This window comes from Leucoraja erinacea, chromosome 1, assembly GCF_028641065.1.
Source record: "Leucoraja erinacea ecotype New England chromosome 1, Leri_hhj_1, whole genome shotgun sequence".
NCBI classification, from domain to species: Eukaryota; Metazoa; Chordata; class Chondrichthyes; order Rajiformes; family Rajidae; genus Leucoraja; species Leucoraja erinaceus.
The window spans coordinates 31,511,192-31,655,370 of record NC_073377.1 but is presented as its reverse complement, the minus strand read 5'-3'; positions in this window follow the sequence as shown (position 1 = coordinate 31,655,370).

Here is a 144,179-nt window from a genome sequence, read left to right as displayed (position 1 = left end):
CCCCCCCCCCCCTCCTCCCCCCTTCCCCCTCTCCCCCCTCCCCCCCCTCCCCCTCCTCCCCCCCCCCCTCTCTCCTCCCCCCCCTCTCTCCTCTCTCTCCCCCTCTTCCCTCCCTCCTCCCCTACCCCACCCTCCCCTAAACCCCCTCCCCTCCACACCCCCCCCTCTTCCCTTCACCCTCCCCCCCCTGCCTGCTCCCCACCCCTCACCCCCCTCTCAGCACCCCCTCTCTCTTCCCTCCCCTCTCACTCTCACCCTCTCTCTCTCCTCCCCTCCTCCCCCACCCTTTCCCCCTCTCACCCACCATCTCGGCCCTACAAGTCCGTGCCGAACAACTTTTTTTTCCCTTAGTCCCACCTGCCTGCACTCATACCATAACCCTCCATTCCCTTCTCATCCATATGCCTATCCAATTTATTTTTAAATGATACCAACGAACCTGCCTCCACCACTTCCACTGGAAGCTCATTCCACACCGCTACCACTCTCTGAGTAAAGAAATTCCCCCTCATGTTACCCCTAAACTTCTGTCCCTTAATTCTGAAGTCATGTCCTCTTGTTTGAATCTTCCCTAAATGAGCTATCCTCATACTCACATACTTAAGATGTTCAGCAGAGATATGATCCCAGCCACTTGCTTTGTTGTTGGACAGCTTGTTCTTTGCATGATACACTTCATGTGGCATAATCACCATCGATTCATTACTGTCAATATTGTCCACCCTATACAAGTCACCTTGGACACAGTTGAATAAAGTGCTATAATGTTGTCGCCATAACTCCGCGATATTAGCTGTTCCGGAGATTCCATTTACAGTACATGGTAGAGATGTTTTGCAACTGCTAAAAGCTCTCACTTTCTTCCAAAAATCTGTAGCATTGTTACTTAGCAGCTTTTTAGCCATGGAATCAGCCCTCATAGCTTGCTCATTTTTACAGATGAAGCGAACAGCATACTTATACCTTGCATTAGTGAGCTTCTTGTGCTCAAACACAGGCCCCTGTCTGGGTCTACCTGCCATAGCTCATGATTTGGTGGCTTCACGGGCTTCAGTATGATACTCAGCTACATTCTTATTCCAGCCAGGTCTGATGTTATGTGTCTTATTTTTATGCTTGCAGTAGGGCTTACTGCCTACATATAAGGCGCTTACTATATCATTATACATGGAGCAGATATCTCTTCTATGCTTCATATCTTTACAATTAACATTACTACATATTATTGCATCTTTAGTTAGATGAATATTGCTTAAGGATTTATCTGTATGGGCATAATAGGCTAGGATGTCTTCCTTTGTAAGCGTTGACGAGTCCAGTTTTTCTGTATTAAAGCTATTTCTATCTCTGGATACCACAGGTATGTGTTCAACATTTATTGTCATAGCAACAGGTATATGATCAGTCATTGCTGCCCCGTACAGAATGCTCATACACCCCAATGAGGCATGTGCATCAGCTGTACTAATACAGTGGTCCAGCCATGATGTGGTGTGCCAGGCCTCACTAATACAAGTATAGCTATCTGTAGGTAAAAGCATTTTGCTTGACAATATTAAATTATTATCTTGACAGAACTGAGCCATATGATTGGCAAATAATGAGTTCCTATCTGAGATATCTGCATTCATATCCCCAATGACATATACACTACAATAATTATTGTTGAATTATTTGTATAAATGAGCAACACAAGTAGATAGAATGGATAAAGAAGGTGCAACAAGTCAACACTAACTAGGGGACTTTTTGATAGACTGACTGTTGGACAAAGGCCAGGGATGAAACAGTTGTGGGCCCAAGAGGATAAAGAGTTGCAAATTGTTATGCAGCTCGGTCCTTGGTCCACCAGTCAGCCAATCAAATAATCCTCCTCTTTTCCAGTATATTTTTCCCCCCCCCCCCCCCCCCCCCCCCCTCCCCCCTGCCCACAATGTCTGATGAAGGTTTGCATTCCAAAATGTCATCTACCCATATTCTCCAGGAATGCTGGTTGACCTGCTTACACCAATATTTTGTGTCTTTCTTTGGTATAAACCATCATCTGCAGTTCCTTGTTATCACACTGTACTGTTTGTTCTTTGTTCTAGTCTCCAACGCTCTAAAGAATAAAGTCCTACCCTGACCATCTCCTCCCTGTATCTCGGGCTCTCGAGACCTGGTACAATCCTCCTACATCCTCTCTGCACTCGTGTCCAGCTTTGGAATTTTGAACTCTTTATGATCATAATCATGCAAAACATAAAGGATGTTGAAATCGTTGGACACCTATGCTTGAAATGGTGGGATATAGATCTGGCTAAAGTAATCAATGTTCAGCTCATTGGTAATCGTGAAAATATATGGTTAGCATTGTTAACCCAATGTTTTTTCATGTATCTAATTCAGATTTGTGGCTCTAATGTTTCCCACTCTTCCATATTATTAGTTGACTGCCAGTGAACAAATCAAATATTTGCCTTGCCATGCAAGTGAGTATAAAAGTGTTGCTGAGTATCGAATCATCCTGTCAGTTTTATTAGTGTGTGCTGTGGCATTCTGGAGACAGCTAATCGGTGGTCAGCCAGAATTCAATTAGCCACAGCTGCTTCACAGCTACTATTCCCTTTTGAAGATAATTTATTAATTTATCATCATCAACATGAAACTTTATGGTGCTAATGTAGCTGCCTTTTTTGTTCCAGTCTTAACCCCCTTGGTTGGGTGGAAGTGAAAGAAAAGGTGAACTATACTGGCAAAGACTTGTATAGAGTGGATGTGGAGAGGATGTTTCGATACTCAGATCGAAACATCCTCGGATGTGGAGAGGATGTTTCCACTTGTGGGAGAGCCAAGGACATTAATTCTGAGGTCATAGCCTCAGAATTAAAGGACATTCTTTTCAGAAGGAGATAAGGAGGAATTTCTTTAGTCAGAGGGTGGTGATTGTGAAATTCTTTGCCACAGAAGGCTGTGGAGGTAAAGTTGGTGGGTTGATTTAAGGCAGAGATAGATAGATTCTTGATTAGTATGAGTGTCTGAGGTTACGGGGAGAAGGCAACAGGAATGGGGTTGGGAGGGAGAGATAGATCAGCCATGATTGAATGGCGGTGTAGACTCGATGGGACAAATGGCCTAATTCTACTATCACATGAACTTATGAACTTGTAAAGACTAAGACAGACACAGTTGAGATGGTCTAATACTTATAGTTAAGGCACAAATTAAGAAGAGATATTTGGGATCCTTTATTCATGTATTCACATGTTATGGACATTGGATTTACTATCCATCAATGGTGTAGAACGAGGCAATTAATGATCAGTTTCGCTTGTTAATCTGACACAGATGCACCAACCTGGGTAAAGATGGCAGATTTCCTATCTTGAAGATTGTTGTTGTTATTGTAGTTCATTGCTCGTTTTCAAGTAAGACCAGTCTTTTTTGTCGCAACGTGCATAGACTGATAAGATTAATCTGGATTTAACACTTCCTTCCACACAGATATCAGAGGTGGATGCTGTAAAAATGGTGGTTCTTGTTTCTCGATTATTTTCTTTCCTTCTTTGCTTCCACCGGTCTAGCTTCCTCATGTGAATGAACACCACTTTTTACGCAGCAATGCTAAACAGGACAATCCACTGCTTATTGTACCTAGAATACATGCATAAACAAGATGTTTTATACACAGTTACCATTTCTAAGCATAGGTTTATGAATACAAATAAAAATCCAGATGTATTTAACTATGAAGGGCGTTCATCATTTGCTAAATTTGATTTTCCTCATCAATCTTCATAAAGGCTGGGCAAATTAAATTAATAAAGGATGATTTCCTGAAATGTACACGATAGGTTTCTGGATAATTATGGAGAGAAACAATGAACTGCAGGTGCTGGAATCTTGAGCAAAACACAATGTGCTTGAGTAATTCAAAAAGAACCTATTTATTCAATAATACCTGCTCTTTCCTCCTGGATACTGTTGCTCCTCTTAAAATGAAAAAGCCTAAGCCTAAAGGTGAGCCATGGCTCCATGATGCCACCAGAGCCCTAAGAAGAGAATGCAGAAAATCAGAACGGAAGTACAAATCTGATAAGCTTCAAATTTCCTATGAACTCCTGAAAAATAATCTTGACAATTACCAGGAAGCAGTAAAACCTGCAAGAACTAAATATTTTTCCACCCTTTTCTCCAAAAACACGCAAAATTCCAAGGTCCTTTTAGCACCATCACCTCCATCATCTGCCCTGCCACCAACACCAGCCTAACTGGGTCCCCTGCTAAGTGCGAGGAATTTACCACATTTTTCACCAGCAAGGTAAAGAATATAAGAACAAATATTATCCCTCCCACCCATGACCTGGCTGTCTCATTGGTCTGCTCTTCAAAATTAGACAGTTTCCAACCCGTTACTCTACCCTCCCTTGTAAAACTGATCACCACCATGAAACCTACTACCTGCCCCCTCGACACTGTCCCCTCTGCCCCCCTGAAGGATGTCATTACAACAGCTGGTCCCAGCATCCTCGCCATCTTCAACAGCTCTCAGGCCACTGCCACTGTACCTACCTGCTTCAAGCATGCGGTGGTCCAACCACTCCTGAAAAAACCTAACCTCGACACCACTTTGCCAAGCAACTACAGACCCATTTCTAAACTGTCTTTCCTATCAAAAGCCCTTGAAAAGGTAATTTTAAGTGAACTTATACATTACCTTCACCAAAACACTATCTTGGAAACTTTCCAATCAGGTTTCAGGGCCCACACAGCACATAATCTGCCTTGTTGAAGGTACATAATGACCTACTGCTCACCGTTGACTCCGGCGACTGTCCAATCATGTTCCTTCTTGAACTCAGCGCAGCATTTGATTCTGTCGATCACACCATCCTAATTGACTGTTTCCGGTACGGGGTTGGTATTGATGGCACTGGCCTGAGCTGGTTCATCTCCTACCTCAAAGGTAGGAGTTTTTCTACTAACATAGGCAACTCCTCCCCAGCTAATCTCTGCTGTGGGGTTCCACAAGGTTCCATCCTTGGCCCTATTCTCTTCTCCCTGTATATGCACCCCTTTGGCCAAGTCATTGAAAGGCACGGCATTTCCTTCCATTGCTACGCAGACGATACACAACTTATCTCTCCCTGAAGCCCAACAACCGATCAAACCTTACCCGCTGCCTCGAGGATATAAAGTGCTGGGTGGCCTAGAACTTCCTCCAAATAAACAAGAGTAAGTCTGAGATCAACCTTCTCGGCCCCGCGGACTCAATCAAAACAATAGCAGGCAGCCTTGGAAGCCTTACCCCATTACTCAAACCTCACTTCAAAACCCTTGGCGTGATATTTGACTTGGCACTGAAATTTGACAAACAAGTCAATGCCGTGGTAAAAGCTGGCTTCTTTCAGCTTTGGACGATAGCTAAAATAAAACAATTCTTCCAGTTTGATGACCTGGAAAAGATCATCCACACATTCATCTCCTCCCGCCTAGGTTACTGCAACTCCCTCTACACTGGAATCAGCCAATCTTCCCTGTCCCGCCAGCAATTGGTCCAAAACGCCGCAGCGAGACTCCTGACGGGCACCCGGAAAAGGGACCACATCACCCCGATCCTGGCCTCTCTCCACTGGCTCCCTGTGCGGTTCCGTATAAACTTCAAGATCCTCCTCCATGTCTACAAAGCCCTCAATGGGCTTGCCCCCACCTACATAAAAAGTCTTCTCACCCACCACTCCAACTCTAGGCCCCTCAGATCGTCCAACTTGGGGTTGCTGAATATCCCACGGTCTAGGCATAAGCTCAGAGGCGACCGCATCTTTACGGTTGCAGCCCCTAGACTGTGGAACAGCATCCCCCTTCCCATCAGAACTGCCCCCTCCATCGACTCTTTTAAGTCAAGACTAAAGACTTATCTATACTCCCAAGCCTTTCCTGACGTCCTTTGAGTGAGGGCTACTTGTATATATGTATGTAGTTTGTTTTGTTGTGCTATTCTTATAACAAATATAAAGCACTTTGGCCCACGAGAGTTGTTTTTTAAATGTGCTATATAAATAAATGTGACTTGACTTGAATTGATGTCAATCTCTTCTGCATACTCAAGGAGTTGAATGTGAAGAAGAATCCCCACCCATTACATCACCTATCCTTGTACTCCAGAAATAAAGCCTGCCCCGATGAGGTAATCCAGCACTTTTGTGTTTTGTTCTGGATAATCATGTTGAGGAACCAATAAGGAAACATGTTTTGAAGAAATTAAAAAAGGATACACCAAACTGGTTGACCAGATGGCAGATCTGTTGTATGTGAATAGATGGGAAAGCAAGGCATCAAGTCTCGCTTAGATGAATAAAATGTGGGGTGGGATGGGCTTGTAACCTGATTAAAACGATAACATTTTGAGATGAATATACAGGTAGTTTTGAGAATAATATCTCCCATGGTTGAAGAGTCTAGAATTAGGGCGTTACAGTCTTAAAATAAGGGACTGGCCATTTAAGACTGAAATAAGGAGAAATGTCGTATTCATAGTCATACAGAGTGGAAAAAGTTCCTTTTGCCCAACTTGCTCAAGCCGCCCAACATGTCCCAGCTGCCTATGCTTGGCCCATAACCTTCTAAACCTATCTTATCCATGTACCTGTCAAAATGTCTCTTGAACATTATGATAGTACCAGCCTTAACTAGCTCCTCCAGCAACTTTTTCCATATTCCCACTTCCATTTGTGTAAAAAAGTTACCCCTCAGGTTCCTAGTAAATCTTTCCCTCCTCAGCTTAAACCTACAGTATGCCCTCTGGTTCTTGATTCCGCTACTCTGTGAAAAAGACTTTGAGCATTCACTTGATCTATTCCTCTCATGATCTTGTACACCTCTATAAGATCACCCGTCATAGAAACATAGAAACATAGAAACATAGAAAATAGGTGCAGGAGTAGGCCAGTCGGCCCTTCGAGCCTGCACAGCCATTCAATATGATCATGGCTGATCATCCAACTCAGTATCCCGTACCTGCCTTCTCTCCATACCCCCTGATCCCTTTAGCCACAAGGGCCACATCTAAATCTCTCTTAAATATAGCCAATGAACTGGCCTCAACTACCTTCTGTGGCAGAGAATTCCAGAGTGAAAAATGTTTACCTTGTCTCTGTCCCAAAACATTTCCCCCTTATCCTTAAACTGTGAACCCTTGTTCTGGACTTCCCCAACATCGGGAACAATCTTCCTGCATCTAGCCTGTCCAACCCCTTACCCCTCCTGCATTCCAAAGAATAAAGCGCTACTTAACCTCTCCCTGTTGCTCAGGCCCTCGAGACCTGGCAATATCCTCGTAAATATTTTCTGCACCCTTTCCAGCTTGACAACATCTTTCCTATAACATGTGTAAATCAATGTTATATTCCTATCATCATTCCTATCAATGTCTTATACAATTGTGACATGACCTCCTGACTTCTATACTCAATACTCTGACTGATAAAAGCCACCTTGAAAGCCTTCTTGATCACTCTATCTACCTATGATGCCACGTTCGAGGAACTTCAGTATGTACCTGCACTCCTGGATCCCTCTGCTTTCCAACACTCTCTGGACCTTTTTCATTCACTGTATAGGTCCTGTCCTTGTTACACTGTCCAAAATGCAACAGCTATCACTTCTCTATATTAAATTCTATCAACCATTCCTCAGCCCACCTGCCCAAATGATCTAGATCCTGCTGCAATTTTTGACAAACATCTTCACTATCTCTCTCTTTCACTATCAATCTCATCTTTAGTGCCATCTGCAAACTTGCTTATCATGCCTTGTACTTTCTCATCCAAATTATTGATATAGACGACAGATAGTGGTGAGCCCAGGACCGAACCCTTAGGCACACTACTAGTTACAAATGGTTTCATTCCGAGGATGGTGAATCTTTGGAATTTTCTATCTCAGTGAGCTGCGGAGACTCACCTAATTGTTTTATGAAAAAGAGACCAATATATATTATGGAATGGATGAATGGATATTAGGGACATCAAGAGATATATGGACAATGCAGGAATATAGTGCTGAGGAAGGGGATTGAGAACCTCATAACTTGGTGCCAAAACAACAACCCCTCCCTCAATGTCAGCAAGATAAAGGAAATTTTGATTGACTTCAGGAAGTGAAGCAATGTACACACCGTAGAGTGGCCAGATTCTTATTGAATGGATGAATGGGCTTATGAAATCAAATGGCTATTCATGTTCTGAATAACGTGAATTTAACGTCTCTAGCTGCTTTGCTGAAATGATCCAGAACTCTAGCTTCAAGTCTCTTAACCTTGCATAGGTGATGTAAATGCAGAAGACCTATAGTAACATTCGTGACATTAAGAAAAGAGGGAAAGAAATTGTCAAATAAATTCATTTTAATATTTCATGCATAGGATAAAGATGATTATCATGAACATGTCGTTTATATAAAGATTGGGGAGCATGACAGAATCCTCCTCGTGGCGATCCCCGGAAGCGATGACGCGATGCACTCTGTGACGCATCGGGCGACAATTCTATCAACATGTTGGACGACGACAGAAGCCAACAGCGAGCTACATCGTCTGACACACAAGCAAATTATATAAAGATTTAAAAATTCTTAAATGAGTTACAAATCAAGATCAGTTTCAGATGAAAATTGGAGTGTTTAAGGATAATTGGGAACTTGTTTGTTGTACAATGTCTGAGATTGTTTCTTCCAATCTTTCAGGTATTATATCAAGGAAAATAGACTTACACAAAGTGCTCCTAACAGTTCTCAATTCAAGCATAGATCTCGCCTTTAGTATTTTCATCCATGTAGCCAGCCATTCATGTAAAAGATGGCCATCTTGGAGGGAAATGGACCAAACGAAGGCAGGTGGGACTAGTGTAGCTGGGACATGTTGGCATGTGTATGTTGGGCCAAAGGGCCCGTTTCCACACTGTATCACTCTATATCTCCATGACTCTTTGACTTACCTACTATGGGAGTGTGTGCAACCAGGTTGTAGACAGATTTCTATACACAACAAACATCATGGATCTGGAGAGAGCCAACATCTAGTTCAAATTAAACTCAACCATGATAATAACAAATGGTGGATCAATCTTGAAGGGTTGAATGGCCTCTACATTTCTGTGGCCTGGCAAATTATTCCCTTGTCAGGTGCTTATCCAGTTTTCTCTTATTTCTGATGTTTCTGATACTGATTGTTTTTGTATGTTTCATCTTTACAGACAAGAAATTCCATACCATAATAATACCCTGGGGGAAAAAAAAGAATGTTACTCACATTTATTCACATTGTTTAATCCTTTGTCCTTGATCCTTTAGCTGTTAAGAACACCTTCCTCTATTTACCATAATAGGTAATCACCATGATAATTTATGGAGATTTATTTATTTATTATTACAAACATGTAAGTTCTTTAACATTTCAGCTCTTGTATTCTTGTTTCAACCCTCCCAGCTTATTTTGTCTCCAATAAACTCAGTTTTGATAAATAATTTAACAAACCACACTGCATTTGTTGGTGCTTTGGGCAGAGGATGGATGAAGTCAAATTGGCATTCTGAGCTATCAAAAAACAGGTCATAAAATATCTCAACAGTAACTAATTCAAGATATAAGAAGCAATGATATTTAATACAAAATGTTAAAAAAGGTACACAACTAGTCATGTGGTAAGATAGAGTGAATGCACAAACCGAGAGGGGAATTATTTAATAGAGACGAGGTTTACCTTTGAGTTGTACGTACATACATTAAGCTGACAGAGAAGGTGCTTGAGGTTGGTACAATAGTAACATTTAAAAGATATTTTAACAGGTACATGGATAGTTCACGTTCACAAGTTATAGGAATTAGGCCATTCTGCCCATCGAGTCCACCACTCTGCCATTCAATCAAGGTTGATCTCAGCCTCCTAATCCCATTGTCCTGCCATCTCCCCATAACCCTTGACACCCATTATAATCATGAATTTGTTTATCTCTGCCTTAAAAATACAACTGACGGCCTCCACTGGCCTCTGTGGCAAAGTTCCACAGATTAACTACCCTCTGACCAAAGAGGTTCCTCCTCATCTCCTTTCTAAAAGTGCTCCCTTTAATTCTGAGGCTATGACCTCTGGTCTTAGACTATCACCAGTGGAAACATCCTTTCCACATCCACTCTATGCCTTTCATTATTCTGTAAGTTTCAATGAGGTCCCTCCTCAACATTCTATACTCAGAAACTAGGAAAGGTTTAGAGGGATAAGAGCCAAACGTAGGCAAATGTGACTAGCTTAGATGAGGAACAATGGTTATTGTGGACGAGTTGGGCCAGAGGGCCTGTTTCCACGCTGTATGACTATGTGATTCTGACTATATTAAAACAATGATGGAAAATGTGTGTTTTCGTGAATGGACCAAAGTATATACTGGAGTTGCTCAGTGACTTGTGCAGGGTCATTACTTTCCTTTCAATATATAAATGATATGGACTTTTGTACAAGAAGCAAAAATTGGAAGTTTGCAAATGATGCTGAAGTTTACAATGTTTTAAATACTGAACAGGATTCAGTCAGTTTGATTAAATTAATAAACTCATGCAGCTTAAAGGAGATATATGTAAACCTGGGATAAATAACATAGAGAGCCAGTATAATTGAAGCAATACAGAGAAGGAGTGCTGGGTGCAAGAGGACCTGGAGAGCGGATGTTCGCAAATCGTCGAATCTGCAGGGCAAGTTCATAAGATGTTAAATAAAACACATGGGATCTTGGCTTTATAAAGAGCATAGTAGTTAATTAATTGGACTAGTAACCCAAAGGGATGGATTAATGATGTGCAGACATGTGTTCAAATCCCCCCCAGAGCAACTGGGGAATTTAAATCCAGTTAATTAATTAAATAAATCTGTGATAGAAAATTTGGATCAGTAATGGTGACTGTGAAGCTACCAGATTACCATAAAAACCCATCTGGCTTCCGAACGTTCTTCAGGAAAGGAAATTTGTTGTCCTTACGATGGCGGGAAGGTCATTGATTTGTCTTGCTTTATGGGTTTTACTGGTCCAGCAAACTGCTCAGTTGTGTCAAAACCACTGAGAAACTGTAAATGAATAAAACTAGAAGGACTAGCCAGCAATGGATTCTGTCACAGCTAACTCACAATCAAACCGGTCAATCTTTTGAAATTCTCCTCTTGAATACAGATTCGTAGGGTCACATGGCACAGAAACAGGATTTGCACTGCCAGCCATCAAGTACCTATCTATACTAATACTATTTTTCAGATCTAAGTCCATAGCCTTCTGTGCAATAGCATTTCATGAGATTATTTAAATAATTCTTAAAAGACGTGAGATTCTCTTCATGATTTCCTCAAACAGTGCATTCCATAATTCAAACAACCTCTGAGTGAAATATTTTTTCCACAGATCCCATCAAAATTTCTCACTCTTTACCTCATGGAGATAACTCTGCCCTCTGGTTATAGACACCTACATTAATGGTAAGGTTTCTCACTATCCACCCTATCCATTTGCTTCACAGCCACTAATTCCCTCTCTACATTTGTTAAAACAAATGTAGTTCCCTAGCAGTCAGAAACAGGTGAATTGATCATGGGGAACAAGGGCATGGCAGACCAATTGAATAACTACTTTGGTTCTGTCTTCACTAAGGAAGACATAAATAATCTGCCAGAAATAGCAAGGGATAGGGGGTCAAATGGAGGAACTGAGTGAACTCCAGGTTAGTCAGGAAGAGGTGTTAGGTAAATTGAATGGATTAAAGGCCGATAAATCCCCAGGGCCAGATAGGCTGCATCCCAGAGTGCTTAAAGAAGTAGCCCCAGAAATAGTGGATGCATTAGTGATAATTTTTCAAAGCTCTTTAGATTCTGGAGTAGTTCCTGAGGATTGGAGGGTAGCTAATGTAACCCCACTTTTTAAAAAGAGAGGGAGAGAGAAAACAGGGAATTACAGACCAGTTAGTCTAACATCAGTAGTGGGGAAAATGCTAGAGTCAGTTATTAAAGATGGGATAGCAGCACATTTGGAAAATGGTGAAATCACTGGACAAAGTCAGCATGGATTTATGAAAGGTAAATCATGTCTGACGAATCATAGGATTTTTCGAGGATGTAACTAGTAGAGTGGGTAAGGGAGAACCAGTGGATGTGTCATATCTGGCAGATGCAATATAATGTGGATAAATGTGAGGTGATCCACTTTGGCGGCCGATTAGGAAAAGGGGAGATGCAAAAAGACCTGGGTGTCATGGTATACCAGTCATTGAAAGTATGCATGCAGGTGCAGAAGGCAGTGAAGAAAGCGAATGGTATGTTAGCATTCATAGCAAAAGGATTTGAGTATAGGAGCAGGGAGGTTCTACTGCAGTTGTACAGGGCATTGGTAAGACCACACCTGGAGTATTACGTACAGTTTTGGCCTCCTAATCTGAGGAAACATAGAAACATAGAAAATAGGTGCAGGAGTAGGCCATTCGGCCCTTCGAGCCTGCACCGCCATTCAATATGATCATGGCTGATCATCCAACTCATGGATGAACTCATGGAGGAAAGACATTCTTGCCATAGAGGGCGTACAGAGAAGGTTCACCAGACTGATTCCTGGGATAGCAGGACTTTCAAATGAAGAATGACTGGATAGACTCGGCTTGTACTTGCTAGAATTTAGAAGATTGAGAGGGGATCTTATAGAAACTTACAAAATTGTTAAGGGGTTGGACAGGCTAGATGCAAGAAGATTGTTCCCGATGTTGGGGAAGTCCAGAACAAGGGGTCACAGTTTGAGGATAAAGGGGATGTCTTTGAGGGCCGAGATGAGAAAAAAATATTTCACACAGAGAGTGGTGAATCTGTGGAATTTGCTGCCACAGAAAGTAGTTGAGGCCGGTTCATTGGCTATATATTTAAGAGGGAGTTAGATGTGTCCCTTGTGGCTAAAGGGATCAGGGGGTATGGAGAGAGGGCATGTACGGGATACTGAGTTGGATGATCAGCCATGATCATATTGAATGGTGGTGCAGGCTCGAAGGGTTGAATGGCCTACTCCTGCACCTAATTTCTATGTTTTTATGTTTCCTGCCAACTTGCCAACAACAGCAAAAGCAGTAAACCGTGGATTGACATAAAACATGCTTACAACTGATGATCGTCAAAGTTCTGAAAGCCTAGACTGCAGTTTAGTTTACAGACACAGCATGGAAACATGACCTTTGACCTACCAAGTCCACACCAACCAGCGATCTCCGTACTCCAACACTATCCTACACCCTATTTTACAATTTTAGTGAAGCCAAAGAATTTGCCAAGCTTCATGTCTTTGGAGTGTGGAAGGAAACCAGAGTACCCGAAAACAACACACGTGATCACAGGGAGAACGTGCAAATTCCATACAGATAACACTCATTGTCAAAATCGAATACGGGTGTCCGCTGCCGTTAGACAGCAACTCTACTGCTGCTCCACTATGCTGCCCTCTGAGGCTGATACATTTGTAACCACCACTTGCAAATGGTGCATTGATCCACTTCAACAGCTTTCTGAGCTTTTGACTTCAAAGACATTAGCATTCGGCTAATCTTTTTCAGCACACATGATAGCAGAATACAGCTGAAGGTAGCAAAGTCTCTCAGTCTTAACAACACCCAGGACAGCTACAACCTGGTATCTCATCTACAGAATGGCAGAAAATTGCCAAAATAAGTCCTTCCCATAAAAAGCAGGTTGAGTCTAATGAAAACTATTCCCATCAAATGCATTTACATCATCTATCTATTTCTATCTTGTATACATAATTAAAATTCTGATTTTGTTATCTTCCCGGTCTTTCTATTTACACAAAACCAGTTTGCGATAGCGCTACGATTTTTGCCAGTTCACTCACCGTTCTCCTGTGCTGTAAGTGCTCCGTATCGCTCCTATCGGTAGAATGTCGTAAAAGTTAACAAGATTTAAAAATCTTAAAAACCGCATGTGTGCAGATCAATCTCTACTCCTGCCTGTCAGTGCCGCACAGAATAGTCTCTTCCCCTGTCACTCCCCTCACGGCCCGGCCCTTCCTGTGCCATCGCGTCTTTAGTGGAGCTGAGGATGGTCGGCGGGGGTTTCAAACTGGACACAATTTTCGGAGGGACCCGAAGTGACCCGAAGCAGCCCAGCCCCACGAAGCCCAACATCAGAGACCCTGCTCAGCCCAGCCCAGCGTGGGAAATCCAGCCCAGCCCATCATCTGAGACACAGCCCAGCGACGGAGATACCGCCCAGCCCAGTCAGAGACCCAGCCCAGCCCAGCCCAGAGTCGGAGACCCAGCCCAGCCCAGCCCAGAGTCGGAGACCCAGCCCAGCCCAGCCCAGCATCGGAGACCCAGAGTCGGAGTCGGAGATGTCGCCGATGATCGCCAAATGGAAAGCGGAGACTCTGATCCCAGAAGAGGAGAACGACAAGCGACCAGCACCTGCTGTGAATCCCCATCGCACCGCCAATTGCAGCCACTCCCCCCTCTGGTCCCCCTCGCTGGCTCCTCCCCCCTACCCCGTGATGCCATCCTCTGCCCCATGGCTCTCACTCCGTTTTTTCACCGAGCTCACTCCCCCTCCCGCCCACACACCCCTCTCCCCCCACAACTCCCCAGCTCACATACCACACCCCCGCACATGCCCCCCTGTCCACACTCACACTCCCCTGCCCACACACACACACCCCCCCGCTCCCCCCACACCCCCCCCCGCCCCACCCCCCGCCCCACAACCCATCCGACCCCCACAACCTCCCCTCCCCTACAACCCCACCCCTCCCCCACAACCATCCCAAACCCCCTCTGCCCCTCATGCCGCCCGCCCCCACCCCACCCCTCCCCACAACCCCCCGCCCCCACAAACCCACCCGACCCCCACAACCCCCACCCACAACCCCCCCCCCCACAACCCAACCCCTCCCCCATAACCTCCCCGAACCCCCCCCCCCCCAAAACCCCCCCCCGCCCCTACATCCCGCCCCCACAACCAATCCCTCCGCCCGCGCCCACAACACACCGCCCCCACAATTTGTCTCTGGACAAATATGTCCCTTCATCATATACATTGCATCAGATTTTGAGAAGTTGGGCATACTAAGACTTTATTCCTTCGAGCACAGGAGTCTGAGAGGTAATTTAATCAAGATGAAAATGATAATGAGGGGAATAGATAGGGTGAATGCACAAAATCATTTACCCTGGCTGGGGGAATCAAGATCCAGAGTAAATAGATTTACCGTGAGAGGAGAAAGCTTCAATAGGAACCTGAGGAGGGACTTTTCCACACAGAGGTAAGGAACAAGCTGCCAAAGGAGGTAGTTGAGGTAGCTACAATAACAACATTTAAAAGAGTTTTGGACAGGTACATGGATGAGAAAGGTTTAGAGGGAAATTGGCCAAATGTGGACAGGTGGTACAAAGCTTGATGTGGAATTTTGGTCGGCATGGATATGTTGGGCTGAAGGGCCTGTTTCCACGCTGTATGACTCTGACTATTACTAAATATCTCCCAAACTAAAGCTAGCTCAGTATATGGGCTATATTTCTCAACCGTGCTAACAAGAATTCTGTGGGAAGCTGATAAAATTGAGGCTGCAAAAATATATATGTATTCCGACCTATTGCCCAAGTCTAACTAGATGGTTATCATTACAAAGGAATTATTTGCAATGGGATGCTGTGTGCTCCAAATGGTCGAGTAAACCTGAAATAGCTTTTAACTGCCTGAATTCTGATCGGCAAAGATATTTGAAAATAATTAGTGCTTGAGAGCAAAAATAAATAACATTCTCTATAACCACATACCTGGATCTTTCACTTTAGTCAGTTCCAAATGAGAATCTCCAAAAAGCTGCCATGAAGGAAGGTATAGTTATAACTGGTGATTGTTCCTATCACCACGTTGTTCTTCATGGATGTCAACAGTGGCCCTCTGGGGTCAACAATGGCACAGATCAACAATCAAATAACTGAAAGAGATAATGCATTATGTGGCATTGTGCTCAGAACTGGAGTGTGTTTTAAGCTAATGGGATTGAATGGTTACAATCAATCACCAAGCTTGGCAAGTCCAGCACAATAATTGATCACGTGCTTAATTCTACAAACTAAGAACAGATCAGTTCTACAGTAATACCCTGGCAGTACTTCAAAGCAGAGTGCTCAGCATTTTGTAGCAAATTTACAGTAGAAATACTTCAGCTCTTTTTAATAGCCCATTAACTCAAAACAATTAAATCATTGCGCAGTATATAATTCATCTCAGGTCCTCACTTCAAATCTTGGTTCCTGTAATTGAACCAGAACTTACTGCTGATGATGGGCTGGTAAGGTTTTTTTTGTTTCTGTGTCAAATATCTGGAAGCTAATAAGGGATATAGACAAGCTAAGTGAATGGGCAAAGCTCTGGCAAATAGAGTATAATGTGAAAAAATTATTTTGACAAGAAAAATAAAACAATTATATAATCTAAATGGTGATGGATTGCAGAGCGCTGAGGTGTTGAATGTCCAAGCACATCATGTGTGAAAAGTTGATGAGTAGGTAAAATGAATAATCAGGAAACCTAACAGAGTGTTAGCATTTATTGCTGGGAAAAATGAATACAAAATTATGGAGATTATGTTTCACATCTGTATGGCGTTGATTAAATCTTGTCTGCAATGTTATATACAGCATTTATCACATTATTTAATGCAATGCTTATTTTTGTAGACAAAAATGTGCCAGTCTGCACCTTTAATAAACATAGGTATACTTTGGCCAGGATATCAAAAAATAATGTTTAACTTCTTAGAGGAGGTACATATATTGTCACAAATAAAGCACAGATTTAAAGATGTTGATTCATTATAGTGTGCTAGGGTCTTCAGTGTCACCGCTGACAGACACATACTCCCTGCACTTTAACAAAAACATCTGCTCGGCAGCATGTTGACATCCGGGAATCGGTTTAGGTTTAGGATTATTATTCTCACCTGTACTAAAGTACAGTGGAAAGCATTGTTTTGCATGCTATCTAATCAAATCAGATAATACTATACATACATACAATCAAGCCAAATATAAGTACAATAGCTAGATACAGAACACAGAATGTAGTTCTCAGCATTGTAGACAGATTCCAGTGTCTACATGGGGGTAGGGGTGAGTTGGACAGTACCTCACCTTATGGAAGGACCATTCAGAGCCTGATAACAAGTTCCTGAGTTTGCTGGTGCATGTTTTCAAGCTTCTTTATCTTCTGCATGAAGAGGATGGGTAGAAGAAGGAATGATTGGGGTGGGACAAGTCTTAGATAATGTTGGCTGCTTTTCTGAGGCAGCATGATGTGGATGGAGTCAATGGTGGAAAGTCTAGCCCCTGTGTGATGGACTGGGCTACATGTACAACTCGCTGCAATTTCTTGTGGTCTTATGCAGTTGTTCCTAAACTAAGCTGTGGGGCAACATGACTATGCTTTCTGGGGCACATCTGGAGATGGTTGTTAGAGTCATTGGAAACATGCCGAATTTCCTCAGTCTCTGGAGGAAGTAGAGGCATTGCTACGCCGTCTTGGCTGTGGCTTCACTTCACTTGGCTATGACTGATCATTGGTTACATTTATGCCAAGGAACTTGAAGCTCTCAATCATTTCCACGTTGGCACTATTGATACTGATTGGGGCACATACTCCACTATGCTTCCAGATGTTGACAAATAGCTCCTTCGTCTTGATAACATTGAGGGAGAGGTCGCTGACCTGACATTATGATAAAAAGTTCTCTAGCTCTTTTCCTGCACTCTGCCTCATCAGTGTTTGTGGACCATCACAGTTGTGTCATGATGGAAGCTGGAGCAAATAACAAACATTTGGAGGAATGCAGCAGATTGAGCAGCATTGGTGAGGACAAATAAATTGTCTATATTTTGGGACAAATCCATACATCAGGCTCGTCTGCCCTGATGGAAGCAGCTGTCTCTGTTGTTTTATATTACTGAGCTTGTTACCATAGGGGGATCTCTGGGATGGAAAGAGTTTTTATTCTATATATGAACGGTAGCTTACATCACTCCAACTGGAGATGTCATGAAAGACTGCAGGTGCTGGGTGGTCTGTCATCACATAGAAGGGGTGCTGCCACCTCTTGGCAGTGGCCATATATTGCACTGGATATGGTGAAACCATGTGCTCCTCACTGACCCAAGCTCATCTAACACCAGGCCTCAAATGTAGCTTCTCAACCTCACTGAGCCATGGGTGATTCATTGCTGGATTCAGTGTGCAGCAAGGAGAGGGTAGGGGATGTGCAGTAGGATCTCGATACCAATTTTACCCACACAGTAGAAGGGAAGAATATTCAACAGACAATATACAACAGGTGCAGGAATAGGACATTTGGCCCTTCGAGCCATTCACTGTGATCATGGCTGATCATCCACAATCAGTACCCTGTTCCTGCTTTGTCCGCATATCCCTTGTGAGCTTATCCACTTTGATAGCAAAAACAGGAAGGCAGATTACTATCTAACTGGCATCAAGTTGGGAAAAGGGGAATTACAATGGTTTCTGGGGGTCCTTGTACATCAGTCTATGAAAGTAAGCATGCAGGTATAGCAGGCAGTGATGAAAGTGAATGGCATGTTGGCCTTTATAACAAGAGGAATCGAATATAGGAGCAAAGAGGTCCTTCTGCAGTTGTACAGAGCCCTAGTGAGACCACACCTGGAGTATTGTGTGCAGTTTTACTCCCCTAATTTGAAGAAGGACATTCTTGCTATTGAGGGAGTGCAGCGTAGGTTTACAAGGTTAATTCCCGGGATGGAGGGACTGTCATATGCTGAGAGAATGGAGCAGCTGGGCTTGTACACTCTGGAGTTTAGAAGGATGAGAGGGTATCTCATTGAAACAGATACGATTGTTAAGAGCTTGGACGCACTAGAGGCAGGAAACATGTTCCCGATGGTGGGGGAGTCCAGAACCAGGGGGCACAGTTTAAGAATAAGGGGTAAGCCATTTAGAACTGAGACGAGGAAACACTTTTTCTCACAGAGAGCGGTGAGTCCGTGGAATTCTCTGCCTCAGAGGGCGGTGGAGGCAGGTTCTCTGGATGCTTTCAAGAGAGAGCTAGATAGGGCTCTTAAAAGTAGCGGAGTCAGGGGATATGGGGAGAAGGCAGGAAATGGGTACTGATTGGGGATGATCAGCCATGATCACATTGAATGGAGGTGCTGGCTCAAAGGGCCAAATGGCCTACTCCTGCACCTATTGTCTATTATCTATTGTCTATTGACTCTGCTATCTTTAAGAGATCTATCTTGAAAACATCCAGAGAATTCCACAGAATTCCACAGATTCACAACTCTCTGGGTGAGAAGATTTTCCTCATCTCCGTTGTAAATGGCCTACCCATTATTCTTAAACTGTGGCCCCTGGTTCTGGACTCCCCAACACCGGGAACAAGTTTCCTGCATCCAGCGTGTCTAATCCCTTAATAATCTTATATGTTTCAATAAGATCCCCTCTCATTCATCTAAATTCCAGCGTATACAAGCCCAGTCGCTCCATTCTTTCAACATATGCAAGTCCCTCCATCCCGTGAATTAACCTTGTGAACCGACGCTGCACTCCCTCAATAGCAAGAATGTCCTTCCTCAAATTTGGAGACCAGAACTGCACACAATACTCCAGGTGTGGTCTCACTAGGGCCCTGTACAACTGGAGAAGGACCTCTTTGCTCCTAAATTCAACTTCTCGTGTTATGAAGGCCAATATGCCATTAGCTTTCTTCATTGCTTGCTGGACCTGCATGCTTACTTTCAGTGACTGATGAACAAGGACACCCAGATCTCGTTGTACTTCCCCTTTTCCTAACTTGACACCATTCAGATAATAATCTGACCTCCTGTTCTTGTCACCAAAATGGATAACCTCACATTTATCCACATTAAGATTCAGATTCAGATTCAGATACAGATTCAGATTTCTGATTAATATATATCGTAAATAACTGCGGTCCCAGCACCGAGCCTTGCGGTACCCCACTAGTCACTGCCTGACATTTCTATTCATGTCAGCACTCTACCCCCAATACCATGTGCTCTAATTTTGCCCATGAATCTCATATGTGAGACCTTATCAAATGCTTTCTGAAATTCCAGATACATTACATCCACTGGCTCTCCCTTGTCCATTTTCCTAGTTACATCCTCAAAAAATTCCAGAAGATTAGTCAAGCATTTTTTCCCCTTCGTAAATCCATGCCGACTCAGACTGATCCTGCTACTGCTATCCAAATGTGCTGCTATTTCATCTTTTATAATTGACTCCAACATCTTCCCCACCACCGATGTCAGGCTAACTGGTTTATAATTAATTCCCTGTTTTCTCTCTCCCACTGTTTTTAAACAATGTTTCTATGTTTCTGTACCCACTGGGGTTTAAAAGAATGAGGTGGGACCTCATTGAAACATACTGAATAATGAAAGGCTTAGATAGAGTGGATGTGGAGAGGATGTTTCCACTTGTTGGAGATTCTAGGACTAGAAGTCATAGCCTCAGAATTAAAGGACATTTTATAGGAGGGAGATGAGGAGGAATTTATTTCATCAGTGGTTGGTGAATCTGTGCAATTTTTTGCCACAGAAGGCAGCGGAGTCCAAGTCAGTAGATATTTTTAAGGCAGAGATAGATACATAGATTTTGATTAGTATAGGTATCAGAGGTTCACTGCAATTTATAAGGATGAGAGAGCATCTTATAGAAACAAATAATATTATAAAAGGACTGGACAAACTAGATGCAGAAAAAATGTTCCCAATGTTGGGGGAGTCCAGAACCAGGGGCTACAGACTAAGAATAAAGGGGTGGCCATTTGAAACTGAGATGGAAAAAAATAAATTCACCCTGAGAGTTGTGAATTTATGGAATTCTCTGCCACAGTAGAGGCCAATTCACTGGATGCATTTAAAAGAGAGTTAGATAGCGCTCTTGGGGCTAGTAGAATCAAGGGATGTGGGGAAAAGGCAGGCACGGGTTACTGAATGTGGATGATCAGCCATGATCACAATGAATGGCGGTGCAGGCTCGAAGAACCAAATGGCCTTTTCTGCACCTATTTTCTATGTTTCTATGCTTCTATGTATGTTATGGGGAGTAGGCTGGAGAATGAGGTTTAGAGAGAGAGGTAGACCAGCCATGATTGAATGGCGAGTAGACATGATGGGCTGAATGGCCTAATTCTACTCCTATCACTTGTGACTTTATGACCTTATGAATGCAGGGATTCATGATGATACAACAACATGAAGGGTAATGATTCGCACTGGGTTTTCCTGGGACAAGGAAAACAAGGCTTATCCTGACTTCTTGATACAGCAGCTGGGAGGCAAGGGTGAGCTCTGGGTTTCTAGCACAGCAGGGTTGCCACTACAATGGTTCAATGGTACTTTATTGTTACATGTACTCAGGTACAGTGATTTGTACCTTGATGCAGTGACAGGGTGGGAGGAAGTATAGTTAGTAGGAGACAGTTATTTCTCCTTTTCCCCTTACACCTGTCCATTCTTTCACCTATATTCCTTTCTGCATCCTCCGGGGGGCGCCGGAGAAGGGAGATGGCAGCCTTGTCGGCAGTCTGTTCGTTTTTTCATCCTTTTTGTATTTTTAGCATTTGTTTAAAATTTGTATTAATGTTCTTCTGTTTGTTTTATGTGGGGGTCGTGGGAAATTATTTTTTTTCAGGATCTTACCTACCCGGAGAGGTGATCAAGTTTTGGATCACATTCTCCGGGCTCTGCGGCCTACGATCGTTGGAGCAGGAAGCCGCCTCGGACTGTCGTGAGCCCCACCGCGGTGCGCGGACTTAACATCGGAGCGGATCCCTCGCCTGGGATCGCTCCCACCACGGCCTGCGGACTTACCATCAAGGGCTCGCAGTCTCGGGAGAGGCAAGTCGGGAGCTCCAATGCCACAGAAAGTTTGTCCAGCCCCGACGCGAGGTTCAATCACCCGGCGCGGGGGAGCTGACAATCCCCCCCGATGCGGGAGCTGAACACATCGACGCGGAGGGCCCAAACGCCGCTGGCTACGGGACTCAAGACCGTCCTGTCAATGGAGGGCTCGAGGCCCCCGACCAAGGAAGAACAACAAGGGAAGGACTTGAACTTTATTTTTGCCTATTTTATGTTAAAATGTGTTTTTTGAGTCTGTTGCTTTTTTAAATTGTATGACTGACCTGGCCAGTGAATTTCACTACACCAATTGGTGTATGTGACAATAAATGAACTTATGAACTTATGAACATGAATTCTGGCTTCACGGTTCATGCCGCTTCTGTTTTTATCTTATCTTACTACCTTTTGTTTTTCACCTCATTGGTCTTGGTCCAATCATCTGGCAATCAAAACCTTCCTCAGCTATAACAGCTTATCACTGGCTGAGTTTTATCCTGCCTCCATCTCTCTTCAACTTTTTCTCCCCATTCTACCGTCTGAAGAAGATTCCCAATCCGAAATGTTGCCTGTCAATGTCCTCCAGTGATACTGCCTGAGCCACTGAGTTACTCAAGCACTTTGTGTCTTTTTATAAATAGAGCAGCCATTAAAGTTCCATAAAGTTACGTTTATGTAAGCTCACAATTGCTTTGTTCCTTTGGACCACAGCTCTAGAGAAAAAAATAATATTCTGTTGATGTCTAAGTCGTTAATGTTCTGTGGTTATATACTGTCAAGTCATCGAAACATAGAAACAAAGAAAATAGGTGCAGGAGGCCATTTGGCCCTTCAAGCCTGCACTGCCATTCAATATGATCATGGCTGATCATCCAGTCAGCTCCTTCCACTCTTCCACAGTGCTGAGTTTATATATCCAAGTTTCGTTATTTATTCAGTGGGTCCTCATTCCCAGGTCTCATCATTAGCGTAAGATCTCACTGCAGAAGAATTAGGTGACATTCTGGCTATCTTCTTCAGTCAAATGATGAATGGAAGATACAATACTAATTAGCGCTCTGTGATGGACAAGCTTGAATGAATTACTATAGTGAAGAGATGAGCATTAGTAAGAGTTTAATGTAAATTATGCTATGCATGCTCTGCAAACTAATGATTAACTATCAATTAGAACCAGAAAATAGCCGAAACTCAATAGGAATAATTATATCTGGAGCAGAAGTAGGCTTGTGCTATGAAAGAGCAGAGGGCTTCAAAAGTATTGAATCAGGGAACATTAAAGGCTAACCTCATTTGGATAGAGCCATTAATGGAAAATGAATAGAATTTTAGGCTTTATCTCACATTTCAGTTTATAAAAGCAAAAAGCAATGATTGACTTGCATAAAACCTTTAAAATAAGATACACCAAGGTCAGGAATTATGACTTTTTGAGCAAGATATGCTTAGTTATTAATATTCAGCATCAACAATGTAATGGCATCAATATTAAAACAGGAACATTTCAGTCAGCTGAATTTGTATAAATGGAAACACGTTTCAGTCGGTTGATATCACAGTACTGACATTTTCTTGTGAAAAGTTAGACTCCACAATGGTGGCACGGTGGCACAGCCTTACAGCGCTTGCAGTGCCAGAGACGCGGGTTTGATCCCGACTACGGGTGCTGTCTGTACGGAGTTTGTACATTCTCCCCATGACGCGCGTGGGTTTTCTCCGACATCGGTTTCCTCCCGCACTCCATGGACGTACAGGTTTGTAGGTTAATTGGCTACTTGGTATAAGTGAAAATTGTCCCTAGCATGCGTAGATAGTGTATTTTTCAGTTTCTTACCTTACCAGAGATGCGATTAAATTTCAGATTGCATTCTCCGGTCGCTCTGCGGCCTACCATCAATGGAGCTGGAGGCCTCCTCGGACTGACTTTGGGTCTCACCACGGGGCGTAGACTTACAAAGGAGCCGATCCCTTACCTGGGATCGCGCCAACTGCGGCCCATGGACTTTACCATCAAGAACTCGCAGTCTTGGGAGACGTCGAGTCAGGAAACTCCAACGATGCAGAGGCTCGACCGGCCCCTACGCGGGGTCCGACTGCCCAGCGCGGGGGTGCTGACATCCCCCCGATGCAGGAGCTGATTGCCTCGATGCAGAGGGACAAAACGGGAATGGGAATCAAGATCGTACTGTCAACAGAGGGCTCGAGGCCCCCGACCGTGGGAGAGCTAAGGGAAGAGATTTTAAATTTTTTCAGCCTTCCATCACAGTGAGGAATGCGGAGGAGGCACTGGGGTGGATATTTATGTTAAAATGTATTTTGTGTGTTGCGTTGCTTTTTATTTGTATGACTGACTTTGCAAATGAAATTCCTCGTATGATGCTAATGAAGTATTATTATGATTGTGATTAATGTTCAGGGATCGCTGGTTGGTTAGCAGAAGGGTCTGTTTCTGCGCTGTATTCTAAACTAAAAAATATATTTAGAAGGCGATTGTGAATTTTTAATCAACACAGTAAATATTCATTTGAAATCCATTCTCTTTGGGGAAATCCAAATATGAGACTTATTGAACGTAGAACAGTATGTACCGAAATGGCGATCAGTCCATGATGTGTGTACCTAATATGATCAATTGAAGCAGATACAATACAATAACAACATTCGAAGACGTATGTTTCAATATATTTGTGAGGCACACTAGCCAATTTTAGGCAAATGGATCCAGCTTATACAGGGCATCTTGGTTGGAACGGTCATTTTGAACCGAATAAACTTTTTCATTGCCATATGAGTCTGTAAACAGCTCATTCTAAGCTTCCCCCCAGTCTAACTTCAGTCAATAAAATACTAAGCACTTGCGCATCTAAACTTTATTTTGGAAAAACACAATAACAGTTCCCACTACTATACCTAACCACCGCGGGTTCGATCCTCGTATCTGCCTGGCCAAGTCGTCCTAGCCAAACAGAGACACTCCAGAAGGTCAAGCAGCCCTAAGCTTTCTCCCAGATGATTGACACAGGACCGCATGGGAGCGGCCTTTTATAGGTCTCCGAACATTGATGATTGGTCTCTATACAGTTCAATATAGAATCAAAATTATATGATATACAAGAGATTTGGAAAAGAAGGCAGACAAAACTTGATCATATTAAGAACTGTGGATCATTAGAATTGTTGTTTGTGATTATGTTGTGTTATTCATTGAGGCTAAACATTTATTATTAGTGGTATTAGAGGACAAGGAAGAAACATTAACATAAAATATACGGCGGGATTCTGCCCAAAGTAAGTGAATCGAGGACCAGAGGACATAGGTTTAAGGTGAAGGGGAAAAGATTTAATAGGAATCTGAGGAGGAACTTTTTCACACAAGGGGTGGTTGGTGTATGGAACAAGCTGTCAGAGGAGGTAGTTGAGGCAGAAACTATCTCAACATTTGAGAAGCAGTTAGACAGGTTTGAAGGGATATGGACCAAATGCTAGCAGGTGGGACTAGTGGAGCTGGGACATGTTCACCGGTGTGGTCAAGTTGGGCGGTAGGGCCTGTTTCCACGCTAAATCACTCTATGGGTCTATGACTGGCAGATGAAGGAATAAAGAATGAAGGGAGTACTTAGGTAAAGGATTGGAACAATTTGGTGTCACGGCCCAACTGGGCTGATTGATGTGTCTGTGTATTGTTGTAACATCCAGGCTTATCCAATTTGTCTGTTAGTTAAATTAGTTCTGGGTAACTAACCTAACGTTAGCTCCACAAGCTCTAAACTTTAAAATAAAAAGCTTGAATGTGGAACTAGATAAATGCCTTTGCAAAACCCGTAAATTATACAGAACTTTCCCTGAGGAAATTAAAACCCATGATAGGTCTGATTGTACATGGCCTTTGGAAAGAAAGGGGTCAGTGGGTCGAATATTTTTTCTCACTCCAGATTTGCTTTAATTCTTATATCAAATGGATATCCTTTGTCTACTAATTGAGTTAGCTCCTTCAGGAATCACAGCATTTGTGAACCATGCTAACTACTTCTTCTGTCTACCACATACGTTTCAGCGAGCATTTATACAACACATAAGTTGCTTTTAGCAGTTCTTCTTGCATGTTAAAATGACTGGGCTATAATTCCCACGTTCATTTCTCGTTTATTTTTCAAATATTGCTCACTCACCTCAGTTCATTATTTATAGTTAAGGAATTATTTTGTGCCTTGCCAGTATATCGGATTATTTTCTTGAGACATACATTGCTGAAACAGAATCACAAGAAGCAATATTTGATAATTATTGTAGAACCAAGGAACTGCAGACACTGGTTTACACAAAAGGACACAAAGTGTTGTAGTAACTCAGCGGTTCAGGGAGTATCTCTAGAAAAACATGGATAAGTGATGTTTTGGGTCGGAACCCTTCAGACGCATTGTAGGGGCGGGGGGAAAGAAAGCTGGGAAAGAGGAGAGCAGGACAGAGTATGGCAGGTACACAAAATTGCTGGAGAAACTCAGCGGGCGCAGCAGCATCTTTGGAGCGAAGGAAATAGGCAACGTTTCGAGCCGAAACCCTTCTTCAGACGTAAGTCACTATACACCTCCATCCCCCACCAGGATGGCCTCAAAGCCCTCCGGTTCTTCCTCGACCAGAGGAGAAACCTATACCCAGCCACTGACACTCTCCTCCGCTTAGCGGAGTTGGTCCTCACCCTCAACAACTTTACATTTGACTCCTCCCATTTCCTCCAAACACAAGGCGTAGCTATGGGCACACGCATCGGCCCCAGCTACGCCTGCCTCTTTGTCGTTTTTTCCAGCATCTGCAGTTCCTTCTTGAACACAGAGTATGGCAGGTCTCGAATGCACACAGGTAAGGGCGATTTTGATAGCCAGATAGAGTTTGGTAAGTGTTTGTTTGTTTTGTTTCAAGATACAGCATGGTAACATGCCCTTTGGTCCATCGAGTCTGCGTTGACCAGCAATCCCCGTACATCAGCACTATCCTACCCAATAGGGACAATTTACAATCTTTACTGAAGCCAATTAACCTACAAACCTGTACGCATTTGGAATGTGGAAGGAAACCAGAGCACCCGGGAAAAACAAGAGATTAGTGTGCAAAATTAGAACACATGGAATTGGGGGTAGAGTATTGACATGGAAAGAGAACTGGTTGGCAGACAGGAAGCAAAGATTAGGAATTAATGGGTCCTTTACAGAATGGCAGGCAGTGACTAGTGCGGTGCTGCAAGGCTCAATGCTGGGACCCCAGTTATAACGCATGTTGACACGGGAGGGCTGGTCCCCCATTCCACCTCTCCACCAATTCCAATATTCGTGGCCAGTGGGAGTATGAGTGTTGTGGGCAGAAAGGGACTGGTTTCCAGGGGGCTAGTATGGACATAGTGGGCCAAATGGATTCTTGGGCAGGCAGCTCAGTCACTCAGGCCTGGTGGGCTGGCAGCTCAGTCACTCAGGCCTGGTGGGCTGGCAGTTCAATCACTCAGGCCTGGTGGGTTGGCAGCTCAATCACTCAGGCCTGGTGGGTTGGCAGCTCAGTCACTCAGGCGTGGTGGGATGGCAGCTCAGTCACTCAGGCCTGGTGGGCTGGCAGCTCAGTCACCCAGGCCTGGTGGGCTGGCAGCTTAATCACTCAGGCGTGGTGGGCTGGCAGCTCAATCACTCAGGCCTGGTGGGCTAGCAGCTAAGTCACTCAGGGCTGGTGGGCTGGAAGATCAGTCACTGAGGGCTGGTGGGCTGGCAATACACTCACATTTATTCCATTTCAAGCAGAATGCAGGCCACCACATTCAATTTCATTGCATATCAAGCAGAGTGCAGGCCACCAAATTCAGTTTCCATAGCATTTCAAGCAGAGTGTAGGCCACCAAATTCAATTTCATAGCATTTCATGCAGAGTGCAGACCACTACATTCAATTTCATAGCATTTCAAGCAGACTGCAGGCTACCAAATTCAATTTAATAGCGTTTCAAGCGGAGTGCAGGCTACCAAATTCAATTTCATAGCATTTCAAGCAGAATGCAGGCCACCAAATTGACAAACAACTCATGGCATTGTCATTAAGGGCTAACAAATAATTTATTGCATGTACATTGCGGACTCATAGTTCAGTTGATTCACAGCTTAGAATCACAGTTGTGGACTCTCCCTCATGATCTTCCATAGTGGCTGACTCACGTCCAGGCATCCAGGGTTTTATAGGCCTGCCCCCCCCCCCCCAGAAGGGTTGTTTCCTTCATTGTGGCGATTGACCGGCGAGAGGTCCAATCAGCTGATCTCAAGAATTATTATACACTCATAACATTTTCATTTTTTATCGATCAGAAAAATGGTCAGGGCTGCCTCAGCTGAGGAGGACTGTGAGTAAGATGGCCAAAAATCGTAGCAATATATGGTAGCGTTTTTTCTAAAATCAATATACAACGCAGACAGGAATTTGTCAAGATGAGACTTTTAGTTATATAGATTAATGATTTAGATGAAGGAATTAAATGTAACATCTCCAAGTTTGTGGATGACTCAAAGCTGGATGGCAGTGTGACCTGTGATAACCAGGGGTTAAATTTTAAGAATACGGGGTAGGACTGAGATGAGGAAAACCTTTTCAGCAAAAGGTTTGTGAATCTGTGGAATTCTCTGCCACAGAATGCAGTGGAGGCTAATGCCCCTGTCCCACTTAGGAAACCTGAACAGAAACCTCCGGAGACTTTGCGCCCCACCCAAGGTTTCCGTGCGGTTCCCGGAGGTTGCATGTGGTTCCCGGATTTTGCAGGTAGTGGAAGCAGGTAGGGAGACTGACAAAAACCTCCGGGAACCGCACAGAAACCTTGGGTGGGGCGCAAAGTCTCCAGAGATTTCAGTTCAGGTTTCCTAAGTGGGACAAGGGCATTAGATATAGCTCTTAAGGGTAATGAAATCAATGGATATGGGGAGAAAGCAGATACAGAGTACTGATTCTGTATGATCAGCCATTATCATCTTGAATGGCGGTGCTGGCTCGAAAGGCCGAGTGGCCTACTCCTGCACCTATTTTCTTTGTTTCTATGCTTCTAAAGGTAAGCAGCAAGGTAAGATAGTGACATGCTTTCTACATGTTAAAATGAGGTATTGCTGTGGATTATTCTCAGTCACAAAATATAATTGTAAGTGTTAGTGACCATCCAAATGACCCTCTTTCTGTCATAAGTTCAGAAATTGGGACATGTGCTGATGTATCTGCCTGCTGAAGGTACAGCACTTCTCAAAAAGCATGTGTACATCCTAAATAACATCCAATGTCCAGGACAAAGTAACTTGTTTAGTAGGTATCCCATTCACTACTTGCTGCCATTCACTACTGATGTACCATTGTTCATATATGTATCAACTGCGAAATGCATTGTAGCAACTCCTCAATGTGATTTCCACTATGCTTCTCAAACCCATGATCTCTACCCAATACTTGGATATATATCACTGTGTCTTCATCACCACCAACACACAATCCTGGAATTTCTTCTCTAGAAAGAAGATATTTCACTCCACAGAAATCAATACTTCAAATAGATAGTTCCACCACCTCATTTTCTGGACCATTTAGGAATGTGATGGCCTTTTTAGCCTCACATCCTGTGAGTAAAGGAAGGGTTGATTGAGCAGGACGTTTAACATGGGGAGAAGACCAAGGATGCAAATTGAGATTTTAAAGTTATTAACAGGCTTAAAAGACTGGAGGTGTGTTCAATTGACGTCCAGATGTTTCAGACTGATTAAACCACATTTTCTTCTGGCTCCAAAGGCTCATCATGCTGTAAGGCTATTGTGAGATATGGGCTGCTGATCTGGATCATGGCTCACACCTGCTCACAGTCTGACTCCTTGAGATGATGAGGCTGAGGGGATTAGTTTTAAAGGAGAAAAGCAGCACAGGCTGAGAGATAACACAAAATCCCAGCAGCAGAGGACAAGGAGAGCAGTATAATGACAAAGATTGTGAAAGAGAATAATGCGATCCGTTCTCTGTGACTTTAGCTTACAGCTTTAAGAAACAGAATGTTGGTGAGAAAATTAGATTTTGAGCACTAGAAGAATTGGGTGCAAAAATATAATCTTATTTAGCCTCTGGAGTAGGGGAGGCAAGATAAAGGAGCTTGATCTGTAATTTTGTGAAAATGTCAAACATCTGGGATGATGCCCTGAAGTAATGAAAGTTCCTTGTAGTTATACACACGAGATTCTGTGTAAAAATGATAATGATTACATATTTGTCTTCTCACATAGGCAGTGATCTGGCAAAGTAGAATATCTGCCTGTTTAAAAGAAAATGGATAAAATAACATTGTGGATGGTGGCGAGTTATGGATGTGTAGCGAGACAATCCTTGGAATACAATTGTAATATATGCACCCATTAAAATTCAAGGCCTAAACTCAAAACTAAATCTCCACTTGAGATGCTAAAACAAAATGTATAACTTTTTATTTTACATATTCTCTAGTAAACCTAATCATTTACAGTGAAACACATTAACAATGCAAATGTGGAAAATTTCAATCCACATACAAGGGCAAGTTATTCAGTGAATGTTTATTTGGCCTCTTGTAACTGTATACAGCTCAAATAAAGATTGTGTTCCTTTGCTACAATAGAAACACTCAAATTAAATTTAATATTTTATTGAAAGACACAAAATGCTGGAGTAACTCAGCGAGCCAGGCATCAACGTTGGAGAGCATGGACAGGTGACATTTCGGTCGGAACCTTTCTTCAGACCAATTGCAAGAGAGTGGGAGAGAAAGCTGGAAAAGAGGAGAGCAGGACAGAGCAATAGGTAATAGGTGAACACAGACAGGGGGGGGGGTTGATAGGCAGATGGTTGGACAAGGGCCAGGCATGAAATGACAGGAGTGAGGCAAAAGGATAAAGAGTTGTGAATTGAGTACTCTGGGTTAGTAAAGTTGCACATTATTTAGATATTAGAAACAGTGCAGGTGGAGTTAAAGGGGAGAAACAGGGACAAGAACAGCCAGGGTTCCTATGAGGAGGAAGGGGAGGAGAGGGGAGGGAGTAATTGGGGGATAAATAGAAGGAGGATAGTGGCTGTTGTGGGTAAGTTTAATACTCAAGTTAAACTTCAGAAAACATTTATATTGGAATTGGTTTATTTTTTGTCATGTGTATTGAGATACAGTGAAGATATTGTGTTTGAGTGCTATCCAATTAAATCAGAAAATACATTAATACAATAAGCTGATCACGCAACTCTACCTTCAAAGAACCAAAAGGAACTACAGATTGTGGTTTATTCTGAAGATAGACACAAAATGCTAGAGTAACTCAAAATGCTAGACAGCTTCTCCAGAGAGAGGGAATGGTCGAGACCCTTCTTCAGACCGAGATTTCAGACTATGACTGTAGAAGGGTCTTGACCTGAAACATCACCCATTCATTCTCTACAGAGGTGCTACCTGTCCAATTGAGTTACTCTAGCACATTTTGTTTATGTACAGGTTAGTAAATTGTATTTCCAACATCTAAACCAGCATCTGCAGTTCTTTCCTACGTATTCCAATTTCAAATGGCTTTCAAGAAAACGTTATATTTTATATATTACAACTCTACAGCTTGTATTTGCTGTTCATATTTAGGGGTATACATTAAGTTGTAAATAAGCAATGGGTGTAACTGTGACACCACGGTTTATAACCATATAACCATATAACAATTACAGCACGGAAACAGGCCATCTCGGCCCTTCAAGTCCGTGCCGATCAACTTTTTTCCCTTAGTTCCACCTGCCTGCACTCATACCATAACCCTCCATTCCCTTCTCATCCATATGCCTGTCCAATTTATTTTTAAATGATACCAACGAACCTGCCGCCACCACTTCCACTGGAACCTCATTCCACATCGCTACCACTCTCTGAGTAAAGAAGTTCCCCCTCATGTTACCTCTAAACTTCTTTCCCTTAAATCTGAAGTCATGTCCTCTTTTTTGAATCTTCCCTATTCTCAAAGGGAAAAGCTTGTCCACATCAACTCTGTCTATCCCTCTCATCATTTTAAAGACCTCTATCAAGCTCCCCCTTAACCTTCTGCGCTCCAGAGAATAAAGAACTAACTTATTTAACCTATCTCTGTAACTTAGTTGTTGAAACCCAGGCAACATTCTAGTAAATCTCCTCTGTACTCTCTCTATTTTGTTGACATCCTTCCTATAATTGGGCGACCAAAATTTTACACCATACTCCAGATTTGGTCTCACCAATGCCTTGTACAATTTTAACATTACATCCCAGCTTCTTTACTCAATGCTCTGATTTATAAAGGCTAGCATACCAAAAGCTTTCTTTACCATCCTATCTATATGAGATTCCACCTTCAAGGAACTATGCACGGTTATTCCCAGATCCCTCTGTTCAACTGTATTCTTCAATTTCCTACCATTTACCATGTACGTCCTATTTTGATTTGTCCTGCCAAGGTGTAGCACCGCACATTTATCGCCATTAAACTCCATCTGCCATCTTTCAGCCCATTTTTCCAAATGGCCTAAATCACTCTGTAGACTTTGGAAATCCTCTTCATTATCCACAACACCCCCTATCTTGGTATCATCTGCATACTTACTAATCCAATTTACCACCCCTTCATCCAGATCATTGATGTACATGACAAACAACAAAGGACCCAACACAGATCCCTGAGGCACCCCACTAGTCACCTGCCTCCAACCCGACAAACAGCCATCCACCATTACCCTCTGGCTTCTCCCATTCAGCCACTGTTGAATCCATATTGCTATTCCTGCATTTATACCCACCATTGAACCTTCTTAACCAACCTTCCATGAGGAACCTTGTCAAAGGCCTTACTAAAGTCCATATAGACAACATCCACTGCTTTACCCTCGTCAATTTCCCTAGTAACCTCTTCAAAAAATTCAAGAAGATTAGTCAAACATGACCTTCCAGGCACAAATCCATGTTGACTGTTCCTAATCAGACCCTGTTATATTCAGATGCTTATATATATTATCTCTAAGTATCTTCTCCATTAATTTGCCCACCACTGAAGTCAAACTAACAGGTCTATAATTGCTAGGTTTACTCTTAGAACCCTTTTTAAACAATGGAACAACATGCGCAGTACGCCAATCCTCGGGGACTATTCCCGTTTCTAATGACATTTTGAAATATTTCTGTCCTAGCCCCGGCTATTTCTACACTAACTTCCCTCAATGTCCTAGGGAATATACTGTCAGGACCTGGAGACTTATCCACTTTTATATTTGTGTGAGCACTGAGCTGTTTCAGCATCTTAAGTTCGACTCCAACCTCAGGTACTGCCTGGCCAATTTCAACATTGCTGCTATGAACATGTGTATTTCTCATAGGGGTTTGTGGCTTATTTTCCTTCCACATTTATAATGTGATTTTTGGTGGCTTGTCCAGGTTTAGTTTAGTTTAGTTTAGAGATGCAGCGCAGAAACAGGACCTTCAGCTTATTGAGTCCATGTCGACCAGCACAATCCTCCATACTAGGGACAATTTACAATCCTTACCAAAGCCAATTAACATACAAACCTGTATATTTTTGTAGTGTGGGAGGAAAATGGAGCACCCGGGGAAAATCCACGGAGTCAAGGAGAGAACATACATACTCCGTACAGACAGCGCCCCTGATCAAGCCATCGGTGGAGAGATGCTGGAGTCAATTATAAAAGATGAGATAGCTGCACATTTGGATAGCAGTAACAGGATCAGTCCGAGTCAGCATGGATTTACAAAGGGGAAATCATGCTTGACTGATCTTCTGGAATTTTTTGAAGATGTGACTAGGATAATGGACAAGGGAGAGCCAGTGGATGTAGTGTACCTGGATTTTCAGAAAGCATTTGATAACGTCCCACATAGGAGATTAGTGGACAAAATTAGGGCACATGGTATTGGGGTTAGACTGCTGACATGGATAGAGAAGTGGTTGGCAGACAGGAAACAAAGAGTAGGGATTAACAGGTACCTTTCAGAATGGCAGGCAGTGACTAGTGGGGTAGCGCAAGGCTCAGTACTGGGACCACAGCTATTTACAATATACATCAATGATTTGGATGAAGGGATTCAAAGTAACATTAGCAAATTTGCAGATGACACAAAGCTGGGTGGCAGTGTGAACTGTAAGAAGGATGCTATGAGAATGTAGGGTGACATGGGCAGGTTGGGGGGGTGGGCAGATGCATGGCAAATGAAGTTTAATGCGGATAAATGTGAGGTTATCCACTTTGGTAGCAAAAACAGGAAGGCAGATTACTATCTAAATGGCGTCAAATTGGGAAAAGGGGAAGTACAACAGGATCTGGGGGTCCTTGTACATCAGTCTATAAAAGTAAGCATGCAGGTACAGCAGGCAGTGAAGAAAGCAAATGGCATGTTGACCTTTATAACAAGAGGAATCTAATATAGGAGCAACGAGGTCATTTTGCAGTTGTACAGAGCCCTAGTGAGACCACACCTGGAGTATTGTGTGCAGCTTTGGTCCCCTAATTTGAGGAAGGACATTCTTGCTATTGGATGTTTACAAGGTTAATTCCCGGGATGGTGGGACTGTCATATGCAGAGAGAATGGAGCAGCTGGGCTTGTACACACTGGAGTTTAGAAGGATGAGAGGGCTTCTCATTGAGACATATACGATTGTTGAGGGCTTGGACACGCTAGAGGCAGGAAACATGTTCCCAATGTTGGGTGAGTAGAAGTGAGGGCTCTTACCTTCTGCACATTCAAGATTGGCTGTGGGAGGTACCCACCATGAAACGAGGACTGGAGAGGGCTCGGCATGGAGGAGTAAATGGGGGACGACCAGAATGGAGGTAGGTGACTGCTGCAATGGGTCTTTGTGGCCAGCTACAGCTGAGTCGCCAAAATGGCGCCTCTGCATATGGACTCAGTGGGTTGTTCTGTACATTCTGTACTAACTGGGGGATTGTGCTCATGCTGAGCTGTCTGCAAAAAATGTAATTCATTGTACCTGGTACACGTGACAATAATGAAACTATTGATCCATTGAGATGAACAAAGTATTGGTCACGTACAAAGAACTGTATTTTCTTTTCTATCATAACTATAAAATTAGCTAAAACCCACAAAAAATCAAATGCCTTCAGGAATCTAATCTAGAATATTAATTTTCTCTGACGAACCTTTGATTTTCATGATAAATCACTGAACAACCCTGTTGAAAGTAGGTTGGCAGAATGATCATTTTTGCAAATTTGTCTTGTGTCTGTGAGACAGAAGGAACATGGAATACTTTCTAAACCTGAAGGAGGCATTAGGATGGTTTTGTTACCCGAGATAGAGTCATAGTGTCATAGAAAGGTACAGTGTAGAAACAGGCCCCTCGGCGCAACTTGCCGACACCAGCCATCATATCCTACAGTAGCTATACTAGTCCCACCTGCCTGCATTTGGTCCATATCCCTCCAATCCTGTCCTATCCATGTACCTGTCTAACTGCTTCTGAAATGTTGGGATATTCCCAGCCTCAACTACCTCTTCTGGCAGCTTGTTCCATATATCCACCACCTTTTGTGTGAAAAAGTTACCTCTCAGATTCCTATTAAATCTTTTCCCCTTCACCTTAAACCTATGCCCTCTAGTCCTCAACTTACCTACTCTGGGCAAGAGACTGTGCATCTACCCAATCTATTCATCTCATGATTGTATACACCACTATAAGACCACCCCTCATCCTCCTGCATGCCAGGGAATAGAGTTCTCAACCTTATCCTATAGCTCAGACCCTCTAGTCATAGCAACATCCTCATAAATCTTCTCTGCACCCTTTCCAGCTTGATAACATCTTTCCTATGCCTTAGTGCCCAGAACAGAACACAATACTCTAAATGCGGTCTCACCAATGTCTTATACAACTGCAACATGACCTTCCAACTTCTATACTATCAGGACTGTTATTCTCTCTCAACATCATTTATTATCCAAAAATCTGTTGATCTCTATATGACAAATACACTTGGTGACTGAGCCTCTGCGATTGTGAATTCCAAAGATTACTGGCCTTTGAGTGAAGAAATGTCTTCTCATTTCAGTCTTAAACTTCAGTCTTCTTGATTAGTATGGGTGTCAGCAGTTATGGGGAGAAGGCAGGAGAATGGGGTTAGGAGGGATAGATAGATCAGCCTTGATTGAATGGCGGAGTAGACTTGATGGGCCAAATGGCTTAATTCTGCTCCTATCACTTTATTGACCTAATGGGAAATTGGTTCCAATGATTTGTGGAAGCTTATAGCAGATTAGCCATGGTGGAGTTAAAAAACAGGTCAAATTTGAAGACCTATTCTGCGTTCTTTTTTTTGTGTTCTTGAGTTGTGTTCCTTTACTTACTTTGAGACCATAAACTTTAGTTCTAAACTACTCAGCCATAGGACACATCCTCCCCATATACACCTTGCTGAAATCTCCGACAATATTGTATGTGTCAATAAAAAAAATAGGTGTTATAAATCAACCTTGTACTGATACTGCACAATTATCATAATGCTAAAAACCTCTGTATTTGTAGATAATTTATATTTGCATGCCAGTTTAGTTGTCTTTGGTCTGCCCAAACTATTTTTCTGTTGTTATGTCCCTAAATATAAAAAAACACACACACATGCACACAATGTTAGATCAACTGAATATGTAGCAGTTGCAAGCCTACAGCACAAAATTGACTTTACTATTGAATACGCACTCCCACTGTCTGCAATGGGAGAATGCCCTGTGGGTGTGTTATAATAACACATTAGGTAGTCCTAATAAGTCACAGCTTGCATTTGTGAAGGCTCCCGATTACAAACTGCACACATAATTGATGAAATGTGCATTAAGAAGCAAATATATGGACTAGCTCTTGCCCTTTTCCTTAGCTAAGTTAAAGACTATCCTTGCCGCACAGTCTAATTCCAATTGCTGTAGATTCTCTGGCATCTTCTGAGATGCAGGGCTAATTACAGCGCAAGGAGAGATCTGAGTGTGCTACTACCTGTATGTACGAGGCCTAGTGATGAACAGAGTTTGCATGTTCTCCTCCAAGTCACACTCCATCCTGCTTTGTAAATATATCATCTTTCCATCAATGTCATTGGGAATAAATCTTGGAACTTGCTATCAAGAGCACTATGAGAACACCTTCACTAAATGGACTAAGTGTTCAATAAATGCTGCCCTTACCAACAAAAGCCAAATGATGAAAAATGAAAACATAGATTAAAATAAACACTTACAGCCGAGGAGGTGCATCCTATGACAGTCTTATAGTAAAACGAAGACACATCTTTGGCAGCATCTCTGGAGAGCAGTTCTTTCTTGTGAGTCCAGAAATGTTGCCTAATCCACTGAGTTATTCCAGCACTTTGTGTCTTTTTTTTTGAAAATCAGCATCTGCTGTTCCTTGTGCATCAGTAACCTAGAATAGACCCGGTATTTTAAAAGTGTGATATGATTAGAGGCTCACATAGTTTGCTCAGAATGTCCACTGATATACTTTTAATCATCTGATCTTGGTGGTGACTAGCACCGAAGTGTGTGTCAGTCCATTCCAACATTAGCTTTAACTCCAACAGGAGACATTTCTTTCATCAGAGGGTGGTGAATCTGTGGAATTCTTTGCCACAGAAGGCTGTGGAGGCCATCAGTGGATATTTTTAAGGCAGAGATAGATTCTTGACTAGTACAGGTGTCAGAGGTTATGGGTAGAGGGCCAGAGAATGGGTTAGAAGGTAGAGATAATTCAGCCATGATTGAATGGTGGAGCAGACTTGATGGGCCGAATGGCCTAATTCTACTCCTATCACTTAAGACACACAAAAAGAAAACCACATGACGCATTGCAGGCTCAGGATTTCTTTAAATTAGCAGAGCTTCACGTTTTTACATAGAAACGTAGAAAATAGGTGCAGGAGTATGCCATTCGGCCCTTCGAGCCAGCACCATCATTCAATATGATAATGGTGGATCATCCAAAATCAGTACCCCGTTCCGACTTTTCCCCCATATCCCTTGATTCACTTAGCTGTAAGAGCTAAGTCTAACTCTCTCTTGAAAACATCTAACTCCCTCTTGAAAACAACCAGAATTGGCCTCCGCTGCCTTCTGTGACAGAGAATTCCACAGATTCACAACTCTCTGGGTGAAAAAGCTTTTCCTCATCTCAGTCCTAAATGGCCTACCCCTTATCCTTAAACAATGACCCCTGGTTCTGGTCTCCCCCAACATCGGTAACATTTTTCCTACATCTACCCTGTCCAATCCTCTTAGAATTGTATATGTTTCTGTAAGATCCCCTCTCATTCTTCTAAATTCCAGTGAATTTTGCCCTGTGTGTGTAACTTCATGCATTGAAACAAAACTGCAATTCGTCCTGTCTAGAAAATAAATCAATGTGTCGGTGTTTGTATTGCTTCCCTGTTGACTTCTTTTTCTCAGTTCTCCTGAGGAGAAATCTGGGCATGTCTGCCAATCCGCAGTTGTTTCTGTAATTCTGAAGCCAATAAATATTATAGCTCCTATTAAAAAAAAACAAGACAAAAAGATCCAGCCTATGGCAATACTGTACATGTATTATAGATAAGGTTCAAAGTAATTTTCAAACTATTGACTTGATGGATAATCAAGTTAATTTTTAACCAGGTTATCTCATTCACTCCTTTAATTGGTTAATTGTCAATTACACAAAAATGCAAATGAGCTACAATAACTAGTGCAAAGCTATATTATTGTTCTGTTCAATCTGCTGAATTCAGAAAGCCGAATTGAACTTTTCACAGAAAAGAATGTAATGGGTAAAAATAAAACCCTGTTTATGGTGATATTAGCCACATACAGTAATCCCCTATATACGCAGTTGCATTGATTTCAATAGTAAAGGTAGCAAAAAATAATTTTAAAAGAATATTATTAGGAACTTCATCCCCAGTTGATACACTAAGTCACCTATAAAGTAGCATCTACACATTGTATTCTGCTTCGGAAATTGATTTCTAGAGTTTGTTTAGTACTTTGACTGGGGTGAGAAGTGATTTTGGATGTAAAATCAGTCCAGGCACCTCAGTGAAATTGCCTCTAGATAAACGTCAAAGAGATAAATAGAACCAAAGTAGATTGACACAATCTTGGATCCCAGTCAAAACACCATTTTACATTTGGAGTATTGTATTCAGTTTTGGGTACCATATTACAGGAAAGATGTTGGCAAGCTGGAAAGGGTGCAGAGAGGATTTACGAGGATATTGCAAGGACTCGAAGACCTGAGCTGCAGGGAGAGGTTAAGCAGGATAGGACTCTATTCCTTGAAGTACAAGAGGATAAGGGGTGATCTTATAGAGGTATCCAAAATCATGAGAGGAATAGATTGGGTAGACGCCCAGAGCCTCTTGCTCAGAGTTGGGGAATTGATAATCAGAGGACATAGGTTTAATGGCAGAGGAGAAAGATTTATTAGAAATCTGAGAGGTCACTTTTTCACACAAAAGGTGGTGGGTGTATGGATCAAACTCCTGGAGAATTTAGTTAAGGCAGGGACGATTGCAACATTTAAGAAACATTTAGACAGGTAGGATAGGAGAGGTTTGGAGGGATAGTGGCCAAACACAGGCTAGTGGAACTAGCGTAGATGGAACATGTTGGCCAGTGTGGGCAAGTTGAGATGAAGGGCCTATTTCCAGCTGTATGACTCGGACTATGATTATATGACCATAGTTGTGTGGTGATGTCATTGTGGTGATATCTTTTTGATCGCATGCCTTTTTCCTGCTCTGTACTAATTTTTGATCCGATGAACGTGGAACCATTCTGATTCAATTGAAAACTGGCTGAGGGTGAGAGTGTGGTGACTAGGATCCCAGTTTTGGTCAATCTCTGGAGGTTTGTTTTATGCTGGGTTCAGCTTGTGTCTGTGCAAGAAAAATGTGCAGCCCTTTAAATAACATTCACTTTGAGTCATCACTGTTATTAGAAGCTGATTGTTCTATGATTGAACAATATCAGTCTTATTAACATCAATGTGACCATAATTGAAGTTTGTGTGCTGCACATTGGGTCTCCGAGAGACAGTAAAACAATGACATTCTTTTACCATAAATAAAGAATGTGAAATAAAGCAACATCACTGTCTAAGTATCAATTAGAATTTCAAACATACTGCAATACAAAAAGATTGCATCTTGAGAGTGAGATGAGAATACATTAATTCATGATACTCAAAGTAAGATTCAAAACTCCACCAATTTATTAGAACAAACTTATTACTGATGCTCTCGTAAAATGGACAAATAATTAACAATCCAGTAAGTTAACATATGGCATAGCGGCACAGTGGTAGAGTTGCTGCCTTAGAGACCCGGGCTTGATCCTGACAGAATTTGTACGTTCTCCCCATACCATATAACCATATAACATATAACCATATAACAATTACAGCATGGAAACAGGCCATCTCGACCCTTCTAGTCTGTGCCGAACACATAATCTCCCCTAGTCCCATATACCTGCGCTCAGACCATAACCCTCCATTCCCTTCCCATCCATATAACTATCCAATTTATTTTTAAATGATAAAAACGAACCTGCCTCCACCACCTTCACTGGAAGCTCATTCCACACAGCTACCACTCTCTGAGTAAAGAAGTTCCTCCTCATGTTACCCCTAAACTTCAGTCCCTTAATTCTCATGTCATGTCCCCTTGTTTGAATCTTCCCTACTCTCAGTGGGAAAAGCTTTTCCACGTCAACTCTGTCTATCCCTCTCATCATTTTAAAAACCTCTATCAAGTCCCCCCTTAACCTTCTGCGCTCCAAAGAATAAAGCCCTAACTTGTTCAACCTTTCTCTGTAACCCTAACTTGTTCAACCTTTCTCTGTAACTGGATACCACGTGGATTTTCTCCGGGTGTTCCGGTTTCCTCTCATACTCCAAAGACGTAGATGTTTTTCGGTTAATTGGCTTCTGTAAAATTGCTAATTGTCCCTAGTGTGTGCAGGATAGAGTTAGTTTGGCTGGTCAGTGCAGGCGCGGTGGGCCAAAGGGCATGTTTCCATGCTATATCTCTAACGTCTAAAAGTTTAACATACTTTTATATTATCACTCATCTACGAATATTTAACTTCCCGCTTAAAATCTATTTGTGTTTATACAATGTAACATTTCTTCTATCATCAGAAATGCTCCCACAAGTCATTTAGCCAAAATGATTCTTGGTGCCAATTTTACCTGGGAATTTGGACTCTCACTTCAGAGTACAGATGCTGGGTCAGCTGTGGTGAGTAGCTCACTCGTGGCAGGCTGATTTCCATGTTGCTCAATCCCTTTGCAAACTCATTAAGCATAATACCCACTCCACTGCTTTCAATCTGCTCCACTATCTGTTCAACCTGCAGCTTTATAAATATACAGAACCACAAATGGGAATAGCCCATTTTGCTGATCTCCAAGGCTCAAAGCCCAAACCTATTTCAATAACAAATACAGCAAAAATATATTTCATTATGGGGCCTTTATTTTAAGACCTATTTGCAATTTGAAACCAATTCAATTCAATAAAAGTCAGTCCGCACACATTTAATTTGTCAGATATCAGTAGGGAAAGACATGGTGAAAGTGAAGAATGTCAGACCAGCCTTCTAATATTGAGGTGACATATTGATTTATAGCTTTAGTCCTTAGTATAGTGCAACTATAACCAAAACACCTTATTGCATTTATATGGTCCCTTTAAAATACCAACCTGCTTTAAAACGCACAATAATTCACAATAAATTCGGAAGACTTTAATTTTGTAAATGTTGGCATCAAATAAGAAAATTATAATTACAGGGCAGATTTACAAAGGGCATATTATACAATAAAGCCCATACATCAACAAAAAAATAAAACAACTATTCGACATGGATCTGCATGGTCAGCTGTTCTGGAAGGTTAAATCGCATGGGATCCAAGGAGGGATAGCTCAATTGATAGAACATTGGCTTCATGGAAGGAAGCAGAGTGTGATGGTGGAAGGTTGCTTCTCGGACTGGATGCCTGTGACTAGTGGTGCGCCTTAGGATTCGGTGCTGGGCCCGTTACTGTTTGTCATTTATATCAATGATTTGGATGAGAACATAAACAACAAGATTAGCAAGTTAGCAGATGAAACCTACAAAAGTGGGTAATTTTTCAGATAATGAAGATGATTGTGAAAGATTGCAGCAGGATCTTAATAAATTGACCAGGTCGGCTGAGGAATTGTTGATGAAATTTAAAAGAGAGAAATGTGAGGTGCTGCATTTTGGGAAGTCTAACATAGGTAGGACCTACACATTGAATGGTAAGACTCTGGGGAGAGTTGTAGAGCAGAGGGATCTAGGAGTGCAGTTGCATGATTCTTTGAAGGTGGAGTTGCGTGGTCAAAAAGTATTTTGCCATATAGGTCTTCATCAGCCAGAGTATTGAGAATAGAAGTTGGGAGGTCATGTTGCAGTGTATAAGATGTTGGTGAGTCCGCATTTAGAGTATTGTGTTCAATTCTAGGCACCATGTTATAGGAAAGATGTCGTCAAGCTGGAAAGGATACAGATGTTGTCAAGCTGGAAAGTGTACATTATACATGTCCCCTTGTGTATATTCTCCCTGTTTAATATCATTGACTAATTTATTAATAAGTGGAACGACCTCACACACCCTGTCAACTTATGATTCAAAGATTTTCCATTCTCCCATCATTCTGTTCTGTACTCTTTTGGCAACTTAAAACAATATTATTATTATTTTCCTGGTTTTGATTAAACATCTTTGACCTAAAATGTTAACTTTTATTTTATTTTATGCTTTTATTTTCACAGATGCTGCCTGACCTGCTGGAGATTTGCAGCATTTTATGGGGGGTTTTCGGATTTCCAGATTTCCAACATGCATTGTTTGATTTTCCGTTGAGCCTATACTCTTTTTAGTTCAGAAGAATAAGCGGTAAACCCATTGAAACAGGCACAATTTCTTCAGCTCTTGACTGCAAGATACAGTGAAGAATTTAATTCTCAGCATTATCTATATTACTAAAAGTCTGATCTTGACCACTTCCTGTTGTTCTGTATTTTGATTTTAGAAAAAATGCTGGTTTGGAAATGCTAAAGCTGTGTTACCATTGGTTTGGAAAAGCTAAAGCTGTGTTGCCTTTGGTTTGGAAATGCTAAAGCTGTGTTGCCTTTGGTTTGGAAATGTTATAGCTGTGTTGCCTTTGGTTTGGAAATGCTAAAGCTGTGTGCCTAATTAAAGTTGCTTTGCCTAATTAAAGGTGCCTTGCCCAATTAAAGTTGCTTCGCCTAAATAAAGTTGCCTTGCCTAATTAAAGTTGCCTTGCTTTCTATATAATTAAAAGTTTAATCTTGACCACTTCCTGTTTGCGCTTTATAATGATTTTAGAAAAAAGCTACCACGTACGGCTGTGATTTTTGGCCATCTTACTCAGTGGCTTCCTCCGCTCATCAGATGCCGAGGACTTTTCCCATTGATGAAAAATACATGAGTTATTAGTGTTTAAAAATAGTGAGATTCTCTCTCCTGTCAATCACGGCATGAAGGCCACGCCCCTTCTGGTGGGAGGGGGGAGGGACTATAAACCCAGAAGTGTGGGCGTGGCTCAGTCTCTGCACGGAGGAGGGAGAGGTCTCAACTCGCTGTCTTTAGTGGCCTTGGATCCTGCTTGAAATGATATGAAACTTCACTTGATGGTGGCCTTGCACCCTGCTTGAAGTGGTAAAAAACTGCACTTGAATTTGGTGGCCTTGCACCCTACTTGAAATGGTAGGAAAATGGATTTCAATTTGGTGGCCTTGCACCCTGCTTGAAATGGAATCTCAAGGAATAGCCGTGAGTCAACTGCCAGCCCACCAGCTGTGAGTGAGCCGCCAGCACATCAGGCTTGGGGCCTGAGCTGCCACCCCAAGAATCCATTTGGCCCACAATATCCATACTAGCAGCTCCAGAAAGCCCCTTCCCCCCACTGACCACCATTATTGGAATTGGTGGAGAGGTGGAATACTGCGTTGGGGGACCAGCCCTCCCGTGTGATGCTGGGACCCAACACGTCCCACTTAGTCTGGTAATCCATATAGTTCTCTGCATATCCATATGCCTACCCAAAAGTCTCTTAAATACCAGTATCATAAAAATCTCCATCACCACCCCTGGCAATGAGTTCCAGCAACACACAACTTCCTGTGTAAAAAATAACTTGCCCCCACATCTCCTTTAAACTTTCCCTCTCTCACCTTACAGTTATACCCTCTAGTATTTGATGATTACTTCCTGGGGGAAAGGTTCTCACTGTCTTATCACAGACAAAGGACACAGATTTAAGATAAATGTTAAAGGTCAGAAGTAAATGAATAACCAATAGATGTATATAGAATTCTGAGAGGCATAGGTGAAGTAGACGGTCAGAATCATTTTTCCTAGTGTGGTAATGTCAAAGACTAAAGGGCCTGTCCCACTTTGGTGTCATTTGAGCATCATGCAGGTGGCGCGCAAAGATTTTGCGAATCCCAAAATCCTGGGGCGCTGCTCTCGACTGCGCGTCACTGCCTACGTCACCGCGCACCATGCGCGCATAATGCACATCATGCATGCGTCACAACGCGTAAATGATGTCGCGTAAATGACACGCAAATGACGCCCAAGTGGGACAGGCCCTTTAATGGCACAGTTTTAAGGTGAGATGGGCAAAATTTAAAAGAAATGTAGGAGGCACTTTTACACAAAGGAATGCTAGAATGTGCTACCAGGGTTGGGGGTGGGAGCACATATAATAAGAAGCTTTTACAAGGCAGATATATACAGTATATAAGCTTTTAGATAGACCCGTGAATATGCAGAGAATGGAGGGATATGGTTCATGTGCAGGCAATGGAGGGATGTGGATCATGTGATCAGTTTATCTTGGCATTCTGTTTGGGCTGAAGAGCCTGGTCTTGGACTATACTGTTCCATGTTTTCTATGATAAAACTGGTAAGAATTGTCAAAGATAACATTAATTTGCACAAGAGCTATTATGTTTTGGAAAATCATGGCCTGGACGATGTGTGGATATTGATTGAGTTGCAATTGGTTAGTACATTGGATATATATTCAAGAGGAAGAGAAAAAAACAGGGTTACACAGAAAAGCTGGAGAAACTCAGCGGGTGCAGCAGCATCTATGGAGCGAAGGAAATAGGCAACGTTTCGGGCCGAAACCCTTCTTCAGACTGATCAGGGGTGGGGGTGGGTGGGGACAAGAAAGGGAAAAGGAGGAGTAGCCGGAAGGCTGGAGGGTGGGAGGAGACAGCAGGGGAGCTGAGGAAGGGGAGGAGACAGCAAGGACTAACAGAATTGGGAGAAGTCGATGTTCATGCCCCCGGGGTGCAGACTCCCCAAACGGAATATGAGGTGCTGTTCCTCCAATTTCTGGTGCTGCTCGCTGTGGCCATGGAGGAGACCCAGGACAGAGAGGTCGGAGGCGGAGTGGGAGGGGGAGTTGAAGTGCTGAGCCACCGGGAGGTCAGCTTGGTTATTGCGGACCGAGCGGAGGTGTTCGGCGAAACGATCGCCCAACCTCCGAACCTCCCAACCCCAAACATTTTGGGGAAAGAGCATGAAAGTAGGATTAGGTGTCCTACCAAGGAGCTAGTACAGGAATGGCGGGCTCGGTCGTCACCATGCATGTGTAGTTTTATGATTTATGATTTAGATCACATAGTCATACCCAAACCGTGCAGAATGATTTTAATTTCCTAATCAGAAAACTGATTGCTTCTTTGCAAGGATCTCTACATTGAAAATGCCAGGCAGTACAATAGCTGTGTCTGGGTACCTTTAACCAACGATCCTATCATCTTCAGATCTCCTCATTTTAAGACACTTGAAATCAGTAGATTTACAACCACTGAAATTAACTAAGAGGAGGAAATTAAAATATAATATTAAGGTTGGTAGTGCACAACTTGATGGTTCCAGTGTGGGCAAATGCAATTTCAAAGTAATGGAAATATTTGAATAATGGAGCCCTTAGGTACCTATCTAAAGCATACATGCTATCCTCTGTGGTTAACTGGTCTCATTATATCACTGTAGCTTAACAAATAACTGGAGCAGATGATAAAAACATGTACTTGTATATCAAAGGTTCAGTGCTTACCATAATTGGATTGCAAAGGGCCACACACCAAAAATTCTACAACAACAGTTGATAGGGCCAGGTTATAACGGTGTCTGATATGTATCCATTCCAGCTGATTGTTCACTATACCATTCATGAAAACATGTTACCCACCTAGAGCTTTACACACTGAAGATGGTCTGATCACCAATGCGAGCAGCATAGTGGCACAGCTCAGATACCTGGGTTCGATCCTGACCTTGAGTGCTACCTGTGTGATATTTGCACGGTTTCCTTGTGACTGAATTAGTTTCCTCTAGGTGTTCCGGTTTCCACCCACATCCCAAAGATGTGTGGATATGTAGGTTAATTGGCCTCTCTAGATTGCTCCAAGTGTGCAAGCAGTGAATGTAAAAGTTGGATAACATAGAATTAGTGTGAACAGGTGATCGATGGTCGACGTGCACTCGGTGAGCTGTGGGGCTTGTTTCTATTTCTAAACTAAACAAAACTAATCTAAATTTCTGGTTGATAGCTGGAATATGTTGCCATTAGAGGTTGTGGGGTCAGAGAGAAAGAGAGAAATACACTTAAAAAGGTAAGATGTAGTCCGATGGGCAAAAAGGGCAAAAAGGACGAAAAGTTAGACACGGTGAGCCGAAAAGCCCATGTCTGTGCTGTGCCTCTATATGATCTTTCCATTTAGAGATGGAAGCTTAAGATGAATTGTAGGTGGATGGTTAGACAAATGCCAGAGATGAAATGACAGAAGGGTGTGATACAAAAGGAGTGAAGAGTTGTGAATTGGGAAGCAAGACGAAGGAATATACGTTAAAGGGGAGGGGGAAAATAGGTACACAGCAACTAAATGAATTTTATATTGTACCATTTTTCTTCTATTTTGAAACATTTTTATTATTTACAAAATGTTTACAATCCATTTCAATTGTTGTAAATTATTTCTGGTGCAACCTTGAACTCTTATAACTCAGGCAGGTCAGAAGTTGCATTAGCTCTATGTATGGTGTGAGAATCAATCATGGGGCAGGAAGGCAGTCAAGGACGAGGAAACACATGAGAAATCAGAAGGGATGTTACAGTCAGAGTCACAGCAAGACTAGTACACATTAGGGGAAGGTTTGGGCTTACAGCTAGGTTTAGCTTTATTATCGTCACGCGTACCGAGGTACAGTGACAAGCTTTGTTTGCATGCTACCCAATCAGATCAGATAATACAATCAAGTAAAACTCTAGTACAATTGTTAGAGCAAAGGAGAAGATACTGATTGCAGAATATAGTTCTCAGCATTGTAGAGCATCAGTTCCATTGACAAAGTCCAATGTCCACAATAAGGCGGAGGTGAATTGGATAGTATCCAAGCTTATGGAAAGACTGTTTGAAGCTTTACAGCAGAGAGGAAGAAGCTGTTCCTTATTCTGTTGGTGCACGCATTCATATTTATGTACCTTTTGCCCAACAGGAGCAGGGAGAAGAATGAATGACTGGGATTGGACACTTTGATTACATAATCAATAACCCACGATCAACAGCCCACATTCAGTAATGACTGGACATGGAACATCTTAAACCTCAAGTTATTAGTTAAGTTATTATTAAGGGTGGCACAGTGGCACAGCTGTAGTGTTGCTGCCTTACAGCACCAGAGACCTGGGTTCGATCCTGACTACAAGTGCTGTCTGCATGGATTTTGTACATTCTCCCCGTGACCTGCATGGGTTTTTTTGGGTGCTCCGGTTTCCTCCCACACTCTAAAGATGTACAGGTTTGTAGGCTAATTGGCTTTGGTATAATTGTAAATTTTCCCTCTTGTGTGTAGGATAGTATTAGTGTGTGGGGATCGCTGGTCAGCGTGGACTTGGTGGACCGAAGGGCCTGTTTTTCCGCTGTATTTCACAAAGTAAAAAAAAACAAAATGGAAGTCTCTTACCAGAGTGGGAGAATCGACCAGAGGACATCGGTTAAAGGTGAAAGAAAAATATTTAATAGGAATCTGAGGGGTAACTTTTTCACACAAAGGGTGGTGGATGTATGGAACAAGCTGCCAGAGGAGGTAGTTGAGGCTGGGACTATTCCAAAATTTAAGAAGCAGTTAGACAGATACATGAATAGGAGAGGTTTAAAGGGATATGGACCAAGCGCAGGCAAGTGGGACATTGTAGTTGGCCGGTGTGTGGGCTTGGGCAAGTTGGGCCGAAAGGCCTGTTTCCACACTGTATCACCCTGTGACTATGACTCTATAGTATCTGTGATGATGCCTTAAACTATAAGATTGCATTTGCAATGAGAGGCTTTAGTAGTTCTCTCAGAGAAAGAAGTTTGTCCCAATAGTATGCATCATGTCTTCACTTCTCACTTGGATCTGGTCTAGCGGTCACCACTGAAATGTTTTATGTTTATTTTCCAGTAGGAAGGAGGAAGAACAGGCAAGGTGTGTTTGCCTCAACAGCATTCTTCAGTTTACAGTATGTTCTTGGCCTATGGTCATTTTTTATCTCAGTCCCATAACTCTTGGATCACCTTTGGAGCATTCCTTGTGAGGCATGTGATATTACAAATATTTAGACAGATATTTGGATAGGAAAGGTTTAGAGTGATATGGGCCAGGCACAGGCAAATGTGACTAGCTTGTTCTGTATGGATGACTTGGGTCAAAGAGCCTGTTTCTATTCTGTATTCTATTTTCGATGAATACAGAATATTTAAATATTTCTCCCAAGCCCAGAAAATTATTACAATTACAATGATCCTGTTCACTTATGGAAGATGCTGCACTTATGGTCTTGATTCGGTGCCTGAATCAGAAAAGGGCACCTCTCTTGAAATTGGTCATTCTTAGTTCCTTGATTGTGTAAATCTACTGTATATGTTGGAGGCGGTCTCACATCCTTTTACTCTGCAGCACATATCAGAGCTCACATTAATATACTTTTAAAATAAAGCTGAGATCAATTCCATGTGGTCCAACTGACTTCATGATTGAAAAACGACGTTGCTTTATCATGTAGTCATTGCATTATCAGCTAAGAATATAACTTGTGACTTGGGAGTTTCTCTTCTTTGCGGCATCTGAATGTAGATTGACAAGAAATCTGTGGTGTGACTTTGCTGTTTGCCTGCAATGCTCAAAAATAAATGTTTAATGATAATTAAGAAATGTGTTACAATTACCTCAGTCCCTTGGTGGTGTATAAAAGGTTTTTAGCTGGGCACGTGTATATGCAGGGAATGGAAGGATATGGATCAGGGGAAGGCAGATGAGATTAGTTTATCACGGCATGTTCAGCACAATCAGTGTGGTCCTAAGGGAATGTCTATGTCTATCCTATGTTCTATGTTGTATGTCCTATTTCTGTACCTGCCCCTTTACCTCCTTTTACTCTGCAGCATCTCATTTGCCATTAGATTATTTTTGCCCTCCTCCACTTCATCACACTTTTCCCTGCTCTGTATTTGCTTAAAAACCATTCACAAGCATGAATCAGCGGTTCACTCCCTTCAAATGTCAGATGACCTTCATATTTACAATTATTTAATTGGTTCTTCCCAACTTCCAGTCCTCGTGGTATCTTGTTTATGTTGCAATTCTTGTAGTTTGCTATTTTCTGCATTTTTGTTTGCTATCAGACTGTGTGATGATTTCCTTTTATTTACAGTTGGTTTCTGGTCAATGAAACCATACAAAGGATGCAAGGCATTTCTTGCTGCATGTTAGTTAAATTGATTGAATTGAATCCTTAATTGTCACACGTGACAAGTCACAGTAAAATTCTTTGCTTGCATACCTTGCCAAGGTATGGAAATAGTCGCCCATGAAGGGCACTTACGAAGTTACAAATACCCCCCCATCCACCCGCACCAGTTCCTTCCTTTGTTCTTCCTCCCCTCGCCCTTCCTCACAGTGATCCCCTCACGCCGGGTCCTCTGTATCTGACTAAACAACTGGTTATTCAAAAGACTCCACGAAATGCAGCTGTCTCCTTGATTAAAATTGAAACATAATTTAAAATATTTTGCATCTTGCCATGGGTGGCGGTGGAGGCTGATACAATAATGGCATATGAGGATTTGCGTGTATGCAGAGAAGGGAATAGTTTAATTTGGCATTATGTTCGGCATAGACATTGGGCCTGTTGCTGCACTGCACTGTTCTATGTTCTATTTTTTATAGTCTGCCCCTGAAATGCATTTGAATTACAATAACAAAACAATGACTTTAAATCCTAATTTATTTCAATATCTTTGTCATATATTTCAAATTTATTCTCAGTATAATGGTGTTATGAGATTCCAAAAGCCATTTAAAAAGTGTTTCCCTGTGAAATAAAATTTGCATGTAAAAATGACATTCCTCAAACATTCAAAACTCTAACATGCTCTGGCTTCTAACAGAATGTTTTCCAACAAAGGTACAACTAAGTTTCACTAAAGTGATGAACATTTTTTTTTTAAATTGCAAATGGTGGAAACGTGAATCAAAAACAAAATATGATTAAATAAACTCAGCAGTTCAGGCAGCATCTATATTTCCAAAACACTGGTGTATTAATTCTGTGACTGTTCATCAGAAATGCCAAAGAGAGAAACAGAAATGTGTTTGCAGTCGGAAAAGAGACTGGGGAAGGATGTGTAGAGCAAATGGAATGTTAGAAATGGATGGATAGGACAAATGAAATGGATAGGAAGAATCCTAACAGCTTAATAGGGGTGATTGTCGGCACATTCAGCTTTGAGGTCTGTGTACTCAGTTGTGAATAGTGAGGTGGTGGGACCTGCACAGCTGCGGGGATTTCAGTGTAGGGTCAGAAGAAAGTGTAATAAATTCAGAAAATAGTGGATAAATTAAACACCTCAAACAACTTCGGAGGAAAGGTAACAACAGTTTTTACTGTCGGCGGCGCTGTGGCGCAGCAGTAGAGTTGCTGCCTTAAAACGCTCACAGCGCTAGAGGCACAGGTTCAATCCCGACTACGGGTGCTGTCTGTACAGAGTTTGTGCGTTCTCCCCGTGACTGCGTGAATATTCTCAGAGATCTTCGGTTTCCTTCCACACTCCAAAGATGCAGAGGTTTGTAGGTTAATTGGCTTGGGTTTGGGTATTAAGGGATAAGAGATAAATGGAAATGAGATAAACAAGCGCCCATGATCTTAATGAATGACAGAGCAGACATGAGCACTATTTGGCCAACTCCTGCTATGTTTTTGTTAATCTTAGAGAGATACAGCATGGATAAAAGGACCTTTGACCCACTGAATCACCACCTAATATTATTTACCTTTCACACTAATCCTATATTTCAAACAAGAGGACATGACTTCAGAATTAAGGGACAGAAGTTTAGGGGTAATATGAGGGGGAACTTCTTTACGCAGAGAGTGGTGGCGGTGTGGAATGAGCTCCCAGTGGAAGTGGTGGAGGCAGGTTCATTGGTATCATTTAAAAATAAATTGGATAGGCATATGGATGAGAAGGGAATGGAGGGTTATGGTATGAGTGCAGGCAGGTGGGACTAAGGGGAAGACAACATTTGTTCGGCATGGACTTGTAAGGCCGAGATGGCCTGTTTCCGTGCTGTAATTGTTATATGTTATATGTTATATTAATCATTTTTTAAATTCTCCCCACATTATCCTTAACTCCCCACCCCAATTCTACCAGTCACAAATATATCAGAGGGGTAACCAAGCAAATTGTATGTCTTTTGGCATTTGGACCGAAAAACTCCACATATGTTTCTATGTTTCTATATGCAGACAGCATCTGCATAAGGATTGAATCTGGATCTCTGACACTATGAAGCAGTAGCTCCACGAGCTGCACCACCCTGCCATCCTTATTTCCTGGAACAGTTTAAAGGTTTGATATTCTTTAAGTGCTTACAGAACTTGATTCTGCACAATGTTAAATCCTAAATTTAAATATTTTAGTGACTGCAATTAGAACAATGTTTAAAGTACAAAAGGAAGATACTGCCAGGTGGAAAAGAGCTCAATGTGGTAGCTTCAGGGAAAATCTAAGCAATTTGCTAAAGAACAGAACCTGGGACTATGTTATGAATATACCTCATGACTAAATGAGTAATGTATTGCAAGATTAGTATTTGAAGTACAAACAGTGATTTGGGAAGTTTTGCTCTGTGGAAGATGCTGAATTCTTCAGTCTTTAAACATCCGAAAGGTTGATATTCTAAGAGGTATTATGTATTATTTAACGATCCCCAACTGCAGAATCCATAATCAAGTGGTAGGTGTTAGTGGCCCCAGAACAGTGACCCTGCTAATTATCATGAGTTCTCAGAGATTTAAATATGCTCCATGGATATGTTTCTAAATTTGGTGTGTTTTATATTTCGGGATACAATCAGGGGAGTGTTCACTCTCATAGGAAAGCAGATGTATTTTTTGATGATATGTAGAGGTAAAGACTAACATAAAGGGTGGATAACCTTCTTGGAAGCGGGGAACTGGATAATTTGGAGACATAAAGTCATGGCCATGTAAAGTCGTGCCTGCCTTCATTGATCGGATCGTTGAGTATAAGAGACAAGAAATTATGATGCAGCTTGCAGGACTTTGGTTAGGCTGCGTTTGGAGTATTTGGTACAGTTCTGGTTGCTGCATCACATTAAGGATGTGATGGCTTTGGAGAGGGAGCAGAAGACTGTGACCAGAATGATGGTTGGATTACCAAGGAGAGGTTGGACAAATTTTGATTGTTTTCTTTGCAACATTATATAGCAATGTTACAACATTTTGAGATTTTAAAAATCAAGTCTTTAATTTATCCCATCATATAAAGCATAAAAATAAGTTTAATTTGACTCCTAATTCACTTTCATATCTTCAGTATTAAAAAAAGTTATGGCCATTTCATACTCGGAAATTTGCATCTTGTTCCCTATCGCTTTTTCATTGACTTAACACAAAAGTTGTGATCGAGGACATTTAAAAGTCCATAACTTTCTTAAAAATTAAGAGAACTGAAAGAAATGTTCAGTTATTATAGATTGAAGCATTCTGAAACAAATATGAAACAATCTTACTTAGATGACTTGAAATTAAAGCATATAATTAGTTAGTTACCTAATTGTAGCTAATTACAAAATGTAATTACTAGATCTAAACATCTATCCATTTCTTAAGAATAGATTAACATTTTTAAATAGCCTAAGTGTCCAAATAACATTCACACAAGAATTCAGAATATAACATAATTTTTAAATCTCATTGTCATGGGTTTATAGGCCAAATGGAAGGAATTTAATGTTTAATACCTGTAAATTAATGGCCATTTAAATCAACTTGCCTGTGGGTTTTTCTGGAACGGGACCATTTGGAACGCTGAGGTTGCAGTGATTTCCAGTCCCCATATCGGCAGCAAAAATCACCGTTTCGCAACTTAAAATGTGAATAAAATGCATCTTAAGAAACACTTTTATACATAAAAATAAACGACTTTCTTTTACCTGTCCCCTACATAAAATTTGGCCCCATTATCGGCATTGACGGCTTCAGAAGCTAATTTTAAAATCTCCAGCAATTAACTTGTTGGGGAATTTTTTTTTTTTAAACACACAGAACGGCCGTAGGAACGATTCTAAAGCAACATCTTGCACTCCAACAAATATAATCCAGGACCAGGTCGGAAAAAAAACCTGTTTTAACCCCGCCCCCCCTCCCCCTCAAACACGGCCAGTGGCAGAATTGCAGCGCCGCTGAAGGTAAGTATTGTAACATACCTACATTATAGGTTGAGGGGAGGTCTGATAGAAGTAATTAGACAATTAGTAATTAAAAAATTGTCTGAAAAATTCTATGAAACATAGACAAGGTAGACAGACAGAAACTTTCTTCCAGGGTAGAAATGGCAAAAAGCATGGCTTTACGTTAAAAGGGATACAATTTGAAGGAGATCTGTAAGTTTTTTTACACAAGAGGTTTGATGGGTGACTGGAATATGTTGCTGATGGAGGGAGATATGATAGTGGATTTAATGTGGCTTTTAGATAAGCACATACATATTCAGGGAATGAAGGGATAGGGATCATGTGCTGGCAGATTAGTTTAGTTTGATATCATGTTCGGAACAGACATTATGGGGTTAAGGGCCTTCTTCTGTGCTGCACATGTCCATGTTTTATGTAAAAGGTGCCCAGGAATCTCTCTGATTCATAAAATGTATAACTTAATGTGACGCATATTCCACTAAAGGTAATAGAGATTGGGGTAAATTTGTCTGAATCCATCGCAAATGCCAGCAACCCTGGCTCTGCTGTTATCCGTGCCATTTCTGCCTTGAGCTAAAAGTAAATTAGATTCTTGGTATGATATTCCCCACCATGGGAAAACCCGTCACTAAGGAAGGGATCTGAATATGCCACACTGAATACTCGTCACTGAAGGGCCTAGTTAAGTCTAAAGTCTACATTTTTAAGAACTCTAAACTTGAAGAGCACAAGATGGCAACAGCAATGTGGTGACTCACATATCCTGCCTCAGACTAATTGGCTCAGTGGCCAATTTGAAGGACAAGTGGCCGAGTGGTGCACATGTATCATTATTTTCCCATTTTTGCCACTTAGCTGAGACCCAACGTATCAAGTTTATACGTCAAGTATATTAGGTATATGAAAGCAGACCCAGCTTATAATTGTGTTTAAGAAGGAACTGCAGATGCTGGAGAATCGAAGGTTACACAAAAAAGCTGGAGAAACTCAGCGGGTGCAGCAGCATCTATGGAGCGAAGGAAATAGGCAACGTTTCGGGCCGAAACCCTTCTTCAGTCTGAAGAAGGGTTTCGGCCTGAAACGTTGCCTATAACCCCCAGCTTATAATTGTTTGATTTTGATGAATATTGAATGAAAATGTACTGTCCTTTTTTTTTAATGTATTACCTGCTATTCCCTATCAAAAGGTTACCTAGCGGAACAGGCAGCATCTCTGGATAGAGGAATGGGTGACATTTAGGGTTGAGACCCTTCTTCAGACTGAGGAAGTGTCTCGGCCCAAAACGTCACCCATCCTTCTCTCCAGAGACGCTGCCTGTTCTGTTGAATTACTCCAGCATTTTGTCTCTATCTTTGGTGTAAACCAGCATCTGCTGCTCCTTCCTACTCATCTAAATGTTCCCTGTTGAATATTGTTAGTATTTTGTTTTCCTTTCCATCAGAGATGCTCGGATTTTCATAATTTAAGCTCTGTTAAGATCCTTGCTTTGGTATCCAATTGTTTGAGCTTAATGCCAATTCCTTTAAGACTTCCCTGAAATAATAGATAATGTAACTATCAGCAGCACCGCATACCACCAAGAAGATATTTTGTACCATACATTATTGATATATTAAAAGTTTCACATGAACCAACTTGCAAATAGATATGGTAGAGTTTAAATCATGCATGACTCATACTTTAATGTTGTAATTTTATTGCTTCTGTTAACTTTAAAGGTCTGTTATACGTTTTCATGCCTTAAAGTAAAAAGAATGCCATTAAGGATACAGTTTTATAGGACAAGGTTTTTTAGTTCAGTTCAGTTCAGTTTAATTTATTGTCTCCAAGGGACAGTGAAAAGCTTTTGTTGCGTGCTAACCAGTCAGCGGAAAGACAATACATGATTACAATTGAGCCATTTACAGTGTATAGGTGCATGGTAAGGAAATAACGTTGTGTGCAAGGTAAAGCCATGAGAGTTCCATTAAAGATAGTCCGAGGGTCACCAATGAGGTAGATAGTAGTTCAAGACTGCTCTCTAGTTGCGGTAGGATGGTTCAGTTGCCTGATAACAGCTGTGAAGAAATTGTTCCTGAATCTGGAGGTGCGTGTTTTCACACTTCTATGCCTTTTGCCCAATGGGAGAGGGGAGAAGAGGGCGTGGCCAGGGTGTGACTCTTCCTTGATTATGGTGCTGGCCTTGCTGAGGCCTCGTGAGGTATAAATGGAGTAAATGGAAGGGAGATTGGTTTGTGTGACGGCCTAGGCAGCCACCACAATTTGCTGCAATTTCTTGCGGTCACTTAAAGGTTACTAATATATATGTAGAGTAGTTCAGTGGGGAATTTGCAAGATGCGTCAGCCCTGAATTTGCACTGTTTTCAGCCTTTTGTTTAGAAATGTTGGTGAACTTTGACCAGATTTTTAATAAATGACAAGGAATTCATGGAACTTTCATGGAAGAGCAAAAAGCTTTAATGCAGTCTATTGTACGATTATCTTGCTAAAGATGTTATCGTTGCTGTATCTGTTAAAGTATATGGTTCTGATTTAGTTCTGCAAGAATGGAACCAAAATCTATTTTTTGTTATTTTGTGTAAACATATCATGTGTAAACATTCATTTTTTTTCCTTTATCGTTACCTCTTATTGTCACCTGTCCTAAAAGTATTGATTCATTCAGGACATGGCTGCACTTCCTCTGTGAATTTCAAATGTTATTTGATTTCTGGGGCAAGTGAATGTAATGAAGAATGCTTGTTCCCTTATATGGTACATTCAATTTCCACATTTATCCACTCTCTAATTAGAATAAAGAAATGTAGTCATAATGTTCTTGTTCTCTGATCTACAGCTGCTACAACCAGTGTGGCAGCTCAGCAGTTGCCTCAGTCACCATTATTAGCCCAGCATAGACACAGTCATAGCTGAGCTGAGCTGAGCTGAGCTTGTCTTCTATGGTTCTCTTTCACAACAACCAAATGATGGAAGAGCCACATTCAGAGTGGCCTGGTGGTGCGGCAATAGAGTTGCAAACTTACAGCACTTGCAGCGTCAGAGACCCGGCTCCAATCCTGACTATGGGTACTGTCTGTATGGAGTTTGTATGTTCTCCCTTGACCCCATGGGTTTTCTTTGAGATCTTCAGTTTCCACACTCCAAAGCCATACAGGTTTGTAGGTTAATTGGCTAAGTATAAATGAAAATTGTCCCTAGTGCTGGTAGGATAGTGGGAATGTGTGGGGATCACTGATCGATGCAGACTCGGCGGGCCGAAGGGCCTGTTTCCACGCTGTTTATCTAAACTAAATTCAGGAATTTTAGCTAATTGGTGCAAAGGTAATATTTATCAATGGATATCAAAAGTGATATTTAAAGAAAAACATTGTAAAATGGGCATTTTACTCAAGCAAGCTATGATGTGGGGACATTACTATTTGAAAAACTCAGAGCAATATTTATTATAATGTCAATGCAACTTTTTGTCCAGTCTTTACAATTCATAAACATGTTTTTCCATCAACAAATGGTACAGTGGTGCAGTGGTAGATTTGCTGTCTTACAACACCAGAGACCTGGGTTCGATCCTGATTATGGTTGTTGTCTGTATGGAGTTTGTACATTCTCTCTGTGACCGCACAGGTTTTCTCCAGGTTTTTAGGTGTGTTGGTTTCAGTAAAAAACTTGCAAATTGTCCTAGTCTGTAGGATAGAGCTAGTGAATGGGTTAATCGCTGGTCGGCATTGACACAGTAGGCCGAAGGGCCTGTTTCCGCGCTATCTCTCTAAAATCTAAGGTCTAAAACAGTCAAATGCACACTGGTACCTCTCTGAAATAAATGCATTGAAATGACACCACTTTGCACTGTATACCATTTGAAGTTTGAACACAGTCATAGATGCACTCTCCGTCCATTGTGAAGAGGAGCACAAGTATGTTCCATGCAAGCTGCCAACATGAAAAAGAGAGAAAATATTGACTGATAACATAAGTGGACCATTGTTTTTTTTTCATTCATATATTCAACACCTCCAGCAAATTAAAAGAGAAGCAAAAGGTCAACAGCATGAACCCTTTCTTCTGGAACCCATAAACCAATAACGGTGTTTATTAAGCATCGATATCTATCTCTGACATTACATAATAACAGCTTATTCCCTGTTTTCACCAGTCATCGGTAATTTTCTGCCATTGTAGCCTGATCCATCAGTTTGTGGAATTGTGTTATAAAGATCCATCAGAGTAATTTGCTTCACATTTTTATTTTTGGAGAGATACGCTACCTTCATAGCAGCAGCAGCAGCAGCAGCTGCTTTGGAATCTTGTCAACCCTGGCACCCATCTGATTTATTATCTACATTCAATATCACAGGGCCAGAACTCATAGGCCATCTGATGAGGTGATGTGAAGATAGGTACTGGAAGTAATCTCGTGATGATTTGTAGATAAATGGAAAGGCAGTCTTCTGTGAATATTTTTTTTTGACAGATTTTAGAATTCTCTTTATTTTTAATAGCAATAGCAGACTTATATTCAGAAAAAAATAGTTTATTTTCAACCAGAAGCACTTTTTTTTTCAGCAGGTCAGCAGAGATTGCATCGCAAGCGGTAGCCTTGTGTTAAATTGTCATACAATATGCTTCAGCAGGTTCTATTACATATATTAGTGAGAGAGCAGAGGCTGATTTCTTTCTGAACAAATTGAGATCAAAAACAACCTCAATTCTTTCTTTTCAAACTCGCCAAATAATGTCGAGTTCAGCTAGCACTTACAGTGTTATGTGTTTGGACTTTCTATAAGATAGATGCATTGCACAGCTCAAGGTGGATTATGCAGGAAAAGAAGGGGCATGGAAGATTTGTGGTCTTATACTATAACAAAATGATGATCTGTAATAGGATTTTCCAGGATCATTTACAGTATATGTGAGAGAGCGACACTTTTAAGCATTTCATTCTGTATGTTATTTAGAGTTGAAATGTCATTTTTTGCTCAGTGGATATTTGTGCAGTTAGTGCAAGAGAGTAATAAGGTCCTAAAGTTGTTCACCGAGCAGACCTCAAAAGAGTGTCAGTGGCAGAGTTACAATTGCCCTTAATGCTCTTGGGTGCAGAAGAGAGTGAGCGAAAAAAGTAATTTTCCAGTAAAGATTGTTACCTGATGATCTCTGTTGGAAATTGCTTGTATAAGTATTGGTTGAGGACAGAATCAAAACTGGATGTGGTGCATTCCATGAGCTATGGACACTCCTTATCTAGGCTTACGTGTTGAAGATGAATATTGGAAATTGAAGCATTGGAGGTCTCAGATCGAAGAGTGAAACAGTATGCCATTGTCAAAAAAACCTAGTGGTGTTGAAAATTAATTTAATTCTTCCATTTGACTATAAGTCCATAAGACCATAAGAGCAGAATTGGGTCATTCGGCCCATTGAGTCGACTCCGCTATTTGATCATGGTCTAATTTTCCCTCTCAACCTCATTGTCCTGCCTTCTCCCCGTAACCTTTGATACCCTTACTACTCAATAGAGCCAGGATATTTAGGCACTAAAAAACACTGAAACAGGCAGGCAAAAGGGCATACTAAAATTACAAAAAAGGCACGAAAAAGGCATTTATTGACAAAAAAAGGCATAAAAGGGCACATATTTCCACCACCAAAATATGGATACAAATGATAATATAAAGGTATACTACATCAAATGGCCAATATTGCCTGGTTGCACATAATCACTTGCATTTTTTTCATATTATCTTGTGTTAAAATACACCGTTTGTCAGACAGAATATGCTTCTTTCTATCTCAGCTGTCACTGGTGCATACCTGAAACAAGCTACAGACTCTATATTCATGTCGATATCTTGTGCATTACAACTACCTTTGAGAACTTTAGCTATGTTTTGTATTTCTTCAAGATCTTTGTTAGCTCTCTCACATTTACTCTATCACATTTTCCTTGTATGTCTTTACCTACATCACCAGGAACTTTACGAATATCGTCAGTTACTTTGTTGAAAACTTGCAAGTTATTCACCAATCTTTCGCCACGTTTTTCAAGGGAAGTGATAGCTTGTGGGAAGTTTGAAAAATTGGAAGCCACAAGATTGAGGTGGAGGGACTTTTCTGCATGATTTCACTGACGATCCAGACTGGAGCAGATTCTTCTTCTTCAAAACAGTTGAAAATTTATTTTATCTTTTCAAAATTTGCAGCATAGTAGAGTACAGCAAAGAACCATGTACCCCACCTAGTCAAAACGGGCTGAGGAGGTAGCAGAATCTCGGGTACCATTTCCTTCAACAACTGCACACGTGATGGTGCTTTGAGGAAGATTTTCTTGGCATTGGAAACTAGGCGATCGACATTTGGAAACAAGCTACGTATGTGCTTGGCAGTCCTATGAAGTCCTTGAGCTAAGCATGTCAAATGCAACATTTTGCAGAATAAAACTGTAAGAGCACGAACAGCTTTTTTCTTGTACGGTGCTGCATCAGTCACAAACAGAAGAACATTCTCGTGCTTTATATCTCCTGGCCAAAGTACAGCAAGTGAAGATGTAAACAACTTGAGCTGTTTGACTTCTCCAATACTTCCGATGTCAACAAATACTCCTTTGATGGTTGACCTGCCCAGTGTACTGATGACCACATTGGTAACATATCTCCCCACAGCATCGGTTGTCTCGTTTAGTGAGATTGATATTTTACTGCATGCAACGTCATGTCTAATTTTCTGCACAACAATGTTGAAGTTGCTGTCAACATAATATTTCCATAATGATGACCCGCTTCGTATAGGTTCCTGTGTGTATTTCTCTAAAAAACCTCTGAGAAATTTGTTTTCCAATTTCCACAGTGGAATTCCAGCATCAATGAATGCCTTGCACAGATCACTCAAACTCAGATTTGCAACAGAAGCCAGCAATAAATGTAGTGAGGAGACAAGCTTGGGTATTGCGCTTGGGTAGTCTACACTCCAGCGGTATCAACATTGACTTCTCTAATTTTAGATTGCCCTTGTCTTCACCCTCCTCCTCTCTGCCTTCCAGTTCTTCAGCTAGTCCTATTGACTCCGCCTCTTTCTTTCTCCCCCCCCCCCCCCCCACATCAGTCTGAAGAAGGGTCTCGACCCAAAACATTGCCTATTCCTTCTCTCCAAAGATGCTGCCTCACACGCTTAAAGAATTTCCTCCTCATCTCTGTTCTGAAACTAAAGGGCCTGTCCCACTTGGGTGACTAATCCGCGAGTCCAGAAGAGTGTCTTCGACCTTCAAGCTCGAGGGCACTCACCTGGAAATCCTCGAGCAGGATTGATTGGCCGCTTTGAAACAGCGAGCTGGATCAACCGAGCCAAGAGCTGCATGTACCGACCACACACACACACACACACACACACACACACACACACACACACACACACACACACACACACACACACACACACACACACACACACACACACACACACACACACACACACACACACACACACACACACACACGCACACACACACACACCAGTGAAGGTGGGGCCAGGGACAGCGGAGGAGCGCTGTCTGCGTGATGAAGAGGAAGGTAAACAGCTGCCACAGAATACCGTAAACCTTTAAGAGCACGGGGGGGGGAAAAGGGTGGAGAGAAATGAGGAAAGGGGAGAGAAGGGAGACTTTAGAAAAGGGTGAGAGGATGGGAGAGAAAGGGGTGGGGGGGAGGGGGTAGAGAGCAGGTGGTGAGTTGGACACTTTTAATGAAGTTACTAATAAAGTTAGCAAGTTTAATAAAGTAGGCATTTTACCTACTGGTCGGTCTTCCTAGGTCCTAAATCTATCTATCTATGCCTCAACAAAATCCCTTAACTCTGCCTCCACAGCCTTCTGTGGCAATAAATTCCACAGATTCACCACCATCCGACTAAAGAAAGTCCTCCTCATCTCCTTCCTAAATTAACGTCATTTAATTCTGAGGCTATGTCCTCTGGTCCGAGACTCTTCCACTAGTGGAAACATCCTCTCCACATCCACTGCATCCTTCCTGGATTTATCCAGGCCTTGCCCAGCTGAGTATTTCCAGCAGATTTTGCTTTAGTTTCAAGGTTCCAGCAGTCTTGCTTGTCTTTTGGGAATTAATTGAATTCCATGTTCTAATCAATCTTTGGTTTTAATTTTCAAATCAGAAGAAAATCTCTTGAAATACATATGTTTTATGAATTTAATTCAGTTTTATAAATTGAATAAAATAAATATTGAATACTCCAATCTCAAGTATTACCTTGCTAATTATCTCCCCAGTTCGCACACATTAACATTTCTTCCACCATTTCCCCCCACCCCCCCAATCATCCTGCTCCTTTCCCTCCCTTCCCACAGTCATATCCTATCCTAGTGATCACATTTCCTTTTCTATCCCCACTTTTCACCCTTCCAACTCTACCCTTGCACCAATTTTCCTTAGAAACATATAAACATAGCAAACAGGTGCAGGAGTAGGCCATTCGGCCCATCAAGCATGCAACGCCATTCAATATGATCAAGGCTGAACATCCAACTCAGTATCCTGTACCTGCCTTCTCTCCATACCTCCTGATCCCTTTAGCCACAAGGGCCACATCTAACTCCCTCTTAAATATAGCCAATGAACTGGCCTCAACTACCTTCTGTGGCAGAGAATTCCACAGATTCACCATTCTCTGTGTGAAAAATATTTTTCTCATCTCGGTCCTAAAAGACTTCCCCCTTATCCTTAAACTGTGACTCCTTGTTCTGGACTTCCCCAACATCGGGAACAATCTTCCTGCATCTAGCCTGTCCAACCCCTTAAGAATTTTGTAAGTTTCTAGAAGATCCCCCCTCAATCTTCTAAATTCTAGCGAGTACAAGCTGAGTCAATCCAATCTTTCTTCAAATGAAAGTCCTGCCATCTCAGGAGTCAGTCTGGTGAACCTTCTCTGTACTCCCTCTATGGCAAGAATGTCTCTCCTCAGATTAGGAGACCAAAACTAGGAACCGGAGTACCTGCATGCCTAATTTCAATGTCTGGTGTACCATGACACCCAGGTCTCGTCGCATCTTCCCTTTTCCTAATCGGTCACCATTCAGATAATAGTCTACTTTCCTGTTCTTGCCACCAAAGTGGATAACCTCACATTTATCCACATTATACTGCATCTGCCATGTATTTGCCCACTCACCCAGCCTATCCAAGTCACCTTGCAGCCTCCTAGCATCTCCTCACAGCTAACACCGCCCCCCAGCTTCGTGTCATCCGCAAACTTGCGGATGTTGCATTCAATTCCCTCGTCCAAATCATTAATATATGTTGTAAATAGCTGGGGTCCCAGCACCGAGCCTTGCAGTACCCCACTAGTCACTGCCTGCCATTGTGAAAAGGACCCGTTTACTCCGACTCTTTGCTTCCTGCCTGCCAGCCAGTTCTCTATCCACATCAATACCGAACCCCCAATACCGTGTGCTTTAAGTTTGCATACTAATCTCTTATGTGGGACCTTGTCGAAAGCCTTCTGGAAGTCCAGGTATAACCCATCCACTGGTTGTCCCCTATCCACTCTACTAATTACATCCTCGAAAAATTCTATAAGATTTGTCAGACATGATTTGCCTTTCATAAATCCATGCTGACTTTGTCCAATGATTTCACCACTTTCGAAATGTGCTGCCATCCCATCTTTAATAACTGACTCTAGAATTTTCCCCACTACCTATGTTAGACTAATTGGTCTGTAATTTCCTGTTTTCTCTCTCCCTCCCTTTTAAAAAGTGGGGTTACATTAGCTACCCGCCAATCCTCAGGAACTACTCCAGAATCTAAAGAGTTATCATAATCAAAATTATCACCAATGCTTCCACAATTTCTGGGGCTACTTCCTTAAGTACTCTGGGTTGCATCCTATCTGGTTCTGGGGATTTATCAGCCTTTAATCCATTCAATATACCTAACACCACTTCCCGACTAACCTGGATTTGACCCTAACACCACTTCCCGACCTTCATTCACAACTTGAGTCATAGTCATCGAGTGATACAGTGTGGGAACAGGCCCTCGGCCCAACTTCCCCACACAGGCCAACACGTCCCAGCTATACATATCCCACCTGCCTACATTTGGTCCATATCCCTCCAAACTTGTCCTATCCATGAACCTGTCTAAATGTTTCTTAAAATTGATACCCTTTTGGCGCATTTTCATCTCTAGCCGTTGTCACTTATTGCACCCTTCTACCAATCGCATCCCCTCCCCCCTCACTTGCTAGTTTTGCCCGTCCTCAACTCTCTTTTCCAGCGCTCTGCCCCCTACTCCAATTAAGGTGAGGAATTCTCCTGACCCAAAACAATGCCTGTCCATTCCCTGCATTGATACTGCCTGACCTGTTGAGTTCCTCCAGCACTTTGTGTTTTGCCATTTTTATAAATCATTAATTGTTGCTCATTAGGAAAAAAACATGTTTTTTTTTAAATTGACCTAATCAACACCATTTGCATGGTTCCTATTTGTAGCTTTCAGCTTTTTATCGCTTTTGTGATTCCTTAATAAGATTAAATTTGACTCTTTGACAAAGCAGTTCCATATTAAAAGTCATAAGCTGTAGTTTACTCCAAATCACACTCATTTGCTGGTCCTATTCAAAAGTTTGATGAAATCTGCTCTACCACTGAAAATGGGGACATTAAACATGGCACAAAGGAGAGTAGTTTGGTTTCGAGATACAGCGTGGAAACAGGCACTGCGCCCCACTGAATCTGCACCGACCAGTGATCCCCACACATTAACACTATCCTGCGGCCAATTTTACACATACCAAGCCAATTTACGTATATAACTGTATGTCTTTGGAGTGTGGGAGAAAACTGAAGATATCAGAGAAAACCCACTCGGCCACAGGGAGAACGTACAAACTCCATACACTAACCACCCATAGTTGGGATCAAACCTGGTTGTCCGGTGCTGCAAGCACTGTAAGTCATCAACTCTACTTCTGTGCTTCCATGGTGCCCATAAACACAATGACACAAACATTATTGTTCCCTTACTGCCAGCAGTGCTAAACTGACAGAGAAAATGTGGAACCATCCACTACAGGAATCAATGTACAATCTCTTAACAATGTTGCACTTAGACATTGCCGCATCCAAACATTTGTATTCCATCACAGAAAATACACCGTTGATTGGCAATTGCAAACTGCTAAAACGTTGAGGTTCCATGATCTTATTTTCATACCTTAACAGTTCTCAGTCAAGCTTCCCTTACATACTTTAATGGCATAGCCATCCTAGATTGACTATGTTGGCTTCTGTTTGTTCAACTCATACTCATCTCTTTATAACTTGTTATTTTCCAAAAGGATTTTTTGATCCAATGTTTTTCTCTACAACAATTTATGAAGCGTACAGTTCTAAATCATGCTTCTTTTCTGAAACGTGCCACTGTGAAATTTTCATTATAAGTTCAGTCCTTTAGGATTTACTGGACCATGCATCCAATATGTCTGTAAATATTCTGTTTGCTATTTAGATATTATCTACCGTGTTCAGGTAAATAACATTAATGCTTCATATTATTGATTTTAAACAGAGATTTTAGAAGAAAGGAACACTTTGGATTTGAAAGGACAAGAAACAAGACAAGACCAGACAAGAGAGAGACATTTATTGTCACATGTACCAATTGGTACAGTGAAATTTGTGGTCACCATACAGCCATACGAATAACAAAAAAGAGCACAGAACTTGATAGCCTTTAACACAAACATCCCCACACACGGAATTCAAGTTTCCCACTGTGAGGAAAGGCACCAAAGTTCAGTCATCCTCCTCTGTTGTTCTCTTGTTCACACTTGGTCAGGACCTCCTGAGCCCCTCGCTGTCGCCGCTACAAGCGGGCCGATGTTCAGGCGCTCTCGCTGGGATGATGGAACTCCGACGTCGGAACGGGAGAACATTCTCAGCAGCTTGGACCTCCGAATCGGCCACTTCCTACCGGAGACCGCGGCTCCAGAAATCCACAGGCCGAGCTGAGCGGAGATTCACGCTGGTAGCCCTCAGCAAAAGGTTCCAGGACTCCGCGATGTTGGTCAGCACCGCCCGCGGCTGGGAGCTCCGCAAGCCACAGCTCCCCGATGTTGAAGCAGCAGGCCCAACACTCCGGAGCTTCAAATGACGATCCGGGAAAGGCATCGTCCACTCTGCGATGTATCCAGCGCTGCTCCGCCACTGAAGCTCTGGCCAGTCTCCGGCACAAAAGGCCGCGCCAATCCAGTTGGTAGGCCGCGAGGGGGGGTGGGTGAGGATGCGACTCAGAGAATAGTCGCATCCTTGCCAGGAGGTGACTGGGAAACGGTTTCCCCCTTACCCTACCCCCTGACCCTACGTAGAAATACAAAAAAAATCCTCCAAAACATACTTACAATTTTTTTTAAATTATATAAAAACAGACAGACTCTAGGCAGAGGCTGTCATCAAACAGCGCCCCTAGTGGCAAGGAATTGATGGGTTATCTGTTAACAGCTTGATATTTTAGAAACTTTAGGAATAGGTTCATGACATCAGGAGAAGGAGTGGTCTACTGAGGACTAAAACAAAAAAGAAATGTATTTCTTTGGAGAGTGATGCACTTCAGGAGTTTGTCACCACAGAAAAACAGAGGTGCTCAGAAATTGAATATTTGTAATGGTAAAATCAGCATAATTTTGGACACTGAGGAAATTATGGATTATAGGGATGAAAAGATTGAAGTGGGTGAGTTAGAGCAAGGTTAAGAGGTTGTAAGTCCAACTACTACAAATATTTCTTATTGTTTTATGTACAAACCCTGATAAAAATTATGTTCTTTACTTCCATTGTGCCTGTGTTCCAGTTCCCCATTTTTATTTTGTGGATCAATACCTTCTCCCACGCTTTTAGTTGACAAAAATCTATTATTTTATTTATTCATGTCATTTACCCTTAAAATGATTGTGTATAAGGTGTTGTTTGTTTTGGGAATTCCACTTCCTAAATCTAACCTGTCCCTTATCTGTGTCAGTATCATTAATCCTGTCCTATAGAACAATATTAAATAGCTTTCTCAGAACTAGAGTCAAGCAACTTCAAGCAGGCTGTCACAGTCTGATGATTCGTCCCTACATTATGATGGAAATTTCATTGCATCTGTTGGTTTTTGTGTATGCACATTTATATTTGAGTGATACACTGTACTTCTTGCCATCATAGCTTGGAAATTTGCTATGCCACATAGTCTGAGAAACACTTAAAATGAATAAGCCTGGCTAGATGTTCAAATAGTAAAAGAGAAATTTGATACTAAAGCATTAAAGCTCAGCAAAGTAATTGGCACAACATAATAATGCAATAACCCAATTTATAGCTTTGTATTAACAACAGAGTTGATCATTTATCCTGATGTTTGTCTGACACAGCAGCCTTTACAATCTCCACTTTGGTTGAGGCTTTCCTGACTTTGAAATAAAAATTGCACTTTTACCTTCAAGAAGTGATATTATTTTCTTGAATTCTACCTTGCTATTCTTGCTGTTGAAGTTTGCTTGGAATCTGTTTTTGGTGTTTAGCTTCCCGCTTTATCTTGCCTGTAAGACAGTCAAAGTCAATTCCTGCTTGTTGTTTACAGGGAACGACCTTTGCCTTTTGCTGCCTAATAGAAGCTTTGCTATCATGTATTACAGCCCTGAATCTCCCACTGCTTGTTTAGCTTCACATTATTTCCAAATTCTTTTGTCATCTCTGCACATTCTATCTCACTTACTATATGAAAAGACATTTGAACATATGAATTAGAATTAGGCCGCTCAGCCCCAGAGGCCTATTCTGCTGTTTAATAAGATCCTAGTTCTGATCGCAACCTCAATTCTGCATTCCTACCTGTCTTAGTGATCTTTAACTCCCCTGTGTATTAAGTATTTATCTACCTCTGCCTTTAAAATAGAGACTCTGTTTCCCCTGAACCTCCAGGAAGAGAGTTCCAATGGCTTATGACCCTCTGAAAGAATATGTTATTTTTAAACAGTGACCATATTTCAATAGACAATAGACAATTGGTGCAGGAGTAGGCCATTTGGCCCTTCGAGCCAGCACCGGCATTCAATGTGATCATGGCTGATCATCCCCAATCAGTACCCCGTTCCTGCCTTCTCCCCATATTTCCTGACTCTGCTATTTTTAAGAACCCTATCTAGCTCTCTCTTGAAAACATCTAGGGAACCTGCCTCCACCGCCCTCTGAGGCAGAGAATTCCACAGACTCACCACTCTCAGTGAGAAAAAGTGTTTCCTCGTCTCCGTTCTAAATAGCTTACTCCTTATTCTTAAACTGTGGCCCTTGGTTCTCAACATCGGGAACATGTTTCCTGCCTCTAGTGTGTCCAAGCCCTTAGCAATCTTGTATGTTTCAATGAGATACCCTTCTAAACTCCAGAGTGTACAAGCCCAGCTGCTCCATTCTCTCATCATATGATAGTTCCGCCACCCCGGGAATTAAACTTGTAAACCTACGCTGCACTCCCTCAATAGCAAGAATGCCCTTCCTCAAATTAGGGGACCAAAACTGCACACAATACTCCAGGTGTGGTCTCACTGGGGCTCTGTACAACTGCGGAAGGACCTCTTTGCTCCCATATTCGATTCCTCTTGTTATAAAGGCCAACATGCCATTCACTTTCTTCACTGCCTGCTATACCTGCATGCTTACTTTCATAGACTGATGTATAAGGACCCCCAGATCCCGTTGTACTTCCCCTTATCCCAACTTGATGCCATTTAGATAGTAATTTGCCTTCCTGTTTTTGCTACCAAAGTGGATAACCTCACATTTATCCGCATTAAACTTCATCTGCCATGCATCTGCCCAATCCCCCAACCTGTCCAAGTCACCATGCATTCTCATAGCATCCTCCTCACAGTTCACACTGCCACCCAGCTTTGTGTCATCTGAAAATTTGCTAATGTTACTTTGAATCCCTTCATCCAAATCACTGATGTATATTGTAAATAGCTGCGGTCCCATCACCGAGCCTTGCGGTACCCCACTAGTCACTGCCTGCCATTCAGAAAGGGGCCCGTTAATCCCTACTCTTTGTTTCCTGTCTGCCAACCACTTCTCTATCCATGTCAGCACTCTACCCCCCCCCCAATGCCATGTGCCCTAATTTTGCCCACTAATCTCCTATGTGGGACCTTATCAAATGCTTTCTGAAAGTCCAGGTACACAACATCCACTGGCTCTCCCTTGTCCATTATCCTAGTTACATCTTCAAAAAATTCCAGAACATTAGTCAAGCATGATTTCCCCTTCGTAAATCCATGCTGACTCAGACCGATCCTGTTACTGCTATCCAAATGTTCGGCTATCTCATCTTTTATAATTGATTCCAGCATCTTTCCCACCACCGATGTCAGGCTAACTGGTCTATAATTCCCTGTTTTCTCTCTCCCGCCAATTTCCCAATTATGTTCCATTTAACAGATCTTTGCCCACGAAAAGTCGCCTATTCCTTTTCTCCTGAGATGCTGCCTGACCCGCTGAGTTACTCTAGCATTTTATGTCTATCTTCAGTGTAATTCAGCATCTCCAGTTTCATCCTACGTACAATACTCCATCTCTTTGCAGCCTTCCAATGTTCACTTCACCACTTATCCTATCTATTTTGTATTGGTACTGGCATTTGTATAGAAACATAGAAACATTGAAAATAGGTGCAGGAGTAGACCATTCGGCCCTTTGAGCTAGCCCCGCCATCCAATATGATCATGGCTAAACATCAAATTTCAGTACCCCTTTCCTGCTTTCTCCCCATATCCCATGATTCCCTTAGCCCTAGGAGCTAAATCTAACTCTCTCTTGCAAACATCCAGTGAATTGGCCTCCACTGCATTCTGTGGCAGAGAATTCCATAGATTCACAACTCTCTGGGTGAAGAAGGTTTTCCTAATTTCAGTCCTAAATGGCCTACCCCTTATTCTTAAACAGCGACCTCTCATTCTGGACTCCCCCAACATCAAGAATTTTTTTTGTGCATCTAGTCTATCCAATCCCTTAAGAATTTTATATGTTTCTATAAGATACCCTCTCATCCTTCTAAATTCCAGTGAATACAAACCCAGTCGATCCACACGTATATTTGTGTCACGTGCATACGCTGTGAAAAATTCTGTTTTGTATGCTATCCAGGAAGATTTGATCGTATATGCGTACAAAAGAATAAACAGTGTAAAATGTAGTGTTACAGCTACAGAGAGAATACAGATGACAAACAAAATGCGCAGGCCACAATGAGGTAGATCAAAATGTGGGGAATACATCCTTACTATATTATACAATGTCCTTGATGTTACTATTCCAGGGAATGATAACACCAGGGAAGAAGCTGCTCTTGAATCTGATGGTATGTGCCTTTTAGCTTTTGTATCTTCTGTCTAATGGGAGGGAGGCGAAGAAAGAATGACTAGGGTGTGAGTAATCCTTGATCAAGTTAGCTGCTTTCTCAAGGCAGCATGAAGTGTTGATGATGTCAGTAAGGAAATTTTGGTTCATAATTCATAGGAGCAGATTTAGGCCATTCAGCCCATCGAGTCTACACTATCATTCAATCATGGCAGATCTACCTTTCTCTCTCAGCCCCATTCTCTTGCCTTCTCCCTGTAACATTTGACACCCTTACTAATCAAGAGACTATCATGCTCCTCTTTACAAATACCCAATGACACAGCCATCTGTGGCAATGAATTCCACAGATGTGCCACCCATGACTAAAGTAGTTCCTTCTCATTTACTTTCTAAAGGTATGTCCCTTTTATTCTGAGAGAATATAAGTTTGCATGATGGACTGGGTTGCATTCAGAACTCTATGCATTTCTTGCCATCTTTGGCAGAGCTATTTTGTGTCATAATCACATTTGACAATCCTACTTTCGGAACCTCCTTCCAAGTTGTTTATAGTAATGGCAAACCTTTGAGGCCAATACATCAATCTCTGTGGCACACTATTCATGCCAATTTATCAACCAGAGAAAAGGCCCATTCATACAATACAATACAATACAATACAATTTATTTGTTGTCATTTGAACGCAGAGGTTCAAACGAAATTTGGTTTCTGCAGTCATAGAAACACAAAGAAGAGCCAAGACACAACACAATTTACACGAACATCCATCACAATAAATCTCCTCCTCACTGTGATGGAAGGCAAAGTCTTATCTCTCCCCTGCACTCCTCATTCTCCTCCCGATGTCAAAGTCAAAGCCCCCGGCGGGCGATGGTAAATAAGTCCCACGGCAATTATAAAGCCGCGCTGGGTGATGCAAGGCCCTGCTCCGGGTCTTGATGTTGGAGCCCCCTGCGTGCGCCAACAAGTCCCGTGGCTATTTAAAGCAGCGCGTGGCGATGTAAGGCCCCGCACCAGGTCATCCTCAACCCCGCAACTCAGGCGGGAGAAGTCGCCGTTGCGGAAGCCCTGGAAAGCGGTCTCCCAGTCTCCGAATCTCTTGGGTCGGGCCGCAGCAGCGTGCCACCACCGCTCCTCCCGCTCCGATCTCGGCCAGCTCCACGATGGTGGGTAAGTCCGCAGCTCCGCGACTGGAGCCCCAGGTCATTCCGGTTAGAGGCCGCTCCACGGTGCTCAGCCCGAATAACAACGGAGACCTGACAGAGAAAACGTCGGGTTCTCCGTGCAGGGGAAGATTTTAAAACGTTTCCCCACCCGACCCCCCGCCCCCCACACACATACCCAGTTTAAAAAAAAATAAAAACTACATACAAACGAGACAATAAATTAAAAAAACGACAGACGAACTGCAGAGGTTGCTGCGACGCGAGTCGCACCTAGTCTCCGTTTTGTATTTAGTTGGTCAATCCACTATCCACACCAAACTTTATTTCCTACACCCAAGCCATATATTTCCCACTAACCTCTGATGTGGTACCTTCTTAGGTTCATCTGGGAATCTGGTGAGGTACATCCACTGGTTGATTTACCCACATCACGTTACTTCAGAAGAGAGCTCCAATATTTCCAGGAAAATAAAAATAAAATCAGGAATTGGATAAAAGAAGGATTTCCATTTTTAATATCCTCCATAGTCCAAAAGAATTTCGATTTGTGCATATCTTCTTTTTAATCTGTGCTAACGATTTCAACTTTTGCCATTTTTAACTCTCTGGTTAAGAGGAAGTCAGAAACAAATACCTGACAGCAACACTCTTTAAATCAACTTATCTAAGAGATGTCTTACAGGGAGACACGCTGGCAACCTTTCTCTTTGTCATTGTCCTTGATTATGCCTTGTGGCAGGCGCTCAAGGAACATGAGGAGCTTGGCTCCACAATCACCCCAAGGCATTCAAAAAGAATCGGGCCAGTCAACTTGTCAGACCTCAACTTCGCTGATGACATCGTCCTGCTGTCAGACTAGATTAGGGAGGCACAGGAGCTGCTTGGCAGGGTCGAGACATAGTGTGAGAAAGTGGGCCTCCACCTCAATGCCAAGAAGACAGAGTACAGAGTACATGGCCTTCACTGTTGGTGACCATGAGCTTCTCAAGATCAGTGGTGGTGCATATCTCTAGAAAGTGGAGAATTCAAGAACCTGGTAGCGAGGATGCAAACGTCGGAGAATGACATCAAGGTCCGGAAAGCTCTTGCATGGGAAGCCCTCAATAACATGGGGAAAATCTCTATTGAATTGAATTCCTTTATTGTCATTCAGACCTTATGGTCTGTGTGTGGTATTTTGCATGTGAAACGTATCTCCTCAAACACCAGACACAAAAACGTGGAGATTTTTGCAATTCCGGTAGGGATTTAACTTATGAGTTCAGAAATCCACTCCTTAGTCAATTATTTTCTCAAATTTTGAATAAAATTGATCACAAAACTCAATTTTTAAAATATAAATGGCGCTCACCAGCTGCTGACGTCACAATGCCCACAAGCTGACCAATCCAGGCCCACCTGCCTCCAGGCCCCACCCCCCACCACTGTGGATTAAAGGCGCAGAAATATCAAAAAAGTTCTGCAGAGCAAACATTCTACAGCTGCATTCCGCTATAGCTTCTTTGTTCTACAGATCTCGGAGCAGCGACTCCTCACGTGCTGAATTTCTCCTCATAAGTTCCGTTGAACTTTCTCCTCACAGCCGGCGCAGCTTGCGAAGCCCTGCCCACCTGCGCGCCCCTCCCATCCCCTGTGCGCTCATTCCAGCTGTGGGCTTCCAGAGAGTCAGCTCCTGGGCGAACGCATCTTGCCTTAGCGGCTTTAAAGGGCTGTTGTCAGCTGGCAGTTATCAACGGCTGCGGGCATCGTGAGGCCGAGTTACGTCAACACCCCCAATATAATATCAAGGGGGGTAGTTAGTGTTTGTGCAGGGGGCATGCTGCCCCCCCCCCCCGCATGCCCCCCCCCCCCCCCCCCCCCCCCCCCCCCCCCCCCCCCCCCCAGCCACCCCCCCTCCCCCGCAACCACACTTTGGGGGAACAGACCCAACGGGTCTGCACTTGGTCTAGTATCTTATAAATTTCATATCCTTCTATCAGGCCTCCCCCTCAGCCTCTGTGCTCCAGACAAGACAATCCATGATAGTCCAATCTCTCCTTATAGCTAATACTCTAATCCACTTAGCATTCTCGTAAACCTCTTCTGCACCCTCAAGAACAATCTACTTTTTGAAGGAAGCCAGTACCTGTGCAAACTGTGGAACAAAATGACAATGATGAGAATACCATTACCTTGATTTATAAAGAGAAACTCAATAAAGAGTTATGTAGATATTCAGCATGAGATTAAGTTAGCATGGAGAAAGTATTTCAATCATTAATGAACCACAAAGTCATATATTGCCACCAAAATTCGTTTTAAACTTTGTTGAAAGCTAAACTCATAATGGAGACGAATAAAATAAGTATAAGATATAAAAAGAACAGTGAAAGTATTTGGACAAAGATGCAAAAGAAATGTTCTTTCTTCACGCTTTCTTCCCAGCACCGAGGCATTTTAGGACTTACAATATAATCTTCTCCTGTCAACATAATAATGCCTTGCAGCACAATGCAGATGTGTTATCATATATCTATTACCCATCTTAAAATGATACCTCATATGGTAAAAATCACGCCTTAATCAATCGCTTGGCCACGCTGATAATATCTGCACCTGGGGCACAAAAGAATATATTCTGTAAACCGAGCTGAAGAATAACTGCTACTATGATTTTATTGCATATAGAACATTCACAAAATAAATAATGTTGAACTTCTTGAAAACATCTCTGATTTATGGCATGTCGTACAGCTCCCTGCAGTAGAGTATAGTTGTTAAAAACATTGAAAACTGTGGTGCAAATTATATTATTTTCTCTTTAGTCATTCCTTCCGCCCATCTGATAATCCCAACACAGAGTTCCGCACAGTTTGTTCTGAGCTGGCTATTGAGGTCAATGTACGGACCATAGAAGCTCCACAGATGAGTAGGAAGGAACTGCAGATGCTGGTTTATACCGAAGATAGACACAAAATGCTGGAGTAATTCAGTGGCTCAGGCAGCATCCAGATATCAAGAGATGCTGCCTGACCCGCTGAGTTACTCCAGCATTTTGTGTCTGCCCCACAGATGAGGCAGGGTGGGTCCGTTAGGCGGTCCACTCCTTCCACCACTTACGCAGGGCGTTGTGTTCCCCTGATGTGTAGTCTGCATTTTTCCAAGTGCTTTTCAAGTGCTGCTTCTCTGCTTTCAAGGGTCAATGAGTCATAAAGCAGAGATACAGGCTCTTTGGTCCAACTCATTCATGCCGCCAAAGATGCTCCATACAAAACAATATGCCCATGCTTGGTCCATATCCCTCTAAACATTTTCTATCCATGTACCTATACAAGTGTATTTTAAATGCTGCCAAAATTACTGCCTTTGGAAGCTCACTACATTTATCCACCATTCTTTGAGTGAAAAAGTTATCCCTTAGGTTCTTATTAAATCTGTATGTCCTCTGATTCTTGATTCCCCTATCTTATACATTTACCCCTTCTAATCCCCTTATGATCTAATACTCCTCTACCAGGGCGCTGCGCGCATTGCGGGAGTGTCCCGGCGAGCCGCATGTGACTGATCCACTCGCCGAACTACCGCTCCGCCGATGACCAGAAAGATGACCAAGGACCATAATGCAGCCTGGTAGGCCCGACTTGCCCCACAGGCCTTCCAGGGGACTGCTGAGAAGCCGGGAGGCGAGGCCTGTCTGGGCTGATGGAGCCTCAGCCGTGATGGCGATGGGAGCTTCGGTGGCTTCAGCGGAAGCTCGGCGGCAGGAACCTTGGCGGAAACATGGGCCTCAGCGGCAGCGGGAGCCTCGGTGGCGGTGGGGCCTCGTGGGGAGAGGCGAGGGGAAGACAATGGGGACCCGGGGTTGGGAGACTGCCATGGGGGACGCAGGAAGAACAAAGGGGGACCCGGTGTGGGGGAGAGAGGGCAGCACTCTAGTTTAGAATCTTCTGCCCAGGATATAAGCATGCGTTTGTTTGTTCACTTGTTCCGGTGAAGGCGCTGTGCACATGACAGCCAGACAACAGTCATTTGTCCTTTTGTTTTCACTTTTAATTTAAAGATTTTGTGTACCTTGTATGTTGTGACTGTCAGCAAACCAATTTATCTCTGGGGATGAATAAAGTTTTATCGTATCGTATCGTACAACGACCCTCATCCTCCTTTGTTCCAAGGAATACAGTCCTAGACTGCTCAACCTTTTCCAAAAGCTTGAGCCCTGGCAAGATTCTAGTAAACCTACTCTGCACTCTTTCCAGCTTAGCAGCATCCTGTAGCATGGTGACCAAAACTGAACACAGCACTCCAAATGCAGCCTCACCAGTGTCTTGAACAACTGTAACAAAACTTCTACACTCTACTCTGAATGATGAAGGCAATTGTTCAAAAAACCTTCTTTAGCACCCTACCTGCCTATGACACAATCTTCAGAGAACCACATGTATGTACTCTTGGATCCTTCTGCTCTACAATATTACCCAGGGCCTTACCATTCACTGTGAAGGTTCTGCCCTTGTTTGACTTCCTAAAATGCATCATCTCGCACCGATCCATTCCTCATCTTTACACTTTACCCAGCTGATCAGGATCCTGAATTTTGATAACCATCTTCACTGTCTCCAATATCATACTTTTGTGTCATCTGATAACTTACTAATCATGCCTTGTTGGATATTCTCATCCAAATCATTGATATAAACCACAAACAGCAATGGACCCAGCACTGATCCCTGAATCACACCACTAGTCATTGGCCTCGAGTCTGTTATAAAACCTTCCACCACCATCTTTTGTTTCATTTCATGAAACCAATTCTGTTTGCAGTTAGCCAGCTCTCCCTGGATCCCATGCAATCTAACTTTCCAGAGTAGATCAAGGGTTAGAAGTTCCCAGAATTGCAGAGGGATGTTGATTTTTTTTTCAAGTAGGTTTTGAACACTTTCTTGAATCATTTCGTCTCCCCATGTGGGAAGTTCTGAATAGTCCATTTTGAGAAGGTCAGTTTGATCACATAAGTTATATGTCCTGTCCAACATTGGTGAATGAGTGTAGCTAGGGCCTCAGTGCTGGGGGTATTGGTCTGGATTAGTATGCTGACATTGGTTAAGTTTACTTCCACTATATTTGGAGGATTTTGCAGGTCGTATTGCCCTTAGAGATCAGAAAGGTGGCAGATTGAATTTTCTGCCCGTGGGTTAGGAAAGATGACTTAAATGAGATCAAATTAGTCTGAGTACATAAATATTGGTTCAATCATTCCTACAGATGCCCATAAAACAGTAATACTTGCCATTAAAGCAGAAGTGAAATACTGCAAGACACTTCAAATAATAACCATTAATAATTTAACTTTTATTAAAGTGTTCAATCTGCTCTTTTGATGTTGATGATTCTGAGTGGGCTTGGGAAAAGCAAATGCTGACACAATGCTTCCCCTGGTGGGGGAACAGCTCCAGTCTAGGCTACCAACTTAAGATGAGATGAGGATGAAGTTCCTCTCTCAGATTATTGTGATTAGAACTCTGTCATAAGAGAATTGCAGAGCCTCAATCATTGAAATATCCATTGCTGACTCAGATAGATTTTTTGAGTCAAGGGTTATGGGAAACAGGCATGAATGTGGTCGGAGCCTAGATCAGCCATAGCCTTACTGAATGGCGATATAAATTTGAGGGGATATATTGCCAGATTCTGCTCCAAGTCTTTATGTTCTTATTTTCTTTAGTTTTCCTTTTTAAAGCTGGATTGCAAAGTTGCCAGGCTATTTATTATTGTTATAATATTTATGTGAGAAACATTTTGAATTAAAATAAATGACATTTCAGAAGAATAACAAGAAAACACAAGTCTTGCAAGTCGCAATTATTTTTTATTTGTTTTTAGCAACATTTTAATCAATTACCACATGTCCACAATAATAATGTTTTAACACTTTTCAAGCAATCAACAAACCATTAAAGTGGTATAAAAGTCAAAGACTTGTTCATCCAGCTGTGGAGTGCTTACATACAGTAGTAAAAAGGCAAAATGTCAGCAAAAGCAAATAGTACTTTACCCATAAAGCACAGTAGTTCTAATTGAAGTGCAGCACTGATAACGGTAACAAAAACGAGTCAGAGTTTCAACTTCTACGGCTGGGATTTTGGAATCACTTGGGATCCACATAGGATAGGTTATGGTTGAATTCACACCCATGATGGTTCATACTTGGGTTTCTTTCCTGGTTCTTCCCATGATCCAGTGATTAGAGGTGGCACAGTGGCGCACCGGTATAGTTGCTGCCTTACAACGCCAGAGACCCGGGTGCAATCCTGACTGTGGGTGTTGTCTGTACGGAGTTTGCATGTTCTCACTTTGACCGGATGGGTTTTCTCCAGGTACCCCAGTTTCCTCCCACTTTCTAAAGATGTGCAGGTCTGTAGGTTAATTGGCTTCTGTAAGTTGTCCCAAGTATGTAGTGTATGGGTGATCATTGGCTGGAGCGGACTCGGTGGGCCAAAGGGCCTGATTCAATGTTGTATCTCTAAAACTAAAAGCTAAAACAAATAAACATAAATTAGGAGTATTTAAGCATTAAGAGCCCACAGATATTCATAACAAACTGTTCCCCATTATCAATAGCCTCGAAAGTAAACCTGAATCCCTGGTCTTTGTAGCCGTTGCACCAAATATTTCCACATACCTCGACTCCATCCTATCCCCCCTGGTCCAATGCCTCCCTACCTACAGTATGTCCAAAGCACAGCATATAATCTTCGTCTCTTCAATGACTTCCGTTAGCACTTTAACTCCCCCTCCCATTCCCAATCTGACATTTCTGTCCTGGGCCTCCTCCATTGTCGGAGTGAGGCCCAGCGCCAATTGGAGGAATTTAGTTGGGTAAGTTATTTCAGCGGTATGAACATTGACTTCTCTAACTTCAAATAGCCCTTGCTTTCCCTCTCCCTCCATCCCCTCCCCCTTCACTGTTCTCCCACCAGTCCTACTGTCTCTGACTACATTCTATCTCTGTTCCGCCCCCTCACCTGACATCAGTCTGAAGAAGGGTCTCAAGCTGAAACATCACCCATTCCTCCGTGAAAAAGGGAGCCAAGTAAGCAACCTTCATCACGGATACTTCATTATGCATCTTTTTCATGAAGCTGATTCTCCTTCTCGGTACACCCTCTCTCCATGAACAGCGTTATTTCCTCTCGAAGTTGAATTACATGATTGAGAACTTTACCATGCGAAAGCCAGCACAACTATGTGCAGAATATCAAAACAGTGCAATCGGCTCTCATTCCTTCACACATCGCTTTGAAGATTCTTGAGTTTATTGCGCTCCCTCGGATGTGGTTCACAAACTTCACCACATCTGAAAGCACTTATTTGTGAAGTTATGGTAGTGAAGCCGAACTTGAGAAATGCTTCACTATACGTGCGCTTCTGGGCCGACATGATTTACAACACACACAGTTCATGAACGTATACGTATGCACATATGTGAACAAAATACTGTGTGTGGTATGTACTCAAAAATGCTGGAGAAACTCAGCGGGTGCAGCAGCATCTATGGAGCGAAGGAGATAGGCAACGTTTCGCGCCAAAACCCTTCTTCAGACTTCAGAAAGTGTATGGTATGTACCTTTGTTAGATTCCTAAAAATGGCCTCAACAAATTGATATGCAACTTATGACCCCCAGAAAATACCCACACGACCCCCATAGGGGTTGTGAAGACCAGGAGGGACAGTCTTCTTCGCTAAAGCATGGTGATTTATCATGCAGTGGGTGAAGGAGACATGGGGTGTGACATCCTTCAAAAAAGCTTTGAAGCCAGATCTGCATCTGACCATGGGAGGTGCCCCATCTGTACACACCCCGACAAGTCAAGTTCCCAGCCAAGCTCATGTTTGATGAGGAAGGCTTCCAGCATTCTGAACACATCTTCTCCCCAAGTGGTAGTAGCCAATGGCTCCGAGAACATGTACTCCTCCTTCATGGCTTCTCCATCGAGGTAACGAACGTAGACTAGCAGTTGGGAATGAGGCAACATCTGTTGATTCATCCAGTTGCATCTGTTGACTCATCCAATTCACTGGTCTGCTCTTCACAGCGCTCACTACTTGCAGCAGAATATCATTACTCATATCCGAGATTCGACTTTTGACTGTGTCATTCGAAAGGGAAATCTGCCTGAACTTGTTTGACTGCTGTTCGCCCAGCACCAACTTCATTGCTTCGAGAAGTCATGGCTTGATAAGTTGTTCACTGATGGTGTGAGGTTTCTTAGTCTGTGCGATTCGATAAGCAATCCGGTATGAAGCCTCCAATGCTGCTTCATTTTGACAAGCACAGTGACCTGTTGAATCGATGCGGGAACCCTTGAGTGCGGCTTCTTTTCGTTTGAAATAGTCCACGCACTTCCCCGCCAGGTCGCAGTGACAAGACTACAAATGGATCTTCAGTTTGCTGGGCTTCATGCTCTTGTGGTTCAAAACGTTGAGAAATGCTTCTTAGCAAACATGATTCACAACGCACACAATTCATGTGCTTATACATACACGCATATGCAAACAAAATACTGTGTGTGGTATGGTACACAAAAAAGCTGGAGAAACTCAGCGGGTGCATCTATGGAGCGAAGGAAATAGGCAACGTTTCGGGCCGAAACCCTTCTTCAGACCTGTGTACCTTCGATTCTCCAGCATCTGCAGTTCCTTCTTAAACACTGTGTGTGGTATGTTATCTAACCTTTGTTAGATTCCTAAAAATGGGCTCAACAAATTGATATGCTATTTATGACCCCTTCATGACCCCCCGGAGAAAGCCCCAAACAACCCCATGGGGATCACGGCCACCAGGTTAAGAACCACTAACCTAGAGCTCTATCTAACTCTTTTTAAAATGCATCCAGTAAATTGGCCTGCACTGCCTTCTGTGGCAGAGAATTTCACAAATTCACATCTCTCTGGGTGAAAAAGTGTTTTCTCATGATAGTTTGAAATGGCTTCCCCTTTATTCTTAGACTGTGGCCCCTGGTTCTGGACTCCCCCAAAATTGGGAACATTTTTCCTGCATCAAGCTTGTCCAGTCCTTTTATAATTTTCTATACAATCCCCTCTCATCTTTCTAAATTCCAGTGAATACAAGCACAGTCTTTCCAATCTTTCCTCATATGACAGTCCCGCCATCCTGGGGATTAACCTCGTGAACCTACGCTGCATTGCCTAAATAGCAAGGATGTCCTTCCTCAAATTAGGAGACCAAAACTGTACACAATAACAGACGTGGTCTCGTACAACCAGGATCATGTACAACTGCAGAAGGACCTCTATACTCAAATCCTCTTGTTATGAAGGCCAACATGCCCTTAGTTTTCTTCACTGCCTGCTGTATCTGCATGTTTACTTTCATTGACCAGTATACAAGGGCACCAAGGTCTCGTCACACTTCCCTTTTTCATAATCTGACACCATTAAGATAATAAACTGCCTCCTTGTTCTTGCCACTGAAGTGGATAACCTCACATTTATCTACATTATACTGCATCTGCCATGCATCTGCCCACTCACTCAACCTGTCCAATTTACTCTGCAATCTCCTCTTCGCAGTTCACACTGCCACCCAGCTTTGTGTCATCTGCAAATTTGCTAGTTTTACTTTTAATCCCATCATCTAAATCATTAATATATATTGTAAATAGTTGCGGCCCCAGCACCGAGTCTTGCAGCACTCCACTCGCCACTGCCTGCCAACCAATTCTCTATCCACGTCAATACCGTACCACCAATACCATGTGCTCTAATTTTGCCCACTAATATCCTGTGTGGGACCTTATCAAAAACTTTCTGAAAATCCAGATACACTACTCTTCCACTTTATCCACTTTACTTATCACATCCTCAAAAAATTCCAGGCGATTAGTCAAGCAGGATTTCCACTTCATAAATCCATGCTGACGAAATCTTGAATTGTCCTTTTGCTGACGTGATACCAGAAACAAAGCTTTTCACTCTACCTCGGTATACGTGACAATAAACTAAACTAAAACTGAGTCACAACATTGATTTTGTATTCTGCATCAACTGCTTTGCTCATGGCTAGGTGTAAGGACAGGAGCATTTACCTCCCACATCACTCTCCACTAACAGACTGGGCTTCCTAAGAGTGTGATTGGTATTATATGGGCATTACATACCACTGTCTGCTGTTATCTGGAATCAGGAGGACAGTGGTTCTTAGAAGTTTAAACAGATCTCGCTATCTACTGAAACAAACTTCTACAGATGCACCTCAGAATGTACCTGATTGGTTGCATCATAGCTTCGTGAGGAAAAACGAAGGTTAAAGGCGACATGTAATCTCTTATAGTCTCACTTTAAGGCCTGCTGTCCAGGCATCAATATATCAATGAAGTAGATCTTTTAGGAAGGAGACAAGGAAGAATTTCTTTAGTCATAGATTTACAGATTCATATAGTGATGCAGTGTAGAAACAGGGCCTTCGGCCCAAAATGCCCACACCAGCCAACAAGTCTCGGCTACACTAGTCCCACCTGCCTGCACTTGGTCCATATCCCTCCAAACCTGTCCTGTCCATGTACCTGTTTAACTGTTTCTTAAATGATGGCATAGTCCTAGCCTCAACTACCGCCTCTGGCAGCTTGTTCAATACACCCACCACCCTTTGTGTGAAAAAGTTACCCATCAGATTCCTATAAAAAAATTTCCCCTTCACCTTGAAGCTATGTCCTCTGGTCATCGGTTCTCCTACCCTGGGGAAGAGACTCTGTGTGCATACCTGATCTATTCCTCTCATGATTTTGTACACCTCTATAAGATCATCCCTCATCTTCCTGAGCTCCAAGGAATAGTCCCAGCCTATTCAACCTCTCCCTATACCTCACTCCCTCTAGTCCTGGCAACAGCCTCATAAATCTTATCTGAAACCTTTCAAGCTTGACAATATCTTTCCTATAACATGGTGCCAAGAACTGAACATAATATTCTAAATGCGGTCTCACCAACATCTTATACAACTGCAACATGACCTCCCATCTTGTATACTCAATATTCTGACTGATGAAGGCCAAGGAGCCAAAAGCCTTTTTGAACACCTTATTTACCAGCGACTAGACCTTCAAAGAACCATGCACCCATTAGTCAGAGGGTGGTGAATCTGTGGAATTCTTTGCCACAAAAGCCTGTGGAGGCAAAGCCAGTGGATATATTTAAGGTAAATATAGATAGATTCTTGATTAGTATGGGTGTCAGAGGCAGGGGAGAAGGCAGACGAATGAGGTTAGGAGGGAGAGGTAGATCAGCCATGATTGAATGGTATAGTAGAGTTGATGGGCCGAATGGCCTAATTTACTCCTATCACATGATAAGTAGGGGACGGCCTGGTCGATGTCTTTAGTTTCTTCCACTGCCGCTTGACGCATCTACTGCAGGCTGCTCTCGGTTCACTCTCCCACCCGGCTGATGTGAGGCCTCCAGTGGCTGCCTTCACCAACACCACGGCCATTGCCCTTCTGCTCTCCTGCAGCAATGCTGCCATGTCCTGCTTCCCTAGCGAACAATGCAACTTTACAACACTTTCCAAAAGACTTCTGAGATGTCCTCCAGGACATCAAGTTCCCCTTTCACATTTATCTGCCACCATCTACAGGTACGTTAAACACTGCACTACATTTTTTTTTAAATGGTCAAGTACTCTGCAAGTCAGACATCATTTATGGAAGCAAAAATAAAGTTTATGTTTCAGGTCAATGTACATGAATCAGACCAGGTCGAATGAAAAGTCATCGAACCGACACACTAACTTGATTTTCCACTTTCTGCTGATTCTGCCTCTCCAGATTTCTCTGTTTTTATTTCAGACTTCAATATCTATAGTATTTGACTTAAGGATATATATTGTAAGTCAAAATCTTTGTTTTGCATACTTCAAATAATTAAATCAAATAATACCATACACAGTTACAATAAAGCCAAAATGCGTACAACAGGTAGAGCAAAGGAAAAAATACAAGGTGCAGAATATAGTTCTCAACATTGTAGCACACCAGTTGTAGAGTTCTAGAGTGATACAGTGGAAACAGGCCCTTCGGCCCAACTTGCCCAAACCACCCAACAAGTTCCCAGTCCCACCTGCCCACGTTTGGTCCCTCCAAACCTGTCCCATCCATGTAACCAGTAGCAGATCCAATTTCAATTTTTAAATGATAAAAACGAAAGAGCCTCCAGACAGTACTTTACTGGAAGCTCATTCCACAAAGAGCTACCACTCTCTCAAGAGTAAAGAAGTTCCCCCCCTGGATGTTACCCCTAAACTTCTGTCCCTTACATTCTCATGTCATGTCCCCTAATTACAATTTATCTTCCCTCCTCACATAACTGTGGGAAAAGCTTCTCCTTATCGTCCACTGCAACTCTGTCTATCCCTCTCAGAGTCAAAGTCAAGCCCCCCTGGCGATCGTCCCCGCGGCCATTGAAGCCTTCTGGTGCGAGGTCCAAAGAATAAAGCCCCCGGTAACGCTGTTCCATTCCCATAGCGATGTACACCACTCCAGGAGCTCTTCGACCCCGCAACTACAATAAAGCCAAAATCGCCCTGAAAAGGTAGATCAAAGGGAAAAAATACAAGCGCCGTGTCTACAATAGCAGTTCTCAACATTCCGTAGCAGCAGCAGCAGCAGCAGTAGAGCATCAGCAGCTAGCAGTGTCCAGTGGAACCAGGCCCTCCGCGCCGGCAACTTGCCCAAACCACCCCCAAGTTCCCTGTCCCACCTGCCCACATTTGGTCCCAACAAACGACTGAGACCCGACAAGAAAAGTCGGGTCTCAGTGCAGGGAGAGATTCAAAAAGTTTCCCCCACCCTCCCTCCCAGAACAAAGTTAGAGTCAGTGAGAAAGAGGTGAATCAGACAGTATATTAGCTGATGGAAGGATCATTCAGAAGCCTAAAGTGCAGTGCAGATGGAGTGTGGTGTGGTGTGGTGTGGTGTGGTGTAGCCCCGTCTCAAGTTTGTTACTGTGGGTAGACAGGAATGTGGTGAGGAGTTTGTGCATCCTAATTTGTATTTTTCCTCAACATGCTGATTTCCTATGAATGGTAACATACAATATACATATACCTAAATATTTTATGAAGGAGATCCAATGTAATATTTAGCAATACAATAATTCAGTGAGTGGTTTCACATGTACTCCTTGTGTACAGCTTGTGGGCAAGTGTTAGCAAAGATAGATGGCTGCTCATGCCTTACTAATACTGGTCTTATCATTTGGCAGCTGGCTCCTGGCAGAGCATTGCTTCTGGTTGGATTGCTAAAGCTTGTCTCTGCACTGGCCGGTGTTGCCTCGATGCTCCAGGATCACAAGGCTCTGCAGGGAACCATAATGGTCTGGCATGTGTTCCTTCTTGGAGAAAGACAAGTGCCAAACTGATTCTCATGGCATTGCTATGCCACCTGGGCCTAGGATATGAAACCTCAATTCTCTTGCATATAGTAAGTGCATAATTTTCACATTTTCTCTACGAAGATCATGTTTGTCTTTTCCTTTGCTTCCTGGCAATGTAGCATTCTAAGTATTATTCTCTTATTATCAGAGGCCTCTCAGAATTACTGCAGACAGCAAGCAACTGGACTGTTTCTAAAGCTGATACAAACTATGTTCTGAGTGCTACGGGGAAACACTGGAAATAACACATAGAAAGTAGGCACCAACTCATTATATACAGTTTGAAGCCTCCAGAATCCGTGATTCCCATGTACTTGACTATACCATTGCATTTGCAAGCCTTATTTTATAGTAACATATAAAAATAGTTGCGGGAGTAAGCCATTCGGCCCATTCAATATGATCATGGCTGATCATCTAAAATCAGTACCCCATTCCTGCTTTTTTTTCCTATATCCTTTGATTCCTTTAGCCGGAAGAGCTAAATCTAACTCTCTCTTGATGTGTGATTGAAAGGTAAAACTGACAATGAGAGTGACAATGGGACCATTTTTTTGACATTTTGTTCTAAAACAATGAAAAATAAATGATTTTCAAATGCACTGATCTTTTAAATTTCAAGTCATCTGCTTATCTTCCTTTTCCTTTGCATTCACATTCCGTTTATGTTTTTTAATCTTAGTGGTTGGCACTACTATATAATTTGAAATGGTTATTTACCAAAACTAAATCCAAGTAACAGTGGATTTGACAGGAGGTGAGGGGATCTTGTTGTATTTGCATTGTTAATGTTGCATTTGTTTATAACTGCTATCTGCAGAAGTTTGATTTGTGGTACAGGCAAACCAAATTAACTTTGAGATGAAATGAGGCCTTAGATTCTTCTGCCTATCAACTGCAATTTGCACTATATATTGAGGATGAATGCATCAGTCCTTGGATCACTTGTCACTACTGACTTTAACAATATATTCTTCAGCAGCAGGATGATTTATTTAGCTCTTCCATCAGTGCACCCATCTGTCTCTCTGCGAGCATGAATGTGCCCCTCAAAAGGAATAATACATCTGATCAGACTGTGTTGGACTTAATTCAATGCTTTTCCTCACAAGAAGCCTGGGAACATTCATTTTGTGACCAGGCATTTGTATTTGCTCTGAAAAGTGCAACTGAAACCGGCAGTAAAATAATTACTGTCAGAATCTGCATCGATTGCATTTTCTATAGGAACACTAAGCTATTATTGAATTATGTTCTTTTTACACTTTAAGAGCTAATATTGTGCCATAGAACTCAGTCCATAATCAGCTATTAAATTCTTTTCCTATCACTGTCCACATAATACCTGAAAAAAAACAAATATATAATATTGGTAAAAAGCACGCAGAACACTTCAGGAAATTACATTGTGAAATTTCATCCTCATATATTACCTTTCAGCAGCATTCAGCCTGCCACCAATTATCAGTTGCTTTTGAAAGAGATCAGAATGGGCACCAGATTTGTAACTGGCCTAATCAATTTATTTTGTTTGTTTTTTACTTCTGGCCTGCAATGCATGCCATGCTCCATTTTCACTGAGAGTGATGAATTCTCATTTTATCTGTCGATGTTGTTGTAATAATACCTCAAGATCTTTACTTTCATTAAATTTACTAATAAAAGGTCTGACAGACTAAAATAATCACTTTTTCCTTCGATTGCACAGCCCTTGGATTCAGTATAACTCCATCACTCATGGTGCAAACTGATCTTTCATTCACCTTTAACTAATGTTTTGTATTCATTTTTAAAGATAGAGTCATGGAGTCATACAGCGTTCAAACAGGCCTTTCAGCCCAACTTGCCCACAACATCCACCTGCCTGAGTTTGGCCCATATGCCTATAAACCTGTCCTATTCATGCACCTGTCTAATTGTTTCATATCAGATAGGTAATCTAAACTAGTGATTATCTAAAGCAAGAGTGAAATCAGTATGCTCCAATTGTGTACCTGTGCAAATGAACTAAGTGAATTGTTAGGATTGCTCGCACTTGTCATCACATTAGGGAGATCTCGGTATTAGATCTAGACAAGCATCACCACCTCTAGGTCGGGAGCACTGTGGCTGTCGTCATTTATTTTATGAATACCATTGAAATCAAAAGGATCGGAAGATTATGGAAGTTTTTCGAGGTGGTTGAGTTAGATGGCAAGAAGAATACTCTCATCGTTCCATTCAGTGGCAAGAAAGTATCTTGCTGCAATTGAAGGAGCAGTTGGCAAAGATAGCAGTGCCGTAAATACAAAGATCGATAATATTGCACGGGATAACAAGGCATGACTTCATTCTTTGCGTGACCACCATCAGTGAGGAAGGTGACAACACCTCTTCCACAACGATTCTCAACATCAATGCCCTGCAAGGATGCATTCTCAGTCCCCCACTATACCCCTATACACTCACAACTATACATCCAAATTCAGCACTAACTCCATCTACAAGTTTGTAGATTACACCACTGAGGTGGGCCAAATCACAAATCACAATGATGAAGTAGACAGTACAGGAAATATATAGACGTAATGATGTGATGGCAGGGCTACAACCTCTCGCACAATGTCAGCGAAACCAAGGAACTAGTGATCGACTTCAGGAAGCATGTTGGATTACAGTACATGCCCCAATTAACATCAATGGTGCCTATGTGGAAATGATTGAGAGCTTCAAGTTCTTAGTGTTAATATTAACAATGTTTTGCTGTAGATCAACAGATGAAACAAAGTCACACCAGTGCCTTTGTTTCACAAGGAGACTGTGGAAATTTGGCATGTCTCCAATAGCATTCACAAACCTCTACAGATGTATCATGGAGCTTGGTTTGGGATGGCTCTGCCCAAGCCTGCATAGACTTGTGGATGTAGCCCAGTCCATCACATAGACCGTGCTTCCCACAATGACTCCATCTCACTTCACGCTGCCTCGGAAAAGCAGTCAACATAATCAAAGACTTGTCTTGCCCCTGTCAATTGGTAGGTTTTTGACTTTAGGATGGGATCCAAAAACCTGTCTTAATTGATGGGATGGTGGTTGAAATAGTCAACAAGCTCTTGGGTGTGAACATCTCTGAAATTTGTCCTGGGCTCAGCACATTGATGCAATGAAAGCTCATCAATGCCTCTTCATCTTTAGAATAATGAGGGGATTTGATATGTCAATGAATACTCCATTAAACCTCTATACAGTAAAGAGCATAGTGAATAGTGGAGAGCATATTGACTGATTGCATCATGACCTGGTTCAACAACTCGAATGCCCAGGTTTGAATGACACTGAAGAGAATAGAAGATGCTGCTCAGTCTCTCAATGGTACTGACTTCCCCATTATTGAAAGGATCTATAGGAGGTGCACTCTCAAAATGACAGCAAATATCATCAAAGAGCCACACTCTAATTTTGTTACTATCATCAGCACCATGACCAGTAATTTCAAGATCAACTTTTTCCCAACCATCAGGCTCTTGAATACCACTCAGCAACTATAATCTTCTATGGACTGTGTCCTTGGTGCATGGTAAACTTGGGATTTTGCGCTATTATGGGTCACCTAGCATTACAGTTATTAATTTTTATTATTACATGTTTATCTGTGTGTTATTTAATTTATGGATCTGTTCAGATGCAGCAAGCAAGAATTTAATTGCTCTGTCTGGTACATATGCCAATAAACACATCCTGACTATTACCATACTTCCTGGTGCAATCGATCTGCCATTCCGCACACCTCTGGGAAGTAGGCAGAAACTTGATCACCTGTGGGAAACCTATAAATAGTCACCGGGAAATAACACAAACTTCACGTAGAAGCACCAGAGGGCTGGACAAACAGGGCCACTGGAGCTGTGAAGGCAGCTATATTAGCTGCCCCAGTGCACAGTCCAGTAAAAAAAAGTATGATCTCATACTTTAACAAAGGCAAGATCCATGAAGAGAAGGCAGTACAAACCATAGGAATATGGTTGGAGGGGTGGGATTGGATACATGCTGGGAATGTGATGGGTGGTTAACTACTGCTGCAAGCTGAAAAAAATCAATGAACTGTCTCTTTAGAGACTGGGTGCCCTCATTAATGCACCAATGAGGAACACCTTGAGTATTCTGCACAGACCAGCAGCAGTAGTAATATTTGTCAGGACAAAGCATATAGTTTGAGTGTTAGCCTTTTTTTTTTACAGATATTACATTTGAAAATCTCATTGTAGCCAATCTTTTCATGTTGTGTAAGTGTGAGGAGCTGCCACAAAGAACAAATGTTCCACTGAAAAACGATAAGGTAAATGAACATTTAGGCTTTCAAAATATGTGCAAAACAGCTATGTTGTTGTAAATCACATTAACATAGAGCAGGGTTAATATAATTTCCAGCGAAGGGTTAATATGATCCCCACTAACATGGTTTTTATTTGTTTTCTGAACAGGTTTCTAACCACCATCATAACAACCACCCCTCCAAGCTCACTTATTGCTCTTTTCAATATAACCTGTCATTCAGTGGACATCAATCTCTATCAACCAGGACTCTTGCCAAACATTCATTCCCTTGATCACATCCTCACATACAAACCAATAAACCAAAACTCAAACATGCATCTCAGTCCTCCTCTGAATGTTCCTTCTTAGTGTCTTCCCCTTATAATCCACATTTTCCTTCTTTTGCTGTGCATCCATTGGCAAGAGTTGTTTCTGCATGATGACCAAGTTTTTGAAGATGTAGCAATCCATCATGCCATGAGATAAACTCTTTCTGTCACACTGGGATGCACTTTGATTGCGGTCTTGGCATCAAAAAATGCTGCTTCAACAATCTGATGCTGATCTTCATAATATTTCAGGACTGTAAATGCAAACATTCTTCTTTGCTCACACAGTGAAAATCCAAGAGTAAAGGTTAATTGTCTCATAAAAGCTACCATTGCTGTGGCGTGATTGTTGCACATCCACGGAGATGAATGCGTATTGTGAAGGTTCCGGGGTCCTTTATTGTATTCACCATAAGGATCTTTTTTGTTATGGTCTCATTCAATTGACAAATGGAGTGAGTAAACTCTTATGTAGTTCTGGTCAAACTCTGTGTTATGCTTTCACATGGAGAGACAACATGCTGCAATGACTAAACGGGTCAGGTAGCATCGCTGGACAACATGGAAAAAGAAAGCTGGAAGGTTGAAGGGACAGGAGAAAGCATGGCAGGTTATAGGTGAATACAAGTGAGGTAAGAGTTGATAGGCAGATGGTTGGACAAAGACCAGAGATAAACGCACACAAGATGCAAATCAAAAGGATTAGAGAATTGTGAATGGTGTAGCTAGTGGATTGACGAGGTGTGGATTAGAGTCATGGAGTCATGGAGTGATACAGTGTGGAAACAGGCCCTTCAGACCAACTTGCACACACCAGCCAACACGTTCCAGCTACACTAGTCCTACCTGCCTGTGTTTGGTCAATATCCCTCCAAACCTGTCCTATCCATGTACCTGTCTAACTGCTTCTTAAATGTTGGGATAGTCGCAGCCTCAACTATCTCCTCTGGCAGCTTGTTCCATCCACCCACTGGCCCTTGTATGAAAAAGTTACCCCTCAGATTCCTGTTAAATCTTTTCCCCTTCACCTTAAATCTATGTCCTCTTGTCCTCGATTCACCTACACTGGGTAAGAGACTCTATGCATCTACCCGATCTATTTCTCGCAAGATTTTATACACCTCTATAAGATCACCCCTCATCCTCCTGCACCCCAGGGAATAAAGTTCCAGCCTACTCAACCTCTCCCAATAGCTCAGATCCTCTAGTCTTGGCAACATCCTCGTAAATCTTTTCTGTACCCTTTCCAGCTTGATAACACCTTTCCTATTACATGGTGCCCCGAACTGAACACAATACTCTTAATGCAGTCTCACTAACATCTTATACAACTACAACATGACCTCCCAACTTCTATATTCAATACTCTGACTGATGAAGGCCAATGTACCTAAAGCCTTGTTGACCACCTTATCTACCTGCGACTCCACCTTCAAGGAACCATGCACCTGCACTCGTAGATCCCTCTGCTTTAGATGATAATTGTTTAGGATTGTAGTTGGAGGAGGCGGGGAGGGGAGAGATAGATGCAAAAGTCAGTCAGGGTGCAGAGAAAGGGGTTAGGGGGGTAGGGGGGTTGTGGAGGAGAAAGCAGAGGGAAGGAGACTTTATAGAGGTTATTGAATATTAGATAATTTGATGGTAATACCGTTGGGTTTTAAGCGACCCAAGCACAATATGAGTTGCTGTAGCAGACTGCTCAATGTGCACTCAACATTATTTGGTACACCATGCTTTTAGTTTAGCTTGGTTTAATTTAGTTTATTGTCACGTGTAATGAGGCACAGTGAACCATTTTTGTTGCCTACTATCCAGTCAGTGGAAAGAGTATACATGATTACAATTGAGTCATTTACAGTGTACATATACATGATAAAGGGAATAAAGTTTAGTGCGAGATAAAGTCCGATCAAAGATAGTCTGAGGGTCCCCAATGTGGTAAATAGTGGCTCAAGACCATTTCTCTACTTGTTGATAGGATGGTTCAGTTGCCCGATAACAGCTGGGAATACACTGTCCCTGAACCTGGCGGTATGCGTTTTCACATTTCTTTCCCTCTTGCCTGATGGGAGTGGGGAGAAAGAGGGGGTGACAGGCTGAGGCAGAGTTGGATGATCAGCCATGATCATATTCAATGGTGGTGCAGGCTCGAAGGCCGAATGGCCTACAGCTGCACCTATTTTCTATGTTTCTATGAGACACATCCTTGATGTGTTTTGACGGTGGTCTTTCCATGGCAGCGTAAGTGTAAACACAGTCAATGGATGGAAGGTTGGTTTGTGTGATGGTCTGCGTTGCACCAACAATGTGGAAGCTGATGTTAGTTGTAAAACTTTGCACAGATGTTGCCTGTTGCTTGTCATTCCAGAATTTGGAAGACCTGAGTAGACAGCATTGATGCCTCCCTGCTGCAATGATTAGCAGCATACTTAAGAGCTTTGTTTAGGTTTCCAGCTCCAACCTGGAAGAAGCCAAAATCCACATATTAAGGGCCTCTGTGACATTCATTTTCATAGACAGGGTAGTCCAGGATCAAATCTTCGGGAGGAACCCTGTGTCAGATTTTGGAGATCATCTCTTTGTTTCTAAGCCTTTATACAGCATGGAAATAGGCAATTTGGCCCAACTTTCACTACATCGACCAATATGTCCCAACTCTCTAGTCCCAACTGTCTGCATTTGGGCCCTATAAAACTACCCAATCTATGTACCTGTCTAAATGTTTCATAAGCGCTACTCAACTACCTCATTCCAGTACATAGCACCCACCACCTTTTGAATAAAAAAGTTATGCCTCAGATTCCTATTAATTATTTCCCCCCTCACTTTAAACCTATGTCCTCTGGTTCTCGATTCCGCGGCTCTGGGCAAGAGACTCCGTGTGTTTTCACAATCGATACCTTTCATGATTTTGTTCACCTTTATAAGATCACCCCTCATCCTCCTGCACTCTAAGGAATAGAGTTTGGGTCTGCTCAACCTCATCCTATAGCTCAGTCCCTTGAGTCCTGGCAAACATTTCCTTTATTCCTTTTGAAGGTGCACATATCACATGAGCCTTAAAAAGGTATAGAAGTTGGGATGTAATGTTAAAATTGTACAAGGCATTGGTGAGGCCAATTCTGGAATATGGTGTACAATTTTTGTCGCCTAATTATAGGAAGGATGTCCACAAAATAGAGAGAGTACAGAGGCGATTTACTAGAATGTTGCCTGGGTTTCAGCAACTAAGTTACAGAGAAAGGTTGAACAAGTTGGGGCTTTATTCTTTGGAGCGCAGAAGGTTAAGGGGGGACTTGATAGAGGTCTTTAAAATGATGAGAGGGATAGACAGAGTTGACGTGGATAGGCTTTTCCCACTGAGAGTAGGGAAGATTCGAACAAGGGGACATGACTTGAGAATTAAGGGACAGAAGTTTAGGGGTAACATGAGGGGGAACTTCTTTACTCAGAGAGTGGTGGCGGTGTGGAATAAGCTTCCAGTGAAGGTGGTGGAGGCAGGTTTGTTTTTATTATTTAAAAATAAATTGGATAGTTATATGGACGGGAAAGGAATGGAGGGTTATGGTCTGAGCGCAGGTATATGGGACTAGGGGAGAATACGTGTTCGGCACGGACTAGAAGGGTCGAGATGGCCTGTTTCTGTGCTGTAATTTTTATATGGTTATATGGCATTTGATAAGAGTGTTCCTCCTCTTCACATTTTAGTCAGTGAGTATAGAGCAATATTTTGAAGACAAAGTAAATAAAGAGAACATTTTTTCATGTGTTTCAAATACCAAATGTTATATTTGATGTACCGGCTTCCTAGAATTGGCTAAACATTATCTTCAGGTTTTTCCAAAGGGGAGAAAAAAAATCCCCCTTTTCATTAAAGAAGCTTTAATATCTCGTACCGAGTTGATTAGTTTCTAAAATATAAGGCAAAATGATTGATTACACGTTTGAATAACATTTGTCAAATATCTGACCAGTTTTTGCCATATTATATTTTTCTCTGGACTTTATTAAGAAACACATTATCAGGCCTGAGCAGGAATGAATGTACCATCGATGAACTGCAGCAATTTTAATCCTCAAATTTATTGCTGATTAAATACAAAGAAATGCAATAGCATTTCATTTGATAGGAGATTTACCAAGTTAATAAAAGCCATAACTGTACAATAAACTATTCCATACACCAGCTTTCTGAGAAAGATGGGGGTTCAGAGCAATAAGGAATTTTTAGGCTGAAATGCAGACATACGATATCTAGAGTGAAAAATAACCAAGTCATCCATCATGGTCAGCCAATGGCAATAACAGGCTGCTGATAGGCTGTCAGCCAATGTGTGCTTCAAGGCATTTCCCAGCCAATATTAAACCACGGGTCTTGCTATTAATAAACTTGTGCTGGCTTTAAATAAGCTATTAAAGTCCTGCCAGGTATAACCTTTGTTAAAAGTATTTACTGTTTCAATTTTCTGGCATTTCATCGCCACAGTGCCTTAGGTGGTACGTGGTTGAAATATACCAAACTTTTTTTTTCTCCTGCAAAGTGGCCACACAATGCACTAAATTTTTTAATGCTGAGGTGAATCTGCCAGGTGAAATATCCAGAGATAACTTCACTTGAGTATCTGTTGGTATTCAGATATTATGCACTAGTATTTCATACAGGGGATGTCAATCTTGAATTTGAGGACCATTCCAAAGGGGAATGGCATCTTGCATCTGGGTTGCAATTCAGGTCAGTTCAATGGGGTGTGAGCACTCTCTCTTTGTCTCACACACAGACATGTGTGCACACATAAACATCTAAATGATATAGGGAGTTAGGAAAAAGGTTAGGAAGCAGGACCTCAAGGGTAATAATCTGCAGATTATTCATGGCACCACATGACAGCAATGGGTTGTACTTGAATTGAAGGGGAACCAATATCCATTTGGGCAGGTTTACATACTACTTGGAAGGGTTTAAAATTAGATTGGTAAGGGGATGTGATCAAATGTAGTAGTGGTAGGCTGGAAGGCGGTACAAATCTAAATGACAGCAGGTTCAGTAGACAATTGTGATATCAGGCGAGAGCACATCAGGGACCAAAGAAAGATACTTGGATAAATTGTATTTAATTAATTACAAGATGCCTGACAAGTAAGGCAGATGAACTCAGGGTATGGGTAGGGTGTCTTGTAGTGCCAGAGACATGGGTTTGATCCTGACTGTGGGTGCTATCTGTACTGAGTTCATACGTTCTCCCCATGACTGTGTGGGTTTTCCCTGGGTGTTCCAGTTTCATCCCAGACTACAAAGATATAAAGGTTTGGAGGTTATTTGGTTTTGGTAAACATTTTAAATTGTCCCTAATAATAATAATAATACATTTTATTTTCGGGCGCCTTTCAAATCTCAAGGTCACCTTACAAAGATTAAACAGAAGAGAAAAAAAACATATAGTCGGAGAAAAATAAATAATAAGGACATCATCAATACACAAATTAAAGATAGAAATCGCTCCAAAAACACAAAATAAAAAAATAAAAAAAACACAATGTGACGAGAGAGCAGCGGCAGCTAAAGCGCGCCAGAGTCCACTCTCTCTTCCGACAGACATCTTGGACACAGACTAACAAAGTACCTTACACACTGAAAAATCTGTGGGGGAAGGCACAAAAGTCCAGTCCCCAACCCCAGTTCTCCCAAACGTCAGGCCTATTAAGGCCACCGCTGTTGCCTCAACGGAGGCCCGATGTTCCAGGCCGTTCTAGCTGGGTGGCCTTGCCCCGGCGTCGGGAGAGTCCTCACAGCGGCTGGGCCACCTGGAACGGCCGTTTCCTAGCAGGGGATTGACGGCTTCCGAAGCTGACAAGGACGCACCGAGTTCGAGCTCCCAGACTCCCGATGTTAATGTTGGCGCCGCCCGCTCCGCTCCGCAGACCCGCAGCCCGGAGGTGTTGCTCTCAGTGGTCCAGCTCACCGGAGCTCCAGCTCGTCGATCCAGCACAGCGACCCAGGCACGACATCGCCCGCTCCGCTCCGCGATGGCGCTCCAGCGCTGTGCCGCCATCGAAGCCGAGGTGCTGGGCAGTCCCCACCAGGAAACGGCACTCAAGCCCGCTGGTAGGCCACGAGGACGGGTCGACGGGTAGCCCAGAGAAAAAGCTGCCTCACCGACCAGGTAGGGACCTAGAAGTAAGGTTACCTCCTTCCCCCCACAATAAGAAGTCCATTTCTCCGAAAAAACGACGAACAAAACTAACTAAAAACTGAAAATAAAATGAATTAAACGGACGGCTGCTGGTTAGCAGCCGTTCCCCAAGATGGCTCCTCCTAGTGTGCAGGATAGTGCTCTAGTATGTGGATCACTGGTCAGCATGGGCTCAGTGGGCCGAAGGGCCTGTTTTGTATGCTGTATCTCCAAACTAATCCCAGATTATTGCTGCCCTATTGTTTTTGCATGACAAAAACCCTTGCAACCAAATTATTTTTATCTTTCAGGTTTCAAGATTAATTGTACTCTCCCGGAAGTTTCATTGCCCCTTCATTATTCTTTAGTTCAATAATTGTAACCCCATTTGATGTTCATTCTAACGTATCATCTGATGCACTTGATTCTTTATTACCATTTACCCTATTTCTTCTTTATCACTTGGTCTCATTTCAAAACCTTCTAAAGAATTTTAAGCTGCCATAAAATTTAATTTAAAAAAAAATTGTGTTGGCAATTATGAATATAATATTATCAGATTGTTCCAAAAAAATCAGAATTATGAATTCAAGAACATAAATCTGCTTTCCTTCTGAGTCTGATGAAGTGTTTCGACCCGAAATGTCATTCCTTTTCTCCAGAGATGCTGCCTATCCAGCTGAGTTACTCCAGCAATTTGTGTCTATCTTCGATGTAAACCAGCATCTGCAGTTCCTTCCTGCACAATCTGCTTTCCTTGTCTGTTTTAAGCCATGATTCCCCATTACCTAAACTATCATACTTCCTCAAATGTCTTCAGATCATTTTCCTAATTCATGGTATCCTGCAATTAAGTATGAACAATTTACATCCATCTAATTTTTCTGTGTTTCCCCACACTTCATTTGCTTGGCCTTACAGAAAGGTTCTCACAAATGTTCTGCCTTCTATTCCAGCTCCACTTTTGACCTTTTACTCAGTTCCTATTCTTCTGCCATGTGGGTTTTAATCTACCCATTAGTAAACTAGCCCATAAAGGTTTGTTGAGATGTAACCACCTGACCATGACTAGTTATACCTTCCTCAGAAACCACATAACAGAGATTAATTCCCTAAGCAAATATTTGTTATGGTGGTTATATGTCAACATTACTAAAAGGTTTTTTTTAACTCCAGATTTAATTTTATAATTTGAATTTAAATTACTTACCATTAGTATTTCTCCTTGTGCCCCTGGATCAATAGTCTTAATTCTAGTCCAATAACATCCATGATGCTACCTTATGGGCCTGTCCCACTCAGGCGATTTTTCAGCGGACTGTCAATTCGCCGGCAGTCGCCTGAAAAACCGGGAACTAGAAGGGCGACTGTCAGAGTGGAACACACACACACACACAAACATATCACAAAGGTCAGGGCAAGCGGGGGGAGTGCTGTCCGAAATTCACACGGTGCAAAGCCAAGGTGATACAGGCACACACCGCGATGAACAGGAAGTTATGACGGCTAGCACAGTGTATTTTAAAAGAAGGGGGGAAGAGAGAGGGGGGGGGAAGAAGGGGGGGGGGGGGAGAAGGGGGGGGGGAAGAAGGGGGGGGGGGGGGAGGGAAGAAGGGGGGGGGAGAAGGGGGGGGGGGGGGGGGAGAAGGGGGGGGAGAAGGGGAAGAAGGGGGGGGGGAGAAGGGGGGGGGGGGGGGAAGGGGGGGGGGGGAGGGAAGGGGGGAAGAAGGGGGGGGGGGGGAAAGGGGGGGGGGGGGGGGAGAGAAAGGGGGGGGGAGAAGGGGGGGGGGAGAAGGGGGGGGGGGAGAAGGGGGGGGAGAAGGGGGGGGGGGGGGAGAAGGGGGGGGGGGAGGGGGGGGGGGAGAAGGGGGGGGGGGGGGGGGGGGGAGAGGGGGGGGGGCAAGGGGGGGGGGGGGAGAGAAGGGGGGGGAGAAGGGGTGGGGAGACACTTTTAAGAATCCAGACAACTGTTGTTGTCTCTGACAACAATTCCAACAACTGGAGTTCTAGCTGGAGATGGCAATCTGATATTTTACATGATGATAATGACTGATGATTGGACTGCTGAGCGACCAAATTCCCTATTTTAATAAGCCAGCGATACACAGCTGTGAAGTTTGGCGGGCATTTAACATTACCGGTTGGTTGTCCTTGGTTCTGAAAACTCGTGCGTACATTTTTTTCCCCCAATGAGCCAATGAAAATTCCTGGTCAGCAAAGGTGATTAACTAAAACTACCCACGACTACCTCGACTGCCTATAACTACATGGCGACCCCACTACAACTGCACCTATGACTACAGGATTATCGATTTTCTCCACGACTACCAATTTTTGGTCGCTGAAAATGTTTAAACATGTTGAAAAATTTGCGGCAACCATACTGAGGCCGCGACTGGTTCCCAGAATGCGGGAACTCCTCACGACCATGAAGGAGACTCACCAGAAACCTTCAGCGAACATGTGGCGATTATGTGGCGAGCATGTGGCTCGCGGAGAGTCTCCTACACTTGCCTAAAAAGTCGCCTGTGGGACAGGTCCATAAGCCATACGTTTGATGGAAAAAAAAGATTGCTCTGGTAAAGATCAAATAAATACAGCTGAACTGCGAGACAAATCCAAGCAAGTCTAGTATTTGTGGAGTCCAATGGACATTTTATTGCTTTGAAAAATGACCAAACAAATCAAAATAGAAGAGATAAATTTGTTGTCATCCGTTCAATTTTTGATAGCGGGAAGTGTACAATATCACAAACATTCCCATTGGAAAATATGATGTTGGTTACTAATAGTGGTATTAACCTTCTGAGCAAGGCTCAGAAACCACTCATCAGAAAATGTATAGGACAAAATGATTCCCAGGGTTATTTGAGCTCTTGATACATATATGTTTTATAACATTCTACTTCTGGTAATACTCAATGCTATCAAATGAAAGACTAGTAATTTACTAAGTGTCATTTTGCACCAAACACTCAACTGCAGAGGGGAATATTTCACCAAATTGTTCTGTCATAAAATGTCACAATGACTCATCCACTAAATACACTTTTTGGAGACAGCAAACCTCTATAATCATGAAAGCTTATTCTTTGGTTAGCTCAGTTCTGCCAGATTGGTAGTAAATTGTAAATAGTGAATTTTAAGTCTGCGGGCATCATAGAACGAGAAGAAGGAGAAATCACCAGGTTGCATGCTCTAATTCTCAATGCAGGTAACCCTGCTAGAAATAATGTGAAAAAGATTATTGTGCAACACTGAAATTAAAGCGAGTTGTGCAATAATTTAAAAAAAGACAGAGTTATTAAATGGGATTAAAATTCTGTTGGCCCTCTTTCGAAGGCCTGAGCGGAGCAAAGTGGAACGTGATTTGTCACTTTGTCCAGCTGCTGCCCTATCAACAGATGAGAATTGATTAATGCGTATGTGCATCCTGCTCCCTAGGTAGGGAGCTCTGAACCTGTCACCACTGAGCAGCCCACAGATAGATAGAGTGAACTGAACATACACCAATGAGTGACTGCAGATACACCAAACTCATCATATGCTGAACATCTCCGCTCAGTCTGCAAAAACCTACCTGATCTCCCAGTTGCTAAACACTTCAACTCCTCCTCTCATTCCCACACTGACCTTTCTGCCCAGGGCCTTCTCCATTGACAGAGTGAGGCCCAGCACAAATTTGAGTAACAACACCTCATATTTTGCTTGGGCAACTTACACCCCAATGGTATGAATATTAGACAATAGACAATGGACAATAGACAATAGGTGCAGGAATAGGCCATTCAGCCCTTCGAGCCAGCACCGCCATTCACTGTGATCATCCACAATCAGTACGTTCGCAATTTCCTGCCTTCTCTCCATATCCCCGACTCCGCTATCTTTAAGCTCTACTAACTCTCTTTTGAAAGCATCCAGACAATTGGCCTCCAGTGCCTTCTGAGACAGAGAATTCCACAGATTCGCAACTCTCTGTGTGAAAACGTTTTTCGTCATCTCCGTTCTAAATGGCTTACTCCTTATTCTAAAACTGTGGCCCCTGGTTCTGGACTCCCCCAACATGTTTCCTGCACCTAGCTTATCCAAACCCTAAATAATCTTATATATTTCATTAAGGAAACCTCTCATCCTTCTAAATTCCAGAGTATACAAGCCCGCCGCTCCATTCTATCAACATATGATAGCCCTACCATCCCTGGAATTAACCTTGTGAACCTACGCAGCACACCCTCAAATTTGGAGTCCAAAACTAGAAACAATACAGGAGGTGTGGTATCATTAGGCCCCTGTACAACTGCAGAAGGACCTCTTTGCTCCTATACTCAACAAATCTGTTATGAACGTCAATATGCCATTCGCTTTCTTCACTGTCTGCTCTACCTGCATGCTTACTTTCAGTGACTGATGAACAAGGGCCTCCAGATTTCATTGTACTTCCCCTTTTCCCAACTTGACACCATTCAGATAATAATTTGCCTTCCTGTTTTTACCACCAAAGTGGATAACCTCACATTTATCCACATTAAACTGCATCTGCCATGCATCTGCCCACATTTTAATAGAGGCGAGACAGAGAATACAAAGAATTATAGAACAGTTAGCCTGACATCGGTGGTGGGGAAGATGCTGGAGTCAATAATAAAAGATGAAATAGCAGCACATTTGGATAGCAGTAACAGGATCGGTCCAAGCCGGCATGGATTTACGAAAGGGACATTTTTTGAGGATGTAACTAGGAAAATGGACAAGGGAGAGCCAGCGGATGTAGTGTACCTGGACTTTCAGAAAACATTTTATAAGGTCCCATATAGGAGATTAGTGTGCAAAATTAGTGCAGGCAGGTGGGATTAAGGGAAAAAAGTTGTTCGGCACGGGCTTGTAGGGCCGAGATGGCCTGTTTCCGTGCTGTAATTGTATATGGTTATATGGTTAAAATTAGAACACATGGTATTGGGGGTAGGGTACTGACATGGAGAGAAAATTGGTTGGCAGACAGGAAACAAAGAGTAGGGATTAATGTTTCCCTTTCAGAATGGCAGGCAGTGACAAGTGGGGTACCGCTAGGCTCGGTGCAGGGACCGCAGCTATGTACAATATACATTAATGATTTGGATGAAGGGATTAAAAGTAACATTAGCAAATTTGACCTCTAATTTCAAGTAACCCTTGCATTCCCTTTCTCTCAGTTGCTCCCCCTTCCCAGTTCTCCGACTAGTCTGATTGTCCTTGTTTACATTTTATCTCTTTGCTTTGTTGATACCTTCTCCTAGCTAGCAATGATCTATTCTACATTTTCATTGATCTTTGTCTTGTTTTCATACCTTACACTTCTTAATCTCTGTATCTCCTCTTCCCTGACTCAGTCTGAAAAAGGATCTTGACCCGAAATGTCACCCATTCCTTCTATTCAGAAATGCTGCCTGTCCTGCTGAGTTAATCCAGCATTTCGTGTCCATATTCATCAGACAACTGGATGGGATCACAACTGGATTTGATAATAAATTCTACAACTTCAAGTAACTGGGTCTGTAATAGTAATTCATCTGTGACATTGGCTCAACTTGTTTGTTTACTTTTCAATCTGTTTTTCTTTGTTTCATGGAGCCATAGAATCATACGGTCCGGGAACAGTCCCTTATGCCCAACATGCACATGCAGACCAAGATGCCTCATAACCCACAAAAGTGATTGCATTTTCTGAAAAAATAATAAAGAAGGTTGATGATATCAGTCTAGAAAGTAGTCTATGCGGACTTCAGCAAGGCTTTTGATATGTGATGAGGGTGATAGATAGGATGAATCCACTAAGTAATTTCCTAGGGCAAGGGAATCAATATCAATAAAGGGCATGTATTTAAGACGAGAAGGGAAGGATTTAGTAAGACCCCGAGGAGCAACTTTTTCAAAGAGAATGGTTGGGTATATGGAACAAGCTTCCAGGAAGTAGTTGAGAGGTATAATAACAACAATTGAAAGACATTTGGACAGGCACATAAATAGGTACTTTTAGAGGATTATGACCCAAATTTAGGCAAGTGGGGCCAGCTAGAGGAGGAAACCCACAAGGTCACAGGGCGCACGTATAAAGTCTGTACAGACAGCATCCATAGGCAGGATCAAACCTTTGTCTCTGGCACTGTAAGGCACCAACTCTCCCGCTGTGCCACTGTGCCCCTCACAGTCTGCTCATTTGAATCAACTGATAGTGCCGAGATTTGAAAGGTTTGAACACATAGTTCTATAAATGGTATGAGGTATAATTATTCTGGTGTGCTCCTTCTCATGGACAGTCTCTTGCAGCTGCTGAAATTGCTGCAGGAGAGATGAAAACAGGAAGAATGTAATACACTGATGCAGAAGGTTCAGGACCTTGATATTGTTGTTTCATTTATTCCAATGTGACGAGTTTTCGATACATAATAGAAGAATTAGCAAACACTGATTTTGTATCAAATGGTTCACCAGAGCAGGTCAGGTATATAAAAAAAAACATTAATCTAAAGGTTAAAAACATTGGTTTTGTGGCTTTCTCATTATGATAGGACAGAAATTGTAATGTGTATTGATGTGAAAGTACAAAATGATATCTGTGGCACAGACATTCTAAAGCACCTCCGTATATTTGCATAACTAAGCACAAATTAAATCATAACCATTTTTTGTCTGATGGCATAACTAGTTTACACCACATTAGGAATCATGTAGCTGATAATTATTATGTTTGGCACCAGTGGAGTGGCTGCACATATGATGCAGAAGACAATTGTCATCTGAGATTCAAGCCTCCCTTACTCTGCTACCAAGGTTCATGGACTGACACATCACAGTGGATGAAGGATAAAAACAGTAGACTAACTCACCATAGTTTGTTTAATACTACTATCAAAATGAGTCCTTCTGGTAATTATGTTGATCTGTGTACTGTACTCATGAATGGCAATGTTATTGGTATTAGCCTTGAGTTTCACTGTTACAAATTTATCTATCTACTAGACTAAGTGGGACCCATTAGGTCCCTGCATCACACGGGAGGGCTGGTCACCAACGCAATATTCCACCTCTCCACCAACTCCAATATTGCTTGCCAGTGGGGAGGGGGGCTCTGAGCGAGGTGGTCCAAAATGACGGCCATAGGTGGCGGCGTTCTCTCGGAAATCGCAACACAGTGGGCCAAAAGCGGTCAAGATCAGACTTTTAGTAATATAGATAGAAACATAGAAACATAGATATATAACTAAACGCTCATCTTGTTATCTGCAGGTATGAGTTGTTTTTCTATTTGCGCAAAACGGTACACGATAGCGCTACGATTCTTGCCCCATCTTACTCATCATTGTGCTCTGCTGTAACTGAAATAAGTTTGTTCAGATTGATGGTGTATTTTAAAATTTATTAAGGCAACGGGGAAAAGAGAGGCCGCGCCGATGATCCGGAGCCTGGGCAATGAGGCTGGGGCAGCATCTGTGGGTGCCGTTGATCCGGGGCCTGGGCGCTGAGGCTGGCTGTCAAGCGATGGCTGTTGTTGCTGATCTAGGCAGGCTGAGGCCGCACCGAGGATCCGAGGCCTGGGCACTGAGCCTGGCTTTGAGGCCAACGGTTGCCTCTGCGCAGTGTTTCTCTGGCTCGGCCCAGTCGACAGCGATTGCATTGCCCCCTGGCCCAAACATGGTCTTGTCGACCTAGCCAGCACTTAACATCATGCCCCCCTGTAATGTCATGCAACCTCAAGATCCTAGGGAGTTGAGGAGGGAGGGTGGGGGATTGAGGGAGAGGAGCGGGTAGGGAGGGAGAGGGTGGAAAGTAGGTGAGGTGCGGAGGGAGAGAGGGGGAGAAGGGGTAATAAAGGAGAGGAGTGGAGGTGGTTGGGAGTGGGGAATAGAGGGAGAGGAGGGCAGGGGGAGAGTTGAGGAGGGATAGTGGAGAGGATAGGGAGAGATGAGGAGTGGGGGCTGAGGTGGGGGATTGGATTTTAGGCAGTAGGGAGGGGCGAGGAGATGGAGGGAGGGAGCGGCTAAGGGTAGGGGAAAGGAGAGGTTGAGGGAGGGGATCACAAGGAGGGAAAGGAGCGGCACCCTCGAGATCCTGGGGAGGTGAGGGAGAGTGGTGGATTGAGGGAGAGGAGGGGGAAGGGAGGGAGGGAGTGGGGGAGGTGAGGAGGGAGAGTGGGGGAGGAGGGGGGGGAAATAGAGGGAGTGGAGGGCAGTGGGGGAGATGAGGAGGGATAGTGTGGGGGATAGGGGGAGATGAGGCATGGGGGTGGGGGATAGGAGGGCGGTAGAGAGGGGAGAGGAGGGACAGAGGGAGGGAGTGACTGAGGGTACGGGAAAGGAGAAGGAGGGAGAGATGAGGGAGGGATTGGGGAGGAGGGGGGCAAGAAGAGTGAGGGTGGAGAGGAGGGGGAGGCAGTGCTAGGACATGAGGGGAAATGAGTCGCGCCTACTCAGCTGGAGGCTATGGGTGAGGGGTGGAATATTGCGTTGGAGGAATGGGTTGTGTTGGGGGAACGGGTGAGTGGTGGTGTATTGCATTGGGGAAAGAGTTGGGTTTGGGGACCAGGCCTCCCATGTAACAGGAACCCAATGGGTCCCACTTAGTCCACCTTAAAGTTGCATTTTAAGAAGGTAAACGTCATCAGAAGTTATTTAACCAGCAAATGAGTTTCCTGCAAGGAGGAAGAGCAGAATAGAGCATTGCGGTTGAAAAGTTTCAAAAAGTATTGTTTGTTGACTTGTTGAGAGGCACAGCAGCCAAGAAGAGGAAGCGGAGGTACAGCAGTGCAGCCCCATGTGTTCAGATGCAAGTGCTGCTTTTGAAGGTAGGTGTTGAGGCAGATGGATGGTCAAAAGGTCAGAGATGAAAAGGCTAAAGGTGTGAGATAAAGGAGGGGAAGGGGATAAATGGGTGTGTCCATGTGGGACAAAGGGAAGAGAGGTAGAGGGTAAGAAAGGGGAGGGGGGGGAGGTTAGGTAAGTTACCCAAAATTGGAACATTTATTGAGCTGGTAGCTACCCAAGCTCAATGTGTGGTACAATTCTTCCAGTTTACAAGTAGCCTCACTCTGGCAATGGAAGATGTCCAGAACAGAGAAATTGGTATGGAAATGGGAAGACAATTTAAAATACTTAGCAAAGGGGAGATCCAGTAGGACTTGGCAAAACAATAGGTCTCTGCTTGGTCTGACCGGTAAAGGAGGCCGCATCGAGAACACCGGGTGCAGTAGATGAGGTTAGAGGATGTACTCATGAACCTCTGCCTTACCTGGAAGGAATGCTGAGGTCCCTGGATGGATGTGAGGGAGGAGGTATAGGAACGACTGTTTAATCTCCTGTGGTTGCAGGGGAAACCGTAACTGGAGGAACAGTGCCTTATAATCCACTTGGATATCTTACCTAATCTTATCTAAATCCCACCCCACCCTCTTTCCCCCACCTTTTTTCACCCCCATTTTCCTTGTGCACACCCTTTTCTCCCCTTCCGCTTTCATTCCTTCCTCTAGCATCACAGTTTGCACTTCTTTTATCTTCTATCCAATTTTTTAGAGCCTACGTGGCTGAGGGGGTAACCTTTTGAAGTGTCCACGAGGGGCATGGATAAAGTGAATACGCAATGTATTTTTCCCAGGGTTGATGATTTTACAACTAGATGGCATATGATTAAGGTGAAAGGAGAGAAATTTAAGAGGGACCTCAGGGCAATCTTTAACTCAGAGGGTTGTTTGTATACGGAATGAACTATCAGAGGAAGTTATAGTAATGGATACCATCAGTCATTTGGACAGACCTATATGGATAGGACAAATTTAAAGGGATATCAGCAAAATGCAGGCACATGAGACTGGCCCATTATGTCAACTTGGTCAGCATGAACAAGGTGGGCTGAACGACCTGTTTCTGTGCTGTACTGTTCTGACTATGTGCTTCAATAAATAAGAGCTCTACAATTATAATTTGTCGAATTTCTGTTATGCTTGTTCACTGTTTACGAATCATCAAAAGGGAGAAGGAAAGTTCTTGGTGGATCAGGAGAAACATTTTCCAGCTTCTTAAAATTTGTCACCACAGAATAGAGTTTTGGCTTGTCATATCTATTTTGCCATGGTACGCACTCCAGCTTAAGTATAGACTCAGTTACGGACATCCAAATGGGCCAAGGGCTGTGGGATGAAAGGGTTTCAACCTTTGTATTAAAATTCATTTAAGGCATGCGGTCTTTGAGGGCTGAACCAGCATTTAATTCTGCCCTTTGCTAATTGCCCTTGAAAATATGATGGACAGTTTATTTCTGTTTATGGAGAAAAAAGAAACTACAGATGCTGGTTTACAAAAAAATTACACAAAGCGCTGGACAAACGCAGCGAGTCAGGCATCTCTGGAGAACATAGATAGGGTTGGGATGCTTCTTCAGACCAACTTGAAACATCACCTATCCGTATTCTCCAGGGATGGTGCCTGGTCCACTGAGTTACTCCAGCACATTGTGTCTTTTTTTCTCTTTGATTCTTTGAAGGATGTATTGATGGTGTATGAGGCAAGGAATGGAAGGGCTATGCAACATTAAGTAATCCATGTCTGCATTCAGCAATACTTTAGGAAATATTTAGGCATGGGTCGACAAGTGGTAGTCAATGTCCATTTACAATAAATGAGAGTCTAATTCACTGCCCTTGACATTTAATGGCATTACCATCACTGAGGCTCCTGCCATTGACCCATCCAACCATACTAGACACAGAAATACTGTGGACACAAGAGCAGTTCAGAAACTAGATAAACCACAGTAACTTTTCATGACATACAAGCCATACCTCAGGAGTGGGATGAAATTATTCTTCCTCCTTGGATAATTGGAATGCTAACAACATGAGTACCCTGGCACGATCTGGCAAAAATCTACCACAGAAATATCCCATGCCTGAGAGCAACCAAAGTCTTTTATATTTTAAAATGTTTTAATGTTTTCTTGCCTTGATAACTTGCCATCTATTACTACTTTAAGCCCAAGGTAATCAACTATCATTTTTTTGTACAGATATGCACTTGCCTCAATTAAATATTACATTGTGCTTGCGTAACTGTCTGTTCATGTCCTCTAATATTTGAAAATGCTCTTCTTTGGTACTTATGATTATTACAGGATCATCTCGATTATATAAACAATGCTCCATATCATGCAGTGTCTCATGCATGGTTGCTTGAAAGATCTTTGGTTGTGATTTCAGCACGTAAAGTAATTTAGTATATAAATGACGTATATGTATTGTTTATCAAATACTGCTGACTTTCCTAGTGTACATCATGTTGAGAATATGATGGACCTATCTTGGTAAAATCCTTGGCTACTGTTATATGTAATTCCTATGAAATAGACAATGCATACTGGTAAAAAAAGACACAATATGCTGGAGTAACTCAACAGGCCAGGCAAGGTGTCTGTAGAACATGGATAAGTAACATTTTGGGTTGGTGGCCCTTCTTCAAACAGATTGTGGGTGGGGGAGGGGGGGGGGGGAGCTTAAAGAGAGAAGAAGGGAGGACACTGAGGAGTGATAGTTGGATACAGGTAAAGGAGGTTTTGATAGACAGATAGTTAGATAAAGGCTCGTGATAAAAAATCAAAAAGTGTGATCACGAGGAACAAATTGTGAAGCCAGAGAAGGAATAATAGTGGAAGGGAAGAGGGAAGGGGGAAGGGGGAAGGGGAGAAATGGATGCAAGTCCAGGTGGGGCACAGGGAATAGAGGTGGAGGGGATGGTAGGTTGTTTGTAGGTTAGTTACCTACATTTGGAGAATTCAATATATGTACTGTTAGGTTGTTAGCTACCCAAGTGGAACATGAGGTGAAGTTCTCCCAATTTACATGTGGCCTCACTCCGGTAGTAGGGGAGGCTCAGGACAGAAAGGTCAGTATGGGAATGGGAAGGGATGTTAAAATGTTTAACAACCAGGAGATCCAGCAAGCATTGATGGACTGAGTGCTGGTGCTTAGTTCAATACCTCTTTGTAATCATCACATAATCAAAAACCCACCTTCACAGTTGGTCTTCCCCGTCACGCTTGTTTGGCTTTAATAGAACTTTGCTTTTATAAAATAACTCTTGCTGCATCTAGTGCTTCAATGTGTAATGTTTACTGTACAATGGCCATGCATTTTGTTTAATACAGCCCTGGACAATGTAACCTGCATCACCCATGTGGATATTGAATATTTCTGTAAACTATGTCATTAGTCATGTTAGTGTGATTTAGAAGGACTTATATTGAATGTATATTTCTGGGTATAGCTTCACGTTTCTGAGCTAATCTTTGTCCATCAACATTGGTCAACTTTTACAGTCAGTTGTAACTATTAATTTTCTATGCATGGACCATAGTGACACGATCAATAGTTTACCTGGCCTAAATATTTTTATTTATTTCCTGATATGTTTTCAAATCTATTCCATTTTACATTAGCTGACATTACTTAGATTTGCATCTGTGCCCATTAATGTGCAACCCGTTGCCCTGTGGATGCTTACATTAATGCATTCACCATTTAATCACACTTTTGTCTTCTTATTCTGGTTTCCACTATGGCCACTGGCAATATAAATGTTGCATCACCCTAATTTTCAATTGTTCACATTAGCTTCAATGTTTCTATTTTATAAAGATGTATTATTAAAACTTCACCATGAAGACATCACAGTAACAGAATAGCTTTTGTTGACTTTGCTTTATACTTGCACAGAGGATATACACTCTTTTTCCTGTCAGTTAAAACAGCTTTTCACTTTAAATTGACAAATATTTGATGGAAGGCTTCAGCAACATTTAAAGGAATTATTTGAGTCAGTCTTGTGTATATGTTCTGGATTCTACTTTGGAACCCTTTCTACTTTCAGTCTGACGAAGGGTTCCATCCCGAATTGTCACCTATTCTTTTTCTCCAGAGATGCTACCTGACCCGCTGGGTTACTCCAGCATTTTATGTCTATTTTCACCACACTGCAGATCCATCCTCCACCCTTTGAACTGCTTGATCCCACCTACAAATAAACTAATTTGTTGGTCTGAATTTGTCCACCTATTTAATCGCAAGGATATTTGACAAGTGGTTGAAGTCTGAGAAAACATTGAAGGACATGCCTCAACAATATAATTCTAACGAGGCAGAATGCTCATCAAGTGTCCTGCCTGATTCTTAGTTCCAAAGTTGTGATGATCCACAATTTCTGACAATTTCTGACACAATTAATATGATCTTCTAACTTTTCTACCATTTTGCTGAGAACAATATATCTTTCTTTCTGTGGCCATCAAAACGTTTACTAATGTAGTTTATGAAGCCCAACCCATTTCAGTCAACAATAAGGTTTTCTTGCATTTCCATAAAGCATTATTGTTTTACAGGTACTTTCTCAAAATCACCATCTATTTCCACTGTTATTTTTTAAAGCAACATTTTCATATATGCTATGAATAAATTGAAAGGCTCAAACTCTCAATCATACACACAGTGTAACACACATTTTGAATCTAAGCAGCTATATTATTATTTTTCTACTCCTCCAGTGAAGGTTTGGCCTGAAGGGGCTGTCTCTGTACTACAGGAACAGTTTCAGTCAGACTGGAGTCTGTTTGCCACTCAGGCCACCTTTGACTCTCAAGTGGACATTAACACATACACCTCATCCGTTTTGGACTACATAAAATTCTGCACCGACAACGTCACAACCCACAAACAAATAAAGACCTTCCCTAATCAGAAGCCGTGGATGAGCAGAGAGGTCGGACTCTTGCTGAAGGCTCGCAATGCCGCTTTTAGATCCGGCGACGCTGAGGGATACAGCTCATCTAGGGCCAACCTGAAAAAGGGAATCAGGAACGCAAAACTCAAATACAAACGGCAGAACGAGGAGCATTTTCATAACAATGACGACCCCAGACGCATGTGGCAAGGCATCAATCCATTGCCGACTACAATAAAGTTAACACCCCCCCCCTCCCCCCCACCCCCCAGACAACGCCTTCCTTCCTGACGAGCTAAAACGGGGTCTATGCTCGCTTTGATCGGGGGAACAAAACACCAGCCATTCAAAGCCTCCGTCTGCCCACCCCCGAGGCTGAACAGAGCCCCTCAGGACTCTCTCCATCTCTCCCGTGAGGGTGGTCCCGGCTCAGGGCTGAGCAAAGAGGTTGGGACGTTCCCGTGAGGGCGGCCAAAGCTGCCGCCCCAATGAGCATCCATCGGAGCGTGTGCTCGGGCAGGTGCAGCGCTGGACAACTATACGGCGGTCCCACTGACATTTCAATCTGTCACTGGCCCGAGGGAGAAGTCGATCCCTACTCGGGGCAAGCCCCTCAACCATTGTGCCAGTGCCCAGACAGTCGCTTCAGGGAGTCTCAATGGGATTTCGCCCGGTGGCCTGAGTACGGGGTTTGGCCGCGCCATCGCGAAATCTGCTGCAGGACTGGGCTGATCAGGCTCGACCACCCAAAGCCAGCCAGGGTTTGAGCACACGGGACCCCCCTGGGGGGTATTGCCCCAGCACAGAGGGAGAAGAGGACAGAAGAGACTGCAGACCTAAGATTGTTGCCTCCATCACAGTGAGGATATGCTGGGTGGCCTCACTGTGGTGGATGTTAATATGTGTTTATTGTTGTTTTTATCGTATTATATGTATGACTGCTGCAATTTCGTTCAGACTTCGGTCTGAATGACAATAAAGGCTATCTATCTATCTATCTATCAGGTATCTATCTATCTATCTATCATCTATCTATCATCTATCTATCGCATTTCTATCTATCCTATCTATCATCCCCGCAAGGCATCATCACCGACTACAATAAGCACCCCCACCCCCCAATCCCCCAGACAACCCCTCCCTTCCTGATTGCTAAACTACTTCTTCTCGCTTTGATCGGGACAACAACCCCAGTCTGTCAAAGATGCCCCACAACCCCGAATGAACAACCCCTCATTCTCTCCATCTCTGCTATACACTGAGCAAAGTGAATGAGCACAAAGCTGCCGGCCCCAATGGCATCCCCGGGCGTGTGCTCAGGGCATGTGCTGGACAACTATACCTCGTCTTCACTGACATTTTCAATCTGTCACTGGCCCAGGGTGTCGTCCCTACTTGTCTCAAGACCTCAACCATTGTGCCAGTGCCCAAACAGTCAGCTTCAGGGAGTCTCAATGACTTTCAGCCCAGTAGCACTCACCCCCGTCATCGCGAAGTGCTTTGAGCGGCTGATCTTGGCTCACCTCAAAGCCAGCCTCCCTCCCACACTGGACTCCCATCAATTTGCCTACCGGCCCAACAAGTCTACAGAGGACACCATATCTGCGGCCCTACACTCTGCCCTGACCCACCTGGACAAAAACAACTCCTACATCAGGTTGTTGTTCATCAACTTTAGCTCCGCATTTAATACCCTCATCCCCGCCAGCTTGATCACCAAACTCAGCGGACTTGGCATCACCACCTCCCTCTGCAATTGGACACTGGATTTCCTCACCAACAGACCCCAGTCTGTTAGGATCAACAACCACACCTCCTCCACTCTGACACTGAACACAGTGTGCTCAGCCCTCTCCTCTACTCCTTCACCCATGACTGCGTCCCTATGTATGGCTCCAACGCCATCATAAAATTTCCCGATGACGCCACGGTGGTAGGACTGATCAGGAACAATAGCAAATCAGCCTATAGGGGGGAGGTCCAGAACCTGGCAGCCTGGTGTACCAATAATAACCCCGTCCTCAACTCAAAGAAGACGACGGAAATCATTCTACCGCTTCAAACTTTTACCGCTGTAGCATCGAAAGCATCCTGACCACCTGCTTCACGGTATGGTACAGCAACTGCACCTCAGCTGACAGGAAGGCACTGCAACGGGTGGTGAAAACCGCGCAGCACATCATCGGTGCCCCGCTCCCTGCCATGGATGCCCTCCACCGCAAATGGTGTCTGAGACGGGCCGGGAAAATCATCAAGGACCCCTCTCACCCTAACCATGGACTATTTGCCCTCCTCCCATCAGGGAGGTGGTACAGGAGCTTCAGGTCTCACACAAGCAGGCTGAGGAACAGCTTTTTCAATAACACCATTACACTGCTGAACTCACAGTCCCGACGCTAGCTTTCTTTTATATTCTCCCATTTGTATACATTTATTTGCCTATGTACCAGTTTAATTCATCCACATTGCACATATTGTCCAACCAGTATTTTTATTTCTACTATCTTGCACTCTGACCAGACGCTAAACTGCATTTTGTTGTACCTGTACTCGTATTTGTGCAATGACAATGAAGTTGAATCAAATCAAATCAAATCAGCTTCCGCAAGAGAATAATCATGCAGCTTGTTGATATTTACACTTATACCAAGTATACAAACCCAAGTCAATTAACCTACAAACCTTGGAGTGTGGAGTGTGGGAACCTACAAATCTTTGGAGTGTGGGCGGAAACCGAAGATCTCGGATATAACCCATGTGGTCATGGGGAGAACATACACACTCCGTACAAACAGCACCCGCCGTCGGGGTCGAACCCGCGTCTTTGGCGCTGCAAGGCAGCAACTTTACCGCTGCGCCACCATGCCATTCATCAATGCTGTTAAAAGTCTTGCCATTAACTGCATACTTTCCTCTTACATTCGACCTCCCAAAGTGGCACACTTCACACTTGCTCAGATTAAACTTCATCTGCCATTTCTCTGCCCACTTCTGTAGTTGATGTGTATCTTACCGTATACTTTGGCAGCCTTCCCCACAGTCTGTAACTGCATCAATCTGGTGTCGTCTGCAAACTTTAAAGTTTCAAAGGTTCAAAGGATATTTTATTGTCACCTGTACCATTTAAGGTACAGTGTAACTCGATTTATTTAGATATATCACAAATGATGCCAGAATCATTTTGTTAAAATACAATACAAACAAGGATACAAAGGACATGTATTATCACATACACCAAATGGTGTACTGAAATTTGACTTGCCAATGCAGCACACTAAAAAAATAAGACTCAACATTAAAGAATTTAACAACATAAAAACATCCCCCCGCACAATGGTTCCCACTGTGGGGGAAGGCAGCAAAGTACAGTCCTATCCCCTGTTCACCCATAGTCGGACCTATTGTGGCCTCCGCAGCCAGTCCGATGTTTTCAGGCCCTCTTGCCAGAAAGCTGGAATTCCGGCATTGGGTGAACATTCCTCAGCGGCTTCGAAATGTCTGGAGTGGCCGCTTCCTTCCCGGAGACAGTAGCTCCCATAGTCCTCAGGCAGTGCTGGCTGAATCTCCCAGGCTCTTCGGTGTTTTAAATCCAGCACCACCCGCGGCCGGTGGCCCACTGCCACAGCTCTTCGGATGTTGAAGTCGGCGGCCACAGAACTCCGGAGCCCACCGCACGGCGACCCGGTAAGGCATCGCCCGCTCCGTGATGATGTCCCTGTGCTGCGCTGCCTCCGAAGCTGCAGTCCCGGCCAGTCCCGAGAGGAAAGGCCGCTCCAGTCCGATGGTAGGCCGCGAGGAGGGGGGGCGAAAAAGCAGCTTGGAGGGAAGGCACCTCTCCTTCCCTTCCCCTCCCCCCACCCAAAAGACTAAATATACAATAGCTGCAGAATTGCGGTATTTGATTGAGGGTTTAACAACATTGATTTGCTCATATTGATGACTTTATTGGAACGAAATATGAGCTCAGACATAAAATACCACAACATCACTACAATACCACATTATTCTACGTTTTATTTCTATCCTTTCATATCAACTTAATTCTTGTATTTCCAGCAGTAACCTATTGAACCAGGCATGTATTCCAAAAATGGTATTTCACTTCAGCCATATCTCTGAAACAGCTTCATTAAATTGAAAGAAATTCTATCTCTTTACTTTTGTCCAGTCATTTTAGATTAGTGGGGATATGTCAAAAATGACCTGCAGCTATTAAGAGTTGCTGTTTGGGATTTCCAATCTGCGTTTCCCTAGCTTATCATGAAATATGACTTCAGTTCTGATCATTCCATTGCAGGAAGAATGCGAATGCTTTGGAGGGGGTGCAGGAAAGATTGACCAGGATGCTGCATGGGTTAGGGGGTATTAGTTATCAGGAGAGGTTGGACAAATGATCTAAAATTAAATCCATACCCTCTAGCTATTGATTCCCCTGCTCTAAGTAAATGACTCTGCGTATTCATCCTATTTATCATCCTCGTCACTAATCAAAAGCCTCGCTGAAGTCCACATACATCCAAAACCCTGATATCATCAACCTTCTTTTTACATTTTTCAAAAACGCAATAAATTCCTGGGACGATCTCGAATGCATAAAAAGCATGATTAACCCTCTGTCTTTCCAAATGCATGTATGTCTTATTTCTTAATTTTTATGACCCACAGTTCTCAGGTTTTTCTTTGTAGCCTTTTTGAAATAGAGGCACAACATTATTACCCTCCTTTGTTTAAGAAAGAACTGCAGATGCTGGAACAATCGAAGGTAGACAAAAATGCTGGAGAAACTCAGCGGGTAGGGCAGCATCTGTGGAGAGACGCAATAGGCGAGGTTCCGGGTCGGGACCCTTCTTCAGACACCCCTGTCTACTGTCTATTACGTCTCCTGTCTACTGGCACCACGGCTGTATCCAATGATGACTCTTACAAATTTTCTCTAGCTTCTCGTAGTGTTCTTGATATAAAACATACAAAATAGAACAGCACAGCACAGGAATAGTCCCCTCGGCCCACAATGTCCATGCCGAACATGAAATCACGACCAAAGCTGGTCCGCCTGCACATCTACCATATCGCCACATTACCTGCATATCCATGTGCCTATCCAAAAGTCTCTGAAATGCCACTATTGTGTCTACTTCCTGAAATTGGCAACACAATTAAAAAGAGTGGTAAAGATGGCATATGGTATGCTTGCCTTCAATAGTCCCACCTGACCCACCTGGACAGCAATAACACCTACATCAGCATGCTGTTCATTGATTTCAGCTCCACCTTTAACACTGTCATCCTCGCCAGCTTGATCACCAAACTCAGCGGACTTGGCATCTCCACCTCCCTCTGCAATTGGACACTGGATTTCCTCACCAACAGATCGCAGTCTGTTAGGGTCAACAACCTCACCTCCTCCACTATAACACAGAGCCTCAGGGCTGTGTGTTCAGCCCTCTCCTCTACTCCTCTTCACCCATATCTGCATCCCTAAGAATGGCTCCAACGCCATCATTAAGTTTGCCGACGACACCACGGTGGTAGAACTGAACAGTGACAATGACGAGTCAGCCTACAGGGATGAGGTCCAGCACCTGACAACCTGGTGTGCCAACAATAACCTCATCCTCAACTCCAAGAAGATGAAGGAAGTTATTGTTGACTTCAGGAAGATCAGAGGGGGCAGACATACCCCCATCCATATAAACGGGACTGAGGTGGAGCGCGTCTCCAACTACAAATTCCTCGGGGTACACATCTCGGAGGATCTGTCCTGGTCCCTCAACACCTCCAAGCTGATCAAAAAGGCGCAGCAGCGCCTTTACTTCCTGAGGAGGCTCAAGAAAGCTCACCTGTCCCCCCAGATCCTGACCAACTTTTACCGCTGTACCATCGGAAGCATCCTGACCACCTGCTTCACGGTATAGTACAGCAGTTGCACCGTAGCGGACAGGAAGGCACTACAACGGGTGGTGAAAACCGCGCAGTACATCATCGGTGCCCCGCTCCCTGCCCTGGATGCCCTCCACCGAAAACGGTGTCTGAGATGGGCCGGGAACATCATTAAAGACCCTCCCACCCCAACCATGGACTGTTTGCCCTCCTCCCATCAGGGAGGCGGTACAGGAGCCTCAGGTCTCGTACCAGTAGGATGAGGAACAGCTTCTACAATAATACCATCACATTGCTGAACTCGGAGTCCCGCCGATAGACTTCTCCAGTCTCTCCGTCCACATTGTTCGATTATTGTTTGATTATTCTGTATTTTTATTTTTTATTTCTATATTGCACTATACTACGGACTGACGCTAAACTGCATTTCGTTGTACCCTTACTCGTATTTGTGCAATGACATTAAAGTTGAATTGAATTGAAAAAAAAGTCAAGGCATTAGAAAAATAATCAAGAAGTCATGAAGCAGGTTTATTGGACTTTATGGAGTATTGTATGCAGTTTTGGTCACCCCATTGCAGGAATGATCTGAAGGTTTTGGAAATGGTGCAGATGAAGTTTACCAGATTGATGCCTGGATTAGTGGTGTATTAACCTCAAGGAGAAGTTGGAATGATGGGTGGCATTTGTCTGGAATGGCAGAGGTTGCAGGGAGACCTGGTAGAAATGATATGAGGCATAATTTTGATAAACAGTCAGAATCTATTTCCCAGGACAGACATATCAAATGAGATCATAGCTTTAAGTTGAGCGGGTTTAAAGGAGATGTGTGGGCAACTTTATTTTACACAAAGGGTGTTGAGTGTTTGGAACACATTGCTGCAGGTGATGATGGAGCCAGATATGATAATGGTATTACAGAGACTTTTGGATAGGCATATGGATATGAAGGGAATGGAGGAACATGGATTTTAGGCAGGCAACTTAGAGTTGGACGGCATTAGATTTGACTCATTGATTGTGGGCAAAAATGCCTGATCCTGTGGTGTAGTGATCTATCTGGAAGGAATTACTTTAATTTGTTCTGTATGTGTGGGAAATGTAATGCTGAAACCTTAAAGAAGTGCATGCACTACCTGCAGAGTTGAAAACATAGAGGCACAGATTGCAGATGCTGGAATCTTGAGCAAAAAACGCACTCAGCAGTTTTTTTTTTGCTGAAAATATTTTATCTGTTCCTTAAAATATGTGCTGCAGTTGGTATCGCTTTATGGCCTCAAAGTCATTTCAACAGTTTTATGGATTCTGTAATTCAAACAGAACATTATATTCGCATATAAAAAATTGAATTTATTTGTGTATATAAATATAAATCCATTTACTTTTCACATTATCATAAGGGACTCAACAGCCAATGAAATAGTTTTCAAATGTGGACACTTGTAGTTCAGGAAGAACAGCAGCAGAGCTGTGCACACAGCAGCAGTTTGGAAATAAGATCAAATGAATTGACTATAGGATAAATATTGGACAGATTACTGAGAAAACTCCCCTCCCCATCTTTCAATTGGCTCTGTGTGACCTTTGTATCCTCCCAGAAATGTAAACAAGGCCCAAGTTGAATTGTTCTGGACCTGTATTTTGGTTTAGTTTTGTATAGTTTAGAGATACAGCACAGAAACAGGCCCTTCGACCCACCGAATCCGCACCGACCTGCAATCCTCGCACACTAAAGGGCATGTCCCACTTACGTGTCCTTGGCACGCAAATTACGTAACCTCGTGGTCGCGTTGAGGCATATGGGCAGCGTATGGCTGCGTGGGGCCGATCCCACTTGGAAGCACGGAGGGGTATGTAGTTGTGCGCGACATCGCACGGGGCTCAGAAATTTTTGTTGTGAACAAAATCTTCGCGCGCCAACGGCCTGTTGCGGAACTGACGGACAAAGTAGGACAGGCCCAAGACCCTGGCGCGACGCAATGTCTCACCTTCAACAGCAGCAGAAGCAGGCAAACGATCGCCAAACTCAGCCTGGGGCTCACGGCCGTTGTGACCCGGATCCGCCCCCACTTCTACTCCCAGAGCGGAGCCAAGAAAATTGAAGATAGACACAAAATGCAGGAGCAACTCAGCGGGACCGGCAGCATCTCTGGAGAGAAGCAATGGGTCACGTTTCAGGTCAAGACCCTTCTTTTCAGACTGAAGAAGAGTTTCGACACGAAACATCACCCATTGCTTCTCTCCAGAGATGCTGCCGGTCCCGCTGAGTTTCTCCAGCTTTGTGTCCATCGTCAAATAACGTCACGCGCTCCAGACAGCTGTGCGTACGCATGTAATCACTCCCGACTTTCGCGGAACCATTGCGCCTCAACGCGATCATGAAGTTGCATAATTTGTGTGCCAAGGACACGCAAGTGGGACAGGCCCTTAACACTGCCCTAGATGCACAAGGGCCAATTTCCAATTATACCAAACCAATTAATCTACAAACCTGTACGTCTTTGGCGTGTGGGAGCAAACCGGAAATCCCGGAGAAAACCCATGCAGATCACGGGGAGAACGAACAAACTCCGTACAGACAGCACTGGTGTCAGGATCAAACTCATGTCCGTGGTGCTGAAAGGCAGCAACTCTACCGCTGTGCCACCGTGCGGCAATTGTGTCCAGTAGTTTTCAGCACCCACTACTATTCCTCCAGGTACCCCACTGCCAACCTAATATTGTACTGTGCATTCGGAAAGTATTCAGACACCTTCACTTTTTCCACATTGTGTTACATTACAGCCTCATTCTAAAATGGATTAAATTCTTTTTTTTATCATCAATCTACTCACAATACCCCGTTATAAAATAAGTGAAAACAGGTGTTTAGAAATTTTTGCAACATAATTAAAAAGAAATAAGGTAAATATAACATTTACATAATTATTCAGACCCTTTACTCAGTACTTTGTTGAGGCACCTTTGGGAGCGATTACAGCCTCAAGTCTTCTTGGGTATGATGCTACAAGCTTGGCACACCTGTATTTGGGTAATTTCTCCCATTCTTCTCTGCAGATCCTCTCAAGCTCTGTCAGGTTGGATGGGGAGCATCGATGCACAGCTATTTTCAGGTCCCTCCAGAGATGTTCAAATGGGTTCAAGTCCGGGCTCTGGCAGGGCCACTCAATGACGTTCACAGACTTGTCACAAAGCCACTTCTGCATTGTCTTGACTGTGTGCTTTGGGTCATTGTCCTGTTGGAAGATGAACCTCCATCCCAATCCGAGGTCCAGAACGCTCCAGAGCAAGTTTTCATCAAGGATCTCTCTGTACTTTGCTCCATTCATCGTTCCCTCGATCCTGACTAGTCTCCCAGTTCCTGCTGCTGAAAAACATCCCCACAGCTTTATGCTGCAACCACCATGCTTTACCATAGTTAGGATATTGGCCAGGTGATTAGTGGTGCATGGTTTCCTCCAGACTTGACGCTTGGCATTCAGGCCAAAGAGTTCAATCTTGGTTTCATCAGACTAAAGAATCTTGTTTCCTTTAGGTGCCTTTTGGCGAACTCTAAGCGGGCTGTCATGTGCCTTTTACTGAGTAGTGGCTTCCGTCTGGCCACTCTATGGTAGATAGAGAGGTAAGACATGATTGGTGGAGTGCAGCAGGTATAGTCAAGTCACGTCAAGAGAGTTTATTGTCATGTGTCCCAGATAGGACAATGAAATTCTACTTCCCGCGGACTTCGCTCGAACTTCACGTCACACACTCGACCTCCGCGCGGCCTCCGCTTCCGGTTTGGTCGTGCTCGTTGCATGCAGTCGCATGCTGGTGGGACAGGACTTTTACTCTCACCTAGTCCCATCTACCTGCACTCAGACCATAACCATCCATTCCTTTCCCGTCTTTTAAATGATAAAAACAAACCTGCCTTCACCACTTCCACTGGAAGCTCATTCCACACAGCTACCACTCTCTGAGTAAAGAAGTTTCCCCAGATGTTTCCCCTAAACTTTTGTCCCTTAATTCTCAAATCATGTCCTCTTGTTTGAATCTTCCCTACTCTCAATGGAAAAAGCTTATCCACGTCAGCTCTGTCTATCCCTCTCATAATTTTAAAGACCTCTATCTTTAGAGACCTTAACCTTCTGCACTCCAAAGAATAAAGACCTATCTTGTTCAACCTTTCTCTGTAACTTAGGTGCTGAAACCCAGGCAACATTCTAGTAAATCTCCTCTGTACTCTCTCTATTTTGTTGACGTCCTTCCTATAATTTGGCGACCAGAATTGTACACCATATTCCATAATTGGCCTCACCAATGCCTTGTACAATTTTAACATTACATCCCAACTTCTATACTCAATGCTCTGATTTATAAAATCCAGCACACCAAAAGCTTTCCTTACCACCCTATCTACATGAGATTCCACCATCAGGGAACTATGCACAGTTATTCCTAGATCCCTCTGTTATACTGCATTCCTCAATTCTCTACCATGTACCATGTACATCCTATTTTGATTTGTCCTGCCAAGATGTAGCACCTCACACTTATCAGCATTAAACTCCATCTACCATCTTTCAGCCCACTCTTCCAAATGGCCTAAATCTCTCTGTAGACTTTAATAATCTACTTCATTATCCACAGCACCACCTCTTAGTATCGTCTGCATACTTACTAATCCAATTTCCCACACCATTATCCAGATCATTGATGATATGGCAAACAACAGATCCCTGAGGCACCCCACTAGTAACCGGCCTCCAACCTGACAAACAATTATCCATCATTACCCTCTGGTATCCCCCATTCAGCCACTGTTGAATCCATCTTGCTACTCCACTATTAATACCCAACAATTGAACCTTCTTACCCAACCTTCCATGTGGAACCTTGTCAAAGGCCTTACTGAAGTCCATATAGACAACATCCAATGCTTTACCCTCATCAATTTCCCTAGTAACCTCTTCAAAAAATTCAAGAAGATTAGTCAAACATGACCTTCCAGGCACAAATCCATGTTGACTGTTCCTAATCAGACCCTGTTTATCCAGATGATTATACATATTATCTCTAAGTATCCTTTCCATTAATTTTCCCACCACTGACGTCAAAGTAACAGGTCTATAATTGCTAGGTTTACTCTTAGAACCCTTTTTAAACAATGGAACAACATGCGCAGTACGCCAATCCTCCCGCACCATTCCCGTTTCTAATGACATTTGAAATATTTCTGTCATAGCCCCTGCTATTTGTACACTAACTTCCCTCAATGTCCTAGGTAATATCCTGTCAGGACCAGGAGACTTATCCACTTTCATATTTTTCAAAAGTGTACTTCCTCTTCTTTGATCTTCATAGTTTCCTTAACTACCCTACTTTTTTTCCCTTACCTCACATAATTCAATACCCTTCTCCTTGGTGAATACCAAAGAAAATAAATTGTTCAATATCTCCCCCATCTCTTTTGACTCTGCAGATAGCTGTCCATTCTGACTCTCTAATGGACCAATTTAATCCCTCGTTATCCTTATACTTTTAATATAGCTGTAGAAACCCTTTATATTTACTTTCACCTTACTTGCCAAAGCAACCTCATATCTTCAATTAGCTTTTCTAATTCATTTCTTAAGATTATTTTTACATTCTTTATACTCCTCAAGCACCTCATTTACTCCATGCTGCTTATAATTATTGTAAATCTCTCTCTTTTTCTGAACCATGTCCAATTTCCCTTGAAAACAATGGCTCTTTATTACTCTTTCCTTTCAACCGAACAGGGACATAAAGATGGTTACACAAAAAAGCTGGAGAAACTCAGTGGGTGCAGCAGCATCTATCGAGCGAAGGAAATAGGCAACGTTTCGGGCCGAAACCCTTCTTCAGACGTTTCGGCCCGAAACGTTGCCTATTTCCTTCGCTCCATAGATGCTGCTGCACCCGCTGAGTTTCTCCAGCTTTTTTGTGTAACCTTCGATTCTCCAGCATCTGCAGTTCCTTCTTAAACACAGGGACATAAAGATTCTGTACTCTTAAAATTTTACCTTTAAATGTCCTCCATTTCTCTACTTCATTCTTCCCATAAAACAAAATGTCCCAGTTCACTCCTTTTGAATCCTTTTGCATCTCCTCAAAGTTAGCCTTTCTCCAATCAAAAATCTCAACCCTAGGTCCAGTTCTGACCTTCTCCATAATTATATTGAAACAAATGGTATTGTGATCATTGGACCCGAAGTGCTCCCCAACACATACCTCCGCCACCTGACCTGTCTCATTTCCTAACAGGAGGTCCAGCACCGCCCCTTCTCTAGTAGGTACCTCTATGTATTGCAGCAAAAAACTATCCTGCACACATTTTACAAACTCCAAACCATCCAGCCCTTTTACAGAATGTGTTTCCCAGTCTATGTGTGGAACATTGAAATCTCCCACAATCACTACCTTGTGCTTACTACTAATATCTGCTATCTCCTTACATATTTGTTCTTCCAATTTTTGCTCCCCATTAGGCAGTCTATAATCCACCCCTATAAGTGTTGCTACACCTTTCCAATTTCTTAGTTCCACCCAAATGGGCACTGCGGTAATATCTTGCCTGAGAAGCAAAGCAACACCTCCACCTCTTGCCCCTCCAATTCTATCACACCTGAAGCAACAAAATCCTGGAATATTTAGTTTCCAATCACAGCCATCCTGCAACCATGTTTCACTAATCGCCACAACATCATACTTCCAGGTGTCAATCCAGGCTCTAAGCTCATCCACATTTCTTACAATGCTCCCAGAATTAAAATATACATGGTTATATGGTTATATGGAATGAGCTTCCAGCGGATGTAGTTGAGGCAAATACAATAACAACATTTAAAGTCATTTTGACAGGTTTGCGGATAGGAAAGGTTTAGAAGGATATGGGAAAATGTTGGCAAATGGAATTAACTTAGCTGGGGCATCTTTGAACACTAAACATAGAAAGGTACAGCACTGGAAAAGGCCTTGGCCAACATTGCCAAGGTAAAGTAACTTAATCTGCCCACACATGATCTTGATCCTTCCACCCCATGCATATCCATTTGTCTATTTAAAAGATTTATAAATGCAACTCTCATATCTACTTCCATTATTACCCCTGGCAGTGTATTCAGTGTAACAAAACTTGCCCCTTACATATTCTTAAAACTTTACCCTTTAGACTTGAATGATACAGCGGGGCAACAGGACTTTTAGCCCAACGAATCCACGCCGACCAGCAATCATCCCATATACTAACACTATCTTACACTCTGGGGACAATTTAAGATTTTACAGAAGCCAATTAGACTACAAACATTTTAGGATTAGGGGAGGTAGCTGGAGCACCTGGAGAAAATCAAGTGGTCACAGGGAGATTGTACAAACTCTGTGCAGACAGCACCCGTAGTTTTCTGTTTTCCCTTTCAAACTGAATAATCTTTTTTCCATATTTTATTGCATCTGCCATTTGCTCACAATCAATCCGTTTTGTCTTTTAGGTTCATTACATCTTCCTCACCAATCACAATCCCATTTAATTTCAAATTATTGACGAACTTAGAAATATTGCATTTGGTTCCTGCATTCAAATCAATGTGAACAACTCGGATGCAATCACTGATCCCTGCAATACATTCACATCTCTAACCCTGAGAAAGGCTCATTGATCCGAAACAATGTCTGCTTAGTTTAGCATTTAGAGATACAGCGTGGAAACAGGACCTTTGGCCCACCGAGTCCGCACCTATCAGCGATCCCTGCAAATTAACACTATCCTACACACACTAGGGACAATTTACAACGTTACCAAGCCAATTAACCTACAAACCTGTACGTCTTTGGAGTGTGGGTGGAAACCGAAGAACTAGGAGAAAACCCATGCTGCACCATCGTGCCACCGGCTATCAACCAATTTTCAGTCAATAGACAATAGATAATAGGTCTCGGAGTAGGCCATTCGGCCCTTCGAGCCATTCAATGTGATCATGGCTGATCATCCCCAATCAGTAACCCATTCCTGCCTTTTCCCCATATCCCCATGACTCTGCTATATTTAAGAGTTCTATCTAGCTCTCTCTTGAAAGTATCCAGAGAAGCGGCCTCCACCACCCTCTGAGGTGGAGAATTCCGCAGACTCACAGCTCTCTGTGAGAAAAAGTGTTTCCTCGTCTCCGTTCTAAATGGCTTTCCCTAATTCTTAAACTGTGGCCCCTGGTTCTGGACCCCCAACATCGGGAACATGTTTCCTGCCTCTAGCGTGTCCAAACCCTTAACAATCTTATACGCTATGCGCAACCACATGTTTTAATTTTGCACACAAATCTCTATCATGAGACTTTAGGAAAGGCCCCCACTGAGTCCTAAGATGGGTCGCAACCAGAAACGTCACCAGATGTTGTCTGAACCATTGAGTTACTCCAGCATTTTGTGTCTATATTCGGTGTAAACCAGCATTTCCTTGCACACACTAGCTTTTTGAGCTCTGAGGTCTCTAGAATGGGACTTGAACCAGAAAACGTAAGACTTGTAGCAAAAGTTGTACAATATTTAAATGCATGGCTTAAAGACATTTAAACTTTGTTAGCATTCCAAATTATGTGTTCAATACTTTGAACACATAACAAGTTAATACTTTGGTATTAAAATCTTTTTTTTTGTTGTTGTAGCAATGGAAATAATAATGAAGAGCAAAGCCGCAGTTTGAAATGCTGGATGTGAGGAAGCACATCATGTGACATGCTAAAGTACACACAATAATACACTTTTCAATAGATTTAATGGTTTTGAAATGTACTTTATAATATTAGTAACAAACGTTAATTCATCTAGTTGAAAAAAAATCTTTGCTCTCTAAATACAATAGGTTAATGGCGTGGTTAGAACAGCAGGAAGAGAACTTCATCTGAATGTTACAACATGTTCGTTATTAATGTTGTGCGCTGCAGTTCAACCCCACAGAGTATAGATTTTAGCACATCTACTCACAACAGTACAGTGGATCTTGATATGGGGAAATCTATGTGGAATGGTCAGCTGCTACCTCTAAGAGAGAGAGAGGGAGAGATAGGGAGAGAGAGAGAGAGACATAAGCGGTAAACATACTGTAACCAACTTGTGCTGTACATACAATTACAAAGTGCCTTGCATGAACTCTCATGACAATAATATTTAATTGACAACTCCTCCCAAACTTGCAATGCTTCAAATTTATGCTGTAAGATCTTTCACATCCTCCTGGGAGTGAAAGCAAAACTTCAGTTTAATACCACTCCCTGAAGATCCCAGCTCAGATGCACAGAACTCTTTAAGGTTTGCCCTGAAGTTTAAAGCTGGACTTTTTTTACAATTGCAATGGGACTTGAAAAAGTTCCTAAGAAACAAGGATGCAACCAACTGAGCTGCAACTGACACTGATTTAATAGTGCATTGCTGTTCTTTCATATTTGAGGGGATAAAATCCCGAAACTCTCCACCTAATAGACCTGCAATTTCACCTTCATTGTGTGATGATATCAAGTGTACCACTTTTCTAGATTCCTAAGCATGTCATGACTTTAAGCCCTATCTGTTCTAAGTATCTGCAAGTACCCTCACTTTTGGGAGATTGTACTGAATCAAGCTACAGTATAATTTACTTAAAGACTAATTTATTTAGTGCCTTAAGTCTCTTTTTCTGAATGGGTTTAGCTGTTAATAATCACTATTCTGAGTGGTGGGTCCCCCTCCCAGCTAACAAAAAATGGTAAACACAGTAGTATTTCTTTAAAAAAAATGAAATTTAATTATGAGGAATAATTTTTACAAAGGTTATAATTGATAAAGGATTTCCAAAAACACAAGCACCATTTCTTACAATATTAGAAATACACACAAAAAGTTGTAGATTAACCGGTTATTTGCCAATGACAGAGACTGAGCAGTGAGTACAATGTATGCCTTGTATTTGTTTCTTCTGACTCATAATTCCAACTCCTTAAACACTTTCCTATCTCATACTTGTTTATAGTGTTGTGTCTAGTAATTACATGATCTATATATGTGAGGATTGCATTGGCATGTAGATGGTATGATTTAACTAAGTCTATGTGGGCCTTATCTTTTCTTTTTATAACACTACATTCCTTGTAATGTGTACCTCAAGGTTCTTTATCTTTCATCGGTCCTTGGTATGGGTGATTCATTTCTTAATAATGTAACAGATCAGTAATGTTTCTCTTGATGGTGAGGAAAAAGATATGCATTTATATTAATCCACAATATGCCCTTTGAACCTAGGGCCAGCCTCAAATGCTGGCTGTTTGAACCTCGGTCAGCTTCAGTTGATATGTTAAAAGGTTTTTTGTTAGAAAACTGAGATTAGCAAAAAGCCTTTAAATATTTTTTGTGTGTTTGAAAACTGAGATTAACACAAAGCCCTTTCAGCCTCGATAGTGAATATCCATCACAATTGTAAGGATTCCAGCAGTTCAAGTAGGCAGCCCACAGCCATCTTATCAAAAGCTGTTGGGGATTGGCAATAAATCCTGTCTTTTCCTTCAGAAGTCTGAAGAATGGTCCTGACCCAAATCATCGGCTATCCATTTCCCTCCACAGGTGCTGCCTAACCCGCAGAGTTCCTCCAGCTCTTTGTTTTATGCTATTTTTACCTTTGTTACTCTTACTTTATGGATGAATAAAAGTGCACATGTGACACTTCACTCTCAGTGAGGTTGTGATGATGAAATCGTCCCACCATTGGGAGCCAAAATCGGTGAGGAATTGGGCAATCAATATGATTCCATGCTGTCATGAAATTATGGAGTGGGAGAGCATTTATTAGTTTAGTTTAGTTTAGAGATACAGCACAGAAACAGGCCCTTCGGCCCACTGAGTCCGCGCCAACCAGTAACCCCAGGCAGTAGCACTATCCTACACTCTTGGGACAATCTACAATTTTTACCGAAGTCAATTAACCTACAAAGCCAATAGACGCAAAATGCTGGAATAACTCAGTGGGACTGGCAGCTTATCTGTATAGAAGGAATGGGAGATGTTTCGGATTGAGACCCTTCTTCAGTCTGAAGTGTCTAAAGAAGGGTCTCAACCTGAAACATCACCCATTCCTTCTATCCAGAAATGCTGCCTATCCCGCTGTTATTCCAGCATTTTGTGTTTATCTTCTGTGCAAACCAGCATCGGCAGTTCCTTCCTGCAACATACAAATCTGTATGTCTTTGGAGTGTGTGAGGAAACTGGAACACCCGGGGAAAACCCAAATGATCATGGCGAGAATGTACAAACTTCGTACAGACAGCACCCGTAGTAAGGATCGAACCTGGCTCTCTGGCGCTGCAAGGCAGCAATGTTACTGCTGTGCCAACGTGCCAACCTGGATTCATAACATGGAATTAGGTGAACCCCTTACGAGAATAATAAAATGCTCCTCTTGCCACAACATAAATAGTTTTTTTAAAGAAAAATAAATTGAAGATCAAACTGCAGTTAAAGTTCTAACTAAATTCCCAATACAATTTTGGAATGTATGCCACATAAAGTGATTCTTCACATCAGACATTTCTGCACTGACAGCATAGTGAGGAACTTGGTTGTCACATTAGGACAGATGAAGATTGGCTTAAATTCACTGGATCTTAGAAGAATAAGAGGCAATACTATTGAACCATAATTAGATGCCAAGTGAAATTGACAGAGTAACAGCAGGGAGGCTGTTTACGACATTTAAAAAAAATAAATGACACAGGGTGGAAGTCATTGGCAAGATCAGCACATAGTCCTTTCTTAATTGTTCTTCAGAAGTGCTGATATGCCACATTCTCAAAACACTCTAGTGGGGAAGGTGGATTGCACACATTCTTATGTCATTGAGATGGAAAGAGTACAGACAAGATTTACAAGAATGTTGCCACGACTTGAGAGTCTGAGCTACAAGGAGAAGTTGAGCAGGCTAAGACTTTATTCCTTGGATTGCAGGAGGCTGTTCTTATGATCTTATGGAAATGTATATATCAGAATCAGAATCAGAATCAGATTCTATTTGCCAAGTATGTTTTACAACATACGAAGTTCACTGGCCAGGTCAGTTATACAATTAAAAACAACAGACTCAAAAACACATTTTCACATGAACATCGACCACAGTGACTCCTACACATTCCTCACTGTGATGGAAGGCGAAATAAAGTTCAAGTCCTTCCTTTTGTTCTTCCTTGGTCGGGGGCCTCTAGCCGTTGACGGGACGGTCTTGACTCCCGTAGCCAGTGGATTTCGTGCCCTCCGCGTAGGAAGAGCAATATATTTCTATGCCATGAAGGTTTATGACTTGGAGGGTAGTCAACAGAAGAGAATGTCCCCAATGGGCGGAAATTCCAAGGGAGGGGGGAGGAGCAGGGGGACACACGACCACCCATGTTTTGTGAGGTGGGGGACAATAGTAAGATTAAACGAGAACTTACCAGTTTGAAGTTTGATCTGTATTTTATGAGGAGGAACGTTGAGGGAATACATGAAGAAGCCCGCTACTGCGCATGCGTGTCATCCTTCAAAGCAGCGGTGTGAGGTCACAGATACCCTATATTGACCTAAAATAGCAAGATTATCAAAGAGATACCAGCTTAAGATATGACCCTATGAGGGTGGGAGCGGAGGGCATGTATTCCCTCAACGTTCCTCCTCATAAAATACAGATCAAACTTCAAACTGGTAAGTTCTCGTTTAATCTTACTATTTTACTTCGGAGTCACGTGAGGGACTCCATGAAGATTTCAAAGCTCTGTGACCTCATGCCGTGGAAACGAGTCCATGCTTCACAACTGCCTTGGTAGTTAGAGAGAAATTGTTAATTATATTCAAAACATTCATACCAATTATTTAATGGAAATGATAAATAATATTGAATTAATTCAATTCATAACCCTGTATTCTTCAGGGATAAATTATCATACAGAACTTAAAATTGTTCCCCGAAAAAACGTTCCCATACTGCTAACTGGTTTGTTAACATTTCTGAAACGTTTTCTCCGACAACCATCCTGCAATCCTGAGGATTTGGTCCATGGATACATCAAGGCGTTTTGCTGCAGATGTAACTGCAGCCCTGGTGGGGTGAGAATTAAATATGTTATTGTCCACTCCCGCCTATCATATCCCATATTTCAGCCACCGCGAAATGGTCTGAGTTACACTCTATGGTACAGTATCTTATAGCTGATTAAACGCCAATTCCTTGCCTCTGATAGCCTTTTTTCTTACTGTATCACAAAACCGTACTTACTATACAGAGGCATTGTCCTCCGGGTAGGCCATCAATTCTATGACCTGCCCCGCTAATCCTGGCCTATTTTGTTTAATAATACGGTCCTGGATCACAAACCTCAATCTTCGTGCCGCAATAGTGAAGCCATCCAGTCTTACTTTTAGCAATAACTGGAGCTTATGCACTGTGACTAGCGCTATCAGCATTACCATTTCTAGTTAGTTATCCAGATTTAATGCTGTAGCCGGCGACCAATTCCTTAGCAAGATCAAAGCCACACTTACATTCCAAATATAGTTATCTTACTGTTTCTTGCCATTAATAACTTGACAATGCACTTTCGGCACTATTACAGTGCTGAAACACAGTCCTCCATATTGCAGGCTGGTAAGCAACTGTAGCACCCCCGGAACATCCTTATTTCTGTGGTCCAGAAAGTTATCATGGCAGTAATTAGTCCATTTTTATGACCTAAATACTGTTATAGAGTAGACCTTCTTCGTGCTGCTGTGATCATGTCCACAGTTCTTTTGATAGCCCCATGTCCCATAGCGGTGTTTTAGAGTCTACAACCTACTAAATCAATATTTTCTATGACATGGATAGCTATCCTCAGTTACTGGATGCACCAGCAACTTAGGACTACGTCTACCGTTATACATAGTTCCAGCACCATGTCCTGTACCCCGGAAAACCATAGTTGGGTAAGCCCATCAGGTACTAAGACATCCCCAATGCCGATTCCTGTTGAATGTCCCTTCGTACCCCAAATTTATAAATAGACAAGGAGGTAATACATAAATGAAAAAACCCTCCCCTAGTGCAGTGAAACAGCATCTGTAGCTTCTGCCTCAGGATCTGGTATCAATGATACATACCTCGGTAACTGGTGATTTAACCCCGGATGCAATTCTAATATCCGGCCTTACCTACTTTACTGATTTTAGCAAATACCATCTATCCAACACCCATTTAGTACTTCCAATCATTTTTCGTGGCCTGGTGTCTGCCACTGAATTAGTATCCCTGGTAGATACGTAGCCAATAACCAAATATTCCTTTGGACACACCATCCCAAGTTTAATTTGCCAATTCATCACAAGCTGGTGATATCTTTCCACCCATATGACTTATATATGCCATCACCGAGGTATTATCTATCTACCATCTACCATGCTGCAGTTTCATTCCTGAGCAATAAGATTTTAGCCCATGAAATGCACTTAACATTTCTAACCCTTAGTGTTATGTAGGTTAGCTTCTTATATATTCCATCTCCCCCATAGCTCGAGATGGTATCAGTTGTACCATCACCAATTGCACTGGCATCTGTTTGTAATAGCACAGCCGGGTTGCCTCTGTGGCTTTCCATATTAGTAAGTCATTAACATATTAAATGTGTTAATGGTGTCAATTTTGACTTAAGTGGATGGACAATGCATCCCAGCTGCACAAACAATTGATTAGTGGCAACCACTGCCTAACATGCCAATTCCTAAATTATTCCCACAATAAGGATATCATCCAACTATACCATAATTCTATGATTTTGGTGTTGCAGCAGTCCCAACACTGGTTTAAAATTTTCCCCCAGTTTGATATTGAATAGCAAGGATCTTAAATTAATACTTCCCATAGACTAGCCTGCTGCACACTAAATCTTAGCACTGCTAAACATATCCATTTTTAAAATGAATATATTGCACAACATTGTGAAGTATTGATAATCCATAACAATACGGCATCCCCCATCTTTCTTATTTCTAATAAAGATGTTTGAGACAAATCCTGGTGTTCAGGTTTAGTTTATATCATACCAGCATGTATATCTATCCGGTTATGTACTGGAGGGTTTTGTTCGTGTAGAACTCTATCAGATATCCCTTAAAACTGCTAAGGATATATCTGTCCATAGATATATTACACCAAGCATCAACATGAAGTTGCAATATCCCCCCCAACTTCCGTGCTCCCTATTAATACTGGAGCCCCAAATTCACCTACCTCCATGGTTATTGGTAGTAACCAAGTTATTTTCCTTGGTTTCATATGCGGTTGTGGAGAGCCTAAAGGTTAATGTTACTTTGCATCTCCACAGTGGTCGTCCCGGCCAAACCCTAAACAGGACTCTGCTGCTGGGTACCTCTGCCCAATTCTTTGTAGTATAATTACAAAAACACACTACCTCTCTTAGGATGCACATAAGGTTAATGTCTTCCCCAGAAAACCTTTGGATGCTTTAATCAGCCCCAAAGTCAAGCCACCACGCCAATTCTTTACCTGTTTAGACAGGTCTCCCCCCCCCCCCAAATAACGGGGTCTATAGCCCTTTGCTCACATAGTATAGCGAACTAGGGTCTAGAGCTGGCTGAATGGCCCTTCAACTACACATTTCAAAAATAGTGCTAACGGCATCCTTAAGGTCACTAATTTTGTACACCTTTTTTAAAAAAACAAGCGGGCCAAAAGCTGTATGCCCGCCATGAGACCTTTCAGAGTATTACGGCCTTCCCAACACGTCTGCAAATGCACCTGTAACAATGGCTACATTGAGAGCACCACAATATTCCCGGGGTATAGAACCCTTGCCAACACTTCAGCAAACTATTAGCTTGAAGTTAATGGGTGGACTCACAGTCCTTCAATACTCACAGCCATCCTTCTCGAAATCATTCTCCGTGAGTTCTGCTGGCAGTACTGCTCATCATGTTCGGCAGGTCGTTTTTCTCTCCCCCCTTCAATAGGGGACAGAGGCTCCATCACCTGCTCAGGCTTTAACCCGTCAGACCTTCCATACCCTCCTCAGAGGCGTCCGACATTTCATGCAGCCCATATGGGAAACTGCTGTGGGACTTATATTATTTGCCCACTGTGGCTATCCTTCAATCCCGGAGCCTGCCACTATGGAGAAATTTACTCCAGCAAACCGCTCCAGCCGACTTACATGCTCTCGGGCACTAGTCGTCGCGGGTGCTTAATATATGGGACCGCTCCTGCCGACCTTGGTGCTCTCGGGCATTAGTCGCACGCGGTATATCCCACAGCCCGTCCCCATGCCTACGGGCACTGGACCGTTCCCCATGGTCCTGGTACTCACGGGCACCTACACCCATTTAGGGTGAAGTTTGGCACTCGCTCCCATCTGGGAGATGCTGGTGCCGACATTTATTGCTGCCTGCTGCTGGTCATTAAACAACAGCAAACTCTGTGTTGGCAGCCCTTCAGCTCTATACTGACATCAGTAGCTGGTTGCCTGCTGTTCAGCAACACACCAGTAACGACCTGTGGCTGTGCCCTGATGTCCTTAGCTGGCTCCCTGCTGTTCAGCAACACACCAGTCTCTTCAGAATACAGCAGGCACGTCTGGAAAAAAGCACCAACAAAGGTAAGGGAAATTTGTTCTTACCTGTACTGGTTTTCAGCCTGCCGTTTTCGGAGGAACGTCCTTCCTCCCCCAGCCCCACGGACCCCGTAGCGCAGGTCCATGGGCTGCTGTCCCCGATGTCAGCTCTCTCTCTCCCGGGTGGTGCAGCTGCTTCAATCAGCTGCGGAGCCCCTAACGACTGCATCTAAAAAATAGACCCGACTTGGTCTAGAAACTCCCCGGGCCCTGTAGCTTTGTTTCCCGCCCGGCAGCAGTCAATCTTGCCGGTGCGGGGAGCGACGTCGGGCACAGCTGTTCTGTGCTAAAAATAGCCGTTTGGGAATCCCCTCCAGAGGATTCGCACTAACAGCTGCTGCTGGTTCTGGCTGCACTATTTCTGCAGTCTCCTCTCCAGCTCCTGCAGCTTCTTGTATTTCCTACCTGCAAGGTAAGTGGAAAAAATTTTTGCAGTCTCTTACCTGCTTCTTTGCATTTCTCTCTAGGGAGACGTCCACTCCCACGTCTGACTCGTTCAATGCGTGTATGCGATTTTTCACGCATGCGCAGTAGCGGGCTTCTTCATGGAGTCCCTCACGTGACTCCGAAGTAAAATCCCCCTCGTGTTTCATAATCCACATTTCGATATTCGGTGAAAAAAAGAATAAAATCTCCGCTTTTCGCGAGACACTGGAGGTGGGAATGATGATTGATTGGACGAGAGAGACGTCGGTCAGCAGGCAGTGGGGGGGGGGGGGGACATGATGATTCAGCGCGATGATTGAAGGAGGGAGGTATTAATCAGAGGCGGAAGTAGGGGGGTGGGACTGAGGATAGATCACAGTGATTGGAGGAGGGAGACATCCTGGTGGAGCAAAGATTATAGAGCGGAGCTTGAATCAGCCCATTCGCGGGGCCTTTCATCGCCCGGCGCGGCGCGGCTTTAAATCGGCCACAGGATCTTCCACCGCTACACAGTCAAATTGCTGCTTCGAGGCGATCGGGGCTCCTGATGTTGAAGCCTCCATGGAAAATCCCGTGGCTGGATTTAAGCCGCGCTGGGCGATGAAAGGCCCCGCGAACGGGCCGTTTGAAGCCCCACGATTCGAGGCGGACAAAGCTGCTGTTGCTGGATTTCAGAGTCAGTAACCAACCAGATCAGCTCCCGATGTTACAATCCACAGGACCCACGGCCAAAGCCTCGCGTGAGTGTGTGTACTTGTGTTTGCGCATGAGCATGCGAGCACCATAAAAATCATGCCCCTCCATGTTTTGATAGCAATTTCTGCCCCTGCAGTTGCTGCCCTTCTTGGATTGGGGAGGTGTTGAGGGTAGCCTTTTTTTGTATCAGCAGTGCATTTTCTATATGGTGAATCCTGATCTTTGCCTGAACAAGGACCATGTGGTGGGCAATCGCACCAATTTGCTTCAGAGGATGAAGTCATATTGATGTGTTATTTACTTCTTGCATAGAAACTGTTTTATTTTGCCATTCAAGACTCACTCAACCTAATCAGTGGTAATGTCACCAAGTCATTCTTGGTGAAGTTTGTTAAAGAGTACATTCTGCTCTCACTGGTCACTGATTAATAAGAAGAAGGATTGATTCATCAGTAGATGATGAGGATGTATTCTCTCCGTTTTAGCCTGATGGTGTCTGGATTCAATCTTCAAAAATCACTTGGGCCATTCTCTTTCAATCTTAAATCATTGCATTACTACCTCGATTGGGCTAAAAGATAATGAAGAAAGAGTCTCGTACTTTGATCGTCAGGTATGATTCTGTCAGTTTAGTTAAGTTTCAAGATTTGTGGAGAAGCAGTGTGGAAACAGGTCCTTTAGCCCACTGAATCCACGCTGACCAATGATCACCTGTACACTAGTTCTATGTTATCCCACTCTCACATTCTACACACTAGGGGCAATTTACAGAAGCCAATTAACCTGCCAACCTGCACATATTTGGAATTTGGGAGGAAATCAGAGCACCCGGTGAAAAAACAAGGAGAACGTATAAACTCCGCACAGACAGCACCCACTAGTTAAGATTGGACACGATTTACTGATGCTGTAAGGCAGCAACTCCTCCACTATTCTACTGCGCTACCTGAATACTTGAATTTGGAAGTTCCCACTGCTTCTGTAAATCATCGTGGAACAGCAGAACCTAACAATGATATTAACCATAATGTTGCAGCCATGAAAACTGTCTATAAAGTACTGCTGAGCTGTAAGTGAGAATGTTCTAAACACATGGAGATACAGACTAATGTTTACGACAAGGATCTTTGGTATTGAGCATGACAGAAAAATCTATCAAAGCTTGAAAATCATAGACAGCCTGTATGCATCCTTAAACTTTGACAAGAACATTGGCAATAATAATATCTGCCTTGAAGTTTCAAATCCATCTAATTTGATCAGACTCCTTCACTGGACATTTTACTACCCAATTTCTTTGATCTTATTGTTGGATTTTATGCCTTCCTCACAATTTATGTTCTCAGCATTGATCAATAACGTTGCCTTACTACTAACTGGATTAGCAAAACATGACAGTAACTTAGATGTTGAGCTAAGAGCAGAATTCTTCCCTGCTTGGACAATTTCAGCACTTAAAGAGGATTTAGGGTCAGGTTGAGGGGTATCAAATTCATATCTGAGGTAGAAGGAGATCTTTGAAATGTGAAGCATTTGCTGACTCCCACATGGCTTATTGGATCTGTATTTTTAAACTTTCACATTCTGGCGCTGCTGCATATTATTTTGCAGGAAATAGAAGGGCATGATTGCTACCTGGAAACACGGTATTATACAACCTCCAAACTGATGAATAACTCTCTGGTTTAGAGAGCCCACGGTTTGTATTTTGCTGCTGGCACCGAGGTATCGTAATTCAATGTTTCCACGTGGGTAGCCTTAATACTAATCTTCCTCAGAAATGTCATCTTCCATTTCCTGTTAAACAGCATGTCGTCTCACCTGGGGCTGCAGAGCATCAATTTGCTACAAACATTCTCCAGAGAGAGTGGGAGAGGTTTTTGAGATACATTATTTATGAGACATAATGAGGTATGTAAATACTTTGCTTTCCAGCAGTACTGACACTTGTTTGGTCGAGGATTTTACCAGGTTGCACTGTGGTATCAGCCCATGATGAGGCTCAATTTTTCCTTCTATCTCTCACACAGTAGGGGCAACGTCATGCAGAGGAATATTAGTTTTTATATGAGATTCCTTCATGCACCATTTTAATGGAAGTATCAACCCTGGTTTTTTCTCCCTGACAAAGACTTACTCTATTGTTCTATTAAATTAATTATTCTCAAAAAAGGAACTGATATTTTGTTACATTTTACAAACCTTTTTAAACTTATGTTGGTCACAAACATATTTTTCAGTTTCAAACTGGACAGGGCAAAGTGGTTAATTAATGGAATGGCAGCGTTTTAAAATGTATACTTTCATGAGATGAGGTCGCCGCTGGCAATGCCAGTGTTTGACACAAAGTGCTGGAGTAACTCCGCGGATAAAGCAACATCTCTGGATAGGTAATGTTTTGTGTCGGGACTCATCTTCTTCAGATGATTGTGATCGGGTGGGCGGTGGGTGTGGGGGTTGAGAATGCTGCAAGAGAGGCAGGAGCAATACTTAGCCTGGCAAGTGATAGGTGGATACAGGTGAGGGATTTTTTGATAGGTACATGATTGGACAAAGGCCAGAGATTACGAGCAAAAATGTGAGATAGGGATAGAAGAGGTGAGAATAGTGAAGCCAGAGGAATGAATATAGATGGAAGGGGACTGCGGTTGAGGGAATGGAAAAAGTAGGCACAAATCAAAGTGGGGCACGGGAGGGGGTGTAAAAGGTGTTGTTGGTACACTTGCAATAGGTTATCACAATGCTCCTCTCATCTGTATCCACCTATTACTTCCCTGGCTTTTTCCTGCATCCCACTCTCTTATAGCTTCCTTCCCCTCTCTGTTCCCCCCACACACCCACCACAATCAGTCTGAAAGCAGTCTTGACTCAAAACATCACCTATTCATGTTCTCCAGAGATGCTGCCTGACCCATTAAACTATTCAGCTCTTAATGTTTTTTTTTATTTGTTAATCAGAATCTGCAGATCTTTGTTTCTATGTCCCAATGGCAGCATTTACTGTTCATCCTCATCTTCCACTATGGAGACATATGTAGAATGCTGTGTTTGGAGATATGTTTAGGCCAAACAAGTTAAGGTCAGCACATTATTGAAGATGATAGTTTTATACACCAATTACATGTTTTCATTTAATTATGAATGTATTTAATTTAAATACTCCAGCTGCAATACTAAGGTTTGAGGTAATGTCCATAAAACAATAGTCCAGCACACTGGCTACTAATCTAATAATGTAAACACTCTGCTACCCTGCCTCTACATTATCTCTACAACATTTTTTATCTGTCTACGCTGACATTGAATAAAAATTACACTTCATGGGCAATCCCTAGTTGAGGATAACTACCTTCCACTGCATTTCTGAGGAGTGGCCATTGCCTTTATATACATTATTTGAATTTGAGGTAATATTATACACCGGCTACCAAATGGATTTAATAGAACCAGGTTTAAGGAGGTGCAAGACAAGGTGAAGACCAGGTTTCTCAATACCAATATAGTGTGTGCACATCCCTGGAAACTGATACACACTGCACACACACTCGCACACACCCGCATGCACATGCACACATTTGCACACACACACACACACACACACAGAAGTACATAATGACCATGCACGTGACAACAAACTACTACCTCATCTCATTCTCTCTACCTCTGTCTCCTTTTGACTAACTGATTGCCTCAGTTTCCCCTGTCCCTTGGTTCTCTCAGAGAGCTCCCACCAGCTTCATTAAGTTGCTTCATTCTTCGTCCCTTCTTACATCCTTTCAGCTCTGACAAAGAGAGTCTCACATGAAGTCATATAGTCATTGAGTAAAACAATGTGGAAACAGGCCCTCCGGCCCAACAAGCCCACACCGACCAAGTTCCCCCATCCTAGTCCCACCTGATTGTGTTTGTCCCTCTAAACCAGTCCTATCCATGTACCTGTCTAAATGTTTCTTAAACATTGCAATATCATATAATGACTATATGCACTGATATTTTAAGGCTATTGAAACCAGTCATTGAGTGTTGGACCTTCAAGATGTCACTGCAAGATGTCTCTCCTGTCCATCCACTGTTGCCGACTCTACTCACTGCCTCACCACCTCTTTCAATGATCTATCCCTGCACCACTCTGCTCATATCCATCCCATTGCCCCTTCCCCCTGCTCCACTCACTGCCCCCTCCCCATTCTATGTCACTCGCTGTCCCCACCCCCACTCAATGCACTTCTTCTTCCATGGTTCGCCCCTAACCCCTCCCCCATTTGCTGCCCCATTCCTTTCCCCTGTCCACTCTACCAACTGGCCCTCCCATGCCATGTGCTCTTCCTTCGCAGTACACCTACGGCTCTATCCCACTTCACTGCCCACCCCGCACTCCCTTCACGGCACCTCCTTGCTCCTTGTGGAAGGCATTGTCACAGAAGGCCGTGGGAGGCAGTGGAAGCAAAGTCCATTAATATGTTTAAGATGGAGATCAACAGATTCTTGATTAGTCCGGGTGTCGGGGAATATGGGGAGAAGGCAGGAGAATGGGGTTTAGAGGGATTGATAGGTCAGCCATGATGAATGATGGAGTAGACTTGATGGGCCAAATGGCCTATTTCTGCTCCGATAATTTATGAACATGAATTCCTCATTTGATCCACTGCCCCCTCCCTGCTCCACTCACTGCCTTTTCTCTGCTCCACTCACTTCCCTCTCCCTGATCCACTCACTGTCTCCTTGTTTATCTGTTTGCTGCCCCAGCAATGGTCAATGTTCAGTAAATCAAGGGCTAGTTAATTTTAGATTGTATGGAGGAACTGCAGATACTGGTTTACACCGAAGATAGACACAAACTGCTGGAGTAACTCAGCGGGACAGGCAGTATCTCTGGATAGAAGGAATGGGTGAAATTTCAGGTTGATATCCTTCTTCAGACAGTTATATAGAAACATAGAAAATAAGCGCAGGAGTAGGCCATTCGGCCCTTCGAGCCTGCACCGCCATTCAATATGATCATGGCTGATCATCCAACTCAGTATCCTGTACCTGCCTTCCCTCCATACCCCCCTCATCCCTTTAGCCACAAGGGCCAAATCTAACTCGCTTTTAAATATAGCCAATGAACTGGCCTCAACTACCTTCTGTGGCAGAGAATTCCAGAATCTCTCTGTGTGAAAAATATTTTTCTCATCTCAGTCCTAAAAGATTTCCCCCTTATCCTTAAACTGTGACCCCTTGTTCTGGACTTCACCAACATTGGGAACAATCTTCCTGCATCTAGCCTGTCCACCCCCTTAAGAATTTTGTAAGTTTCTATAAGATCCCCCCTCAATCTTCTAAATTCTAGCAAGTACAAGCTGAGTCTATCCAGTCTTTCTTCATATGAAAGTCGTGCCATCCCAGGAATCAGTCTGGTGAACCTTCTCCGTACTCCCTCTATGGCAAGAATGTCTTTCCTCAGATTAGGAGACCAAAACTGTACATAATACTCCAGGTGTGGTCTCACCAAGACCTTGTACAACTGCAGTAGAACCTCCCTGCTCCTGTACTCAAATCCATTTGCTATGAATGCTAACATACCATTCGCTTTCTTCACTGCCTGCTGCACCTGCATGCCTACTTTCAATGACTGGTGTACCATGACACCCAGGTCTCGTTGCATCTCCCCTTTTCCTAATCGGCCACCATTCAGTTTTACTTCACTCTCAATCACCAATGATCGTAGCAGCATCATTCTGTATTTGTAAACATCAACATTCAATAGTCTAACACATGCTTCTGAGTGCAAACCAATTTCACGTTGGTGATCTCATCCAGTCACAAAAGGAAATTGACAGTAATAGATTCACAACATTTCCGAAAGTGGAAAACAAATTGCTGCAGGAACTCAGTGTGTGAGCAGCAGGTGCAGAGGCAAAGGGATAGGCACCATTTTAGGTCAATATCCTGCATCCCGATGACCCAAAATGTTGACCATTATTTGCCTCCACAGATGCTGCTTAACCTGCTGAGTTCCACTGCATCTGTGCATCATCTGCGTTCCCTTATGACACCATCTTTAGACTTTCCAGATACTGCTTCGGCCCACTGAGTCTACGGCGACCAGTGATCACCCCATAAACATACACTATCCTACACATTAGGGACAAATTTAGGAGGGTGTCAAAGGTTATGGAGAAGAGGCTAGAGAATGGGGCTATTCTGGAAACATTAAGCAACATTACCATTTTCTTCATCGAGGGCTATAAAAGATTACTAGGCTAAGTGGGACCTGTTGGCTCCCATGTTCACACGGGAGGGCTGGTCCCCGAACACAATATTCCACCTCTCCACTAATTAGAATATTAGTTATTGGTGGTCAGTGGGGGGGAAGAGGGGCTTTATGGAGTGCTAGTATTGGTGTTGTGGGCTGAAGGGACAGGTTTCCAGAGGGCTAGTATGGACAATATGGGCCGAATGGATTCTTGGGCTGACAGCTGTGTCACTCAGGCCTAATGGGCTGGCAGCTCAGTTACTCAGACCTGGTGGGCTGGCAGCTCAGTCGCTCAGGCCTGGTGTGCTGGCTGCTCAGTCATTCATGGCTGGTGGGCTGGCAGCTCAGTTACTCAGACCTGGTGGGCTGGCAGCTCAGTTACTCAGACCTGGTGGGCTGGCAGCTCAGTTACTCAGACCTGGTGGGCTGGCAGCTCAGTCATTCAGGGGTGGTGGACTGGTGGGCTGGCAGCTCAGTCACTCAAGGCTGGTGGACTGGCAGCTCAGTCACTCAGGGCTGGTGAGCTGGCAGCTCAGTCACTCAGTGCTGGTGGGCTGGTAGCTCAGTCTCTCAGGGCTGGTGGGCTGGCAATTCACTCATTGCTATTCCTTGAAATTGCATTCCAAGCAGAGTGCAGGCAACCACATTCAATTTCATCACATTTTAAGCAGAGTGCGGGCCACCACATTCAATTTCATAACATTTCAAGCAGAGTGCAGGCCACCAAAATGCCAAACAACTTATTGCATTGTCATTAAGGGCTAACAAATCATTTATTACAAGTACCATGCAGACTCACAGTTCACTTGATTCACAGTTTAGAATCACAGTTTGGACTCTCCCTCGCGATCTTCCAGAGTGAACCACTCACGTCCAGGCATCCAAGGTTTTATAGTCCTGCACCCCCCAACCCCCCGGAAGTGGTGTTACTTTCATTGTGGTGATTGACAGGCAAGAGGACCAATCAGCAGATCTAAAGGTTTTTCATAGATCGGAAAAATCCTCGGGGCTGCCTCAGTGGAGGAGTATGATGGCCAAAAATCATAGCAATATATGGTAGCGTTTAAAAAAAATCAATATAGAGTGCAGTCAGGAAGTGGTCAAGAGGAGACTTTTAGTTACATAGATATAATACAATGCTGAAATGGAGTAAAAGTGTTATGTCCAAGTTACTTATCAATAATTAACATTTAATCAAAACTATTAAATCAGATTATTTGTTTGTGGGAAGGTTACGTGCATATTGACTGCCACATTTTTAATATTATAAATTTGACTACTCTTCAAATGTTATTCTGTGTGTTGTAATGCATTTGGGATGCCCTGAAGTTGTGAATAGATTTTTTTCAACGAGGCACAAAGGCAATTCAAGTTATTTTTCTTAGTTCAAGATGTGTTGCTGTTTTTTTTCTAAATTGCTCTATAGCCTGGTGTTGCTATCTTTGCAACTATATACATTTTTGGAATACAAATCTGACCCTTTATTTCCAATGCCTCCACATATTTATTTTCATCTTCAAGTCAGCATTTTGTTTAAATATAAATGATTGATCGGCAAACATCAGAGAGAGAACTAAATCTTATCCAACAAACAGCACCGAAGTATTCAAGATTCTGTGTTATTTGGAAGAAGGTACACACATCAAAGCAGTAAAACCCTTTTGGACATCGCTGAAAATGAAATCTAATTCCAATTTCTTTACGCTGAGCTATCTCAGTAAATCATCAATGGCCAGGTTAAGAAAGCCTTGTCACAGAGTAATTCCCACAAATTTTATTCAGAGTGAAACAGCAGGATGTACAGATATCAGCTGTTGGACTGTTTATGGATGGTGGCTGATGGTTAATGATCATGTCATAAGTGATAGTCGTAGAATTAAGCCATTCGGCCCATCAAGTTAACTCTGCCATTCAATCATGGCTGATCCATCACTCCCTCCTAACTCCAAAGATAGTTAAAATTAAATTAAAATACACAATCTAAAATATAGCCTTATAGAAATATAGAAACATAGAAAATAGGTGCAGGAGTAGGCCATTCGGCCCTTCGAGCCTGCACCGCCATTCAATATGATCATGGCTGATCATCCAACTCAGTATCCTGTATCTCCATACCCCCTGATACCTTTAGCCACAAGGGCTACATCTAACTCCCTCTTAAATATAGCCAATGAACTGGCCCCAACTACCTTCCGTGGCAGAGAATTCCAGAGATTCACCACACATTATGGATCTCAGGTAGAGATGTGTTAATCTGGGAGAGAGCCACAATGGCTGATGATGTGGAATTACCCCCATGATCTTACAGAAAAGAACAGACATGGTCAGATCTGGAAATTAAATTTCCATTCCACTTGGCTTAAAGTGAGTGATCAATAAAAGTGTGTTTTTCATCAGGTGGGTCATAATTTCATCTAAAGGGGCCACTAAATAGCTTTAATTTGATTAGTAAGGATATCATGGATTATGGGGCAGGAGAATGGGGTTTGAGAGGGAAAGATAGATCAGACATGATTGAATGGCAAAGTAGACATGATGGGCTAAATGGACTAATTTTGTTCGTAGAACATGAATTTCTGAACAATGAACTAATGGGTCGGATTAGTCAAGAGCCAAGAGTGTTCTATTGCCAAGTGTCCCAGATACAACAATGAAACTGTTACATTGCTGCAGCACAACGCAGTCCCAAAGATTTTTATCCCATTAAAAACAAAAGTGTAACCAGGGAAAAGGTAGGGCCATTGAAGGATAATTAAATACATTTATGCTAGGAGTCTGGTGAGGGGGACAAAGTATTAAATAGTACTTTACATCTGTTTTCACCAAAGTGAAGGACATAAGGACAATCAGATCAGTGTGGAGAATGCTAATATGCAAGGCAACGAGATTAAGAAGGAGGAGATGTTGGGGCTCTTGAAAATCATTAAGATGAATAAATCCCCAGGATCTGATGCGATTTATCCCAGGTTCATCGTTTTTTTGTTTTTGTTTACAGCGATACAGCCAACTGAGTCAGCGCTGACCAGCGATCCCCACACATTAATACTATCCTACTGACAATTTACACATACACCAAGCGATTAACCTACAAACCTGCACAAAGACGTGCCCAAGCAAAGTCTTGGAGTGCGGGAGGAAACCGAAGATCTCGGAGAAAACCCAAGCAGTCATGGGGAGAACGTTCAAACTCCGTACAGACAGCACCTGTAGTCGGGTCTCCGATGCTGCAAGTGCTATAAGGCAACAACTGTACTGCTGCGCCACCACTCTGCCCAAGCAAAGTCTTAATAATTTGATAACATCGTTTGAGGAGGTGATAAAGACGAGGAAATTGTGGGAGCCTTGACAAAGATGTTTGCATCTTCTCTAGCAGCAGGTGAGGTCCCTGTTCGGAGCAATACTGGTTCGGGCAATGCATATTTCTGTACAGATGCGGAGCTCCAAAAACTAGAGTCAGAGAAATGAGGCCTGAGGAGGAAACCCAATGGTTCAGGGTTGCCGATAATTCTATTCTCTCTGCTCCCTTCTAAACAAAGGAACTGTTAGAAAGATTAAACAAAAAACTCAGTTTGAAGTTTGATCTTTATTTTATGAGAAGGGAGCAAAAAACCCGACCGCATTCGGAGTCACGAGCAAATGTATGCACACTAACCACTTGTCTAGTGAGTAAGATGAATAAATAAGTTACCGAAAGATAAACAATGGGAGTGGAGGGCACGTAAACTAAAGAAAAAAGATCAAACTGGAAATGAATAAAAAAAGGAAATATGCTCCTAGCTCAGGAGACATTTACCGGCTGTGTCAGTCAGATGCCTGTGGGAGCAACACCTGGTTCAGGTTTGCGTTATAATATCTCCTGCTCAGAAGAAGGGAAGCAATACCTGGTTCAGGTTTGCGTTATCATATTTCCTGTGTACAAAGTCATGCTGACTCTCCATAATTAACTTATTCCCTTTGAAGGAAATGGGAGTAAATTCTGTCCAACTGAATCCTCCCCAATAGCTTCCCTACCACTGATGTGAGGTTCCTAGGCCGATAATTCCATGGATTCTCTCTGCTTCCCTTCTTAAACAAAGGAACAACATTGATAGAAAGATTAAACAAAAACTTACCATCCCCGAATGGTAAGCAACTTGGAGGGGATGATGGTATTGAATGCCGAGCTGTTGTCTATAAACAACAGCCTGACGTAGGTGTTTTTATTGTCCAATTGGTCCAGTGCAGAGTGGCAAGCCAGTGAGATTGTGACGATATGCGAACTGTAGTGGATCAAGGTTTGAGTTGAGGTAGGAGTTGATATGCACCAGAACCAAACTCTCAAAGCACTTCATCACCACGGGCGTTAGTGCCAATGGTCGATAGTCTTGAGGCATGCCACCCTACTCTACTTAGGCTCCGGTAGTATTGATGCCCTCTTAAAGTAGATGGGAACCTCAGTCCTCAGTAATGAGAGGTTGAAAATGTCTGCAAAAACTCAAGCCAGTTGGTCTGCACATGTTTTGAGAACTTGACTGGGAATACAATCAGGTCCAGGCACTTTCCAAGGGTTCATCCCCCTGATAGATCTTCTGACGTCAGCCTCTGTGACTGTAATACCATCAGGGTGTATGGGGGTTCGGGAAGGCACATCAGTGTTCCCCCTATGAAAGCGTGCGTAGAAGGCATTGAGCTCATCAGGGAGTGATGCCTTGCTGTCGCTTGAGCTGCTCCTGGTTTCGCCTTGTAGGAGGTGATGGCATTCAAACCCTGCCACAGTTGCCGAACATCCGCCCATCATCCAGCTTTAAGGGGAAGTCTCTTTTGGCCTTTTTGATGGCCTTGTCAAGGTCGTATCTAGACTTCTTATAGACCTCTGCATCACCAGATCTAAATGCCCGGCATCTGGTCCTCAGAAGAATGCGGATCTCCTGGTT